This window comes from Pyrgilauda ruficollis, unplaced genomic scaffold, assembly GCF_017590135.1.
Source record: "Pyrgilauda ruficollis isolate IOZ18807 unplaced genomic scaffold, ASM1759013v1 scaffold38, whole genome shotgun sequence".
Classification (NCBI taxonomy): Eukaryota; Metazoa; Chordata; class Aves; order Passeriformes; family Passeridae; genus Pyrgilauda; species Pyrgilauda ruficollis.
In genome coordinates, this window is record NW_024525267.1 from 7,073,630 (window position 1) to 7,190,036 (window position 116,407).

The following is a 116,407-nucleotide window of genomic DNA, read 5'->3' on the forward strand; positions in this document are numbered from 1 at the left end:
TTTACTCATTTTCCCACAGACCTGTGAAATGTGTCATCACCAGCTCTGCTGCCAGGCAGAGGGACAAGGAGTGGCAGAGCTGGCAGAAGCCACTTATGGGCTGGGAGGAATGGGAAAGCCTGAGAGAAAAAAAAAAACCAAAAAACAAGCATCACCCTTCATGGACAATCTCAAACTAAAAAGCCACAGTATCCACACTGAGGACACAGGGCTCTTGTCCCTGCTGCAAATACGTGCATCCATGTGACTTATCCTCAATATAATTTCAGGGAGAATTCCTTGGGGAACATGTGAGAAGAGTGGAAGGCAGGAGGGTGCAGAGACCCTGTGAGCATCCCTTGGTGAGGGGGATGCTGCAGGCAGCACCTTCTCCAAGTTCTCTCCAAAGAGTGCCCCAAACAGGCTGTTTGTGGTCTGGGCTCTGGCTCAGGAGGGCTGTGCTACAGATCTGTGGCTGTATTAACCCTGCAGCTTGGTGACCTCTGGCAGGAGACAACCTGGCTGCCATCCCTGGGGAAGTGCAGGCAGAAGTGGAAGCAGGAGATGGCTGCAGAGTGAGCCAGGGGATATCAATTTTCATGGCACAACACAATAGGGAGAAAAAAAACCCTCCTGAAAAGAAGAATATTCTGAGGTACTTTTCTTCAGCTGCTCCTGGAGTGGCTCCACTCCCAGAAATGTCAGACTGGCACTGGGAAGCCTCACTGCAGGCTGTCCAGCACAAACTGGAAGGAAGGAGACTCTGGAGAGGGGATAACAGCTGAAGGACCAGTGCAGGCACACAGGGGAGATCTGATTAGAGAGGATCCAAATTGCTGGGCTATGGAACACTTGCCAGACAGGTTCTCTCATTTGCCCCTCCAAAATCTGAGAGCTTTCCAGGAATACAGCATCTGTACACCATGATGTCTGTGGAAAGCAATGCCCATGCCCAGGGCTGGCTCATCAGCACTGCAGAGCTGGGGTGCTGGGCAGAGCTGAGGTCAAAGGCAGGCTGGCCATCCCTCCCTCACAGCTGTCTCCCGACCCAAACACCAGCCCAGGCCTAGGCAGCAAGCCTGGGAATGTTTCTGTGTATGGGCAGAAGCCAAGCAGGTGCTCTCAGAAGTCTTCATTAATTCTTCATCAAGAACTCAGCTTCTGGATAAAATGGGGAAGGCAGAAGAAAGGAGCTGCACTAAAAGCTGGCCTTATGCAGTAAGTTTTTAACACATGTTCCTCTCCTGTGCCTTTCTGTCCTGCACAGAGAGCCCTTTAGCCCTGACTCGACAGCTGGATGGTGTCCCAGTCTCACTGCAGATGTGTGGGCTCCAAATCCTCTGCACTTGACTCCCCATTTGGGAAACCACTCTGAGGTCACTTGGGAAACTTGGCACCCGGAGGTTTCAAAACTGGGTCTGACTCAGAGGTACAGGAGCTGCTGCCATGAGCTTGGTTTGTGAGATGACTACACACAACATCTCTGACATGAGCTGATTAATGCCACCCAAGCCATTGCTGAAGTGCTTGCTGAATCACCTCTCTCTTTTACCCAAGATAGGTATTTTTTATTATTTATTACTCATAAGGAAGACAATTTTGTCATGTTTGTAAGCCATGGGCTGCTCTGTGGCATCCAAACAGCTTTGCAGGAGAAGGGTTCTGGGTCTCCTGTCCCAGATTGAAAGCAGCAAATATTAAATGTTTCTTCTTCTGAAGAACCAAAGGATTCACAGCAAGGTAAGTGTGAGTATTCCTGTGCAAAGGCTTTATATTTTAAAGGAGGAATGATTTGATAACCCAACAGACCCCACACAATGCCCCCTTTCAGTGACTATTTTGTGGATTGGTGGATGAAATGGTGAAACGTCTTCACTGGAGTCAGCCATCTGTGGGCAGAGGATTCTTAAATTGTCACCTGAGACCCAACACTGCACAGAGGAAAACAAAACACTTTTAACCAAGCTAATAATTCCCAGGAAGGAATTTGTTTGGTGAATGTGAGCAAGGTCCCTCAGAATTCCTTGGAGTTATCGACTATGGCCTTGGGTTTTTCTTGGCAACTTGTGGGTGAAGAGATTTTTTTGGGGCATTTTTTAAAAATTTTTTGTTTGTTTGTTTATTGTCATAATTTCAGGTGCATTCTGATGAGAAATGCAGGACGTGGCCTATGTTTGAACTGAATAAGACTTCACAAAGGACCTGCATTGACACAGAACTTTCTGTAGCAGGAAGGACAATTCTGTGAGGATCATTATTTGTGTCCAGGGAATAGAAATGGGAGATGAAGTGAGCTGCTAATTGTGCTGTCCTAGTAGATACCAGGCCAGGCACTAGCTGGCCAGGGAGCAAGGGGGCTTTTGTCCCTGTCCCTGGTGCAAAGCACCAGTGTTCCTGGCTCTTCTCCACCTGGGCAAAGCCAGAGGCACAGTGAGGTGAGTGCAGCACTTGGGTTTTGCTTGGGGTGGAGGGGAGCTGGAAGGTGTCTGCCCATTCTGCACACCAAATTGATCACAGAATGAAGGCTGCATGGGACGTTCCTTTTGGTGTTGAGCTAAGAAACACATGGAAAGGAGAACTCTTTCTCCAGTGAGCAGCACTGGCTCTCAAGTCCTACCTCTTGAACTTTCTCTCAGAGATTCGGGCCCTAAAAGCATTGCTATAAATGCGCAAAATAGTCAGATTCTAGATGGTAAGACATTGTTCCTCCAGCATTCAGCTGCTGTTGGTGTTTTTATCCTTTTCTTTTTTAATGGCATTAGAAAAGCCCCTACACTAATGCTTAGAGCCTGCTCCACCTTCAGTGTTGAGTCAATACTCCTCTCTCCAAGACTTAAAACACCACAGACTGCTCCCCACAGCACTGTCATCAAACCTGTCCTGGCTGGTCAGGGATAATGTCTGAGATGCCAACACCCATATCCAGAGCAGTGCTGGGCCCTGAGTTGTTTCTCTGCCCCCATGTTGTATTTTCATCACATCTATCAAGTCATGCCATCTCCAAACAGCACATGGGTATTTTGTTAGCTTCCACATAGATAAAAAAAAAAACTATCTTTTCTTTCCATCTTTTAAACCCCGTTGTTTGTTCTTTATTCATTTCCTTTTGCTGATTTAATCTGCTGCAGAAATGAGCCGTTGCATGGTGGCTCCTCTGAGCTCCTGGAGGAACGCTGCACTTGGGCACCATTCCACAGAAACCATCAGCTCCTTGTCCAGGGTGGCCACCTCCCCAGGAGAGGTTTGCCCCGCACCTGCTGCCCACAGGACCTCAGCCACAGGACGGTCTTATCCCAAAGTTTGGTGACAGGCCCTTTCCAGAGCCTGAGGAAAGGATGCAACATCCTGAGTTTTGGAAATCATTTGTGGGAGACCAGGTTTCTGATGCTGATTGGCAGGGATATATGCTATCCATCATGGATGTAAGAGGCAGGGGAGAAAGGCAGGCCTTAGAGGCTCAGAGCATCCTTAATTTTAGCAAAGAGGATTGAGAGACAGCCTCATACATATACTTTGAAGAGGTGCATATATTCAGCTCTTCTGGGATCTGCAACATTACCAAGGCAGAGAAGGACAAGGATTTTTGAACCAGAAGGAAAGCACGAGTGAACAACAGTGATGACCAGTTTGTGGGACAAAGAGATGAGGTGCCCCATCTCCCACTGACTTCAGAACAACATGAGCTTCAGTGAAACAAGCCACTGGGTTCGAGTGACTGAGCTCAGTGCTGTGTGTAAATCCAGATTTAGCAATCCCTTCTGGCCATAAACACTATGACACTGCTGGTTCTCACAGTTTATTGGTGGGAAAGGGCCGAATTTGGTAAACTCAGACATACATGGCACGTGCTATATTTATACAAACCAGTGCAGCTCTCTCCTTGTAGGGGAGCAGCCCTGTCCCCATGTGGCAGCAGTCACTCATCAAAGGCCAGCAGCAATTCCTGGGAGCATGGCTGGAAGCTGTCCACAGCTGTCTGGTTGTAGTGGTGGTGCTGGCATCCCAGACTGGCCTCCCCACTCCCAACGAAGCTCAGAGGCTGAGAGGGAAGGTTCTGTGCTCCCAGAAAGGCACTTGCAAGAGGTCCAGTGTTGGCAGCATCCTGGAGCACCCAGCCAGCCCTAACACAGAGGGCAGTGCTGTTTCTGAAGATAATAGGTAAACAGCATTCACATGGCTGTGACCAGATCTGATGTTGCTCTGCTTCATCTGACATTCATATAAATGCAGTTCTTAGAAAACCCAGAGAGACCTAAGCTTTACCAGCCCACTGATCCCTGAAATAACAAAAAAAAAAAAAAATCCAAATGAGGTAAAACCCGCAAGAAATATAAACTTTGCAACTCCCTAAACCCACTTTGATTCCAGATTGTTGCTCTTGAAACACAGAAGAGAATTTCCAGGTTTTGTCTGGCATTCAGGTTCACCTCCTGTGCAGGAATCCCAGGCACCAACTCTCTCTCTGTTCCCTGCAGGTAATACACGTGTGCAGCCAGAAATGCTGCTAACTCACCTGAGTTTCAGCATTATTTTTTTGTAAGACTCATGGTATTTACCAGGCCTCCTCTGAAAGGATCTCGAGCGTGGAGGGTAATGCAGGAGCAGTGTGAAACCATCGGGGAGAGTAACCAGACCAGCAGCATCGCTATGGCGATGGAGATAAGGAGCAGCTCTCACGCCACAGCTGATGAGTGACATGATTTCTAGCCCTTTCAATGCCTTGAAGTGTTTTCCTCCTTGACTCAAACTAGAAGTACCACAATTCAAAAACTATGTCCCCTTGGAGGGGAAAAAAAAAGGAAAAAACAGCAATTTTTCCTTCTATTTTTAAGTTTCACTTCACCACAATAGCTCCAATATTTCACTTGTGACTCAAAGGCAAAGTCCGAGGGAGCAGGATATGCTGTAGGGTATCTCTCTTGCCACACTATTCGTGTTATTTTCAAGTTCCTCTCTCCAGGGTTGATCTTGGCAGCAGATCACAGCGCCGGCACAGCACAATGTAAACTGGAGCCATTGTTACTCCATCTCCCGCTCCTCATCGCTGCAACAACATTTCCCCACACGCCTCCCTGCAAATTGTTGCATGTCCCGTCCTGCTTCCCACCCCCTTCCAAAGTCCATCAGGCTGCTGCAGCTCAGCTATTCATCCAGCCCCCTCGGAGGCACTGAAATAAAGTGGTTTCTCTTTGCTGGCTGACATGGTGCAGGGCTTTGAGAGCTGTTCTCAGTGACAGCAGTGAGTGGCTGTGCTGCTGGGCTGCCCAGTGTTTCATGTCTTGTGCACCAAGCAGGCAGAAGAGGGTGGTAGGGAAGTGGGCAGCTGTCAAAATGGCCTTAAATTGCTTAATTTTCTTCCATCACCTGGTGAAGGCACAGTTGTGGGTCTGGTACAGGGCGAGGAGGTGACCCCTCTATATGGGATCAGCCTGTGGTGCTGCACCAGGGCTTGGATCCATACAGCCAGGTGGCTTTGGCTGCTGGAGCCAGGAGTGAGGATGAGTTGCAATATCAACAGAGAGTTCAGAGCCTCAGTCTTCATCACTGGGGACTGCTAAATGGCAGCTGTTTCTGGGACTTTTCCTTACTACTTTGAGGCCCTGATATACACAAATATGATGTAAATATGTGTGTGCATCTGTCACAAAGCCAAAGGACACTGCACAGAATCAGCACGATGCTGAACCTCAGCTGACCCACCTTGCTTCATGTGGGTGCTTGATACCCTGGCCCCAGCAGCTGCAGCAGCAGGAGGCTCCAGGAGCAGACCCAGCCCATCCCCACAGAACTCCCCACAGCCACACTCTGCCCACTCTGTGCGCGGGCTGCTGCGGGATGGCACCCAAGACGGGCTGGGAGCAGCGATAAAAGTGACATCCACGGGAGTTCACCGCCAACTTCAGTGAGACAGGAGCAAGTCTTCAGTCACTTGGCAACCTGCTTTATCATCCTGGACTTGTATCTCTCTCTGCTGATGTTTTTCCAAGGGCTATTCATGGTTCAAAGCTGCAGACAATGCTGTTCCTTTCTTCACTCACTGCCACCTAGTTATCTCTGGCAGAGTGTGACTCTGGAGAGAAGCAATTTGAGAGAGGAAATACATTGGAGATGGAAATAGCATGGAAGATACAACAAGGACTTGACTTTCTTGTTTCTATCTTATTCAAGATTATGTTTCCTGACTGAATCCCTGAAGATATTCGAGTTGTTCTAAAAATTATGAAAGGAACAAAAGCAATTTTTTCATGTACACTGCAGAGAATCCAGTATGATTCTGCTGATTTCCAAAGTGTAGAAGTGGGAAATTGGGGTTGGCATTTGGCCCTTGGCTAAAACATGAAATGTAGGGAAGGCCTAGGGGCCTGGAGGAAACAAATGTGTGTCCCAATCAGATACATACATAGGAATATCTGTTTCAGCATCCCAGTCCATAGCCCTTTGGAAAATTCATCTTGGTCTCTGCAAACATTCCATTTCATAAAAATTCAGTAGGTGGACAAAAAGTTATAGAAAGGGATAATTTTACAAATAATACCCTGACAGGACAGGGCTTTGTTGAATGAGATGACTGATGAAACCCAAAGCCATAGGTTTCAAACCTTGGGTATGCTCCTGTTCCTTGGAAACTTGCTGGATCAGCTCATCTCCATGCTGAGTTTGTCTTCTCATCCTGGGCTTTCCCTGAGTTTCCTAACTTTGCACCAGAATTTGGCTCAGAGCTCTCACACGCTTCCTTCATGTAAAGGTGCAGTTAAACAAGTGCACACATCCAATACAATTTTTATAGCAAGGGTTTTGCAATCTGGACAAAACTTTTCTTGAAAGACTAAAGTCATCCTCCCATGGGTGAATCTGATCAGATTGATTTGATATTCTGAAAAAAGGTATACATAGACATCAGTTATATGATAAGTTTGCAATTAATTGACAAAATTAATGAAGAATGAGCAAAATAAAAATATTACAGGAAAGTTTTAAAAACAATAACCTTAAGGGGAAAAAAAATAATATTTTCCCTATTTAGCTGTCCTGCAGAAATGAAGGCTAAAAGGTCACATACACCCCAGTGGGATGGTGCAGCTCCCTGAGGATCGAGGGTGCTCAGGGAATTATCCCATGGGCAGAACTCCTGCCCTGCCCCACCTCCTGAGACACTTGCACTGGCCAGGACACTGGGGTACAAAGTGGCACCAGGACATGAATTTATCCCCTCCATACCACTGGGGCTGTGTGTTGGAAAGCCTCACTGAGAGTAGCTCTGAAGAGATCCAGAGCTGCCAAAATGCCCAAACTGAAACTTTCTCTCTATTCTAATCTAATCGAGCATGATTGCAAAGCTTTTTCCTGTCTGATCCCAAATGGATTTTCAGGCAGAGAAATTTATGAGAAATAAACAGCTAGAGTTAAATAAACACTTGCAGGCCCCTGGCTATCCTGGCAGGGGACTAAAAAAAACAACAAAAAAAAGAAACCTGACAGCAAATATTAGCAACAGATTTTTAACAGGTGGAGGAATTATCGTATGTATCTAGGAAAGAAAACAAAACAGGCACTCCTAAATCACCAGCTCTGATTTAAACATGAGCTTTTAAATATAGTGTGTGAGCAGCAAATGAGTTCTAATTGAGGAGAGCTTGTAAACAAACAACAGCTTTCATCTGCAGCATCACACACGGGGCCCTGAGCTGGGGCTGGACCGTGCTGCCACAGCCCAGGCCTGGCAGTGGAGAGGGGAATGAGCTCTGACCTCCCCAAGGAATGCCAAGGCATCCCGGAGCAATGGGGAGCAACAAACCTGGGCTCACACTTCTCAAGGTCTGGATGGGCAAAAGGAGCAGTGCCAGCTCAGTGAACCTGGATCCTGGAGCTGCTCCTCATCCAGACACCAGAACAGCATTTGGGAGCAGTCAGCCTGCCATGAGGGTCACGTTTTAAAGCCACCTTTGAGACACCTCATTTGTCTCGCAATCAGAGAAGTGAGGGCCCTTTCCAGCACCTCTGTGGGCATCTGATCCATGCCACAGTCACTCATCATCTCCTGCTCTGGAGGAAGACTGCTTCAAGGTCTCTCCAGCACCATGAAGTGTCTGAGGAGCAATCTGGGAGTTGGAGCAAGCCTGTGAGACAGCTGGGGCTGTGGTCAGAAAGGAAGGATCTGCTGCAGCAAAGCATGCACAGTTAATGCTCAGCCTGTGATGCAAGAGCGGAGGAGATGCAGCATGTCAGGAAACATCCACACAGTGCAGATACAATCAGGCTGAAAACACACAGAGCATGCCAAGGAAGTAACCTTGAATGTCTGCTGGTATTTTTCTCTGGAAAGCAACAACAGGATATTACAAAGGGACAGAAGCATGGACATGGTTGCCAGTTCTTACCAAGATACATAAATTACCTGCCCTGGAAATGAGCATGAAAGGGAAAAGTGTTTATGCCCAGTCCCAGACCAGGGCTCCTTAAAAGGCCAGCCCTGGCTCCTCTTGTAGCAGTGCCCGCTGAGCTGTCACAGTCAGCTGGAGGTTTTGACAGCAGGGTGGTCACATTCAGCATTGGAGCTCAGCCTTTCCACTGGGTGTGCAGGGAACAGGCCTTGGAAAGTGCTCTCACGGCAAGAGGGATGTCCTGCACCAGACACACTGTGTGTGCCAGGCATCTGCTGCTGGGAAGAAGCAGCTAGCCATATTCAGATTTTATTTCTATAAGTTTTAATCTCTCCCTGCTCTGAAAAACGATTAATCGCTCAGATGAGCTGAACCAGAAACTGGCAAATCAAAGCCACCCTTGTTTTGAAAACACATTGCCCACAAACCCCAGATTAGCACCGTGCCCCACAGCAGGAGAAACACAAACCCCAGCAGAATATAGCACCCGCAGCTCCCAACCTTTAGTACCCAAATTTAGGCATGCAGATAGAGCAGCTTAACCCCGAGGGTTGAAGGGACCCATATAGACCCCAGAGTCAATGGAAGCAGCAGGTGCTTGGAAACACTGCGAATCAAAGCACTCGTTTGTGGCACTAAATATAGAGCAAAATTCAAACACCCAGGCTGGAAAATGTCGGCCATGTGCTCCGTGCACTGCCCTGTGCTCGGGTCCCACCCAGCCGAGCTGCTGCCTCACGGCGCCCGCAGAAGCTGCTGGGTCTCCGCTCCCACCACGGCTGCCCATTAACAGCTTTTTATCCAGGGCGACACGGTGCAAAGAGGGATCTCCTCCTCACTTTTTCAGGGGATATTGCTGCACTTGAGATAACCTCACTGGCTTATCTGCACTGAAAGCCATGTCAGCAGACTGTCAGGACCTCCGCGGGGACCCGGCCTGGCCGTGGGGCCGTGCATGAGGGCTGTCTCTGCGCCACCGTGCCAGGGAGCCTCACCAGGCCGAGGGTGGCATCCAGGCACATCCCAGCGGCCCAGGGAGCCCAGGCAGCACCCTTGCACTTCCCAGTGCATGTCTGGAGAGAGCAGAGCTCTTCACTGTTGAATTTTTTCCTCTTTCTGATCCAGATCCACACTCACCTTTTAACTTGCCCAGGTGGTCAACTCCAGCAGTTTTACCTCCCACTGGGAAGCTGCTGCACTCACCATTTCAGTTTTCTTTTGGGAAGTGGGGAAGAGAAACTGCTGCCGCCACTGAGCCTGCAGTGCCCTGCGGAGGGAGCAGCCCTGTCCGGGGCAGTTCTGCCCCACAGAAGGCAGAGCAGGTCAGGGATATCGGCTCAGCCAGGAAAAGGGCTGGCTGGCACATTCCCTGCACAGGCTGACCGGGGGTTCAGCACTGATCAGCCCTTTCTCCCAGCCCTTTGCACCTCCTTGTAAGTAACACATGGAGGATTTTGGAGTGGAGCCCAGTCATGCAGACACACATCAGTGAGGGGACCACCAAAGAGGGAAGCACTTAGATAAGCCACATGGCAAAAGGAGAAACAGATACAAAATGTCCCATAATTTCTAACCCAAGGAGAGGTCAGGCCCTGGGCCCACAGCCAGAAAGGGTACAAAAGGAGGGACAACTCCCTTCTCCTGAACAGTTATCATACACTGTTTTGAAATGATGCTACACCTACATGTCTATTTGAAATTCTCCTAGGTACACAAAACTAATTTTGAGCTGCTTTTTGCAGCACTTGAAGGTATCAGGTCCTAGAATAGCCCTGCCAGAGGATTTCTTCTGCTCCAAAACAATGAGCTGTCTGAAGCAGTTGTCAGACATGACATAAGCTTTTCATAAGAGGCAGCCCAGTGATGAACCAGAGCTGATGCTCTCTGATGGATGATGGTGGGGAGAAGCCTCCTGGGATGCTCTCCTCACAGCTTGAGCAGCCACATGTCAGCCCAGGGCTGGGCACAGGGCAATGGCCACCAGCCACCTACCCCTTCCTCCTTCTCCTTTCTGCCTCTCCAGCAGCAAACCACACGTGGTGGTGGTGCAGCACTAATGTGGCCCTTTCGGCCTCACCCTGAAGAGTGCAGGGCTGTGGGTTCACCGCTTCTGGGACAGGCTGTGCCAGCTGTGACTGGTGGCACAGCCCCTCAGCAGCAGAGAAATTGAAGAGGGATGAACCAGTGCAATGTGGTACCTATGTAACCCTCACCTCTAGATCTTACTGATGTAGCATTCCCCAAAACACAGTCTTCTTCCACACTCACTGATGCCACATCCTTTTCAGCCTCCTTGCTGCTGGGAAGGCTGCAGGGCTTGTTCCTGAACTGCCTGGTGTGCACAAATCCTTGTCATTGGCATATCCACCCACTCCAACCCTACTCCAAATAAGCAGGATCACAATTCTCAGACCCACTGTGGACCCCCATGTGGAAGCCCAGGGCACCTGGAATATTTCCCTGTCTGCTCTGGGGTGTCCTGACCCCCAAGGGAGCATTGACTTTGACCCTCATTCATGGAGAAAGTTTCCTAGACTTCAAGATGGATTAGAATCCACAAAAGTGTGAAATAGATTATAGAGAGTAGTGTAGGTGTATCACTTGGTGGGAAATTTAGGTTTTGGGATTTTTAGTATGTTGTGGATGGAAGCAAGATGGAGGGCACAGAGTGTTGTCATGGCTTTCTTCTTCATGCTTCTTCTTCCTTCTTCTTCATGGGTTTGGGTGGCATTTTGTAATTGGGCAGAAAAGTCCACATTGGGGGCTCTTTGGGATCAGTTATTGGGTTAAAAGGGAAAATAATCTAGGTGTTGGTTCTTAATTGGATAGTTTAGTCTTAAAAGACCGTGTAACAAGAGATTGTTGGCCATTTTGTGCCCTCAAATGAAAAGCTGCCGAACTCATGCTTGTGAGATGAACTCATGGTTGTGAGATAAGAAATAATAAACACTTGAGTCCCAACATGAACTACCATCTCAAGTGCCTTCAATCCAGACCCAGAGAAACCCACAACTGGGACCCCCACACCCCAGTGCTGCTCCTTGCAGACAGACAAGGTAGAGTGAGCTTCCAGAGGGATCCCAGCACTCAGAACAGTGGGATTCAGACAGCTTTGCTCTAACAAGAACCAGGAGCATGCAGAGCCAAGGCATGAAACACCCTCCTCTTCTTCCTCATCAGTCTTGAAGCCAACATGGGTCAAAAAGAAACCAGTGCACCAGGGATGGTCAAGAAAGGATCTGAACAGAGTATAAAACAGTGGTGGCCTTTGGGGGGTTCCCACACATCAGATGCTGTTCAGTTTGGTCAGCTTGACTCCAAAGGGACAGAATAATTTGGAAGGGCACAGAGGTCATATAGGAAAACCACCTGAAGGCCTGGAACAGGCCTGCAAGTGGAAAGAGAAAAGACTGAGTTTGAACTCCAAGAATTAGGGAGAAAGTGGTGTCTGCACTGTAAATCCCAAAGGTTGTGGAGATGGAAAGGGAGCAACTGCTTGCTGTTTTTACATCACCTTATTGAGGAGCAGGCTCACAACAAACAGAATGAAGTCCTTTTCCACCCAATTCATGGTGCAGTTGTGGAACTCATTGCCACACGATAAAAAAAGCATAAAAAGGATTATATGATGCTACAGAGGAGAGGTGCCTATCAAATATGATCCTAAACTGCTGACTGAAAGAGCTGGATGGGTGTGAGAAGTGCTCATGCTGCCCTTGCTGCTGTCTTGCACTTTCTGTAAGCATCTTCCACTGGCCACTGCGGGACAGAGGATGCTGCAGTAGATGGACCTTTGATCTGCACAGTACAGCTGTTGGCTGAGCACCTTCCACCCACAGGTGGGGCTCATTAATGAATAGGTGGGGTTATGCCCAGAGTTATGCCTGCAGGCAGATGGCCAAGCCTTCAAAGGGGATTCTGTGGGCCGCTGCCACAGCACTTTCCAAACCTGCTCCACAGCTCCCTGCCCAACCTCCTTTCACACCTATCAGCACAGCAAATCTGCCACAGGGAGAAGTCCCCTCCAACCCAAGCCTCCTTCAGATGGGTGGGAGAAAAGATAGGATAGCAGCTGAGAAAGACACACATGTTAACAAGTCTCTCCCTATCCAACAGGGCTGAAGGATTTGTGTTTGGCTGGCTGGCTGGTTCTTCTTTTTGCCAGAATATGTGAAAGCAACAGCCTCTCTTGGGAACCCAAAGGTCAGAAAACATCATGCCTTCCTAATCATGGTCTTGCATCCTTACAGAATGTCACATTTACACCTGCAAAGCGATCCTTCTGCCTTATCCACCACTGGAAACCAAAAAAATCTTAGTTTGACTTTCAGGAAAGCAAATTCATTCCTTGTGTCTCAGTGGTTATAAAGAGTAATATAGATAGAGTACATTAATATGAGTGAAAACATCTCAATGTTGCATAAGTTTTTCAGGTTTTTTCCCCATCCAGAAAAAAACTGAAGCAGCTTTGTTGCCAGGGGAAAAAATTAAATACAGCTTTTCTTCTGAGCTTCTAAAGACTGGCTCATTGGTCCCTCAAGGTAGTTGATTTATGTACTCCTTTCATAAAGACAGTGCAAAGTATCTTTTGGGACGGATTTCTACAAAATCATGCTGTACGTCTGCAGAAAACCCCAGATTATTAACTTTGAAACAGGACAGGTTGGTCTCTGTTCAGCTCATTTGTAATGTACGCTGCCTTGTACATTGTCTGTTTCTTCTTGCTCTAGAAATAGAAAACACAATATAAAAAGGAGATTCGTATAAACCATCCAGATTTCCTAGATGGATGCAATCTAGCTTTTCCAAGGGAAAAAGTGACCCAATGAACTATGAAATTTAATAATTCTCATAAAGAACCCAAAACTTCCAACTTAGGAATATTACCTATGGCATTCATTTATAAACTTTTGATTGCAAGCACATGTTTACAATCAAGTGGTTGAAGAAGAGACATTTTTGCACTTAGACTAAGTCCCTGTCAGACTGAAAAAATATACAGAGCATCATGTATACAGAGCAAAAGCAAAGAGTTCCACATACTCCTACAGAAACAAAGATGGACTTGGGAAGGATTTATTCATCTCTCATTCTTAAGGGGACCTTTTGTTCCTTTACTGTTTTATAAGCCCTTTCTTTACCTCACCACCTGTGATGAAATAAGAACACAGGGCTAGTCAGGGACTGCTTTGCAGCACTGAACAGAGCAAGTCAGAGAGTCACGTAATTTTTTCACAGCAAGAGCAATATTCTAAGCTTGATACAAGCACCAGCCTTGGTGTTGAGAATGGAGGAAGAGCAAGGACAACCTCTACTCCCCTCATGCACAAGAAACCTCCTAGAGGTCACCACTAGACTGCCCAGGACAGCTCACAAGCTGCTTGAACTGTTCTTCAGTTCCATCCTTTCTCCAGTGCATCCAAAGCACCAGCACAGACCACCAGCACTCAGTAACAATGAGAGAGTTCTATTTAGTCACACATATCATATCTCTAACACAAATTCCTCTGCAAATTTGTTACACACTAACCCCATCCCTTTTGTCCAAGTTTCCCCATATCTAGAACTGCAACTGATGTCCTCTGCAGCTTTCAAGGCAGTGACTGAAATGCCTTTCAACCTTTAGCTTATTCTTGAAAAGGTATGGGCAGAGTGAGTTATTTTGCTGGATACATTAACTTGCCATCCAAGTACAGTCTGATCTGAAGAGTAATAATTACATGGCCTGCTGGAGAACAAACCAGACAACAGCCAATGGCCAAAAAAAAAAACTGAGCTCAGCAGGTGTTTCAGGTTAACATCAGGTCTTGGGAAGAGCATCAAGGAAGAAAAATTAACCCAGAACTACTCATGGCTTAGAGAAATCACATGAGTCCATTTATTAGTTTTGCCTCATTATGTAGTTCTTGCAACAGAGAGGATTTTGGCAGGACCATAATGCTTAGCACATGTGCATCAGAAGAAGTTGAGATGCAAGAGCAACATCTGTAAAAATAAATCAAGATGAAACAAAACTACTGAATTAGGTGAGATGAGGCATGTGGAGACATGCAAGTAATTTAAGAGCACATAGAAATAAGATCTGCATAAAATTGATCAAGGTTAATTTGTGGAAGTCAGAAAGTTTACTTTTTGTTTATCCTCCTAAACTTATTAATCTTGTTTCACGTATCTCAGTGTACATAAGTCGCTCATCACATGAAGGAGGCATCAAATCATTCTTGGTTTTGGCAGAAAAAAGGGCACTACAAAATGGAACATTTGCCTGTGTTTTTTTTTGTGAATCCACAGAGGAATAACTCCTGGACATAGGATCAATCCTTTTGTTTAGAACAGTGGGTGATGACCACTGGTGTGCCCCCTTGCTACTTCAGTACTGGGAAGAAGCAGAATTAGCACCTTTGGGAGCAGTCAGCCAGCTCACGACCAAACGACAGAACAGCAGTGACCTATTCCAAACATACATAAACCTATTATTTCTCCTTTAGAGAAAGATAACAGAATTAGATTTTGAGGACTGACTGAGCTAAGAGTTGTTTCTGTCACAGTGAAGACAAGCAAATACTCCAAGCAAAAGCAAAAAAAAGTAGCTGCATGATGACTGGAGCAAAACCTCTGCTAGAATCTAGAATTCTGCCTCAGATGCTGATAGCTACTAGGATAAATTCAACTTTTATTTTCCATATTATCTTACAGGAATTTATCTTTTACTACGTAAAACGTCATATACAAAAGAACTCTTAGAGAAACGGGAATAAACATCAACTGAGATTGGAGCATGACATGTAAAAGCTCTGAATGGCTGCAAAGAGTAGAGAAAAGGATTACTTCAGAGAGAGTAGAGAAAAGTATTACTTCAAAATCCAGCTCAGTTGGGAAAGGACACTCCTCAGGCCCCTGCATGCTCAGCCAGCCCTCTTCTCACCCCAGGAAGCCAAACTGCTCAGAGAAGGCTTCACTGAGCAGCCAGGAGAAGAACCACTGCAGAACAGGCACGTGGAACACACAGAACATCCCGAGCTGGATGGTGCGCACAGGGATGATCCAGTCCAACTGCTGGCAGCTAAACACAGCCCCTGTGCTCTGCAGGGAGAGCTGGAGGTGTCCCTAAGGCCCAGGGACAGCACCTCCTCCGCAGGCTGCCCGCGGCTCAGGAAGCGTTGGCGCTCGGTGCTGCACGCTCGGGTTACGGGAAGTGCCGGGAATTAAACCTGGACTTTCACTCCTCTCTTCAGCCTGGTCACATCTGAGCTCCAAGCGCTTAGAAAGCAAACAACAATCTGAAGTATCTTACACACAATGAGGGAATCATTTTATTAGATTATGGAAGACAGCAGCATTACAGTACAAAAAGTTACAAGAGTAGCAGAAAAAAAGTGTTTTTGGTTTAAATACTCAGGATTATACTGGGGAACATGAGAAGGATAGTACCCTTTTCTAAACTAACTCCTAACCAGGTTATCAAAATAAGTTTTGAATATTTAGCACAAGTAAAAAAGTTACAACAAACATCATTATAAAATGCTTTAATAAATAGTTTCTTTTCTGAAAGGTTTTTTTAAGAACATGTCAAAAAAATGTACTAAAACAGATGATCCTGCAAAGCAAATCCTGCATTCCCATATAAAATAACTGGTTTCAAAACATTCATGTTTACATTGTTCGTGGGCCAGAGTTTACACTCTCAGACATCCGTTCCTCTCAGTGGCAGGGTAACTAGGTGTATGTAGTGTTATGCTTCTTCAGTAATTAAAATAAACTTATAGTCTGCCCAGTTAACAGCAATAATAAAAGCCTTAAAAAAAAAAAAAAAGGCATAAGCCTTCCATAACATTTAACCATTTCTACTGAGGTACTCCCATCCTCTGAGCTTGCCAGCCTTTTTCCTTTAGAGCGAAAGATGAATAAAGCACAACAGAAACAAGACTGAGGAAAATATTGTTCCCTTCATTAGGCCTGTATTTAAACGCAAAAAAAAGTAATACCACATGTAATTAACATATTCACAAAAGAAAAAACAATGCCTCTCTATGTTGGTACTGTACAGTAGATGCACCCGTTAGTGTTCTTGAGATGGGCTGAACATGGGGATAAACAAACATTTCTGGATCTATTTACACATAAGTGGTTATGTTCCTATGTAAATACAAATGAGCAACAGATTTCTAACATTGATTGTATTAACATCATTTTCTAATCTGGACATAATACCAAAGAAAGTCTTATAAACTGCCATAGAACCTCCTTTTCTGCAACATAAATTAAAAGGAATGACATGTAAAAAAAAAAAAAAAAGACCAAAATATTTAACTTATTAAATCAAATATACAGAGTGATTCATTTAATATGTACATATTTACAAAAAAAGCACTTTCACTATTAGAAAATAAACTGTGTCAGTTGGGGAACCTAGAGTTCTCACAATTTTACTATATTGATATGGCAGTCTTTGACAGTTGCTATAGAAAAAGTTTAATCTCAAGGCACTTGTCACATGCTTCAATACTGCAATTCTAAAGTAATTCAACAGAAATAAAAAGGCCACTTTTAAACCACAGTTGAAAGATCTCTATAATTTTTTTTTTTGTTCCTATTACAAAGTGTGTAAGGCAAATTTGGAAAAAATCTTACAGAAGCTACTAACGTAACAAGTGCAGTGAGCTGCCATTAATAGAGATTCAAAGTCAAGAAAGCAGTTTAAAGTTCACACAATTTCCTCAACCAGGAGGTTTTAAAGCCACCATTAAATTAGAGCAAGTAATAAAAAGAAATACATTCTGTAAACAGTGTACAGTCTTTTGTAATAAACTTTACACATATTGAAAATACAACCTCTCCTCTGCCACACAGCGAGTGTATTATAAGTAAACTTTACAAAAATAGCAACTATCAAAGATTACTCATTTTTTTTTTCATCTGACAGTCATTGAATAATTTATACAAGGCTAAAGAAACAAAATAAATTTTATTTATTATTTTTATTTATTTTTTTTACGCAAAATAAAGAAACTATGAACATTTGACTCCAGATATTTTTAGTCCTTGATGCAAAGTGGAGATGTCAATTTTTCCCCTCCCCAGCAAGTGCAGGCGCAGTCTGCCTACATCCCAAATACAGGTTAGTCTCTACTGCCTTCAAAGTTTGATGCATTCACATTTTTTACAGATCTGTTGTCCATTTTGCCTATTTGGTGGGATTTCTTTACTGGACTGCTCTCTGATGTGTCAGACACCTTTGTTGGCAAAGGCTTTGCGAGTTTGTGAGAGAGGAATTTGTCCATTTCCTCATCTCTTTCCTCCTCTTCATCCTCCTCTTCCTCATACTCTACATACTCCTCCACCGCATCACAAGTTCTCTTTTGAGGAGATATGAAGTTTTTGCATTCATAACGAATGTCTTTGTTACTGTAAGATCTGTCTATAGGATTTCTTATGGGATTTAAAGGTGCCCACTGGTTATTGGCACCCTCTTCTCTGGGAGGACGGCTTCTCTCTCTCTCTTTTCTTCTCTTCCGAGTCCACCACACGCAGATGATTATACAAGTCAGCCACACAATGCTAAATACCGCACAAAGAATTGGAACCAAATAATCTGGAGGGCAAATGGAAAGAAATAAAGTCTCGTGTTAACAGAACAAGATACATAACACTGGACATTTGCAAGAGAAGGATCCATACTTGACTACAGGTGATCCTCCTGGACCATTTTTAGGAGAAAGGAAGGAAGATGTTTTTACAGCACAATAACAACTGCCTGAATGCACCAGGTCCATCTGAAAGTGCTCTTTACTAGTTTAGATTTACATGATTAATGATGAGGGGGGAAAGCTCCATTTGAGATCTTCTGTCCCCTCCAACAAACGGGTTTTGTTAAGTAGCATCTTTCTGTAGCACCTATGCAAAGTTGGCTGACAAAACCTGAGTAATCCTGTTAGAAGAAAAACCTTATCCTAGCAGGAGGCAGACAATGGAGTACTGTGCCCCTAAGTTGCTCTAGAAGTACTGGCACTTGCACCTGCATTTATCATCAGAATGAGGAGTCCTTTACCATCAGTATCTACAGACATTTATGTATTAGTGATCTCCAAAAACATCCAGGTTAGGGCTACGTAACCAAATTGGTCATGAATTCTTCAGCAAGTTCCTGTTCTACCTCAGGATGAAATACCAGAATATCTGCCCACGGGAGAAGCGTCTTCACTGCTCAATGAACAAAAGGTTGAGGCAATTGCTTTTCTCCACTCTCTCAATCCAAACCTCTACAGTGTTCTCCCAGCCACACAGGCACAGATTATTTCTCTAGGAAAATATTTCTGAAAATTTTATGTATATTTGGATTTCTTCTGCCCCCTTCCTCAAGAACTGTACAGCTAGGAGAGAATAACAGCTTTTTTCAGTTCTTGATAAGCAAAAACTCACATGGTAAGGGGCAACAATAGATGAGGTGTTTTGTTTTTATAGAGAGCAACAGGACTGTTCAACAGGTCTGCAGACAAATGCTGTCAACCCACCACTCTAATGCCTGATCCAAACATAAATTTCCTCAGCAGTTTTACGACATCTGCTTACAGAATAACCTGGAAATGACTATACAAAAACAACCAATGTTTCAACACCACAGTCCTTCGCTCCGATGTTCAGGTGCCTTCTGAGCACATTCTTATGTGGAATGTGACACATTCTCAAACATTTCCTTTTGGTACAGGAAGGTGAGTACACTGCCAACATGGCTGGCCTCAAGGGATCTCAAAATAGTATTTTAACAGTTACGGGAAGGATTGCACTCACATGAGTAACTGCTATTCTCTCCTGATTTTTCATAAGCAACCTAACATTAAATCCTGAATGGGAGAAATACTTCAAAGAAAAAGGAGCTCTTCATAACAGCTTCTCCAAGATTAGAATACAAAGCTTGCATTCTCACTGCTATCACATCTATTATTTCATCATATGACCATGGATGCAAGTTCACTTAGTAACAGGTAATTTTTGGCATACAGATGCTAAATTCAGGCTACTTAAAGCTTGAGGAAGTCAATGAAGCATCTAAATTATCATCAGCTCCACCTAGACACTTGAGCGTCCCACAGAAATGAGACTCTCAACACATAGGGCTTTACACATGCTAGGTTTTCACCCACCTCAACCAATTAAGGGACAGCAACAAAACAAATAAAATCCAAAACCAGGTTACAGTTGGCCTCATAACAACTCCACCTAAAGAACTAAGGGCCACTGGTCAATACTGAGCACCCATATTAAAATGAGAAGTCTGGAAACCATTTTGCAAGTAAATCCAAATGAATCCACTATTTTGGGAGAATCTTTAAATCTTTAAATAGAGCTGGGAGAAGTAATTTGCAGCCCTTTAGCCCTAGAATTTAATTTGCAATCAGAAAAGCCAGAGGCTGAGGCATGCCAAAATCCCAGCTCAAATCCTTATCTTCCACACAACTGCTGTTTAAGGCAAGCACACTCCTTCAGGAGAGCTGAGGAAACAGTGCATTTGCCAAGACTTTAACAGATGAAAGACATTTCCTAGAAGGAAAATGCAAGGGAAGTGGAACCAGGCAATCTCCTAATTGTTTAGACTATGGATGGAAGATCTTCCAGAAGATTATGTTGGGGAGATCTAGGAAAAAGTTGGGAGAGCCTCCTACCATTGTAAGATTTTCACTCTGGGGCTTAGTTGAACTTGAGCCTACCAGCAGTCTTCCACAAGCCCATCTCCTGCCTGCCCCAGGCAGCAACACAGGCATGCAAAACCTCCAATAACTTAGTTTGGCACAGCTCTTGGAGAGTCAGCATTCAGAGATAAAGGTCTCCAATCACACTATATCCTCTTAAAGAGGAATGAATGCTACATTTCAAGCCAGCTGTGCACTAGTGAGAAACACATGTTGAAAAAGAGAGCGAAGTTTTACATCATGGCCAAGGCTTGGAAGAAACTAGACATCTTTAACTCTTGTTAAGGTAAATAAATAGCCCACGAGCACTTCAGAAGAGATTGGTATCACACCACACCTTCCCTCTCCCAATATTTTCATTTCCTCACAGCGTCAGTGCAGCAGCATCAAGGGCTGAGGCTGGTTTAAGGCTAATGTAGGAGAACTGGACAGGATTGGAACTGCACACAACAACTCCTGGTCTTACGAAAGGTGTGCTTGGGCTGGAGAGCTGGGCTGGAAGTCAGAACCAAAACCATGGCAAGAGTATCGGGGCATATCGCATTAGGGATAAGGTTAAGTTTAAACTAGCACACAAGCACAGAAACTTGACCTCAAAGCTGCTTTCTCTTCAGTTAGTAACGGCAACTAAAGACACAACCTGTTGGATCATTTTCTCCAATGTGTGAAGAAAGATAAGAAGTCTGACAGCAGGGGAACAAAAAACACACCACAGAGAAGGTATGCACTGGAACCTTACCTGATGATGAGTTCCCCACAACGATGGTCTCGACTTTGACTTCAGTTACTGCCAACATGACCGTGCTGTTCTGTCGCTTGGTGATAGCATTTACTATTGTATTAGCAGCATTCTGAATGAGGCTGTTATCTTGTTCATCTCGGTGTGGGACAAAGGACTAAAGGGAGTGAAGGGGGAAAGCAAGAAGTTATTGCAGTCACCTGAACATGGAAATGCACTTTTAAATCCAGAAGCATCTTAACTGAGTTCACTCAGTTCAATTTGCCTGACAGTAGCTACAAACAGCTCTCTAAAAGCTTACCACAGCAACAGCATGGCTGGCTCTACCCAAACTGCAGATGCAGTGTCAGACTTGGTGGGTAGCACACCTACTTGTTAATTTAACATACCTCAAAGGATAGGCAGTGACTTCCATGTTACTTAAACTGATGAGCTAAACTTAGTCATAGTCTGGAGCAGTTCAAGACATGTGGATTATCTAGATAGAAGCTTGGACTAATAACAGTCTGCTCTATTTATACCATACACTTTGGTCCCTGCATCATGGCTCAGCATGCTCTTTACAGTACTAGCAGACACAGACAGTCCAGCTTCTGCGTGACTTCATTTACCATGAAGATTAACTCTTTCTTGAAAACTAAGCCATACACAGGCATGGAGTGATTGAGCTGTAAAGGCATCTAAAATAAGTCTTAGTTCATTAGGGCAACAGTCACTTGCATCTACCTGACTTGCACCTTCTTCCACTTCTCACTTAGTACCTTATGTTTAAGGAACATCCCTGAAGCAGCCATACACTAAATGCACAGCAGAAATCTCTTCTCAAGAACAAGCCAGCCAACTGTAACCATATCTCCTTACTGAGAAGGTCAAGAGCCCAAGATTTCTGACAGAACAAGTAGACACCTGTCCACCAATTTGGGCTGAACTAGTCTTTAGAGTAATTTATCATGAGCTTGTAGTAGCCACCTGTCATTAACAAAACCTGCAGTTTCAGCTCTCTGGCAGTGTGCAGTGTAGGAAATTGTGAGATCACAAAATTGCTTTGCAGACAAGACTAGGCCACAGATTGGTCCACCACCGCATTCAAGTAAAACATGCTTGAACAACTTCTTCCCCAGCAAAAACTAATAAGAAAACGTATTTGTATATACATACACACACATCTCATACTTACAATAGCAACTTCCACTGCGTTCTCTGTGGAGTAAGATGGATCACACAATATTATCAGAGTTCTGTCCCTAGAAACAGTCCTAGTAGCTGGTAAATACCGGATTTCAGAACAGATATTTTCTGTTGTAGTGCCCTGTTAGAAGCAAGGGAGATTGTGTCATTTTAGTTCAAGTAAGAAACAGCATGTAAAAAGAAGGATCATCAGAGTCCTTGCAGTTGCTAAGAACTGCAACTTAGGCAGAAAAGAGGGGAGCAAGAAAGGGCAGAAAAGTGAAGAACAGGGTTTTGGAATGAAGGGCAAAAAACTGAGCTTGCACAACTATGTTAGTACAGTCTGAGCTTGAAATGTAAATAGTTCTTCAAGACTCAAGAAGATAGGATATTCAGGACAAACCCAAATTTTGCCTCACTCTTTAGACAATTCTCAATTAAAAGCAACAGGAGTCTAGTAATAAAATTTTCAAGCTTACAATAGCAAGGAGTCATATTAGAAACCTTAATCTTGCATGCTCTGACATAGAATAGATCCCTTCATATATTGCCACACTTCATTTAAAATTCCATTCTCACCTGGGGGACTTTGTCTCCATTAAAAATTAAAGTAATTCTAGCACAGTCATTGTCCAAGTACCCAGAATTAGGCAGACACTTGATATTGATAGGCAGAGGTTCAGAGGCACTGCATTCTCCCCAGTCTGTGCATGGTGGCTGAAAGCATTTCATATACTTCTCCTGGCATTCTTGACCCATGGGACACTGGTTATTGGAATTATCCCAGTATTTATGTAACAGACAAGGCTTTTTTCCACACCACACCTAGGAAATAAAAAAAATGAAGCACTGTTACAGGTAGTTGCTCTCATGCATCAAATCCAAATAAACAATTCACACAGAAAAATAGCTGTCTTTTGATACTGCTGTAGTTCCATAAGCAGATGGATCTGCTCTTCCACAAAATGAGGACATTTAGTACAGACACAAGAGTAAAAATCTGTGCAAAGATAATCTGATAATCACTGACTGGGCATATCTCCTTAAAGTTTATAGATTGGTCCCACTTAACTCAGTTATACAGAAATTTAGGCATTTATTTTAATCTAGTCCTCCAGGCTTCTACAATATAGAAAGAGCAATATCTCCACAAAGAATAATTTCTTCAATATTCATAACTGAGACCCCTGCCAGAGAATGCTGAATATGTTAAGAGCTGATGTACATTGCTGATAAGCACAACCACTCCAACCATGCTCCCAAAAGGTAACAGTTTGCTGGTACCCACAAATTACTGGGGAGCAGCAGTTTCCAAGCACAGCTCCATTCCAGGAACTGCACTTGGATAATCCTTGGGGATCCCTTCAACTCAAGATATTCTACAATTCCATTAAGCCTTTAAGATCCTACATAGTACTGTACAGCTATTAGGAACTTAAGGATTTCTTAAAGCACAATTGTCAGCAAGAAAGTGCAAGGATTCCATTACAATGGAAGAAACCTAATACCACACGTGGATGAGTTGAATTTAAGGCACATGTTCAGTCTGCATTTAGGTCTTTCTTTTCCTCAGTCACAAAACTGCCAGGATCTAGTCCACAAGAAATACACAAAGGTTGAAAGCTGTCAATTCATAAAGCTACTGAAGAACAATACAAAAAGGCAGTTGATACCCAGCGAAAAATCTCTTCCTACATGTCCTCCACCTTGGAACTCACATTTCACAGAATTAGGAGTTCTAAAACCATGTTTACATAGCTTCAGCAGTGTGATTTATTTATCCTTTATTCCACCTCATATTTTCTTTTCTGCAACAAGTGGTCGAGAGAGCCTGTTCTAGCAGGTTGACAGCAGGACAGTAACTTATGGTATTAAAGAAAATCATAACTATTTTTACATGAAGCCACTTAAAAAAAAAAAAAACCAAGAAAAAAACCCAATGGAAATTTATAGGAGACAAAGACTAACTGGTGCATGAAGAACAATGAGTTTGTTTCAGCCACAGGAATTTAAAAAAACAGGCCAAAATGCCTACCTTGGTGCAGTCAATACGTCCATCCAAACAGTGGCAGCTGTTGCACTCCTGTTCCCACCTGCTGCCATGGGGAAAGGTCATTCCTTTAAGCCAGCAAGGCTTTCCAATTCCAATCACTAAAGAAAAAAAGCCCAAAAAAGCACATTCAGACACTTCACCTCTTCAAGTTATATAATAAATACTATAGAAATTTAAATGAAAAATATTAACTAGTGTTCCTTACATATCAGATTACCATATATAAACTTTATACTGGCTACATTGTGCCCAATTGTGTTTTGGGTAAAGGTTGATAGCAGATATCAAAATACCTTCTTGGCATCTAGGACCAATTCTTCCAGGGGGACAAGTGCATCGGTATCCATTTATTTCATCTATACAGGTGGCACCATACCCACAAGGAGAAGACTGGCACTCATCAATATCTGGACAGAAAATAGGTAAAATTCAGTGACAAGGACACAGGAAATTGTAATTAATAATTTACTGAGGTGTAATCTAACAGTACCTCCTCTCTTTAAAAGCAAAGGACAGCGTGGCTACAGAATTAATCTTGTAATTAAACAGTTCTGCCATTTCAGCAATACCCTGTAACAGATTTCTCATAATTGCACCCTAATTGAAGTTCTGGTAATCAAAACAGCAGTCATATGCTGACTCATCTCACAGAGCAGAGGTGTTGGACAGCTGAAGGTGTTAATGCCCTGTCCACATTCAGCTACAGAACAAACCCCACATCCTGTTCTGGCACTAATCTCAGACATTTAGGCTTCACACAAAAGCATGTGTTTTCATCAAGTTAGAGTGCAAAAGTTGGACAATGATCTTGTTCAACAATGCTTAAAGAAGTGACTTGCTGCAATACAAGTGACCAAAAGGCAGAGAAGTAACAGTTTAGTTTGTAACACACATTTCATGAACATTAATAACCTTGAAATTGTGAATAGATTTATTTAATACATAGATAGGTAGCACAAAAGCCTCTTTAAAAAAACCTTCAAAGATTCAGAGGCTTAGCTACAGAAACCAATAGAAAAAGGCAGGGAAGCATGGTCCATTCAGATGGACAGCAATGTGTCATTTGTTATCCTGGGGAAGTGACCAATACTGATTTATGCAACAGAAACCAGCTCATCAAGTTGTGATCCATAGGCACCAACTGCTTCATTTTCAACCAGAAACATCTCTTCCAAAGCATCTTTTCAAAGTTTTCTTCCATTGAGTATGAATGCTCTTTCCAACCCCAGAGAAAACTGTTTAAACACCAGTTCTGGTTCAATACATGGTATCAGCTCATTTTAAAGTACAGGACTTTGCAAATGAACATGAAAAATGTCAGTAGTGAGACTGTTACACTTGTAGGCAATGCTAAACAATCCAACAGATACGGAAGGGCTTTTGGTTATATTTTAACTTCCTTAAAAAGTGCACTAAGATCTAAACTTCAACAGGGTCCAATCACTCTTTCCTCCTGTCTTCACGCTATATAGGTTTGAGATTCTCCAGCCTCTGTATGCTGAAAAAGGTGATTTGACTCTGTGTCTGTTTGAGCCATAAAAGACATTTTTTTTTCAGAGCTACTCCTTCCATCTATACCAGTCTAAACAAGTAAAAAAATGTCTGCAGCTCCATTATAAATGCACAGTATTTGTATTTGTGACATCCTAGCCTTAAGGGGAAGAGGAGCAGGCAAGGAGAATTCAATATCCCTTTCTGGTTATCTGGATCACACAATGCTCTGCCATGCCTGGTTCTGTACTGAGACACCACTAAGCTGATGCTTCCACAAGTGCTGCAGCTGCCCTCCAACCAGAAGTGCTGGCTTGTTTGCTCTATGCCAGAATGAGGATGAAGTCTCAACTTGAAAGCACATCACCATACTGATGGAGTGGAAGGACCAAGCCCAGAAGCCTTGAGGGTAAAGAAGATTCAAGGTCTGATCTTCCAAAGCAGAAAGTAAAAATAAGGTATTTTTCATCAAGTCAAAATGGTAAAATTCCTTTAAAAAGACAAAACCAAAACAACACAAAAAACCAACCAAACAACAAACCAGCTTGTTCCACAACACTTCAAAATACTTTTAGGGTCTGTTTTTCTCCTCCTTTTTGGCCTCTACCCTTCAGAATAATTGCAGTGTAACAGGTTTGTTTTCTAGCTTTGAAAGACCTTTATCATACTTCTGTTATTCATGTGCCAGCACTACACTCAATGTTTTTGTTTCCATTTGGAATGTCTCAGTGCATTCTGGTTTCTTACATTAAGTGGAACACATTCAGATATATGTCATCTTTACCAACAAGATATTTATCAACATAGAAATATTTTAAATTTAAGCTTCTATGAAGCCAGCACCCCAGAAATGTCAGAATTATCCAGGAAAATCCACTAATCAAGTCTGTAAGCATGATTTAAGCCAACTCATTTCAGTGCCATTTAATGAAATGAGTAACAGACCATAACCTCCTATTATTTACAAGGTATCAGTACCTGGCTAACAGGTGGCTTCTGCTTCATTATTTGGAATTCAGTTGAGCTAATGTAAAAAGGGTCACCAGGTGTTCTTTCCAATTTGTGCAGAGTGGTACATCACCCAGCTCTTTACCCATGCAGGTACTTACTGATTCTGCAGTCAGGACCAGCAAAGCCAGGGGCGCATTCGCATCGGAACCAGTTCACTCCATCAACACAGATCCCCCCGTTGTAACTGTACGTAAAAAAGGGTGGTTAACAAGCCACCTACACTGCTTCATTGGTCAATTAAAGCTCTGTTAATTAAAGCTTCTGCTGCTCTTTAGGGGGACAATTTATTTTTTATTTCTATCAAGAGCAAAAGCATAATGCTAGATAAACGATATTGCTTAGCAGGTCAGCAGCTAAACAGCAACATCCTACAGATGCACGAGGAAGTACAACCACAGAATTCAAGGAGGCAGAACAGCACTTTCAAGGGAATACAAAGAAAGCTCAAGGTTTTTCAGATCTGGTTGTTTTTTTAATACATGAAGCACAGATGATGGCATCAGAATGGACAACTGAGAAAGATAAGGTAGATTGTTTAATCCACATCAGTTTTTTCCCCTCTACAACCATAAATATCAGCCTCTGTATTTAAAATATTCCCATTTTATCTCTCAGTTTTGTTTTTAGATGTGTTTCTACAAAGTAATTGGTCCAATAGGACATTTTTATATTATTTAAAATTATTTACTGTAAACGAAGAGGTTTTGATTTCTCATTTTTTACTCTATCCAATTACAAATGCTTCAAATGTTATCATATGTGATTCACTTCACATCACTGTAATTTACTGGTCAGTTCCACTATGGAGACTACATTAAAATGCTTTTATTTGTTCACACATGAATCAAGTCAAGATTGTTTTGTGGTCTTTGGTGCTGTCAAGGAATATGGCACAGCAAAAAAAATGGTTTCAAGATATTTTACAGAGGCTGACTTCAATTATTTTTAGAGTAAAATTAGTTCCAATCTGTAATGTAAATCCATATTACTGTGCTCACTTGTATTTTCACAATAGGTACAGGACTGGAGTTCGTGTACTTACCATGGATGAGGGTTGCAGTCATTGGTGTCTGAAAAAAAGAATATTGGCTAGTGTAAATAGTGGCACTATTTATTTTCTAAAATATAACACTATAGTTCAGAAGCCACTATATTTGATAAGTAAAGAGAAATATACAGAACTGAATGTTCTTCCACGCTTGCACAAAACGTTTTATCAATAGCAGGCAGAGTAAAAACAGAACTCAAATTTAGAGTTTGCCTCCCAGTCCCAATGTTACACCTTGGGGGAAAAAAATAAAAATCAAAGTTGCAGGCTTTACTCCACCAAGCAATTCATTGTCTTGGTATGCCAAAGTAGTTAACTGCTATCCTCAGAGAAAATGGCTTATACACTACTGCCTGCCTTTCCAGATACTCTTCATTATTAAAATTATTATTTCTGTGAGTATTTTTTCCTGTTCTGCACACATTTCCAAAAATGATATTTTTATAGAAGGCCAAGAGTCTTATTTTGGCAGAGACTGGATGCAAAAAGCAGCGTGACAAACTCCTCATTCATTACTCGAGCATCGTCTTCTTTACCTACCTCCCACTCTGAATGATTCAGATATTTTGGCACATGAACCCCATAAACTTGCTTTGTTTCAGTTAACAGCTCTCTGCCAGACACTCCCAATATCCCAGGGGGATGCAGGGGAAGAAAGAAATGCCTTACTCTGTGTGCATGTGCGTCCTTCCCATCCTTCTTTGCAGATGCACGAGAAGGAATCTCCGCTGCCAACACACGTTCCACCATTCATGCAGGGGTTCAGAATACAGCTGCTGTTCTTAGCTTTGAAAACAGAAAATGTGTCTATTAGCCCAGAAAACAAAGAGTACCTATCATCTGGGTATGTCAGTGTCACAATCCTAAACAGCATTTAAGCCAACAGTTAAAAACTTACAAAAAGGTTAAAAACCCCAGAAATACTCAATCACATGACAGTCTCTCACCCACCTCCACCATGGTCCCAATTCAATTGTTTAACTGAACCATGAAATTTTATTAAAAAGGAATCACCTCCTTTCTGCCCCATTTGTGTAAGCATTCTTCAAGTACTGCTTAATTAATACTTTGGCAGTGAGTTACCCAGGCCATGAGGTGTTCTTTACAATAAAATACTAGTCTTTAAAGCTCAGATTTTGGTTAAAAGCTGCAATTGTATCTAAAAAGTAGAAAAACTCTACTAAATTATCTTCATTCAACTTCCTGATTATAATGGAAGTTTCGTTTTCAGAAAGACGCACCACAGATTCAGTCTCCAAAGGGGAAAAAAAAAAAATCAAGTAGTTCCCTACAGCAGGCATTAACTTTGCAAATCCCCCAGGAAGAACCTCTTAATTTAATTTTTCCTGGGTATGCCTGCTCATACACCTCATGGATCACAAACCTTGGGACTCTTCAAGCCAAGCAGGGGACTAAGTTCCCAGGAAAACCTTTACACAGGGTCTCTAAAGGCCAACAGAAAAGTCCGAGTTTTCTAAAACTGCTCAGGAGAGAAGCTATGGAAAAGACAATATAAGAAGGCAGAGGAGAACACCATCCTAAAAATCAGTATCATGTCATCTGAGTGGAAGAAATTACTTAAATTTCAGTCACCACCCAACTGGAACAGCTTTGAACTGGCCAGCCAGAACAGTGTGTCTGTTTACTAAACAGTTGATTATTTAAACACTTCTCTGCTGCTTCTGGCTTCATCTGTAGATAATTTTAAAAGCTTACCAGTGTTGCAAGTACTTCCTATCCACTCTGGAGGACATGAGCAGCGGAATGTGTCTCCATCATCATAGCATGTCCCACCATTACTGCAAGTGTTTGCATCACACTGGTATTCACCTACACACCAGAACAAAGCAGTTTTAATTTCCACTGCTCTTGCGGAATGTTAGAAACAGAAATTTTAATCACAAAATTAAAGAGACTTCATATTTAAATGCACCAGTATCAGAAACACATTGTTCCACTTGCTGTATTACAATAAACAACCCAAAGAATGGAATCTAAGGACATCTCTCACGAAACTGCTTCACCACATGAAGGAATACATCTTTTAAATGTTTCATTTTGTGATTGGGAAACTGGAAGGAGTAAGGAAAGTGCACCTATTTTTTTCACTGTGATTGTTTTATTTTAAATTTCAGGAACTCCAGTCCCATGAGAAGAAAATAAATCTTTGGGTACTCTAAAGATCAAAGCAAGGAACACTTACGTGAGTGACAAGTTTTGCCTTTCCAGTCATTCTTGCACTCACAATAGAAGTCATTTACCAAATCAATGCATCGGCCACCGTTGTGACACGGGTTAGGAGAACAGTCATTGAAATCTAAAAAAAAGTTACTCAAATTAGATTATCTAGCCCAGCCAAGGCCATGAGAAAACAGAAAAAAAAAAAAAATCTCTTTGTAAAGAAAATACATTTTGTACTACCTAGGAAAACAGCAGTCCTAATTATTATGAGATAATCTTTATACAAGCAAGGAAAATACTCTGATTTAATACAGAACATGAATTATGACTTTCTGACAGCTTAGAAGGAGCATTCAGTATGGCTTCCCAGTAAAGCACTAAAGTAGCTTTGTTTTTACCAAGAACTGTATTCTGAATTTTAGAAAGAGCTTTCTAGTAGGAACCACAATGTCCTGAAAAGGAGCCCCAGCACAGGACATCCTGGGAGATGAGAGAGACAGTTAAGGCTCCCTCGTTCTGTTCTGTTTTAAAACACAGATTTACAGCCATTAGAGGTGGCTTAATCACATACATACTCATGTGCACACACTAAACATACTTACACAATTATGTATTTTAGAGGAAGCTCCTTTCACTTGAGACAAACATTTTAATAGGGGGAACGTAACTATTCCAGAACAAACTTCATCTAGACCACACAAAAGGCTCTTCTGACAGCAATAGCTGCCAAAAGCTGCTCAGAATGTATTTCACATCTTAATTGATGCATGTCCTGTAATAAGTCTCAGCAAGTCCTTGCCATCATGTTTTAGAACAGGCTTCATTCAGAGCAGAAAAAGAAACAACTGCAGTTTCCTCTGAGGTGTCTTAACCATGAACTGGCTGGCCTAGTTCACTTCCTGGCCAACACTCTTGCCTATCCCCAGGACAAAAAGTTTTCTCCTCCTGAAATAAATGCTGAACTATACCAAAGAATCAGATTCTGCTCCTATTAAAGAAGCTGAGGCTTTTAGAGCAGCTACCCAAAGTTATTTCTGAAAATATTTCTTCAAACAAGACTCAGTTATGGGACAGAGAAACTACCCCATTATTAAAACTACCCCATCTCTGTTACAACAAGGCTGCATCATTTGGCCCTGCAACACTGAGCAGTACTCACTTGTGTCACACAGCTCTCCTTCCCAGCCACTGGAACAGAAACATCTAAATGAATCAACTTCATCAATACATGTCCCACCATTCTTGCAAGGTTTCCCAAGACAGTCATTGATATCTGCAACAAAAAGTCAACAATTATTGCTCAAGGCTGTTTTCACCAACTCAGAGGAGTGAGCTACGCTTGTGTCTCTAGGAAAAGCAGCATGAAGTTATTACTGCATTTGTACATCCAAAAGAAAGGCTCAAACATCTGTTTTCAAGCCTGGTAGGGTTTCTGGTGGTATTGTCTCATGTAGCTAGTCAAGTCCAACCAGAGCATTACGCTTACCTGGCAAGAATATCCAGGAGTTTAAAAACACCCAGAGCAGCAATACAAGTTCTAATCCCCTCTTTGTATTCTCATGTTGGAGAAATCTGTGGCTTGTAAGATTGTGCACAAACGTGGTGGCTACAGACACATTTACTCTGAAGCTGGACTAAAACCAGTTTTCTATCACACAGGAAGTGTAAACCACTACAAAGACTGCTACCAGAAAAAACCATTTCAAGCAGTACATCTGAAACAGCACCTTAAGCAACTTTACAGAAATCTAAATGTCTTATTTTATGTTGTAAAGCTTTATAACATTAACTTTAAAATAAATTTATAGCAAAAAGAATAATATTTTACAAGCTTCTACTTACTTTCATGACAGTATGTTCCAGTAAAGCCTCTGTCACAGGCACAAGTGAAATTCCCTCCTGGCTGACTAATACACCGTCCATGAGGCCCACAAACATTGGATGAAATGAAACGGATTCCTTCTTGGGTAGCATTAGTGAAGACTTCTATTGTACAGCTGTCTATTACTGAAAAAGAAGTGAGGTCTTTAATGATCTGTATCAGCAATCAGATTTCAGTTTTAAAAGAAGTTTTACAAAAATTGAAACTAATCACAGTTTTGTGTTAGCTGTAAGTTACCATCTTGCTCTTCATAAATGAGGAGCATTTCCTCTCACTGCCTCACTGTTTTATGAAGTCCAAGTGAGTACAATAAAAACATTTCTGCATTATGCTATTCCCCAAAATGCCTTTTTTTTAAATGTACCACCATCAAGACAGATTTACGGACAACAGCAGGTACCTTTACAAGAATTGTTCTTGCAGTGGTCCTTGAGATGAGAACAATTTTTTCCATCATAGTCATCAGGGCAGGCACAGTAATAATCTCCTCCCAGATCATAACATTTAGCCCCATTCTGGCAAGGGTTAGGTTCACAAAAATCAATATCCATCTGCAAAAGAGAGACCACAGTTAGCAGCAGCTGCTTCATTTCCCAGGAGTAAGCTGCATTATCTGCTTTGCCAGAGACACAGATGAAGCTAATGTACAAGGAACCTCAAGTTTTAAGGTTTATGAATCATAAATATTGCATTCCACCCTGCAAGACAGAGACACTTCAGCTTACTTCAGTCTATCCTAATACAAAGCATTTCTGACACTGATTAAAAAAAACTCCTTTGGAGGAGGCTGAAAAAGCCCATTTGCAATAACTCAGCGAATAATTACTTAAGCCATTAGGAGACACCTTACTGCAACTTCTCCGCATCATTATAAGTCACTTCTGTCCTTCACACCCACATACCAAGTGCCACAAGGCTAGTTAAATACCAGTGCACTTGTCAGCTTTGTGTCTGCAAGAGACTTAAAATACACAGAACCTGAACAAAATCCCATCCCCTAGAGCAAATTCTCTTCCCATCTCAATTAACACATAGAATTTATTATAAAACCACACAGCTTGGAAGGGACCTCTAGAGGTCAGCTACTCCCCACCTCCTGCTCAAAGTAGGTCTAGCTAGACCCAGCTTTTCAAGACCTTATTTTAAAAAATACCATCACCACACCAATTTACAAAGTTACATGAGATGCACTTTGAACTCTGACCATCTGATCCAGAGAGCCACATTTAAACCTCACCTTCATTACACAACGTTTAACAGACATTGCTGTGGCAAAACAATTCTGCTGCTTTCTGCTTTAGACTGACACACAAGATCACTGATTCATGATGCCCTAAATTAGTCTCAAAATCCACAAAGCAGCCTCAAAATGGATATTTTTACATCACAGTATCTTTCCTCCAAATTATTTTTCTTAAGGATTGCTTTTCTCCCCTCCAGTCAGTTTTTCCTTCTTCACATGTCTCTTGGGAGAAAGATAATTTCATGTCTGTAAAGCTGAAAGCTAAGTCCAATAGAGGTTTTGCTTCCTATTTTTAGCAGTTCAGTAGCTAAATAGGAAAAAAAATGCCAAACTAGCCAAAGGAGAAGGAACACAAATGGTGCTAAGTATTTAATTCAGAGGATCACATACAATTCCAGTCACAACAGAAAATTTTTAGCAAACCATTCCGTGCTCTCACACAGAACATTCAAAGCAAGCTATAAAAAAATATCTATGGTCTGAGAAAGATCCTCAGATCTCCTCTATCAGATGTCTCCATTTGTTTCCTTCCATTAGTGTAAATTTCCCCTTCCCAATGCAAGTTCAGTAGCTGGTACTTTAGCATCTGGAATCAATGGTAGATATTTCCTGCAGCACACAAGGCAAGCAGCCAACTCCCCCCTATTATTCAAGCACATTTGCTAAAACTTTAATTACACAGTATTGTATGAATCAGCCCAGGGTAGAGCACTGAAGTTATGATCCTTATGCAGAAACAGCTCATGAGCTATTAGGTGCTGCACCAGTTTGATTAAACTGGTTGGTATCTGCAGTCCTTTTAAATTTTGAATAAAATGAGGGCACTACTTCTTTAATGATGCAAATAACATAGAATAAAATTACTTCAGTGTTTAACAGTGATCATTTCAATATCCTCTACAAAAATTCTGGAGCAAATCCAACAAAAGTCTAGCGTAGTGCCTCCAGTTGATACTAAGCATAACATCCAGATGAATTTGACTATCAGCAAAAGCCAGAAAGTGAGTACTTAATGCAAAATAATTTTACCCTGAAAAGCCTAATGTCCTCCCTAGAAAAGAGGAGTATCTTCTTTACCATGAAATACTTTAGGAATTACCACCAAGGCTTCAATATTTCAGATCTGAGTCCTTAAGTACTAGAACTCCATGTTCCTAAAATGATCTCAAAGTTCTGAGAGCCAATACTGGTCTATCTGCCTGCCTTTAGTAATTATGTTAATCATCACCATTATATATAATACAAATAATTGATACATAATTATTCTACTCCTACCAATAGCAGTAGGATTACTTGAAGGGTAATTCAATTATGTACCTCAGAGTTATTAGGATGAGAACCTAAAGCACTCCAGTGTAAAAAAAAAGACAAAGGTCCTGAAAATGGCAAAGGAAAACATTTCAAGCTTAAGGAATACTTGCAGCCTTAAAACCCTTAGGAAGGCCAACACCTATATGCAACAACTTGCAGTTTATCAGGCTGCAAATTCAAGTGTTCCAGCTACTATGACAGCACTGCACAACAAATTTGCTTATTCAGAGTATCAGGTAACAGCTATGACAGGCAGTGACGCTCCAGCCTTGGGTTACTCCCATTTAAACCCAGAGATACATTTCTTTCAAGAATTCAGTCCATGACAAGCATTGCAGTAATGTCTGCACTGCCCTCACCTCGCAGAAGACTCCCGAGAATCCCTGGGAACACAGGCAAGTGAATCCATTCACCAGGTCTTTGCAGCGGCCCCCGTTCTGGCAGGGATTGCTCTCACACTCGTTGGTTTCTATCTCACAGTTTTTTCCTGTGAAACCACGAGGGCACAAGCAGTGGTAACCGTTCACTTCATCCTTCACAGAGCAGGGAAAAGAAGCAAAAGTAGAAGGATTTGTTTATTCACAAAACTTGCACACAAAAATTCAGGTTACTTCTGTATTCTGGATTTGCGGACAGCAGTAGCACCACAGAATTTTATTTTGTGAAATGGGTGCAAGAGTCTGCAAGTACAGTGTTACATTTTTAACATTTGAACTCCTTTAATCAAACTGTAATTGCAACCTATAAAACTCATAACCAGTCAGACAAAGGTTAATTTTCAACATGGAATGTAATGAACAAGAGTTACCTTACAAGTCCCTCCATGCTGGCACTGTCCATGACAGTCATTTATATCTATGGATAAAATATGCAAAGCATTAGAATTTAGACTTCAAGACCAAGCTGAAAAGTGTAGGTTTAGCATAAAAACGGAGAACAAATGATTTTCAAAAAGGCTTTTTTCTAGATGTTTCAATAGAAAGGAAGGATTCTTGATGTCTTAAAATATGTCTATTTTTTCAAGAAGAACCAATAGAAAATGACATTCTATATTTCTACTACAGTGTACTAAAAATGAGATATTAATATCAGTTGTTTTCATATCTAACATTTTAGAAGCATTTTAAATTGAATCTGTATGTATCATTCAGGAACATGTAAGACTCAAGAGATTTATTGAAGTGTATCTCTTAGATCACTTTAATACCAATTACCTTTCAAAATAAATTTTCAAACAAGTATTTTCAATTTACATTGCTAGAAGTTAGAAAATTCCTGACAACAAGTATTTTTTTCTTGTTAAAGTATGTATACTATCACTTATATTTTTTTTTTTAAAGAACAAAGCATCCTACTGTCAACATACATACTAAAGAAATACTAACTGATATGACAATTTACTCCTGTCCATCCTGGAATGCAGTCACAGTAATATCCACCAATGAGATTTTTGCAAGAGTAAGCATTAACACAGGGTTTCCCCTCACACTCATTAGCATCTGTGAAAGAAGAGAAAATAAAGAATAGAATAAAGAACAAACCCAGAAACAGATTACCACAGCACCAAGCAAAGTGTCCATGCAATCCCAGCATCAGAAGCTCATACTAAACATTGCTAGGGCACTAAAACCATTTACATACCACAGGATTTTAATGCACACTTGCCTATAGTAGCACATGCATGTTATCTTACTCTTCTCCCTTGGCCAAAACTCAAAAAGGCAATTTGTTAGTCAGGGAAAATCCCTCTCTAGCCTCCACAAGCTTAGTCACTGTTCTGCCACCATGAAAAAGGAGCTACCATCACCAATGCTGCATTTTGGAACAGAAAAGTTATGGGACATTCTAAAAGAAGTATTTTAAGTAAGCTTAAGTTGGGGCTTAAATAGTTACAGATCCCCTTGAAACTTCTGGCTTTGAGATCTGCTAAACAGGAGCTAAGATACCAATAACAACACACATATTCCACATTTTCTTCAATAAAAACCATGCCAGAAACACACAGAGTTATTAATTGTTTAGGAATCACCTCCAGTGGTCTCCAAAGCTTTAGAATTACTTACCAAGCTGGCAAGTTGCTCCAATCCACTGCTGTGGACAAATACACTCGAATGCATTGACACCATCAATGCAGGTCCCTCCTTGAGCACAGGGGTTTGATGCACACTCGTCAATATCTGCAAAGGCAAAGGGGGACTCCATTACACAGCCTAAAGCTTGGCTTAACAGGTTCTGCTTCAAAGTTGGTTTGAGATGAAGGGGGAGAAAGTGCAAACAAGCCTAGACACAGACTAACATTGCTAACCTAATTGTTACTTAGGATTTATCACATTTTTGTGACAGAGTAGAGAAGATCAGCAAACAAGAAAAGAACCAGACAACCTAATAATCTACATATGATTTGCATGTTCATCGAAAGTCAAGTCCCTAGATTGTGACACATACTTAGCCAGTTTTGGTTCTGTGGTTGGTAATTCTCAGGGTTTTTTGGTTTGGTTTTTGGGGCTTTTTTTTGAGGACAGTTGCTGTTTGAAAACAGGTAAGCTACCTGTGTTCCAAATCACAGGCCACGGGCAAACCCATTACAGTCCCACAATACATTTCAACCACTTCTCTGTCCTCTGAACCAGACACTTAAGCATTTAAGTGTGCAAATCTACTTTTCTGTGATTAAAGAATGGGGGGAAACCTTTGACTTTCACATTTACATTTCTCAAAATGACACCATTCTGTATTTTGCTTCAGAGTGGCTCAGTCAGGAATTGTCAAAGAAGCTTTGGCAACAGGGCATTTCTTTGGATATGGTCCTGCTACGCCTCTGATAACTTTTTGATAACAGATCTCAACTGCATTGAGTCAATACTATGGGCTGCACAGAACCCTCCTCTTTTCACTCTGCCAATGCTCAGATGTTAAAAGACATGGAAAGTAAAGGACTACCACCAAATTCCAAACCCACAGAGCGTGTTATCACCAAGCATCAACCCTTCCAACCCAACAGGTCAGTCACCAGCAAAACCATACCCACCAATAGCACATGTTGGTCCACTCCACCCCGATGGGCAGTGACACTTGAAGCCTGACGAAATTTCGTGACAAATTCCACCATTAGCACAGGGATTAGATACACAAGCATGCTCAGCTGGGGAGAAAGAAGGAAAGAAATTCTTGCTAAATACTCTTCCAGTACCAATTAAGGAGAACTTGCCATTAAAAGTTGCATTAGCTAAAAGTAACCAAGAGAAATAACAGTGGAGAGATACTAGTAGAGAAGTTTGGAGCCTTCCTCTCCCACCTGCAGAGAGTTAAGATTCCCAGGAGGAAAATGAAGCAGGATTTCACTGAAGATGTATCATCCTTCCCACCTAATAAATAGAAAGCCTAAGGACAGACAGCTCACTCTTTGAATTCCAGCAAAGTTCCCCACTAACACTCTGCTTCCAGCCATGCACTTCCACCTCCAGAGCACTCCAGCACTTCTTTTAAATTCAGTGAGAAAAAACAGATATGCTGTATGCAGAGGTCTGACTTGTAGTAGTTTAAGGTCTGTTTAGCTTCATTCTAGTACTGCTTTTGGAAACAGCAGGGAATAGAGGTGCTTACAGGCAGTGATGCTCCTTGTCACTCCATGTAGGGCTGTAACAGTGACAGAGGCTGCACAAAACCATCAGGCTGAGGAGGGACAAGCTTTCTGTAACTTCTTTTTGGTAACTTCCTCTCTCAGAAGCCAAAGAAGCTTTTTAGTACCAGTACCTAAAGCAGCTCACACACCAACCCTACTGTTAAAAATGACTGTAGATCTCAACAAATATATGGCTCCCTTTTGCACTGCCTCCTCACTGAGAAGACAAGCTACTCCCCCACAGCTTTCAGGGCAAGCTATGGCAAGATTTCCTCCATTTTAGCCTAAACTTTATATCATGTTCTACCAGTTGAAGTAAAATTTAAGTTTGGATGGTATCTTTAATACCACATAGAGCTTTAGGAAGTTCAAAGATCTACATTCTGATTAACTCTAAAAACCTTCTGCTGGTACTAGTTTAGTGAACTTAAGGCCAAGCAGTGATGTGGAAAAAAACCAAAAAGGTTCTTTCCACCTAAAATTTTACCTATCAAGAAACAGCAAAATTCATAGTGAGAAGCACATTTCAAAAAAGGATTAAACAATGCATCATGACAAAGAAAAAGAGCATGCAACTAACCACTACATAAAGCTAAATATGGAAGAACTAGAAACTGCACACTGTCCATTTACCTCCAAAGTGAGGATAACCAAGAAAAGTCTCCAGAGACCGAAACTGTCCTTAGAACATGAACATTTTGGGCTTTGTGTAACACATGCACAGACAGAAAAAAGGAGCATGCTATCTTTGTAGTGTGGTTGAGATAGGAAGCAGTTTTTCAAGACACAGATCTGTTAGACTGAAGGCAAAGCCATACTTCATCACTAATGTGGTTTAAATGCTCTCCTCCATTTTGCCAATAGGCACAAGGAAGCCACTTTTTGTTCAGACTGCTCAAGGTGACTCTGTAAGAGAGTTTGAGCAAATTTCCATAGTAGCTAACATTTCATCATTAATCCAAATATATTAGAAGTCCCACATTAAAAGATTAAATTTCAGTTGATTAAAAAGAGTAGTCAACACATTCAGCCAACTAAAAATGGGGCCAAAGCCCCACATCAGAGTAGAAACTGAAGTGTCCATCACTTCCACCTTTCTTAGTCCCCAGCTTGGAAAAGATGCATGCTTGTCAGCAAGCCAGAGAACAAGAAAAAGGACAGTAGGGAGTAAGGCAACAGGGAAAGCTACATGTCTAACCTATTTCATAAGACTATAGCCCAACTGCATATTTGGATTAAGGAGGAGAAATTAAAGGGAAGAAATAGTCTCAGTCTTATCTAAAGGGAAACTGGCACAGCATTTCGGTTATCTTTGGTGAATTTTTGAGCAGCCAGGCTCAGGCCCCAAAAAGGAGAGATGGAGCATATCCCCAGTGAAATGCAGAAGTGCCAAGGCAGTTGCAGGTCTCCAAGGAGAGGTGCCCTGTCCCAAGTACCGATTTCGCAGTTCTTGCCCGAGTAGCCGTCGGGGCAGGCACAGCGATACTCATCCGGCTCTGTGTTCATGCAGGTGCCGCCGTTCAGGCACGGGTGGTGATTCCCACAGTAATTCAGATCTGCACAGAGAGAAGGCTCAGTCAGCAGGGAACACAGATCCCACCGTTTCAGTCCCTAGTCAGACACAGATGCCTTTCTGGCTCGAACATCTTTCACCCCCATCATCCCCATATTCCAGAGGCTAGCCTGTGATCTGGTAACTATCCACAGAACAGAGAAGAATGAACAAGAGACAACTGCAGGAGTTAGAAGAGTCAGGACAATTCCAAGCCTTTTGTCTTCAACTTCCTATACTTCTGATGCCTAGGCACCATCTGCCACACAAGAAAGGCACAGAAACACTCGGGTAGTTGCACACTAGCAGAAAAGAAAAGGGGTTAATGAGTTATCAGTTAATCATGCAACTTAACTTATTTTTCCTGTACATTAATGTTAAGTACCTTTGTTACAGAGCAGGCCACCCCAGTTGGTTTCACAATTACACTGCCATGGTTCATTACAGCTCCCATGAGCACAGCCTGGGTAGCGGACACACTCATCACAGAACTGTCCTTGCCAACCATAATGACACCTAAGATGTAAGTTCACATGTTAAAAGTTAGCAACATGATGCTTCATGATCAGCAATACATGTATTTACAACACTACACTTACCGTTCTCAAGAACAAGGCCAACTGTTCAATGTGCAACAGATAACAAAACTTTATCCTGTTTAGAAGGGACACAACTAGTCCTGTTGAACATCCTTACAGGAACTCATCCTGCTCAAATGTGTTACACACAATGGCAACAAACACCACCAAGCACTACACGTTATGAGAACTGGACATGAATTAGTTGTTCTTTCACAAGGAGTCCCATCTTCACATAATCATCTCACACTAGGACAAAACTTGTGATTGATACAGGAAAGCTGAAATTGATTTTCAGGAAGAGACTGCCGACTTACTGCACCCAGCACCACAGTTTTTTTCTGTGAAGAGAGATTTTTAAGATAATAGCCAATTTGCTCTAGAGTGCTACAGCCTTAAAAGACCAGGGCAGCCAGAAAGGCAGCAGTTTTGATAATTTTTTCAAGGCCTGGCTTCTCAAGAAAACCTTTTTTCACGAATTTATTCCATTATATCCTCAGTGTTCTCTACCCAGTGTTCTCATTATGGAAAAAGTACTCTTTGGAGAAAGGAGGAGTGAGAACAGAAACAAAAGTCATTAATAATTCATTTGGTTTAGAGTTCAAATTCCCCACCCCCCCCCCAAGATTTCTTCTGAGACCAGTATCTTTATGTTAATCTGTATCAGAACTTTGCTAAAAGAAGCAGATGTTTATGCTACAGGGAAGTATTAAAATCTGAACTAATGGTGGGGGGTGGGGGGAGAGCATAGGCTAATGATTTTTTAAAACATATTTATATTTCACACATATTTTGAGTACCAAGAAATAGTAAGCCTGCTCTTTTGGGCCAACAAAACAAACATTCTGTCTGTTAAGAGTGCATTTCTTATACAGAATTCAAAAAACATACTAGCAACAAAGAGGTCACACTGCATGAGAGTTGAGCACGTGCACAACAGTGCAGCCCTATTGCCTAGAGGAAAAAAAAGCATTAGAAATGAAACTACATTTTTTTTTGATTTGACACTACCATTCTATTATCCACATGATTTAAATAGTATAAAAGAGCAGACAATAAATTAAGTCATTGGGGGGGCAGTGAGAGAAGACAAGGAAGAGAACTATAAATGAGGAGTCTTGGTTCCTTGTGAATCAATTCCCTTCCACTGTTTCAGTAAGCTGGATCAATTCCCCAGAGGAACAGAACAAGCTGTGCTGGCAGCACAGTATTTAAATCCTTACTGTTTACATTGACAGTAAGGAATCTAGATGCAGAAAGTCTGCAAGACCATTCTTTTCATATGAAGTTATAGAACTAGTTTGAGCTCATGTCCCAGTACCTGCTCCTGCCCTGAAAAGCTCCAAGATCTCCAAGGAGAGCCTCAGCTGAGCACCCAGCCCAGAGGTGTCGACTGCTCCTCTGAGCAGGGCTGGCAGAAGCCTGGAGAACACTCACATTTTAGAAGCCTCTTTCTTTGACTGCAGCAGCAGCAGCAAGAGGAAACAAATACTGCTCTTGCTAAATTTGATCTCTTCCTTCCTCCTCAAGAACAGAAAAATCTTTTCAGAGGATGGTAATAATAAAAAAAAGCATTGCAACTCACTTTACTGGCCCCAACCCAAATCTTCATCCATGCCAAATCTGGCACTACTGCCAGTGATTCACCATGACTATCCCAGCCAGAGCCAACTCCCCACCCACATACAACAAGCATTTTCAAGAGCTGAAAGTCTGCATCACAAAGCAAATAATCACAGTAACTCAATTTATTCTCCATAGCCCATGGATAACAAGTTTCTTTGTTTGACACTGCAGCGGTGCTTTAGAGTGCAAAGAAAAATACAGCCACCTTCTAGAACCTGAAGGTATCTTAAGCACCTACTTGAGTTTGTAGGTATGCTTGATGACATTAAAATTACTTCAGCTGAAAAAAGTTGCTGCTTTTTCATGATATTCAACACAGTCAAAGTTTACTGTTAAAATTACCACCAAGCCTGAGGGAAATACCTTCTAGACCTAAAAGCGGTCCAAAAGAACACAATGTTTACAAGTCAAAAGGTTACTATGTGGTAAACTGATCAGCCTTCAGTTTACAAGGAAGAGTAAATTAGGATTTCCTCTTGAACAGGAAGTCTGGTCGCATCCTACATTAACAGGTGCTAGAGCAGCGTTAATTCCACTTCCTTCTGAAAAGATAATGCTGATATGGATCTCAGCCCACCCTGAGAGCAAGATGGGATCAATAAAGGTAAACCAACACAGAAATGGCTATGTTCTATGTCATTTATGGGTATGGATATGTCATTTATGACAAAAATATCAAGGAAAAAAACAAAGATGAAAATGATTAATGATTCACTATGAGAAGCCCAAATGGTGCAAACACAAATTCAACATCATTTAGGGAAAAAAATCCCAAAAAATTCAAACCAGAATTCCTTTCCAAGTACCAACCTCTTGTGTAAAAGCCAAAAGGAAACTGCCAGTGCAGCTAATAGTGGGCTGAAGTTACTTCTTCCCTGCCCTCCCATCCCAGTCAAGAATCAACTAAATAGCAATTCTAAATTTTTCACATCAGACAAAATAAGAAAGCCAAATATAGAGAATCTATAAGGATTCTCATTGTTCAACAGACAAAGAAAATTCTTATTGGAATCAAGATTCTACTTCCTTTGTCCTTCCCCTCTGCTGACTTCATCAGCTCAAAGTTGTCTTCACAATCCAGCACATACAAAACAAAATCAGACCTGGCTTAATCTTAGCCCTTGCTGGGTTATTAGCAGTACAAAGAAGCTACCATAAATAGATTGTTACAGTTTAGTAACTTCCTGATGGAAGGCTGAAGCACAGGCATCTGCTGCCAGACTGAAGCATCCCTTTGGGTCACAACTAACACAGAGTGTAATAGGGAGAGAAGAACAATTCTTGGTTATCTTGAAACCAACAACTTGGAGAACAGATCTGGTAATTCTACAGGCACACTTCACAGCTTCCATTTTCCTTAGATGAGAGTCTGGGGCAATAAAAAAATGAGAATTCAGACAAAAGGCTAGAGGTGGGGATGGCAGGAGTTAACATTACCAAAATTGTAGACAACCCTTCAATCATCTGATTAGAAAAACTGTAACTGTGCAGAAAAAACACTGCTGTCATTGACAAGCAGAAAAAGCCACAATAATTCAGCTCAGTGGGGCTTCAAACAGCTAAATTAAAGGAGAAAGGACTTTCTACAGTAAATCTCAGTGCATTTAAAGAGGTAAATTTAACATCTGGGAACACTACAAAAGCACTCATCACCACACACAGCTCAAAGTCAGAACTTTGAACACACAGCTCACAGTTACATGTGTACTCAGAGGCAGGGGAAAGTGAGAAAAAAAGCATGAAACAGAACACTTGGGGTTTTTATTTCTCCTGGGGTCATTCAAAAACAAAACTTATCAAGTCTAATATAAGATTTTTCTATAGAAATAGGCTTTCCTTATCTTCTTCTGAAATAAATATAATTAAGGAAAAAGCTGACAGTGGCCTTTGCTTTCCTCTGAGGAAGTTTGTTGTAATTATTTAGTAAGAGCTAAGTTGAAACCGAAAGTTTCCAAATCAGATGGGTCTAACTAGTCCTCCTTGGGCAAAGAGGGGACTACATGACCCTGGAAATGTTGTCCAGACTCCATAAATTTATGTCAAATCCTACAGTGGCAATTACAGAAGTGATGTGGAAAGGTGAAGAGATGTATTCAGATCCTGATGGTCTGTGAACCATGGCCCCTCAGCACCTTGAATAATTAACAACTCCTTATCCAAAAGGAGGATGTCTCTGCCACCACAGCAGAAAGTCAGGGTGCCCTCAATTGTCAACTTAAACTCGGCTCTTTTGTATTATCTTCATACATGGTTTATTCTCCTGTTTCAATATTTGGGAGTCCTGATCCTTCTGTGCAGAAAGATCAACTGAGAAACTTCGTATTTTACATCTCATCCAATGACTAATCTATGCTGGTTAACCTTAAAAAAAAGAGATCTGAATGAGAGAATACCTAAATTAATTCTGTTCTACACCTACTTAAAGAGCTTTGTCAGCACTTCATGCATAAATACACCTGAACCACCAAACTGAAGTCTATTCCTGAAGTCAATGCAGGAATATGGGGCCTAAAAATAAATTTTAAAAAATCTTAGGGAGTATGTAGGCAATGTGGTTTAAACCTTTAAATATCACAGGTTACACCTCACTGATATATTGCTCATCACACAGAGTGAAGAGAACATCATTGTGAGGTATTCATACACCTTTTTATAAGCAGACTTTTTGGAAGGAGCCTCTCCCAATCATGTTTCAAGTGGAAGCTGGGGCCAAAACACTCAATACAGGAAAACAAAGCAAAAACAGTGACATTAAGAGCAGAAGCAAAATGCATCATTCAGGGGTGGGGGAGAAATAGCCCTCTTAAATAGAAAACCACTAAATTTTCTAGTGACGTGAACAGGATGGTGTTGCATAGGCCAGAACAATAGCTTTATATTAGTTATTTACTTAAAATAACCATAAGAAAGTCTGTTTAAACTTTTAGGAGATTACTTGTTGCACAGCAGGCAGCAATATTGTCCAGCTGTTAGATCCTACAATTCTGAGCATCTGGATTCAATGTTAATAAGCAGTACAGTACTCATTCACTAAAACTTGTCACAGAAACACTTTGCGCACTTTCCTACCTTCAAAATAGGCAAGATAATTTTGTGAATAGCAAAGGAAAACATACTCATTAACGAGCTCAAATAATTTAATTACCTGAAAGCTTATTATCTTTTCCTCTCACCCCTAGCATTCTTATCACACCAAAAGACACAAACCTTTCCCTACAAATATTTTTCTCCTCTAATAAAGGAAGTTATTGAAAGCAAACAGTCTCACTCCAGTACTATGTAAAGTTTTGAGAACAAGTTAAAAGAGGGGATGGTTCAAAAGTTTTTAGCCAAAACATTGCTCAGTTAACTTACATAAGTGGCTCTAAGGGTGTGCCTGTATTTGCATTAGTTCACACCAGGAACATGCTTTTTACGTGAACTGCCTGATCATTCCTGTTGATGGTGTGTTAGTTCACATCACAGAGCTGTTTTGGAACAGAGGAATTGGATTCCTCTTAGGTTAAACTAAGGTAAGATCAGACAATGTATGCCAGGAGCACACCCAATGTGCTCCAGCTGCAAACAGGCATTCAGGCCACAAGAACAGCCTAGAGAGTCTAAATTTTAAAGTCCTGAAGTGTTTGGAGTGTGATATTGAGTTCTCTGCACTGCTTTGATCCACTGTTCTAGTTCAGCTGCACTCCCCACACTGCTGTAGACACAAGTTCAAGCACTACATGTTTTTACTTCCTGCACACCCACTCACATCTCTTGGATGCAGATCCACCTTTAGGATATGTTCTATACCCTCCATCCCACTCATGCAGAGCATGCCTCAGCTCCTTGACCAATAAAGAAGCACAACATGAGATTCTTTGTCTAACTTAAGGTGCCTACTTGTGAAAGGCTTGCCAACATTCCCTAAGGGCTCACCACTAGGACATAAAAAACAAAAAACAATAAAAGCACACTGGTTGTACCAACAGGCAAGAGAACTCAACATGATGAAAGATACAGAAATGGTAAGAATTTTACAAGATCTTTGGGACCGGAAGCTGTGATAGGATATCTTACACTAAAGAGGAGACAGGAGATGTCCCATTCATGGTACCAAGTGCATTCCTGCAGGGCCAAACAGCAGCCTCACACTTTTCAGGGATCATGGGCAATCCAGCATTGCTGGAATTTAGCTGGTCAAATGCCAAAGCAGTTAAGCACACTGCCCAAACAAAGTTTTTTTCTAGTTTACTGCTCAGAGCAGCCTATGAGATTTCTCCTAATTCCATTCTGGAAGACCTGTGGAAGATCCACTTTCTCCCAGTTTTTAGAAGTAGGAATTTTATTTCCTTCTTTCTTTCAGTTCTATAGGACCTTTTGCTAGTCCTCTAAAGTCTTTCAGCAACAACCTGTTTTGAAAAGCCTCACCAGATCACTTTATACCCAAGAATTAATTTAAAAGAATCCAGCTGCTGGGGTTTTTTTAATAAAAAGTTTAGACAGAGTTCCCAGTGTTGATGTTAAACATGTTATCCACCCAACCAACACAAACCTCAAGTGAGACATCAGTGATACCGGATAACCTCTGAGAAGTCTAAGATTTTACAAAGACTCTCTAGAACACTTTTTTTTACACCATCAGGTAGTTGTAGCTCATTTTGCAGCTCCAGCTTTTTTGCATCTCTGAAGAAAGTACTGGATAACAGCTGAGCAGGGTGTGGGTCATAAAGTGACAGATGAAGGGAGCAAAACCACTTGACAGACACCCACAGCCTTTGCAGGCACTGTAAGACTGCTGAAGGGGAATACAAGGACTACAAAAGGCCTGGCACTGGACAAAAAGCTTGAGAAAACTTTTTCAATGGGGCAAAGATAAGGTTTATGTTTACACAAAACTAAATAAACATAAAATCATCAAAATTGTAAAACTAAAACTGTCATATATAGTTCTAGAACAAGTTAGTTCAAAGCAGACAAACCTTAATTTATTTTAAAAGTTCCTTTAAAAACAGTACACTTGCTTTGTCCACCTTGCACAGAATTCACATTAGAGTACTGTCGATAATCCCATTTTAATTCATTTCACTTAGTCTGCACATTCTAAAGAAATTTTCGTATCAGTTGTGGAATGTAAGACTGGTATTTCCCAGGACAAAACCTAGCTCTTACCATGGCTGCAGAACCCAAGCTGAGTAGTGTTAGATATTCAACTCCTCTTGTTTTAGACAAGAAACAAACATCCAAAGGCAATGGGAAAAGTAGAAAGACTTCTGAAAATACCACATCCTGGCAGGGCTATGACAATGTAAGCCAGATACGAGGCATATCTGGACCTCAACCAAAGCCATACCACTCTGGATAACAAGGAAGTGAAAGACTGAGCTGTTAAGCCTAGTGACAGTTTATGAGTGGTACCAAACATACCCAGGTCAGCAGTTTTAATCAAGGAAAGAGACTGTCACTGGTGGTTTCTTTACATTCAACTCTGCTCATTTCATGAGGTCATTGAACCCAAGCCAGATATGAGCCATTAGCTCAAACTTCATTCTCCTCTAGACAGCTTAATAGGATTTAACAAAGTACTTTAAATGACGCAAAAACATACAAAAAGTACCATCATCAAGGCTCTACAATGTTGTGTCTTTGATAATCTCTCCTACTTCTTTGGCCTGGTGAAGTCAATAAAAAAAAATTAAAAAAGGCTGTTTAGCCTGCCACTACAGACCAAAGTTTACTGTCTTTTTTTATGCACTATGGGTAAAGACTGGCTTGTTTTCTCTTTAGGATGGTGGCATCTTTTCATCCTTGCAAGACTCAGCTAAGTTGCTTCTGCCTTCCTCAAGGATGTATTTTTTCCATCTTTATTCAGGAAATTTTTATTTTACTGAATTGCCTCCACAATGACAAAAACATGTGACCTAGACACAGCTACACCACAAAATCATTTCCCGCATCAGGTCATTTTGAGATATCATCCCTACTTATTTTCCATTTTGATGGAAACACAGCAGAAGAAATGAAAAAACATCCCAATACTGTAAATTTCTCAAAGAAATGGGTGCATGAACTTGACCAACAGATGATGCACACCCAGAACCAGTGACATAGCCTCTATTAACAGTCTGAGGTCATTTAGCTACTTCTGATTTTAGTGTAGCTTTTAATCCAAGAATGGCTCTAAATTACATTGGAACATAAAAGATGGAGGATAGATGTTTTCTTGAGACCTTGGCTGAAGCCTTGGAGCCTCTGTCTAAGTTACCTCCACATTCACATAAGTTGAAGATGGAAGCCATTTTCCAGCTTTTCTATTTACTAACAGCACTGCAAGTTTTGGCAATTAAGTAGCTTTTGGCACCAGCTGGTTCCCAACCACCTCACACCCATGTTTTTTCTCACATTTTCATTTTCTTTCTGAATTAAAAAAGGACATTGTTTTCACCTGTTAAATTACAGTGGCAGCTGTCCAGAAACCAGGATGAAGGAATCTAGATTAAAATTCAATAGCACCAAACATAGCAGTTTCTTTTAAATAACAGCTTCCTTTGTATCGCTGAAGATAAAGGTCATGTCTGTAAGCCTTGTTTATTTTTAGGCCAGCATCATTTTTCTGCAGAAAGTATTATCCATTTTGGTTAAAAGCAACATTTCCAATATAGTCTAATAACTATGACAAAATACAATTTAAAGACACAATTTAAAGCTTGTGTGTGAATGCATTCAAGCTACCAAATCACCATTAAAGAGATGCTAAGAACTTTCTGCAATATTACAAAGAGTGGCCACACAGAGAAAAGCCACTGTTCTCCTTCAGCTTGCTGATCACAGATCTGACTTGAGCAGCCAGCCATCAAGAAATGAGGTAAACTGCACACATTCCACGATTCCTTCCCTCAGTACTTTCTTTCAGGTGAGAGAATCACCCACCACAATAGTGAGACGACAGAGTGAGATACCTGGACAGAGTTCTTCAGTAGACTCAGGGTTATTTTTGTGGGTTCAGTTTAGCTGGGTGGGTTGCAAGGGAACACCTGGATTTACAACCCCAGATGCGTCTTCCCATCAGCTCCAGGCTGCAAGGAAAGGCTTTGCCATGTGAGATCACCTATTGACAGCCACCTTGAAAAAGGTAACAGCACCCAGCCCCTCAGCTTGAAAGGCTTTATATTCTCTTCTTGACACCTCCCTCCCCCTCTCCAGGTTCTGCCTTCTCAGATACAGCTGATATCACAGAGAAATGGAAGTTAAAAAGGAAACTGCACCAAACCCTCTCACCCACCCACCACCATCCAAAAAAAAACCCAATGAAAGGTACTGCTTTGTATTCATTTAAATCTGTTTCTTTTGCATATTTAGTCAAAGACTTCTTGCATTCAAAAAGCAAATATTCACAGGCTCCTAGGATTCTACTTTGACACCTACAGGACACCAGAAACCTTTACATGAATCAAAATTCATGAAAATAGGCTCTGAAGGGGAACAAATGCTATGTCACGGAAGGTATAGGTTGGATATTAGGAAAACATTTTTCACCAAAAGAATAATAAAGTACTGGAATGCTCTTCCCAGAGAGGTGGTAGAATCACCATCTCTGGATGTGTTTAAAAAAAGTCTGGACATAGCACTTGGTGCTATAGTCTAGATTCTGAGTTGAGGTGTGAGGGCATAGGTTGGACTCGATCTTAGAGGTCTCTTCTAACCTCATTCTGTGATTCTGTGAAATGCATTCTTGGAAGGCTGAAGGGAAGGAGTGTTTCTTCAGGCAGAAATGATACAGGCCCAGCTCTCAACCACAATCTCTACTTGTAACAAAAAAATGCCCATCAGCAGTAGGAGAACCCTATACTTGAAATCACAAGGAAGATACTTAGTGATATGGAAAAAAAAAATCACAAATAACTTTACCTATAAATATTCTTACACAAAAAAGAAGCCATCATTTAAGTATCTTCCTTGAGAAAAAAAAAAGTAAAGGCATTTTTATAGCCTGAGAAGTGAAACCACATAGAAATTGAAGTGCTGTACTTGAAATTTACAGTTCTCAGTCAGACCAGAGGGCTACAACATAACAAACCCTCCAAGAAGTCAGCAGCATCTGATGGAAGTTTCAGGGCAGTAAGAAACCACTTTGTGCTGCAATGATTTAAGGTTTGCTTTGTTACCTGCCATCCCCCAATGTTAAAAACACGAGGCTCTGCAGCAGGATGGGACTTGTCCGCACATCACCTACCACAGCTCATGAACTGGCATCTCAACCCCAGCTAAGCTGGACTATCTGCATCCCACTCTTCTGCAGAGGCTGCAGTAGTCCGAAAGATGAAGCCAAATTGCCTTAAACTGTCACAGCTTGTCACAAAGTGGTATTTGTCAGCTCTCAGGGGTTCTGGCAGCCACAGCTCAATTTCACATCATTCCAATCAAGCAGATTCAACACAACTCAATAAGGAAGCACCATGTGAATCCACCCTTACAATGGTACATACCACTCTGACCACAAATAAACTCAATTTACACAGGATCCCAAATTCACAAGTAGACCTGTCCCATTTCTTCAACAGTCAGTGTAAAAATAACACCCATTTCCCCTTGACCTACTACATTGAATGCCTGAACCTTTACAGGAAAACAATCAACTGCCCTTGCTATCACAGTCTACTTAAGCTGCATCACAAAGTTAAGGGAACATTTTGCTCTCTTCTCTCATATTTAGGGACCCAAAAATTTACCTGGGGTAGAAAGTTTAGGCTGGGGCTGCTGCTGTACCTCTATTATTACCAAAACCCTTTTGTTCTTGGAACAGCAACATTTACTGTATTTTGGTGATCAAAATGGATATTAAGCGCTCTAGGAGTGTGAGCATTTCCTCATCTAACAGTCCAAAGAGCAAGCTTTCCAACTGAAACAAATACATAGAGATTAAAACTCCTAAAGATTTTGAAAATAAAAACAAAAATATTGATTTTCTCATTCAATAAAGGCACAGTTTTGAACTACATGAAGCAAATCTGTTTAGTCCTATATAGGCAAAAAATAGCATAGCAGCACATCAGTTCAGAGTATATGCAGTTCTTACACATATGACATCTGCTTCAAATCCATTTCCATCCATGTTCTTGTACAGAATTTTTCCATTTTAAAGTAGACTTATTGGAAAGTAGCAACACACAATGAGGATACTTGAGAGATCAGTGCTCCCCTCCCAAAAAAAAAAAAAAAAAAGATACTCAAGCATGCAGACTTACTTGCATTCCCCAGGTACACTGCAGCCCCCATGGAGCAAATTACATCCTTGTTTACACACAGCTGTAGACACAAAAAGATTTGGGCATCAGTCTGGGCAGGCAGGTATCCATTAGTGCAGCAGCGATCTGGAGCTCTTCAGGCAGGGCTCCTGTCATTTAGCCTGTCTGTTATGTGTGCAAAGCAGACTGCCTTCTGCCATGTTCCAATAGTTGTTCCTTCCAGACAGGGTTTTCACAGAACATAGCACCATTACAGCCAAAAAGCTTTGCAGCAAGAGTGTCAACACTGAAACTTTTACGAAATACAGTTGTTTTTAAAACCTGGTGTAAGACTGGTATTATGCTGGAAATCCCAAACTTTAAGTGATACATGACCTTGAGTAAGCTGTAAAAACAGTCCTTCCCATCATTAACAAGCTTTTTACTGAAAAGGAACAGAAAACAAAACCAAAAGCCCTCAGCAGAAAGAAGAGTATGTAAAATAATTTTAGCACTAATTACTGAAGGAAAAATGCAGAGAGATTTGATTGAGCAGTACATTAAAAGACACAACTACACTTGAATTTCTGTTCCCATTAAGAACTATCAAAAATCTTTCAGCTTTGCACACTTTACACTTAAAACTGTTTCATTTGCAGAAACTGTGTTATGGGTGCATTTTTACAGGATTGAAGTCCACTGTGTAAGTGATATCACGCCAATAAAATCTTACATTAACAGATGTAATGCATCATTTTGCTTTGAAGGAACACCACCATTGAATGAAGTCAATTAGTAAAAGGATGTTTCCCTGAATACTAGATTTGTCTAGGTATGTTCACAGCACACACCAGAAGCAACACTGTATCCTGTGCTCCACTTTTCACTGAGGGTCTTTAAGATTTGTATTGAAAGGACAAAGCCTGTAAGTTCTAAAATTAATATACTACAGCACCAACACCATAGAAATACCTACTGCAGTTTACACCTATTCTACATACACCAGAGCTAATCCAAGACAAAGGAAACATACTACCTTGTTTGCATTCTTCTCCCATCCAACCTTCCATGCAGGCTTTGTTTCCATTTTGATCACATGTGTAGTGACCAACAAAGTCATCTCGAGGGCCACAGAACTTGTTGCACAGAGCACTGTAGTAATTTTCATCACATTTCACTCTTATTTGCACTTCAAAGTGGGCAACAGGACCATTTATTTGTAGGGTCTTCCATCGATCTTCTGGGTTGATCATGCCAGCATGTGCCACTCGCTCTATTAACAAGTTTTCACCTTTTTGGAAAGAAAGGTAAATTCAACAGAGGGTTAAGTCTGACAGCACACAAGCACATACGGAATCCAATCAGAAGTACTCAACTGGTTAAGGGAAAACCAAGTAAAGAAAATGTTAACATGATAAAGATCTACTGTATAACTGAATTTTCCTTTGCCTTGCAAAGTTCATTACAGGAAGGCCAATTTAAAAAAGTGTCCCAAAGGAAATATTAAAAAACCCTGGAACATAATCCATAGGAAATAGCTTATTTTTCAAGGCAGCCAAACATACCACACCCACATGCTGACAACTAGCAGCTTTATCTTGATCTGAGGCTCTTCTTGCCTCCTTTTTGTTCTTATAAAATTGCAAGATCTGCATAATTTCATAGCTGAGATAAAGTTCTCTGCTGCGAATTTAATTTAAAAAATAAACCAAAATACAATATATTCAATTTGCTGCAAAATTACTGAGCGATAGTGAATGCTACTGTAAGCTTGCATTATGTATATAAACTAGCTTGCTTCCATTTTATTATTCACCCTAAAATAAAAGCAAAACATCTTTAAGAAATGTTTCATAGAGCACTACACAGCTAGTGTTTGACATTTTGAGAAGAAATAAACAAGTGAACCCGTTATCAAGGGCCATTCTCAGCTCTGCATCCTCCTTATCCTCACCCCCAGTGGAACTCCTGATAATTGTGATCCCTGTTGCAGCACACTCTGTGAGCATCCTGCCTTGTCCCCATGGAAAGCAGCAGCTCTGCTACTGCCAGGCTACACTCACCGAGGCCAAACCTGCACAAAGAATTACACATCCCAGGGGAAAAAAGGATTCTAGGCTGAAACATTATAGAAACTGCCAACACTAAATATTTCCATTTACATAAATATCCATTTTGCATCTTTATCCCTGTAATTCTTTGTATAGAAGCTTAAGTACCAGGAGGTGAGAAAATTATAGCCAGTACAATGAAATTATACAATTACTTCAGCATATATTGAGAATAAGCAAAGCTCAGTGGGGGCAGGGATAAGGGCAGACAGTGAGCAATCCCAGTGGCAGGAGTTTTCTAATGGGTTCACCATTCAAATCTGGTACCATCCTGCTGCACAGCTTTTCTAGGTGACTGCAAGCTGCATCTGGAACTACAAACACTATTCAAGAATGAGAAAAACATATTAATTTCATATACTTTTATGAAATAGCTACAATATTGCCAGGTCAGAGCTTCAGCATCCATATTCTTTAAATAAAGATTCTGTAAAGTACATGTTAAAAGAAATGAATGACCAAAAACTTGCACACAGCAAGAGGCAGAGATGATAGTGAGATAAAGCCTGAAGTTCAAATTATTAATAATATAGAACAAGCCAAGCTGGTAGCAAGCAATACTAAGCTACCACCTTTAGCAAACCCATTTTACCTACCCAGTTGCCTTCTAGAACTCATTAACCTCAATGTTTAGAAAACAAAACCCAAGGAGTGACTGTTTCTCAACCAGAACGTTATTGACAGTTTAGAGGAATCCTGTGCATTTCTTAGCAAAGTGTTTTCGGCTGCTCCAATATTAAGAGAAAAGAATAGTTACAGAAGTATCGGGTTCGCCAAAGTATCATACTCTCTTGGCATCTTTTCCCAAGCTTCCTTCTATAAAAATGTTTCCTCTTGAAATTAAAAAAATACTGAACTTAAAAAGAATCCCTTTTAACTAAGCACTGAAATGTACTTCAGTTTTTAAGATTTCACAGTATCTCTCTCTTCATTATTAAAAGTGGTACTGCCATGTATAAGCTGTAAGTCATGCTTGCTTGGACTAGACTGCATAAAACATTTTATGGCTGGCCAAGACACACAGAAGCCTATCCCTCCTCTTTAACTCTCATTCCATAAGCTGGAATAAATATAAGAACTCTCATATCCTCTCATGCATAAGCTGCTCTGTCATCCAGCAGCATATGCAAGATTAAAATGCAGACAGCCTTTTCTTTTTTGACCAACAGAATATCACACCAGTCACCACTGAAAGTTTAATGATTAGATAGAATCACAGAATTTTTTAGGTTGGAAAAGACCTTTAAGGTCATCAAAGCCCAACCATTAACCCAGCACTGCCAAGGCCACCACTAAACAAGGTCCCCAAGTGCCACATCTACACATCTTTCAAATACCCCCAGGGATGGTGACACTACCACTTCCCTGGGCAGATCTCAGCATCCTTTAATAATCTTATTTTCCTGCATTGACTATTGAAAAGCTATTAAGGAAAACATGCTGAATCACTGGATGGTCAAGGAAAATTGAACAAATAGCAAATATACATTACAGAGCTCCTTTCCTGCTACAAAAGTAACATAGGCTCCTTATAAACAGCTACAGCAGCCACTGCTGTGAAAGTGTTTCCTCAAAGTACATCAGATGGACTGAAGAACAGGTCCTGAGATTAAAGCAGTAGCTCATATAATAAAATTCTTATCAGGCATCTTCAGGCTAATGGAGATTCATCAGATCCAGTTAAATGGAACAAGCATTACAGCTACTGCAAATATACCTATGCAGAACAGACCTCTTGATACCGGGGGTCAAGAACAGGGGAAATAACCCAAGAGTGCTCTTTTTATCTTTTTGAACACTCAAACTTTATCTTCACAAGCTCCTCTAAAAAGGAATGTATTCAGAGTCTTAAGGGTTTTTCCTCAAGCTTGTATCAGTATAAGTAGGGTTTAACAGCCTAAATAAGCAAGCCAAATAATTTACCCTGAGCCACAAAAGGCATGAGGGAAGCAGCTCCAAGCCATTTCATTTCTAATACTAAATTCTTAAGTACCACAGTAAGTATAAGAGCTCTGTTTAACTTCAAATTAACACTGATCCTAGGCAGAAGGTGCATCTTCCAGCAAGATCTGTAAACACAGGGAGGAACGTGTTTGTCAAGGTTTCTCCTTCCTCCCCCACAATACCAGTGTGTCTGAAGAGATTCAGCCTCTCTCACCTAACTGTTTTGATGAGACAAGTTTGCTCCCTGCATCTGACTTTGCCATAGAAGTTCACCTTAGCAGTTCACACTTACTACTTTTAGCCCTCAGTAAAGGCATAACCGAATTTCTCTGGTTATTGGTCAAAAAAGCATCATTCATTACTCAAACTTACATGCACACAAAAAGCCCCCAAGCAATTTCCTTGATTAACAGGTTTTCTACAGGTCTCTCTAGAAAAGCAGATAGTGGTACAGATGCTTGCATAAAAGGAGATGATGCCTAAAAGGTAGTTCTTTAATTAATGTTCCCAGAGCATCTGATTTTTGGAAGAGAAAGCCTTATCTGAACAGTATTTAACTGCAGTAGACAAATAAGAACACTGCCCATCAGCAATTCTTTGCAGAGGTCAGACATTCCCAACAAGTCAACAGGGCTGCACAAATTCAAAGATGTTGGCTGGTGATGCTGGTAGTTGTTTGTAAGGGAACACAGTGGCATCACAAATTTCAAACCCAAAAGAGCAGGAGGTGTCCATCTCAGGAAGCACATTCTCTTCAGCATGTTTTTGAGCACAATGGACAGATGAGTCTCCTACAGATTAATGGGAAGGAGCAAAGCAACCACTGCATGCCTGCAGCAGACAAAGTCAAATGGAAAGTTACTTCACACATGAAGATGCCAGCTTGCTTTGTCAAGGCAGGGCTGGGTTGGGCATGGCCAAGACCTCTGCTGAAATCTGCCAAGTGACTTACCTGGAAAGTGGAACTGCTGCGCCAGATGACAGCGAGCAGGCCCTTTGCAGTGACTTTGTATCTAAGCCAGTTTCCTGTCCCCCTCTTCCACCCTCCCAAAGCAAACAAGTGGTAACAGTATACTGCCACAAGCTTACCCCAGAGCCAACCCTGCTGCACACAGGAGGAGAAAAACACACGTTCAGGAATTGGGGGTGAAAGACCCTCTAAGAATTTGTACAGGGGAAACATTTGCTGTGGCAAACTTGCTCTTGAGATGGTACTTCACAGGTCAGCTCTGAGTCCCCCTGCCTTCACTGAGTGCAAGAAGAATGAAGGATGCTTAGACACAGGGAGGGAACAATGACATGCTCTAGGACCTTCAAGTTGTTTGCTGGAAGCCTCTCTTTCTAGGTTTTCGGGGAGGTGTTTTCTTTGCTTGTTGTCTTGTTTGGGTTTTGTTGTTTATTTCTGTTGTTGCTGTTGTTTTGGTTTTTAATACCCACTTTAGAGTCCAAGCTGGAACACAGACCCTACTTTTAACTTTCAGGCTTACTCATCCACATTAAAGGAAAGCAAAACCTGACTCTAGAACTAATTAATCAGCTTATAAACAGACTCTGGCAATTACTTTGATTAATTTATCTTACAGTAGCAACAGAAGATACATGTAACCTGATCCCCAGAGCAGCACAGCGCTCAGGATTGACAGGGAGTTAAGCTTTCTACAGACATTCACTTCACCCCTCCAGGACTAGATATGGTCTTTTCTCTGGAGGAGCTGCTATATTCCCTTTCCTCTTCTCTAGCACATGGATTTTTACTGATCTGTGCCTATTTGGAAGTTGAGTGGTGCTTGCAAAAATACATCTTTGAATTGAAGCACCTTTGTGTCTCGACAGATTCACAAGGCAAAACCTACTGGAGGACTCACTGCAAAGCTCCCTCCAAAAAGGGAAAACCTTCAGCATTAAGGAACTCTTCCTAGGAGTCCTATATGCAAATCTAAATTGAAGCACAGCAAAGCAACACATCTCTATAACAGAATCAGAAAACTGACTACAGAAACATTTAACCAAGACAAGCACTTAGTCTTTTGCCAAATTACAGGCCAAGAAAGCCTTTCTAAATTCACCTGACAAGCCTTCAAGCTTTCAGCTGCAATACAACTTTGCAGTACGTTTCTCTGGCAGCCTAAATTAAAGGGAAGTTCACTTTCCATCAGCAGTTTCTCATAGAGCTAAACTGTAATCTGACACTTATATACACTCCCATAGTTCACAGAAATGGTTAATCTGAGGAGATGGCACACTGGGCCTCCAGAAAACACTCTATATCCTGTTGGCCTCAAGTTCAGGGGAAAAAAAAAAAAGGAATGCAAGTAAAGAGATTTGTTAGAGCTTGTTAAACAAAAAAAACATAACAAAGACCTAACACAAGCCTGAGATGACTGTCCTCTAATCAGGTGTATTCAAAAGGAATCTGGGGATTAAAGCTACAGATTTGCAAGAGGATTCAGCAAATTCTAAGAAATAAACAGAAAGTTACAATACTATTATTTATTACTAAGCTAATTTAAAAATGAAATCCAGCACTTGAATGCATACAGATGATTTACAGAATAGACTGTCTCTTCATGTTCAGTCCTTCCTACAACATCTCATGAGTTGATTTGCCTTCTGTAACAAGAACATGAATATTCTAATATTTGCTGTACTAGATAAATTATTCCCAAGCTGGAAACCATTTAAATTAATTAACATCACATAGTATATTTATAACAAAGCATTCAAGAGGATTCTTCCCATCTGTTACTGTGTAGGATATCTAAACTTATTCAAGATTTGGGCTTACTCTGCTCTCTCAATGAGATCTCATTTTGAATACCACACCCAGCTTTAGGAAGTGCCATTCAAGAAGGCTGTGAACAAACTCAACTCAAGGGTTGCAGAAACATTAATCAGAGATATAAAAAAAAACATAGCCAACAGAAAAAGGCTAAAGGAGCTGTTAAACAAGACAAGCTTAACTCTAACAGAAGAAGAGTTCAGGTAGCAGTTAAACTAAAAACTCATCATTACTGACACAGAATCTGATGACGATTTGGGACATATATAACCTCTTCACTATCTTACTGTTCAAACACTTACCTTCCCCCTATATTGACCCCAACTGAAATGAAAGTCCATCAATAACCACAATGCAAGTCTGAGGTTCATTTTTCTCTTGTAGCCAGAAGCATTGGTTATTTTAAGACATATTTGTAAACCATTTACAAAGAGTAGGTTCAAGCTGGAATCTTGCTTTAGCAACATTTTGGCAATCAGCACCTTGATATGACTTTGAAGTATTTATAAAATAATCTTGCTTTCACTTCAGATCAATAACCCTGCCTTGACAGGTAGTATTAGCATTCACAGACTGAAAATGCAAGGTAGCCACCAGTACTTGAGGAGAACCAGAGAAGGGATCATACCATGATTTAGAACAACTCAAACGAAAACATGAAGTACGCTTTCCTTATGGTGAGCAAGAATGTTTAATTGCTCACATGATCATGGACATTATTGCATAGCGTGATCACAAGCAGACTGAGGAGAATTTGAAGTGCAACTCTACAGATTATCTTCCTTTTTCTAAAAAAATAAAGGGCCTAGCATGATTTTAGAGATAATTATCAAGAGTCATTGTAATTACACCCTTTCATTACAACTGTCCATTCTTTTTCCTACACAGCAATGATTTTTCACAGCTCCTAACCCAACGCTCACTGTTTGGATTTGTACACGCCCTTTACTTGGACAACAGCTTTGCCTACAGCTGATCTGGAGGGATGGCTGATTGCAGTAGGATACAATTTTCCCCCCTCCCCAATTTGCACACATACAGCACAGAATAAGTACAAACAACAAGCTTTACATAAATACTCACCAGCTTTTGTATCATTATCCCAATCCCATGCTTCTAATATTAATGTGAATGATCTCTGAAAAAAAAAACCAAACAATACACCAATTAGACAATAATAAAAAACTGTTATAACCAGACAAACCAATTTGAAATAAGCAGATATTACTGCTACAAGAAAGCCAGCCAAAAGCAGTAGCAAATTTCACTTCTCTGTTGTCGTGTGAAAGCCCTTGAAAGCATCTTCTCAAAAGCATGAAATATAACAGCATTAAAAATTGTGGGACAAGCCATGCTACCAGCAAAACAAAAACATTCCATGCACACACACACACACATTGAGGACTGAATTATTATTACTCTCCTCCCACTGCATCTAATTCTCAGCTTTGCTTAGCCACAGAAATCATTTTCAGAAGCAGCCCTAAAAGGTTTAAATGAAATGAGGTTCTGAACCTTGGGAAACAGCTGGGATATTTAAGACTTAAACAACTGAACCACCTCCCCTAAAATGGAATGACAGCCATCCTTTAAAAAGCACATGAAAGATAAGTCTGTACCAGACTTCTGTTTTACAGAAAAACATATCTAAAGAAGAAATACACAATTCACCCTGCATCTATGAAAAGTTTAGACTTCTTTCTCATGAAAGGGTAGTATAAAAAAAAGATCTACAAAAGACACAGCAGAAACAATTATTACAGTAAGCACACCTCGCACGGTACTTTTCCCTGAGGAAAGAAAAACCCCATGATTTCAGATAGTTCCTAAATGATTTAGAAAAAACATAAAGCCTTTACTTCACTACACCAAGGCTTCAGGCACTTTCCTTGGTTTATGATCAAATATGTAGGACATATGTTAATATTCAAACACTAAACTTATTTAGAAAAAAGTTATGCATACAGTTAATTTTTAACTGCTTTGAGATGAACAAGAATAGCTGTCAAACCATTCAGCTTTGATAGTTTCCAAGTGCCACAAGTAACACTGAGATCCTCACATACATTCAAAATCAAGGAAAAACCATCAAGAACAGAAAGGAGTTATTGCACCACTACCCTAAAATCCTCCTCTACACATTTTCCTGCAGAGCCAAGCCCTGATGTGTGCACAGTTCACAGCCTAATGATCTATAAATCCACATGGGTATGGGGACATCCAGCCAAGAAATTGCAAGGACCCTCTTTGGAAGAGGATTATGTAAGAATTCAGGCATCTTTCACAGGGTCATTAGGACTATTTTACTGTTACATCAAGAGATGTTTGTTTTTATATTGAGATAGCTCCTTATGTACCTTTCACATCCCTCAACTCCACACCAGGGAGGGTTGACCATAACACTGAAACCTTCCCATTTTAGAACAGCACTGACAATAGGATCAGTGCAGCACTCCAAGCAGGGCTCTCTGTTTGAGGTCTTCCATGACTACAGCAGAATCATCCTACTCAGAAATGCACTTGAGTGCTTGTTTTCCTACTGCTCAGTTATACTAACATACACACCACAATTCAGCCTTGGAAAATAAGTCTTTCTACTCTGTTTTCAGCTTCAGACGTGTACTAGGGAAGATGATTTTACATCACTGAAAGAGAAACAGGTTTAGTGGTGACTATTTAGATTAGACTAAAAAAAGGAAGGGAAAAGGGAGCTTGGCAGTGACCATACTGGACAGACATAGTTGAGTTTGTACTGCTCTTGGAAATGGACAACTGAGAGAGACAGTTGAGAAAGCAAAGGGCTCTACCTCTGAGGCATGACAGCACAGCTCAATTTCACCCAATTATTAAAGACAAACATCAGCAGAGCATTTTAGTAGCTTCACCCTCCAACTCCCTGCACTCCCCAGTCTCAGCACTTAGGGAAGCAGATAGGAAGAGGGGTTGCAGGTAGTGTTTTCAGAGTACAGTAGAATCCTACCTGCTACCTGAAAAAAACACCATACATTGAATAGCTGAATATATAATATTCAGCTATTATATATATAATACTGCCCTAACATCATCTTATGGCAACAGCATGTCTCCTTATTTTGTATCAAAATTATGAACTAATGCAGGCAGAATTCTGCCAATCAATGCAAAGTCCGAAGTTATCCACATCTTCCACTTTTAACTACTTACCTTCTAACACATCCCTTAGTTTTCCTGTGTTCCATTGGTTTGGATTAGAAGTATAGACCAGTGTTCAAGTGCTTCCAGATGCCATTTACTTATGTAAGGGCTGGTCTTTCCTACTGCAAATTGGCTGCTGCATCTGACTGCCCACAAAAAGCAGCAAAAAATTTAAGATGGGAACAGACCAGTCATCTATGCTTTCCCATCATACCATTTGAAAGCAGATTCGTATCCGTGCTCAGGATGCTAAGGAATTTTCATGGGTAAAGAGTTGCATGCAATGCACTGTTCCAGCATGATCATGCTGGACAGTGTGAATGAGGATAAATATGCATTCTATCCATTTTAAGATGCTTAAAACAAGAAATCACACAGCCCTGGTGGCAAACCTCGTGGTCTAAGTTGGCACAGTCTCTGGAGCAGAAAATATTACTTTATGATCCTATAAAAACTTAATAGCACATTATGAGCAGCTATGACTCTGGTGCAGAGCTGCTCCTCCAAAGTTGGAGGAGCCCACACAGTCGTGCTGCCTCCTCGCGGCTTTGCAAGCCCCAGGTACCACAGGCCTGGTCTCCAGAATTTGCTTTGGCCATCCTCCCACTAGTCAAGAACCACAGCCCACCTGTAATGAGTTTAAAGAACCCACACGGCAAAGACAAGGCAAAGACTTTTAAATCCTTTCACTTCCCTGTGTCTACTTTTATGGGTGACCAGGCTGGCACTTGGCTGTTCACACATGAACAGGCACTTGGAGTGTAACCTTTCAGGAAGGCTTTCAGTCACACTTGCAGGAGATTAGAGATGTTAATCAAATGGCATTACACAGTATTGATAGACAAATGTGTATTTACTGGACCGTCAGCTTCAGCTGGGACAGTTCTCAGTTGTGCAACTTCTGCTCTCTGATGTGTTACACAGTCACCCTTTAAAAGCCCCGAACAGACACAGCAAGAATGCAACTGTAAAACTGATTTTTATGGCTATTTTACCTCTAGAGAAGATAGTTAAAATTACCAAACCAACCTGTCACCCTTCCTCAGCTCCAGCTGGCCAGTAACTTGGAAGAGGAATTCCTCCCTGTGGTAGCGCAATGGATCATCACGTTCCAATTACTACACCTCAAAAGAGAAAACTGGTCCATTCGTTCAAAAAACCCAGTCTTGCCCACTACCACACGTACCAAGTCTTGCACTAGATCTGATTACATGTCTTTGAATTTTGCACTTCATTGGAAAACGACAGCTGAAAACTTACAAAAAAAGCATCTGTGTTACTAAATACGTTCATAATCTGCGGCACTGAGAGCTTCCCAGTTAGGGCTCAATTATCAGAAATATGTTTTACTACCAAAACGATTTATTAGTGGAAATTTTAACATCCATGCACTCACCCTGAGGGTAACCTTACCTAATAACCAGATTAAGCATTGAAGTTTAATAACACTAATGGATATAAATTTTAAAGGATATTTTCAGCTTCACACTGGCCACACTCATTTTATGAAAACTCTACCATCAGCTGACATTAGTCACACCTTCACTTTTGTACAGAAAGTCTTAACACAGATTAACCAACACATCTACTGACACCAGCTGTAAGTAACTCCTCTACAGCAGACATTAACACCAGACATCTTTTTAAAATTGTGCTTATAGAAAACAGTAAAAGAGCTTGCATTAATTTAGATCTTGTCCAGAACCTAAGGACTACCTATACAGCAAATATTTAACCACCTCACATCATCCAGCAGTGTCTTGGCTTTTTGAGGTATCTTTAATATGAACAGACTTGCTTGAACGTTATTTAAGAACATGTTCTCTACAGAGACTGTTGATGTAAGTGTGCTCAAGTTCATGCATAAATCTAACAAAAAACAGTACACAAGCATCCTAAAAATGTCCCAAAATCATGAGCCTGATGCATAATACACACACACACCACCACACCTGCTGCTTTAACTTGCACAGAACTCTTGCTGTAGGGTAATAGAACAGCAGGATATGCATATTCCAGTCTGCTCTGATCTCTACAAAAAGCTTTGTGAAGTATTATCTGTTGTTCATTTCAACCAGTACTAGCAAAATATTTAGAGAATATTGTTAAAGTGACCATGGCACAGATTTGAGGGGGAGGGGATAGGGGTATGGAACATACAGCGCTGGAAACACACCTGATTCTACTGACTCTGATGATTAGGTTTGTTTTTTGAAAGAATTAAACACACAACATCATCATTTGTGCTCATCAATCCAAAATTCAAGATGTTAAAGGCTATGAATCAGAAGAGCATCAGTGCACTTCTGCAGAAGAGCACAGCTTATGCAAGAGCCACTTTGTAGGAGTTAACTAAACAGATATGCCAAGTAGCTTGGAAAGATACAAATTAAGTCTGTTGATCCTGGTGATGCTGCCTCAGTTGTGTTTTTTTTTCCCTCAGGATTGCTGTTGACACAAGCAACTTCAAAGCATTATTCCTCTGTTTACACTAAACAAAACACTCCCCATACTATCCCAGAGACCTCCTTTCTGGGGAGGGGGGAAACAAGACCTGTAATATTGGTTTGGCACTATCTTTTCATGAACTGTTACTATCACCTTGGTATCTGCAAATCAACATTCAAAAGGTAGGGTTTTTTTTCTGGCAAACCAGTCATGTCAGAATTTTCATCCCAAGAGAGATGATCAATCTGATGACAGCATTTTCAGTCAGGTATAGAACTTAGAGTCTCCAACCCACAGTCTGAAAAATGCCAAAGGTGGATGAAGCATGAGCTGAAATCAATACTTGAAGTTCTCTGCATCAATAACATTCTATTGTGACTTTTATGCTAACAGACAAAAAGTTATTAATTTCACATGAATAAAAGGACTGATCAGATTGTCTACGCAGAGAAATGTTTTAAGAATCAGCTATGAAGCAGAAAAAAGTGTTGCTCCTAAACAAATCCCAAGCCCACCCTATCTTCCTGTTCTACAGTCACACAGTAAATGCAGGGTCTCATTGGGTCTCATCTCCATTAAATACTGTTTCTTTTCAAACCTCAATCACGCACAGGAAACATTTGTACTCAAACATTTCAACTGTCCAAACACTGGATAGTATATCACTAGTCTTAATGCAGGTTAACTTTTGTAACTTCTGGAACAAGCTGCCACCAACATTTCTTGCAGCCAAGTCCATTAAGTCTTGATCAGCACAGTCAGTTCTCACACTTGCTTTCATAAGAAATTTTGAGTCAAGTGAGGCAAGCAAAGGTCTGGGGGCTTGCCCCCCTCTTCTTTTGTTTCAGCACCTCTCCCCCTCCCCCAGGCAGCCTGCTTGCCATGGAAAAAGCTGACTTCAAGGCAAGCATATTCCATTTCCTTCCCCAGGAACTCTGCAGCAAGTTCATACAACTTCCTCATGAATAACTCAGAGGTGGAAAGTTAACAAGGAAAAAATGAAGAAAGATTCTGAGGAGATCTAGGACTCACAGTCAATACAAGTTTAAGGTCTGCAGGTTTATCTTTTAGAAACAGACATTAAGTCATAATAGGGACCTCTACTGAAGGAGCAAATCATCCTCATTTGGTGGGAACATGGGGGTTGGGGGCAGGGACAGGATAGAGGGCTTTTTCTGAAACTTGAAAGATATTTCAGCCACTTGCATGCAAGAAGCTTGTTTGCTGAATTCAGAGACCATCCACCATGCAAAATCATAAAGGTGACCATCCTCTACATCTTCATTTAATGAGTGAGCATAGTGAGTCCTAAACGAAAGTCCTCCCCTCTTTGCAAACTTGGGCCAAACAACCCCCCTCTCCCCCCATTTTATTAGGAGTGGAAGGCTGGGTTAGAGTCCTGCAAGCATCAGCAGCAGATAGCAGTTGAGCAAGTTCAAGTTTTCTATTTGAGAGCAATTACTGCAGTTATACTCTTCTTGGCCCAGTCACAAAAGCAAGATGGTGTTTACAAACTCTGGAGCCCGACTGTTGTGTGAGGGGAACTCTATGTGAATTAGCCCCACCTGACAATCTTTAGGAAGTCTGCAAAACCAGCGAGGGGTGAGAGGGGCTATTTTTTGCCATGGTTAACAGACTGATATCTCCTCCTACATGAGTCTGAGCACTCATTCCACTCCTCCACCAAACTAAGCAAAACCCAGGCTGGAGGGGTGTGTGTGTGTGTGTGCATATGGGGGTGGCAGAGGGAAATCTAGACTATTAAGATCACTTCATTGCAAAAAGAGCACAAATAAAAACAACAGGTGAATAAGAGTCAGTCCTGGAGTTAACAGATCAAATTTTACACCCAGGTAGAGACTCACTTCACGTAAAGAAAATTACCCAGCAACTAGGTGGAAGAATTCTATCAACAACCAGCTGCATGCATCTGAAAGATAAAACAACTTGAGGGAGGAACTCAAAGGGGTATTACAACACCTATTTGGCAGTGCCTAGTGTTTTACAAAACAGGAGCAGTGTGCTTCTTTCCAGGGTGATCAAACCACCAGGATCCTGACATACCTTACCAGAGAACACATTTATGCTAAGATCTTCAGGTGAAAGTCTGAAGAGACTCTGATCCTCCTGCAGTGGCAGAATGCAGCAGGAGTTTCTCAGAAGTGCTCTCTATATATCATGGGACAGCAAACAATCTGTGGAGCTCTTAAAACCATCTCAAGTCACATACTAGCTTTAGCTAACACGTGTAGGAAACAGAGACCCATTTTCACAAAAGCCCAAAATGCCATGCCAGACTGGAGCTCCTCAAGGCAGGATGTTCATACAGTCACCTCAGACCACATAAAAGCAACGTGAGAGCCCTCAAGAGATCTATCTACATATGAGAGGCTAAACCATGGGAATAAAGACTCCACAACTTTCTTGTAACTTAGCACCCTAGACAGAAACTCAAAGCACATCTCAGCCAAGTTAACCTTGCGGCAAATGGCAAGTCAGAGATGGCACATTTGGTTCAGCACTGGCCCTGACCTCTGAAAGCACCTGTCAGGCAGCTGCTACAGCCAGGAGCATCCTTGAGGAAAAAGAAAACAGGCACCCCAGGAACAGTTTTCACAGCACCAGAAACAAGTAATCAACTTCTCATTTAAAAAACCTGCAGGAGATGTGACCAGGCAGCAGTCACGTGAGGATTTCATCTGAAGAAGAGCTCATCTGCTGACTTCTCTCAGCTCCTAGAAGAGCCCCTCCCTGTTTTAAAGCAGTGCCTTTCACCATTACACACATAGCAGTAATGCTAGTCCAAGGGAACAGCAGCAATGCTTGCCTCTGCTTTTTATAGCTGTCTGCTATTCATCCCCACCCTATCTATCCCCCTTCTCCTGATTCCAGCATGTACACATCTCTGCTGTGTTCAGGGAGATTAAGTTCCAAGTATGAAGCCCAAGCTGCCAACTGTGGCCACTTAAATTTCAACAAACACCATAGCATTGACTTAGAAATCATTTGTTTTCCATATACTTTCAGAACAACAACAAAAAAAAACCATCAGTGAAAATTCAGCTACTCAGGACTCCCATGATAACTTGCCTTTCTTGACATTTTCCAGCAAGAAACAATAATATCAATGTTTAATACCAATCCATGCTATAAGCTGTCAGGTTTTTTGAAACACTTCTATTTTACTGCAAATGCCTTCTGCCTATGCCATTTCTCTGCCTATGCCCCTCCTCTGTGACACAAGTCTCAACAAAAGTACTGGTTTATAAAACTAACCAATACATCAAGGAGGAAAGATTATTTTTTTCCCAACTGAATAAGCAAGTTTAATGCTTATGCAAAAATAATTTCATCTTAGATGAATGACCAGTGACTTTATTTTAGTTATTAGAACAATGGCATTCTAAGTGGTCTTTAAATGACTTAAGTCTTATTCTTTTCTCTTTCCATGATATCTTTCAGAATTCTTTGTTGAATTCTGTTGTAGTAGGAGTACAACGTTGCAAATCTCATTTTAACTTCCAACCTTGTTGTATGTAAACTAATTTTCATGGAGCCCATCACAACCCTGGGTTAATGACACCTGTGACCTTGTTCTTCTGTGCAAATGTGTACTGATAAGCAAGGTTTCACTAAACAGATCTTTTGATTACCATAACCAGCTATCCTTCAATCCAGCAAAGCCATGCAGCTTCTCCCAGCTAAGCAAGTTCCCTTCACAAACTCAAGTTCTTTGATCACAGCAAGAGATCTGCCTCCCACTCTTTTCCATGTCTTGACTACTTAATATTTAGGAGTCCATTGAAAAGAACACCCTGGATAGGAAAGTAAGTTAGAGAAAAACAAAAATCTTCCAGGAGGGGGACTGTAGAAATCCCAGAAATGCAAGAAGAAGGAAGAAAGAATCAAGTCATTTCCATGAGAGAAATGAAAAAATTGGCCAAAACTCAGCCTGGAAAAGACACAACAGGAGTGTGTGACAGAAGCCTAAATGCCGCAACAGGCCCTGGGGACAGGTCAGGAGCAGATCATCTCTTTCCATGGTCTTGGCAAGAACTAAAAGGTAAGAAAGGAAGCTAACAGGAGCCATGGCCAGAAGAAATGAAGTCAGAGAAGATGGCATTTTAGGCAGAACTTGGCAAAATGCTACATAGGTGGCCCAAGGGAAAAGTTGTTTTAAGAGTTTTGTGGGTCCAAGGGCAAACTGGCACAAATACTTCGGAGAGACCAACTACAACTATTTCTGGAGCTGCCCAGATTGAAAACAAAGCTAGGGACAATGACAAGCAGATTTCTATATTCTTGCCCTTGACCCACCATGAACATTTGTTTATATTCCCTGAACTCCAGTTCCAGTACAGGTGTGGTTTTGAAGCAAGCATTTCACTTTTCTGATGGCTGACATTAAAACAAAACAGTGCTCAAATTAATAAAACAATTACACTGTGGAATCTTGCAGTGCTTGAGACATTACCATCCATCCCAGGATAATCAAAACTGTGACCAAGCAGTGTTTGAGGAAGAAAAGGAAGCCAGGAGAAACAAAGCACAATTCTAAATCAAATTTATAATTTTATCTTGGAACTTCTCTTGGAAAACAATGACAGAAGACATAATTGAAAAATCTAATCAAGATTCTCCTTTCTGCAACACTGAAATGTCACATGAAATAGAACAAATGCAGAAATCACCAACCCATGTATGCTATTCAGTCAGGTACCTGTTGCAGTGAATGCAACAAATGCTATTCAGATAAAAAAGACAAGCTGAGCTAAATCTACTAACGCAACCCATGTATGCTATTCAGTCAGGTACCTGTTGCAGTGAATGCAACAAATGCTATCCAGATAAAAAAAGACCAGCTGAGCTAAATCTACTAACTGAGAGATCTTATTATTTAGAATAAAGGTTTAGAGGACTGTAGGCTTCTGAAACTTCCCCTGAGGAAAAGATAATCCAGACAGCCTTTTAACAGTGATTAAGTCAGGTGACACAAAGCAGAACATACTGTCATTCAAAGCAAGACAACAGAAATGCTCAAATAAAGCAAGCACTTATTTCACTAGAAGAAGACTGACAAGTGTCAAGTGAAATACAAAGCTTAATGATTTCATAGCAATTTTTCACACAAAAATTCATCAGCGCATTTGTGACAATAATCCTGGTTTAACTATAAGAAAAAAAACTCTACTTGTTTTTGAGAAGACTGGTAAACCAAGGTTTACACAGAAAAATAACTGAAATAATTTCACAATTCATCTCCAAACTTTAGCTAGTCTATTCACACTAGCCAAAACCAACCCTTACTGGCTTCCATGCAGCACAGATGAAGGCTAGTGTTATTCCTAATTAACCTTCCCCCCCTAAGAAAGTGATTCTGCACCATCTACGTGTGTCACTGAGCCAAGTGTCACACCAGCCACACATGTTATTCCATACCAGCTGAAGAGTAAGCAAGAAATACTTCCCCCATTAAAAGCTGGGCCTCTCAGCCACTCAGGAATCAGTCTAAGGAACAATACATCATATTTTTTCTCCAGGGAGAATTAGGGGAAGAATAGAATAGGAAAGACAAAAGATTAGTTTAGCATGACTGGCACAGAAGCTGTGAAGGAAGAGCATCTGTGACAGTCTGGAAATAACAGCTAAAAATTGTTAGGACTTAAAAGATGAAAGGGAATAAAAAGTAAAAAACACTCACAGACTTGCTACAGGACTTCCCCTACTTGACTGAACCACCCCAAATGCAACACTACTCTCCATAAAACACAACTTAAAATCACATAAGGAATCCTTGTCATTACACAAGATCCCAGACACAATCTACTGGAAGAACCAATCTCTTCAGAGCAAACCAGGATTATTAACCACATTTCCAAAAGATGCCTCTAGATACTCTCCATGGAGTATCTGATAAATGGAAACAGTAGATACATCCTTTTAGCCATTTGGGTGTGCCTCAATATCTGTGTGCCTGACAGTTGCTACAAGCTCAGCCAGGCCTCAGACAACACAGATTTGGAATTTGAGCAGATATCAGAATCCTTAGTGACCTCTGGAAACACGTTTTAGACCAAAATAAACAGGAGTAGAGAAGCAGGAATTAAGACATCACAGGCCTTCTGGAGCCATACCTATACAGAGGTAAACCAACTGCTGGTAATGTTTTTCATTTGAACTTTTTCACACTCTCCAGTAAAAGAGAAAACTTAAGTTTTTGTCAGTAAGCACGTAAGACCTTCTCCTGCAGGTCTCCAATAAGTCCTGAGAAAAGACTTGCAGAAACTCAGTACCTTTTGACAACTCTGTGAAACTGCTTTTCTTCCAGGTAAAGGAAGTCCAGCTCATCAATTATATTCTAACCTCCAACAAAAAATATGGCAAAAGCATCTTTGAGCTGATCCTCAGATCTGCTGGACAAAAGCCTAGCATCCCATAAAAAAGCTTTAGGCATGTGGAAAACAGGCCTCAAAAAAGGAGAGCTTGTCGCAGCACCGATGCTCTGTTTATACATGGCCACTGTGAAAGAAAAATCAACACCATAGAGAAGAATGACATGTACACGAAGTAAAATCCACCCAAAAACAGTCTTAAACCACCCTGCTCATCACTTTGCTTTGTTTCAAGTAGTTGATAAGAGCTAATTATGAGCACAGAATACTAAACAGCTAGAGAAGAACCATTAGTCATTCTTCCTACAGGCACAGCTCCCCTCTGCTAATTTACCCAAGATATCTATATACACTAAACCTTTATACAGTCTGATTAAAAGTTAAATATTTGGGTATCCTTTGACATGGGTGTTACTGTGCCTGTCCCAGTGAGATTTCTCAAAAGTGTATGGGAATATAAAACAGCATTAGCAAAATAGTCTTCTACACCACAGAAGAAATTAAGTAGAAGAGAAGCCAGCCAATTACCAGCACTATTTTAAGTACAACAGCTACCAGCCAGAGCAATAGGATTTGGGATGGAACACAACAACCATATAAAAGGAAGAGACAACATCATAGTAGTCTACTGGATAACTGTGAAACAAGTATCACAGCTTGTATTCTGCCTCTTTCTCAAACAGGAGAGCCTAGTTAACATCCCCCAGTTGCATTTCTCTTTTTGATAGTTCTAGAGCAAAAGCAGCAGAAAGGAAAATGAAATTAACCATGTGCATCAATCCTGAAAACACACTTGAACCTTAAATAGCAGCCTCCAATCCTATTAAGGGAGAACACAAGGTGTTGATTTTTGAGATTAGAAATGGAAATTAAATCAGGAACTATACACAGTATCAGAGTGGCAATTCCAGTAGATGTTTCTTTGCTAGTATCCAGTTTTAGTGGACAAAAAAAAAAAAAAAAAAAAAAAAAAAATCAGAATCCACTGGTTTAGATAGAAGATCATAAGCTTAAGTATCAACACACACTTTCCCCAATCATTATGTTACAGGAAATAATCCAGCTATATCTTAAAATACTTTCATGACTTCACAGCTAGTAAGCTTCAGTCCTTTCCACCACAGCTGGAGCTGGCACTGGGCATTTCCAGAAATCAACCCAGTTAATCCAATAGCAAAGAACAGAAGAAAGTATTGATGAAATTAGGGAACAGAGAAAAAAAGACTTTAGATAAAGGGACATGTACAAGTACAGTACCAGGGGACCATCTGAACACCACTCTATTAGATTTAAGCAGAAGCTTTCAGCCTTGCTACCACCTTTGAACTGTTTCAGACAAACTTGATATTAACCAAGTATCCACGTCCTACTCTTTTCCTAAAGTTTTGGAAGAAGTCCAAGATAAATTAAGCCCATTATACACACACTTTCTTGTTGCATTAATGAAAGCATAGCTAGATTGTCTCTTTTGAAGTGTATGTAACAACCATGAAGACCCATTAACGGTTAGTGCAAGACTTGTTTTATGCTAATATTTAGAATTCAAAGATGAACTAGTAATTAATACTGCTCTTCCCCTCCCCTCTGCACTCCATGTGGCATGGATATTAGTGTCCTCTGGGCACTTGAAGCCATGCATCATTATAATTTCAACTTGAAGTCAAGAGGGAATTAAACTAACTATGTAATAACATACTTTAATTATTGTTCTAAACACAGAACACCTGCATGCACTCTCTTTTGTATTGGAAATATGCATACTAAGAAGGTAAGCAAATATATTAAAAAACAGATATGCCCCCAAGTTCTATGTATGCAAAGACCCCAGGAATACAGAGTAGTGTTTTAATCCTTTTAAATAATGTTAGCAGTTGATAGCACTTCAATCTTTCCCTTCATTTTTGAAAAAGCAAATGCCCACAAAACCAAATCCAGCTAATGAGCTCTAAATGTCTTGCCTTTGGAAGAGGAGAGGCCCACACTCAATCACTGTTCCTAAGGGAGCAGAGATTGCGGCACTGTTTTTCTAAGTCCTCTTCAATTCCCTCACCAGTCCTACCCAACTGAGTCACCTCTAGAGTTTCTTGGGCAGCAGCGGCCACAGCTGAAAGGGGACATGAAACAAAGACTCCGCTGGCCACAGTGATGGCAGCAGCTGATGGCTCAAACCCTCATGCAACACTAAAAATCCATTCTTTTCCTCCCATGGCTTCGGTTCTGAGCACAGGTATCATCACTACAGGCCTTCTCAACAATAAGGAACATAAATATTGTGTTTCTGTTTGTCTCTGTTTTATTGCTACATTGAGTCACACAGCAGTTTCAGTCAATTTGAACTTCACATTTCCACAAGAGACTTATCAAACAGTGTAGAACTGCTCATGGCTAGTAACAGAAATGTCATTAATGCAAAAGAAAGGGACAACACACCTAAGCTGTCCTTCATTTCAGCCCCCAGCAAAACACCAGCTCAGTTTTCAACTTCTGCACATGCTAAAGAGGCTGGCAGGGAAGCAATCAGAAATAAAACACCTTATTTTAGTTCTCTGCAAATTTACAGGAATAAGTTGAGCAGAAAAATAAGAATCACCACTCTAAGAGTGGGTGCAAGTTCTTTCATGTAGATCACCACACACAAGGAACTTGAATGAAGGATTAAACAGGGATTATGCACACAGGTAAATATACATGGTAGAGTCAGAGTTTAGCTGTGAAAAAGCTAAGTTTATAAACACATGCTTCAATCATATCTTAGCACCAGGACTGAATCTTCTGAATAGTGCTTTGTGGCTACAGTAAATCTTTATCACATTTGCAGCACCAACCACAATACTGGATTTAATTACTATTAAAAATTAATTGCTTACAGCAGCAAAGAAACAGCATAAAACAGCATACATAGCCCATAATTCCAAGCTATTTGGATACACGACAACCAAGACACGATCAATCCCACTGTAACAAAGTAGCATCAAAACGTCAATATCCAGTCATCTCTTTCAGATTCACGTAAACTGGAGAGGATCTGCTATAGCTTTACATTATTATAAATCACACAAAAACCACAAATGGGAACACCTTTGGAAAGAAAACTTTGTAACAATGGTAGAAAAGTACATGAAGCAGCCTTTAAAGTAAGCACATGCCCTGCAAATTTACTCTAAGCATGTAAATTCAGAATGCTTGTCTATTTCTTCCCCTCCTCCTCCCACTGACATGGATCTAGAAGCTATGAAAGGGAGATTATGTCAGCAAGTCTTCAAATTTATTTCATTGCTGACCCCCAGTTACTCCTCTGGTGGATAACCATGTTATAGCTCTCCTCATAAGCATGAGTATCAATAGAGAACACAAAGACATGGAAAGTAGGCCAACATTAAAAAAAGCCAGAGTAATTTTGTAAGTCCAAAGTTGGAGCCATAAATCAAAAATATGTCCCAGTGACTACTTTACAGTTTCAGCACTTCAGCACTCCACTGACTCCCTGCTGTTCCAACTTTCTCCAGATTCCTTGGCAAGCTGAAGATTCACAGAGTACCAAATCTTTAAAATCCATCCTAATGGCTTAGGGACAAACAAATTATCATTGATAGCAAGCTGCCACAAGCCAAGACTATCTTCTCTCCTATCAGCCAAAGCTTATTTTGTTTACCTTACAGTTGCAGTGATCTGGGAGTAGATATGAGCAGCCTGAGAAGCTCTGGTGATATGCAACAGTTTGTACTTCTGCCTGAGTCCTGTGACAATTAACATTCTGACAGCCCTCAGTCCAAGTCCAGGACACCCAGTGTTAGATAAAGGGAATCTGAATTCTGGAAATTAACCTCTGAAGAATTGCCACCAGCTGGGTTTGGACAACCACTTTACCTTCACCTCTTCCAGAACAAGAGATGTGTGGTTTATAGCTTGGTAGTTTCCCCACAACCCTGAAGTTATCACAGCTGAACAGCAAACATCAGAAGGTGCTGCAGGAGCACTAAATATCTGACAGCCAACACCTTACACATCTGTGCAAGTCCGAACACTTCATTTTCCCTACTTCCTTCCCTTCCTCACTTTCTGATAGGAGAAAGTGCCAATACGTGTGGATGAATCATGGAAAAATACTGTTCTACAAAGGTACCCAACAGCCAAACACAACACTAAAACATTCTGGGCCTATATATAAACATATGATTTAAACAACAGTTTATAACCAACACAGGGGTGCTATCAGGTCATTGTGGTCTGCAAAAACCAGTCACTACTGAGGGGCAGCACATGGATACACCTGCCCTTAACAGTCTAAGTAAGCATGGTCTGACTTTTAGACTTTGCTGATTACACGTAGCCAGTTACAGTAGAAATTCCATGCTGTGATACAAGGAAAATCATCATTGTGCCATAAGAGTCAGAACTATCAAAATCACCACTATTAAAAAAAAAAAAAAAAAGAAAAGGAACAGTAAGTAAAACTATTAAGCTGTAGCACAGGTTACCAGACAAGTGCTGTTAAAATTGTCCTCAGTGAGTAGGAAGAACACTAAATAATACCAAAAAAAGCCACCACCATAAAAAGCTTCAACTTCAATAGATTAACTGAAGATCAATAATTAAGCTATTTAAATATTTCTCAACTTACTGCTTAGAGCATATGTCAATCAAGTCTTCCAAGTACGAACAAGTTCCCTAATTAGATCTTAAGTTCTCCAGTTGGAATCCAGGACCTATTACATTAAAAGCGTAGATTCTGTCTTTACAAACTAGACTGTTGAACTTTGCAATGCTATAAACAGAATCATACATATTCAGGGGGGAAAAAAAGCAAGAAAAAAGGAAAGAACCCTATTTGATGCTTTAGTTAACTGTCAGCTCATGCAATAATTCTCTCCAAGTTGCATGAAGGGGTAAGGATATTTTTCTACCTACCATAGGATACTGCATCAGTATTAAGATTCACTAAGAGTCTGAAAACGTAAAATTTATTCAGTTTGAATGTTATATGCTTAGAATTATTTAAGATGGTATGTTCACAGTACTAGAAAGTACTGGAGAGACTAGAGACATAGTGGACTATGTGGAACTAGAAGAAGCACTGTGACAATAATTTAAATGTTATAATAATCGGATTTTAACATACTAAACAAAGCCCACCAGAACACATCCTGCTGGGAGCAAGATATATATAATCAGGACTTTCAAGCCCAAAGCAGGATGTAAACAGATTGCAGTTTGTGTACTAATACTCCAGCCTTATCTCAGATTTAAAAATTTAAACCCAACCAAAAAAAAACCAACTTCAGAGAATGAGCACCTGTGCATCTGTCCTAGGGGCATATAATTGGTTACTCAAGGACTATTAGGCTGTTTCTTAGCAACCTCTACAAGCTCTAATCAAGTAAGACTAAGATTGTCATTTAGCCTTGAAATGCCTTGCCCCTTCCATCTAATGTAGCTTTCTATTGAGGAGCAAACAGTCATTGCAACCACAGATAAAATCCAGGCTTACTACATGATTCAGTTCTTGTTATCATAAGATCCTCATGTTAAATATGCTTTTTACACTTCATTTAGCATTTGAAACAGTAATAATAAATATTTCATTTTTTCTCCTTATATACAAATTAAAGGCTAGTTACAACTACGGATTAACAAATGAGCATAAGGTTGCTCAACTCCTAAACAACACTTTACAACTGTAAATCATTCCCCATATATAATAACAAGAAAAATGGTTAATAGCAAAAACAGTGGTAGTGATATTTCAGGTAAATAGCAAGCATTTCTCTCAGAGCTGAATAGTATTTAAGTCTTTGCTGAAATGTGTCTACTATGTTGCACACATCGGACTTCTAAAATTGACTATCTTCAAGCAGAGTCTGGCCATCAGACCTATTCAGAAGCAAAGAAAAAAAAAAAAAAAAAAAAAAACAACCAAAAGCACTGGAGCAATCAAAAAATAAACTCATCTGTTCAGTCCTAGTCTAGCATTGTTGCTTGTCTGTACTATCAATGGGCACATGACAGACTGCTGAAGACAGCACTCAATCAATTTATACAGAGTATTTTTTCCTGTACAGTAAGCAAAGGCTTACAAAAGACTGGTTACATCAGGGATGGCCACCCCTCCTTGACTCGATGTGACCTACACCAGAGCCATCACACCATTCTCCTCAGCTCTGTCCCTCCCAACAGACCTCCCCAGGTGCACAGAGGGGAGGAAGCAGCTCCAAGGGGGCCCCACCACCCCATGGGAGCCAGAAGGTCAGCGGTGTCTAACATGAACAGGCAGAGACACTCTCACCTACCCACACTGGCTCATTCCCCAGCCCTGGGAGCAGGGCCAGGGTGGGGTGCTCAGGCTACACCTCCACCTCCTCCTCCTGTGAGAGCTGAACAGCTCCAAAGCACTGAATGGACAGCAGATGACTGCCAGCAGTCACCTCTGACCGGAGATTGACCCGTTTTAGACACCCACTGACCAAAGCCAGAGCAGATTTCTAGCAAAAAGCCCATCAGAGGTTTATCACAGTGCAGGAGAGGGAGGGAATAGTGGAATTACTGCCAAGGAACGGCAGCAACTTTCCTTCAAGTAAGCAAATGGATAAGCATCAAGGAGTGAGAAGCACTGCCACTATACCCTTAACTCCTCACTCCCTGAAGCAGCCTCTCTCCTTCCCAACTGATGCTCTCAAGCTCCTTCCAGATCAGAGAATTACAGCAGCTAGAACTGCAGAGGAACAAGGGAAAGCAAATGGGTGTGCTGGCAGAAAAGGCAGGGTCACTTTCTGATGATGTCTCCTCTTCAGGTTGAGCAGCTCTGAAACAGAGCAGGCAACACAAGCAGGACCCACACAGAGTTGACAAAACACTGGGCCTGTTTTCAGAAGAGCAGGGAGGGAAGCTTTCTGGCACACAGTAACCAAAAGCTCCTGCAGATGACTAAGTATACAATGTGATCATAGCTGCTTTATGAACTTAGGGTAGTTTTTAAAGTACACTCATAGCATGTATTTCAGAGCCAACACAAAGCAACACCTAGAGGAAAAACAAGCAAAGGAGTCAGACTACACAAAAAAAGATGAATTCCACTCATCTCACCTACATGAAGTGACTTGAAGGCATTGCTCAACAGAGCTGGCCCACAGGGGACAAAAGTAATGTTCAACATTAAAAAACAAAATCATGATTTACCTTACACATCTGTCTCAAATCTCCCCTCATACAAGAAAAGCTTTGTGACAAAAATACATATTAACAAATATACTAAAAATTAATGATACCATTTCTGGCATTTTCTAAATCCAGAAAATGTAATTGTTCCACATTATTAATTGTTTGACAAAAGCTTAATTTTTTGCAGCTTTTGTACTGAAAAACAGTGAACCTGCAATAGTTGCCAAAGCAAGCTGCATTTGCACAAGAAATACAAGCAGTAGCCTCAAACATAGAAGGTAGCATCTGCCATACAAAGCCCCTCAATGTCTACACTCACACTTGAGCCTCACAGGATCACTCAAGCCATCCCAAAATACAGTGGGAACACAGTCTAATTAGGCCAAATATCACAAGTCTGATATAACACAAACCAATTACAATTTCACTCCAACTACATTCAAGATAAACCTCATTGTTTAAAGATTAAAGCTACAACTGGTCATGTCTCCAGCAAACCTTTCCTAGGCAGACTTTTTTTAATTGAGAAAATGCATTTGGAACATCCTTAAACAGCCCAGACACAAAGCCTCTACTGCACTGCAGTGAATCAAACATGCTCTGCTTCTGCCTCACATCCTCTCGTGTAAGAGTAATCCTGACTGCTTTAATACCTATTCCATTTTCAGTCAAAGATTTAATGCCCACACCAGCTGTGTGGCTAGGAGTGTAGCATTTCACAGATAGGCTGGCTGGAGCACCTTCTGGAATAAAGATTAGAAAGCTGACAAGAGGTGCACAAGCACATTGTCAGTGACTGGAAGGTGAGGGACTTCGTCTGCAAGTTTTGACTTCAGCCTCAGTGTTTCCAATAAATAAGCACATGTTTATTTAAGGAAACTTGCAAGGAGTATAAATAGAAGTGTTCTTTACTATCTGACCATCTCCGTGACATTCAAAGAACCCCCAGAACTTCAAGGTATAAAGTTTAAATAGTTAGCAGAATACTGTCCTTTGAGGCATATTTATTTCAAAGACAAGAAATTCTAGATTTAGTGACATGAATGCATGAAAGATTAAGAGTGCAAAGAGCACTTCTGCTTAAAATTAGAAGACAGATTTCCTATAGTTACATGAAACTTAAGTCTTTAGACTTTCTATTCTGGGCAAGCTGCAAATAGTTGCTGGCACACACAGCATGCCAATAATAAATCCCTTTTTCAAAGAGTGGTTCTGAAGTGGTCACCATTAAGGCCTTGGTTCTTTTTTAGAGGTGACACCTGCAGCTGCTATTGAAATCAACTGGAGTTGTCACTTCCCAGCATAGCTGAAGTCACTCTCTAAAACATCATCCCATTATCTTCTTTTAAGAAAGAGCACAACAAAACCTGAAAACTACCTTTTCCATTTGTGTCACTTGAGATCAAAGGGATATAATTTTTATAATAAACTATTTCCTCAACCTTTCGTTTATGATCAGAAAGGCTTCAAGGCAAATGCAGTACTGAGCAGTTGAAAGCACATAAATTCCATGATCTACCTCCCTAAAAGGGAGGAAACATGGATCCATGTCTTCTGATTCACAGTGTATTTGTTCATGATTTGCAACAAGCAGGGGAAGGCTTTATGAGCACCAGGACTGCAGGTGTTTTGGCAAAATATGAAGTATTTTGGCATGGCAGTTCCACAGGAGTCCCAGAGTCTGCTGACAAGCCCACCAGACAGAGGTAGTAAGCATGCAAAAAGTTTGGGGAGAGAAAGTCAAAGCCTTCCACCTGGGGAAAAAAGGCTACTGGTAAACAAAACATTAAACATCTATGTAGATCATCAATACACAGCTATCAACTAGATTATTTTTTCCATCCTGATTTCCTGAGCTAACAAGGTGTGATACATGTACATCACAGTCCATCACAACCAGGTGAATTTTACATTTGGGTATAAGGTCTTGCTCTCACGTCTTATTCCCTGCCCTCAGGTCTTGCTTGGAACTGTGCTTTTGCAAGCAGTTTCCTTAAGAAGGAGTTTCAATGTAGCAAAGAACAACTCATTACAGGTAAAGCTTGCTGTGTGTCTCCCTGACTGTAATCTTTTTCATAAGAAAAAACTCACACCTCCTGGTACAGCCATGCACAAGTTTTTCCAGTGCTAAATGGCCTAAGTTTAACTTGCCTAATTTAAGCGTATTTGTCCCGATGGGTTGTCATCCAAGATGACAGGATGCATGTTTACTCTATCAGGGAGCAGAGTAATCTAATCCAGGATATTTTCATTACAAAGCCTCAAGATCCTGATCAGAGAGCACTGATGGCTGTGTTGAGACAGGAGGTAGACCAACTGTGGGTCTAGCAGCCAAACAAAAATAGACAATAGCATTTCCTACAGCCAGGCTATCTAGTTCCCTAGAGGCACCAAGGATCCCAGATAATGAGCTTGAAGGCTAGATGTCTTCCAGGGCCCTAATCACCTTCATCTCTCAAATTAAAAGCACTGAGAGAGCTTGACGCAGAGTCCTACAGTTAACCAGACAAGTGAAAGTGCCAGGCAGAATGCTGTACCCATTAAGCAATAAAAGCTGCAAGGTCAAGTATTCCTGCTCAGGTTTTGGCAGGGGAAGGGGCAGGTTGCTTTCTAAGAAATTTAACATTTACTGCTGCAGCCAAGCTATCCTCTCAACAGCTTTACATATTTGATAGCTCACACTCCTGTGTATGCTTTAGATCAACACTGAACCTCTCCAGCCATTTGGATGAGACCCACACATGGACTGCACACAGATGAAACTCACACACAGCCTGGACATTAAAATTATTGACGTTTTTTATCTACCTGAGAGTTAACATTACCTCAGAAGGTTACAGAGAGGTGCTACAATCACACTCTAAACAGGAAAAACCACTAAGATAGTGCCTAAAAAAATTTTTAAAAAATAATCAATTAGTTGCCTAATCCTAGTGGGGAAGGTACCCTTTATCCAAGCAATTTGCAAGGGCTGCCTGAACCTCTACCACCTCTCCTCCAGATTGGTTACAGAGTCCTAGCTAAGCACCATGGAAAAGGAGAGGTGAAAATGCTTGTTTCTGCTTATCTCCAAGACCCTGAAACACTGCAGTTCACCTGGGGAGTTCAAAGTATACAGTACCCATGGGTGTGCTGTCAGTCACAGCAGGATCTCAAAAACAGAGGGGCTGAGAGGAGCCAATGATGCATACTGTAATACATGATTTCAGCATCCACAACTAGTCAGAACAATTCCTCTATATGACTAATTAACTGAAGTAATGGATGCCATACCAACATTTACGGTACAGGAAAAACTCTGAATTCCCTGAGGGAAAGAACAGGGTGGAGGGAAAAATCACACACAACTCCATTTCATGGCATCTTGCAAAGGAGTACAAGAAATGGTTCCACATAATCCATCCCACAGAACAACTAACTTTAAAACACCATCTTCAGAAGCAACCTTCAATTAACCCCAAATCTAAAATTCTGCCAATGGCTACTGATAAATATTAATGTACCAGGTATTTGTGAAGCTTCAGTGTCTGAACAAACAGCTTTGTACTAGGGGAAAAAAAAAGCTCAAGACTAACAAGCCTAAACTGTAACTGCTCAGAATCAACTTCAAAGCTACTTAAATTCTTCTGTCTTCTTTGTTTTAAAGTTGCACATAAATTTTAATTGCATCATTTGTTTGTTAACAACCTCAAACAAGCATTAAGCTTCAAGTTTTACAGCAGGAGGCAAAGAAAAAAATGTGAGGTAGGTGGGTGAAGAAGACAGCTGTATTGTTCTAGCTGTTCCTCAGCCTCTCCCACTGCCAGATTTCTGTGGATGATGTATCCCAAGGTAGCAATTTTAAGAACTTTCTGGCAGTATCCCAAGCTCCCTCTTGCAAATCAGAGATCAGACTAATGATATTTAAAAAAAGGACAGGAAATAGGAATAAGCTGGATAACTGACACTGTTTCAAACACTGGAAGTCGCTGAACTCTGGTACTGCAGCTTTACAGGAGAGACAGTTGTCCAAACTCAAAGATTTTACCTCATACAATAAAAAAGGAAAATCAGTAAAACAAAACAAATCACTCTTCAAGAAATTACTTGCTTTACAGCTACTGTTAGCTTGGGACATTGTAGTATCACGCAGACTTCAAGAAACTCCCCCCCCATTGAGAAATTTATACATTACTGCATTAGTGTCCAAGTGAGGGAGTTTCCATTCAGGTGAGGTTCACCAAGTACTCTGCATATACTCATGCTGGTTCTCCTTACCACGGAGCTTAAAAATTCAAGATAGAACTACTGAAATAAATCCTCTTCTCACTCCCAACACCAAAGCAGATTTGTTTCTTAAGTGAAGAACACAATTTCCAATGCTCTTTACTCTTGCTCCTTCCCATCTTCTCAAAGAAACAGTAACTTTATTACTGTTGTACAGCAAAAATAAAAGTCATAGGAAAAGACTAAGCCCATATTGTTGTTTCTCAGTTGCAAACCTGAATAGAGAAAGAATATTATTTGAGAGTAATTTAGAAATTACCCCAGGGAGTTGAAATATAACCCAGGAACTCAGTCTACTTCAAAAACCCCTCATGATAAACTAGCACTACAATTAAGCCTCTCCTTGCAAAGCCTACACAGCTTATGCACAGCTCTGACACAGATGCCATGCTCCCCATCAACAGACTGAACACAGAGTTCAAGATCTAACTACAACATACAGGAGGGACATCTTTTCATAGGTGTAGCCACAGACTGTTGTAAGTAAAAGTACTCCACAGCTTATTTTTAGAACCCAGGGTGGGCTGGGAGAGTATTCAGTAAACCGTCCAAAAATCAGCTAACCACCCACTAGACTGCAGTGGCACTGTTTAAATAAATTACAGCTCACTTTGCAACAGCTGCAGGGAAAAAATGGTGGAAAAAAGAAATACCCCGAGTATTTCAATTCCCTCAAAACGCTGGAGCCAGCGGTACACGAAACAGCAGCAGGCATGGCAGTGTGGGCTGGAGAGACTGTGTTAGTTCACCTGCAAGAGGCAGGTCAAACAGGCCTTACTCAGGACTGGGTGAGCACAGAACAATATCCGGCAGCTGCAAGGTAAGAATGTGCTTATTCCAACAGAGAAAAATTCAAAGAAGGCTGGGCTTCGGGACCTGCAGTACAAGGATTATCAAACTCTCCTTGTGTTTCAAGTAGCAATACAAGAAACTGGCAAAATAAAAGCATGAGTTAAATTACCTTTACTTCCTCATGCAGATAACATACAAAGTTTGAGGTGCTAACGTTACTGAAGTCTCCTACTGAAGAGTTTACGATTTCATCAAGTCTGTATTAAATGGCCAATAAAAAGGAGAAAGAATCTTAATATTCTCTTTGATCTTATAACTTAAGAACACAGTTCTAAATACCCTGGGTTTATGGTATCGACTATACCCATTAACAGGAACATTTCCAAGTTCAAGAGGGCACAGGACCAACAAAGGCCATCAAAACACCTTAACCTGGCAACCAGAACTTAAGTGCCTCTACATGGAAAAATTTATCAGTTGGACCTTTATTATTTTTAAATATTTAACTGTAGCAAACTCAGTCAGTCCTAAATTTGCGGGGCACAAGCATCAGAGATTAAAGGCTCTCTGGCAGCACAGAAAGTGAAATGATTTATGTAGACTGGCTTCCTTTTGCTTGAAATGCAAATGAAGCATTTTTGTCCCTAACCATTCCTAGCAGGCATTCTCCAAGTAACTGAGATCCCGCCAGCTACGGTCTGAGAGGTCAGCAAGGGCCATTTCGTATGTTAGTCACCAGGTGCCAAACGCAATCCGCAGGTACCGAGGCTTCCGATACGCATCTCCCCACCGAGCCGGGGCACTGTACCATCCCCATTCCTCAGCACCTCGCAACTTGCCAGCTTCCACCCCGTGGCCCACTTGGAAGGGCTGAGGGCAACAGCTGTGAAACTCCCTGCAGGATCCTACCTGCCTGCAGCCGGGCAGGGAGCCCAGCCTTCTTTCCCTCCCTCCCTCCGGCCGCTCCCCAGCGCCGGGCACTGTCCGCACCCAGCACCTCCAACGCAGAAGGAGGCACCCAGGCTCTAAGGACAAGGACTAGCACTGCCTGCAGCCGCCCATCCCTGGAAGCGTTCAAAGCCAGGCTGGACGGGGCTCTGAGCAGCCCGGGCTAGCGGCAGCTGTCCCCGCACGGCAGCGGGGCTGGAACGAGACGGTCCCTAGGCTCCCTTCCAACCCGCACCGCTCTGCGTGCGGCGCACAAGGAGCCGGGGCCTGAGCTAACAGCGCACTGCGGGGGCGAAACGCTGAAAGCCCGAGCCGCGGAGCGGAAGGCAGGGCGGAGCGGGGGCGGCCGCAGGGTCCCGCACAGGCGGGCACACCGAGCCCGGCACGCCGGCGGTGTCCGGGGGTCAGGCGGGGCCCGGACCGGGCGGTGCCGGGGCCGCGGGCCCGGCCCAGGTGAGGGGCCCGGCCCAGGTGAGGCCCGCGCTGCGCCCGCCGCCAGCGCCCCCTGCCGGGGGCAGCCCCGCCGAGCCCCGCCGCGCCGTCGGGCTCCGCTGCCGGGCGGGGACCGGGGGATTCTCCCCCGGTATTGTGATTTTCCTGCCTTCAGGCTCTCACGGCCCGGCCACCACCGGACGCGGCTCCTCCCGCAGCCAGCCCAGAGCTCCCGCAGCACCCACCGCCCGCGGTGGCCCCCGCCGCACAGCCGCCCCCGCTCCCCGCGCCGCCGGCCGTGCCCCGCAGCCCCGGGAAGCGGCGGCCGCGCCCAAGACAGCGCCCCGACAGCTGGCCCCGCTCAATAACGGGGGAGCGGGAGCGGCAGCGACGGGAGCGGACGCGGGGGGAACGCCGCAAAAAAAAAGGCTGATGACGAGAGCGCGATTAAAAACCTACCGGCCACGCGAACTGGAAGGGAATAACAATCCTGCCCGTCTCGGGAGTTCTGCCTTGGTGGGAGTATTTGTTGCTGTTCAAATAGAAAATATTTCCACCGAGAACGGGGGTAGATCCGAATCCGTAGTTGCAGGGTCCGACCGGGGTGATCTTGGCCTGATATTCCTTGAGGCAGACTTTCACGTAAGTGTCGCACTCGTCCCGGGAGCAGTCCAGGTTCTCGGGGCTTTTCATGCCATCGCAGCATTCCCCATTGAACAACTCGCCGTTTACATTCCGCACCGAGTTAAGCTGCAGCTCGAAATAGCCCGTGGACCGGGACACCTAAAAATAAAAACCGAAGGGGAGACAACCTCGTTACTACCGCGGCCGGGGGCAGCACCAGCAGCGCGGTGCTGCGGTCCCCAGCTCCCCACGACAACTTTCGCCGGCTGCGGGTTTAACCCCGCCGCGGCAATATACATATGTGTACGCATATATACATATACGTATATAGCATTACAGACAAAAATACAAATAAGAAACGAGCAAGGTGCAAAGGGAGCAGGGAGAAGGCAGCCGCGGCGCCCCGCGGCCGGAGCGCAGCCCCCCGCGCCCCGTCCCTACCTGCACGCAGGAGGCGAGGAGCAGCGCCAGGCCGAGCGCGGCGGCGCGGGGGACCCGGCTCGGCCAGCCGGCGCCCCGCATGCCTCCTGCTCCCGCTGCTGCTCCGCGCCGCCGCCTCAGAGGAGCCCGCCGAGCCCACCGGCCACGGACCGGCGGCCGCTCGCGGCATGGGCGGTGGGGGAGCCGCCCGCAGCGCGCCGGGGGGCGCAGGGCATGGGCTGCCGGCGGGGCCGCCCGGAGCGCTCCGCCGCCGCTCCCCTCCCGCGGGCTCCGCTCGCCCTCTGTGCGCCTCGGCTCCGCGGACACCCAACAAGTAGGTGCCGGAGTGACAGCTTCATTACCCATTCGCCGCCGCGGCCGCCGCCTTCATATTAATGAGGGGGACGGCCCGGCCCCGCGGCCGGCGGGTGGGGCCAGCGCCGCTCCCGCCGCGGCTCTTAAAGGGCGGCGGGCGGCTCTCGCTCCGCCCTGCGCTGACCGCAGCGGGGTCCGCCAGGTGGTGGAGGGGGATGAGAGATGCGGGACACCCGCGAGCGCGGAGGAGCGCGGGTGGGGGACGCGCACCCGCGTGTTGGTGGGTGTGCGGTGGACGCCCAGCCCACGGTGTTACAGGAATAGCCACGGGGTGCGTAGAGGAGGCTTAGGGTGGGTGCACCTCTGCTTGTGAGGGAGCAGGCGGTGTGCGCGCCCACGGACGTGTGGAACTGCCCAGGCAGCGTGCAGCTAGGCATGGAAGGGTACACGCAGCTAGGGAATGCTTGGGGTGGGAGTACCCCAATAATGCAGGAATTGGCACTCCTGTGCAGGAGTGCTTGGGGGGGAATCGCCTACAGCTGTGCGGGAGTGCTCAGGGTGGGATCACCAACAGCTCTAAAGGAGTGCTCAAGCAGAGATCACCTACAGCTGTGGAGGGGTGCTCAGTGAGGATCACCTACAGCTGTGGAGGGTGCTCAGGGAGATCACCTACAGCTGTGGAGGAACAGTGTACACTCAGGCACAGACGATGACGATGGTTGGCTGTGCCTGCAGTTATGTAGGTGCATGGTATGTGCAGATGTAGCCATGGAGGAGAGCAGAGCATGGGAGGGACTATCCATTCTTGTGAAAGAATATGCATGGTGTGTGCAGCCACAGCTGTGGAGGAGTGTGTGGGGTGGGCACACCCGTGGTTCCAGAGGAACACTGAGGCTGGGGACACCCATGGCCCCAGAGGAGTGTGTGGGGTGCATGCACCCACAGCTGTGTAGAACCACATATGGCTGTGGAACAGTGCATGGGGTGTGTGCACCCACCCTCATGGGGAGGCACAAAGGGTGTGTGAACCCACAGCCCCGTAGGAGCTCACACGGGAGAGCTTGTAGAGTGACATGTGCAGCACACAGAACAGATGGCCAAGTGGTGGATCATGTCCTCCTCCAGTGGTGGCTCAAGCAAATATGACGGTAACTGCACGGAGATTTCTCTTTTAGTTTAAGCACCAGCACCCTGTGATTTTGATCCCCGCTGACAACTATGAAAGCTATACATACAGACAACTGCATGCTATGGATACAGTATCAAAGCCCACATCTCCATTTAGGACCTAAGTTTTCCTACTGTTTCTCTCCCTCCCCCCTCTCCCCGTTTAACTCTTTCGTACTGATCATCCACTGGAGTGGACAATTGGAGAACAAACAGCTCAGAAATCAAAGGGCTGTCAAGTTCCCCTGTGCAGAAAAGCTTTCAGAGAGCCTCCCCCTGCCTTTTCAGCGCCCTGCTGCCCCCGTCCCTCCAGCAGCCAGCCGGCACGCTGCTCCTCTGCTATTCATGGCCAGCGTGCAGCTGCAGCTACTCTCCTAGGCTGACACAGCAGCAGCTGCTATGTGTGTGCCAGCTGGCTAGCCGCTCTCCAAAATCCTCTTGTCCGCCCCGCTCCCCTTGCTTTCCTGCTTCCCCACCTACAGACCTGCTTCTCCTTCCCCACCACGTCTCCCACTTGCCACAATCTGCTCCAGTTTCCTATCTTCCCCACTGTCCTGAGCCTACCCCTCTGCTGTCCTGGTTCACCTTACTTGCTCTCTAGGAAGCATCCCTTACTTTCCCTCTTATCCCTCTGGAGCTCAAACAGGAGCTCTCTGAAGTGGAGAGGTGAATATTGCTTTTAATTATTTTATGTGTCCTCTCTTTGAAACTGTGCCTCCCAAGATAACTGCATTCAAGCATTTTTTTGGTTAAGATAACCTCTGGGATAACCACCTTTAGAAGGCGGCAGGGGGAAAGTGGGGAGAGCTGAGGAAGGGCTGTTATGCTGGGTTGAAGTCTCATATTAAAGTTGCTACATTTTGTTAATCAGAAACTCCACTGAGCCCATGTTCTTTGCCCAGCTGAGCTGCTCGCTGGCTTCCAAATGGACAGTCAAATGCTTTTTAGTTTTTTAATTACTCTTTCTGGTGGCTGAAAGGAAGGAGTTTCTTAGATGAGCTTTCTGCCTAAAGATTATTTTGTGGTGGATGGCAGCCAAAATATTTTGCAAGACAGGTATTTTGTTTGCATGTATCATGATAAACAAACATAAAACCTCACAATCTACCTTCAGCACTATGTGGTCAATATGCCTGTGGAGGAAGACATATATTTTTATCACCAAGCTAAGCAAATGTAATACAGAAGAAAGATGATCCAGTAGTTACAGCATATGCTCAGTCTCTACAGAGCCAAGCTCGGTTACCTGCTGTATCACAGAATTTCTTTGTTACCTTGAGCACACTGTGTGCTCTTTTTTGGCTTTGGTTTTGCCTTTGTAAATATTCCACAGTATCAGAAACTCTGGTGCCATTTTAAAATGCCTTTTCTCACTGTAACCTGACTTCACAGGAGCAGAGAGGGAAGGTGCAGCTATTTCCGGCCATTCTCTCTGCTTGGGGAAATTTTCATTTTATTCTTCTCTGTGCTGCAGCCCTGTTTTCAGCCTGAACTCCTTAGTTCTCTTGCTGTGGTTATTATTTTTTGAGTGCTGTGGAATTTCACTCTATTCTCCTTCAGGTATGAAAAGCTGTTTCATTACAGTTATGCACAGATAGTGATGGTTTTCAGGTAATGCAGCAAGAGTATTTCTCAGCAAATGAACTTTGAGCTTTTAAAAAATCCTAGATCTGGTGGTGAATGCTGAGTAAGGTTAGGAGGAGACATCCCTTGCAGCTTGGACAATGTACATCAGATGACCTGAGTGTGACCAGCCCTGGAGGAGGGCAGTCCAGCCTCTGGAATTGTCCCTCCCTTCCCACCAGGGCTGCCTCCTTCTAGCTTTTGGAGAGAGATGAAGTTAGGTGCCTTAGTCACTTTCAGCAGGCCACCAAACTCCTGCATCCAGGAGTGCAGTGGCAGGATTTTCCCCTTTTCCTCCAGCATTTCCCGGGCTCTGGGTCCCTGCTGCAGGACAGCTCCCAGGACCGGGCTTCCCCCGCTGTGAGCTCGCACGCCGGAGGCGGCTGGCTCCATAACTCATTCCCAATCAGCTGCGCGCTCCCGGGCCTGCTCGAGGCTGCCAAGTGTAAGCAAGTGTCTCCTCTTACACGCACACCTGCAGCCCAGGCTGCTGTCACCCAACCCGCCGCCTCCCTCGGCCATCCTGCATCTGGCTGCACCCTGCGCCAGCAGCCATCCTTTTTCCAGTGGATGAGGCCAAGGCCTTTCCTTCCCCTCTGCGGGGTCATTGTCCCCTCACCTTCCCCAGAGAAGTGTCCCTGTGCCTTTGTGCTGGGTCACGGGGCTGTCCATGCAGTCCCATATGTGCAAGCACCTGCCTAGCGCTCAGGAGGAGTTGCTAGAAATTTCCCTATGCTGAACACAAGCTCTGAGGTGCTGTTCTTTTGCTCCTTCCTCACCAAAACAAGGGCTGCCAAGATCCAGATTAAAAAAATATTCTCCCATTGCTGCTCCCTTTATTTCTTCCTGCTGCTGCTCCGTCTCTTTTCTCTGGCAACTCCTGATGACGGTAGCAAGCGGGAACCAGGGGCTGTGCATGACAGAGGGGTGAAAATAAGGCTGAGAAAACTCACGGTTGACTTGAACTGGAGTTTGAGCATGCAGCCAGCAGTTACTCATCCTGCACAGGGGACAGGACTGGAGAACATCGGTCCCTCTGGCAGGGGAGGGATGCACTCACCACCAGCCCCAGGCAGGGTGGAGTCCCAGCATCCCACACCTCCTCCTTCCCAGCCCTCTGGGCCAGGATTTTAGCTTTTGTGCTCTAGATGTGTACTTGTGCTAAGGTTATGCCTGCATGCAAATCCTTTGGAAGTATGCTCATTAAATAATTTGCATAAAATATCCCTGGAGGATCTCAGCAGCTAGGAAGTGGTGGGGTTTATCCATGTGCCTTAGAGGCATAGGAATGTCATTTATCTGTGTGCATATGGACATGGATGTACATCTCACTTACCCAGGCCAGAATATCTCCACTTGGGAAAGTTAAAGGCAAGAAGATCACTTTGGATGCTATCCATTTGAAAATTGGCAGGGTAGGAGTTAACCCTCCCTTTGTGGCCAGAAAGGCTATAGTTGCCTGTCCTTGAGAGCAAGGCATTGCAGGACAGAACCAAATGTGAAGAATTAATTTCTCTCCTTCCTTTTCCATGTGAAGCCTTGTGTGTCAGGGTTAAGGATATGGATGGAGAATACTGCTAAGGGACAGGGTAACTAGCAGAGAAGAATTTTCTTTTTCTCTTCTTTGTAAAACTTGACTGGAGCAAGATATTTTGAGTTTTGCTCTGGGCTTGGCAGACAAAGACATGTCTTGTCCCTTGACTTTGACTGAAGAGTCCTCTTGGGTTTGTATGTCTTGTGTAATGTCATTAATAAGGGTGTACATGCATGTGCTTGCTCTTCATGGAAGCAAACCAGATCTAAACTGCAAATATGTTGGTTTAAAATATCATCCAGTATAAGCCCTGGGAGTGGTTTCTCTTAGTTAGGACTGAGCTGCCTGTACAGCCCAAGAGAAGACCGGGTGGAGAAGGCATAAGGTAGTGCTTATATTTGTCTTCCTTCCTGACTACTATTAGGAAAGTAAAGTTATGCCTGATGGAAGTTGTGCCAGGAAAGGAGCTGAGATCTTGGCAGCACCCTTTTCTGTTTCAGTGGTTGCCCAGCTCTGATCTGGCATGGTCTCTGTGGGCTTTAGAGCAGAAAAGAGGTGGTTTCCTATCGTTTTAACTTTGCAGCCTGGCATGGTTTCTGCTTTTGGGGCCTGGTCTTCTGCCAGCAGAAGCCTATGCTGAGTCTGACCCAAGAAGACAGTTGGACACAGTTTGTACAGCTCTGGGTAATGTCATTAATAAGGGCGTACATGCATGTGCTTGCTCTTCATGGAAGCAAACCAGATCTAAACTGCAAATATGTTGGTTTAAAATATCATCCAGTATAAGCCCTGGGAGTGGTTTCTCTTAGTTAGGACTGAGCTGCCTGTACAGCCCAAGAGAAGACCGGGTGGAGAAGGCATAAGGTAGTGCTTATATTTGTCTTCCTTCCTGACTACTATTAGGAAAGTAAAGTTATGCCTGATGGAAGTTGTGCCAGGAAAGGAGCTGAGATCTTGGCAGCACCCTTTTCTCTTTCAGTGGTTGCCCAGCTCTGATCTGGCATGGTCTCTGTGGGCTTTAGAGCAGAAAAGAGGTGGTTTCCTATCGTTTTAACTTTGCAGCCTGGCATGGTTTCTGCTTTTGGGGCCTGGTCTTCTGCCAGCAGAAGCCTATGCTGAGTCTGACCCAAGTTGGACACAGTTTGTACAGCTTTGGATAATAAAGGCCAGGAACATTGATAAAGTGAAGGAGAACCACTGAACACAGCCTTTGAGAGTTACTCCCAACTCATCACCACCTGTGTGTGAGCCCTGCTTAAAATGGAAACACCTGGAGTGAGGGTGCAGGTGTTAACTGGTCACTCGAGGACAAAAAAATTTAGAAAACCAGCTTAGCTCACTTCTGAGAAACAATCCACTTTCTTAAAAGTGAAGTTCTTGCTCTCCTAGTGGTTTATCTTCATTGTGGGTTTTCAGAAAACAGCCCGTAAGAAAAGCCTTTTCAAAACTGGCTGAACAATGCTGTGTGCTGTCTGCTACCCACACCCAGCCTTTTCTCCTCAGGTTCACTGCAGTCATCCTCAAAGAAACACCTGCCCATGGCTTTCCTGGTGCATGAATCACAGAGAGCAAGGTCAGAAGGGATATCCAGAGATTGTCTAGTTTATCCCATTCCACAAGGAAGGCAAACCTGCGCCTGCTTCTTGCATAGCAAGTGATTAAAAGACATCCTCAGATAGAAATTTCTTAGCTGTAAGAGCCTGTTGTAATGGTTAACCACCAGAAAATGCATGCTGCTGCATTACTACCTTTTGATTCCACTTCTTGACCTTTTTGCAATGGATGTGGAGCTCAGCAAATTCCCTTTCTCTCTGCTGCTACCCTTTATGTATTTGAAGACTACTGTTGTACCTCTCTCTGATGTCTCTTTTCTACAATTGAAAAAAAAATTTCTTTTTTTTTTGGATCTTACGTGATTGTTGACCATATTTTCTAGACCCTTCATTATTTGTGTGGTCCTGTTGTAGTATCTCTGTCCTGGTTCCTCAATTAACTTAAAATCCAGTGCCGCAGACTGGACACAGAGTTCCAGCTCTGAGATCTTTGCAGCACTGGATGAGATGAGAGGAACACATCACAGGCCAGGCAGAAATCACTCCTGTCTGGACATGCCACATGATGCTTGCTTAAATAATCTTTTCCTTCTCTTTTTTTTTCTAGCAACAGCACAGTGTTGTTGTCTTCAGTTTGGTTTGCCATACATTGAGCATCTTTTTAGTCTTGGAGCTTTAGGAAAAATATCTAGGTGGTCTAATGAATTTGTGTTAGCCATTACTCAATACCTTGTTATTTTCCAGATGTTTAAAGAGCATTTCTTTATTCCAATTTTCTCTGGAAATTCCCATAGTGGTGGCTTGGGACATATTCTTAAGCTACTTCCTTTTCCAAAAAGGAGTTATGTCTCACTTCTGCAGTATTCTGACACCTTGTTAATTCTCTGTGGGATCCCAGAGAGCTGTTAACAACCATGAGATTGCTTTAACAAGCAGTCTAAGCACATTATATGTAATCAAGGCAAGTATTCTTTGCTCAGTCTTTCGTTCTTCTAGACTGAGATGTTCTCCTGTCATCCATGGCACCATCTGTGCAAACCCTTTAGGTACAAGTGGTCTTTTTACTGAAAACTATGGTGAAGAAGGCAGGGGCTTTTCTTCCCTGTTGGATAGTTCTTCTGATAGAAGGCCTTTATGTCCCTGATAATGTATTTTATGTTTTCTTGATGTGCTCTCAAACCTCTTGGTTGTATTTCTTTTTTCATCTTGATTTGTCTTGTTTGGTCCCTACATTTTTGGCCTATACTTTTACATAACCATGTCAGTGAGTCCCTTTTCCATTTTCTGAATAAACCATTTCTTTCTTTACAGGTCAATGAAGTGGTCATGTTTTAAGAAAATAGTTTGTTTCTTACAAAAGCTGTTTTGCCTGCTCTGCTGGGATTGTTTGAATTGATACCCTTACCATTGTTTCTTTAAGGTTCTGCAAACTTTCCTGAATTCTCTTTTCTCTGAGACTTATTATCAGTACTGTGAGGTTTTTGAAATATGGTTTCTGGAAGTCCATTGTATTTATTTTGCTGTTTTCCTTTTTTCCTTTCCTATGGCTTGTGAACTATGTTGTTTCATGGTCATTTTCACCCAAGCTGCATTCCTCTTGCATGATATAAGTGGTTCCTCTCTTCAGTCAAACGTAGTTCTCATTTTGATTATGTATCAAGAGTTTAATCTCTTTTTATTTATTCCTTATGCTGTTTGTATGATTCCATCAGATGATCCCTTATCCTCTTCAGCAGCCCTCCAACAATATTCTAATGAGTAATGGTATTTCCCCTCATTTATAATGGCTCCGCCCAAGTAGTTGATGCTTGTATTTACCTGCTCACTTCTGAAATCAGTCCTTGTGGATCCTGGTTTCATTAATCCAGCAGGTCAGGGCACAGAGATGCTCTTACTGTCTTGCATTCCATGCTAGCTCTGATCACCAGCTCTTTTTCTTGGAACATCCATCCAGGTTCAAGCAAGCCAAAACCACCTGCACAGCCATGCATTCATTTCCAGGAAGAGAGTTATAAGTAGCTGATGCCACTCGTGACCAAAATAGCTAGTGCTTTATTCATGGAAGGAATTTTCCCTTCCTCCTTTAATCCGTGAATTAGCTTGACCAGTGCTAAGACAACCACTCTGGATAGAGTCTAGACAACACATCAGGTCTCTGATTCCCATGGAGAAATCATAGGAAATTATCCAAGATGCAGCTAGCAGTTTATCTAATTGAAACCTAATCTAGATTTAGATTAAGCCTGGCATCTTCAATGACCTGTTGTGAGATCAGGGAGGTCTGACATCCCTCTCCTGTGTCTGGACCACTTGTCAGAGCAGAAACTCTCACTGACCAGAAAGTGCTGTTTTCCTGCTAAGAGGTGGTGGCAGAATTCAGGAAAATGCAATAAAATGTTTGTGTCTGTGGAAAGGACATCTATCTATGCAATAAATTGCTATGGTGCAACGTGTTGTGGTGTATTTACATAGATAGAATGGTAATTTTCTCTTCATACAAAGGTACTCCTTTCTCCACATTAGCCATGTGGTTAGGTTTGACAGCTCACACCTTGTTAAACCTAAATGGGAGTAAGATGGAGAGTATGGTAGATGAGGGAACAAAAAATATGAGTTGTTTAAAATTATGATTCCATCTTCTTTGAGAGTATCCTACTCACTGTCAGTAGAGCAGGGTTCATGCACTCCTCACTGATATTAGGCTCTTTCCCAGCAGCTGATAATATTCATTACTTCTGATGACCTGGAAAACCTACCCAGCACTGGAGGAGGAGGAATTACTTTTTGTTAGTATCCTTTGTTATGTAGAGACAGCTGTAAGACAATTTGTGGTAAAGCAGTCAGACCTAAGGAAATGCAGATCTGTACCTGGCACTGCTGAACATGACCTGGGGATGTCCCAGTGTGAGCAGCCTGCCAGTCCAGCCTCAGCAGCAGAGAGGCACAAGAAAAGCTCTTCCAGTGCAAAGATCTGTTAGTGCACTTACACAGTGACACTGATTTAAAGAAAAAAAAAGAAAAAAAGACAATAACTACAAGATTCATATCATTTTTTCCAGTTATTAATGAATGTATTTGAATTGCTTTTCAGTGTGCAATTTGATCTGATTACATGTTCATGCAATCCTCTGTTGCCCTCACTGACACCTCTAGCCATTTATGTTTTGCAAAATAAGCTTAATAAAAGTTTTATTTTTAAGGTTTCTCTTATGACTGAGATTGTCAGAGAAGTGATTGTCCTTATCATAGCTCTTAAATTAAAACACTTGTGCCTCTGTCTGCCTTAACACTGGGTTCTCAGTCAGTCTCTGTTCCCCTTCAGCCTGTGCCTTCCAGCACCTTCCATAAGAAGGTGATGTGCAGGAGCAGACCTCAAGCTTGCAGAAGACAGCTCAATTCATCCACTGGGATGGATCAGATTGCCATTCACAATTCATCTATTTATGCCCCAATTAATCATTCAAATAAAATTTTTTATCACTCCTAGTTAAAAGCACACATAAATGGAGCTTCCTCTTCTGAACAGGAAACTTTGCTCCAAAACAGAATTCCTTCTTCCTGAAGCCAGGCAAAATAACCAAGAGGGGTGAGAGATGATTCATCTACCAGCACTCTCCATCAAAAACTGTAGCTAAAACAAGATTACTAAGAAGAAGAGTGCTATTAAAGGAGGAAACTGCTGCTGTAATTTTGTTAAGGAACATGAGATTATTTAAAAGCCTTTTAAAAAGTGTGTTTGTTCCGGGAGAGGAGGGGGGAGGGAGGATTTTAGAGGAAGGGAGAAAGATTATTAGTCTTTCTTGCCTATAAAATTCATGCTGCTTCCCTTGCCCTAGCCAGGGATTTCAGGAGCCATTGTAAGTCATTACTCCAGCCTAATGAACAGGGGACAACATGCACCTTAGCTTTGCAGAGGCTGAAATCATAGGAAAAAAAGGTGGTGAGCTGTAGAGGATCTGGTGCACTGTACTGCACATAATTACAGGTTAAGATTTTGTTTCCAGCAGTATTTGCTCCTGGTGGTGACAATCCCTGGAATACTCACATTGAAGCAGTCTCATATTGTTCAGAGCTGCTTTATAAAACTCTCAGAGCCATGAATAAGCGAGCCTCAAAACCTGTGCCTTGCTTCCCTCACCCATAACCAGGTTTGCACCAGCTCAGCACACAAACAGTGATGAAGCAGGGAGAGAAACAGGCTGCCACCACTTCCAGCAGCCTCTGCTGCGTGTTCCCGGCAAACTGCACAGCACACACATGGCAGTGCAGTGACCCCGTACCAGGGGCTGCAGCACCCCAGAGCTGTAGGAGCAGAGATTGGGGTGATTCTCTGGGGATGATGTGGTGCTGGCTGCACACCTTAGCCAGGGACTGCTGCTGGATTTGGTCTGTCTGTGGTGCACAGGGTCTGCCACCAAGCAAAGCCAGCACAACTGTCCCTGGGACTGAGGGCCAAACCTTAGCCTGGGAAGTTGGAGATCCTATTCTGCTTCTGAAAGTGGCTTCTTTGCATACCAAATGGGCATACTGTAAGTATTACTGAGAGAGATAGGAAGAGGATTTGTGCAGATGCAGATCACTGGCCAGGAGTTACATATAGTCTCTCTAAAATGGGATTCTGCATAGAGAAAGTTGAGGGACTGAATGGATGCATTAAACCAGGTGCTGCAGCCATACAAGAAGCATTTTGTTTACAGTGTCAACTTGCAGCCAGAGCTGTGCATTTTTATCAGGTTTTCAAGGTCAGACAGGAACTTGGTGATGATCTGGTCTGACCTCAAGTGGTTTTCAGGCTTTCATTCTGCTTGCTTTTATTAAGAGAGGCTCTGCAGCAGGGCTCCCCAGGACTGGGTCAGGACAGGCTACTCACGGGGCAGAATATGGCCCAGGGTATGCCAAAAATATGGAGAAAACACTGCTGAGCAGCAGAAAGCTCCAGGAGCCAGCATGGGCTTTGTCTATGCATTTGTCCCACGCAAGGGAAGAGTGCTGTGGAACAGAGCTGATACCTGTTTGTTCATTGTAAATTAATGGCATGTTTTATATGCAGAGCTCCACTGAGTGGAATGGCATAAAACTTTAGCTTTGTGATGTGTCAGGATGGGGGGCCAGGGGGAACTGTGGCAATTCTGGACTTCAAAAAGAGAAATATTACACAAAGGAACTTGGAAATTGAGAGAGGTTCCAGTAATTTTGAATTAAAAAATTGAATTTATGCTGGAAAAAAGAAGTTCAGGATGTGGCTTGTTTTCTGTGGTTAATCCCTTCTAAATATTTAAGGAAGAATAAAAAGAGGGAATGGAAATAGTGCTTTGTTTAAAAATAGGATCAGAGGTTCTCCTAAACACATGAAGGAATGCTTCAACATCTTGTACCCTGAGATCCCTCCCCTCAAACAGGCTCACCCTACTCAATGTATCCTGGAAGAGTCAAAAATGAGCTTGCATTTTTTAAATCTACATCTAGGATTTGTTAGCCTTTGAATTTGGGTTCAGCCCTCAAAGCATGTGTCTAAAGCATATGTCACCCACAAGCCAAGTTGTCCTTATGCAAAGAAACGAGGAATCAGACCTGCTGTCACTGAAATGTGCAAAATGACCTGGGCTGGAGAGAGACCCTCCAGCTGTGGCACCAGACCCTCCATACACCTGGCACAGCCTCCCCTCACTGCTCTGCCCTGTGAAACCTCTCTCTGCAGGCCAGCAATGTGCCCAAGGCCTCTGAAACCCTGGATCCATCCAGCATGGACCAAAACACACAGAGCTGGCTGCACGCCCGAATGCAGGGGGTTGTGGGTGTATTGTGTCTTTGCATACATTTCCAGGGAAAACATATTACACCTAGCTTCGGATGCCAAACTTCTCCAATTACGAGAGAACAGTAATTCACCGAGGAGTAAGTATTCCTTCAATTTCCTTTCCTTGGAAATGTTACTGAGAATCTGTTCTGAATGGAGGCAGATGAAAAATGCTACATGTTAATGCATATTCTGGGTTAGCTGTCTTTGTTAAATTAGAATGAATGCTGCTCATTTCCCATCTGGTCCTCTTTGACATTACTTCCAGAATATATTCACAGCTCTTATTTGTACAGTACAAATGGCTGGCTGTAGTACCAACTTTACCTTTTATAGGCTGCTAAAATGTTGGTGCCAGATCGCAAAATAACGTTCTACTTCTAGGAAGCATCTGTGGGCATTGCTTGCTCCAACAGCTTTCTTTTTTTCTTCCTCTTATTTTCTTTAAGTGTAACCATGTATGTGAAGTGAGTTTGTTGTCAAACCAAGTGAAAGTTGACGGCTTGACAGCCCCGGAGCCTGCAATCTTCCTGGAGCAGTGAGGATGCAGCAGGCAGATCAAGCAAAGTGCTATCAGCCCTCTCATCTCTTCTGCACAGCCTTCCCCGAGGGCTGAAAGCACAGATATTTCTCCATCTGCAGCTGCTGGTTGGTGCCTTTGCTGACTGCTGTGGCCAGGGATTTTGTGCTCTGGATCCCTGCATGCTCTGGGTTGCCCTGAAAAATACCAATGCAACGGCAACTGAGCAGCCCCGAGCCAGCGCTGAATACGGTGCTGCTGACCTGAGCTGGTTTTCTGATTATTCCTAAATCTTCCCATCCATGAGTGTTTGTTTCTGGCAGTTTCCTTAGCAGGCTCCCTGTTCCAGCAGCCTCCGCCCCTGCCCTTCTGTGCATTTCAGACCTACCTTGGTAAACAGAGTGTTGTGATCCGAAACGCCCACGTTTTTCTGCCTGGAGTGACCAAGGGCTGCAGCGTCGCACTGGGAATTCTCACCATAGCAACTACCAGCATTGACAGAATTTGGTACTCATTAAATAGGCTGTTTGTTTACCTCTCGGGCAGCGAGAGTCGACTACAACCAGAGCTGAAACACCGCCAGCTGAACAATGCTGGGCTGCCATCATAACTTCACGTGTGGCACACATAATTACTGTGTTCTGTAAGTGAAACAGATACGGGAAGCCTGTGTGGGATGGGAGTGTTGAAGATGCAGGGTGACATGGTATTATTATCAGAAGATCAGCAAGCGTGCTTGTCAGACACTGCTACGTGCTCTCGATGGATCCAGCAAAAAGTGAGTCCTGAGTCACATCCCCTTGACAGATGAGCTAAATGATCATTCACAGGGTCAGTACATGGACTTACCAAGCAGCAAATGCACAGGGTGGGGGAATAAATTATTGGAACCCCAGCAGAAAATCCTGAAGCTTGCAGATAGAGGCTCAGTGCTCAGCCTCTGACGGATCAAATGTGTGGGAGTGGTTTTTTAGATGGTTGTCAATGCCCAAAATGTAGAACCACCTAACAGTGCAAAAGTGACTTTCAGAAAACACACCTCATCATCTGTGCAACCATTTCAGTTTCAGGAGTGTGGTATCTGCCAGCCTCTGGGCAACCCAGTGCTTCCAGTGGGACATCACCTGCTGCAGAGCTGCTGTCATCTCTTCAGCAAGGGATACTGGTGATAAAAACAAGAGGAAGCACCACAGCTGAACCTCTTCTGCCCACCACAGGGCTGCCCAGCCTCCATGGCAGTGTCTCTGTTGGGTTGATGGCTTTCAACACCTTCACAGGGATGCTGCTGGACACCCACCACTGTTCAGGCAGGAACAGGCTGATGCTCAACCTCAGCACAAGATCTCCAAGCTGTGTGCCACATAGGTGCTGCACCCTTTCACAAAACCTTCAGGCAGCCCTGTAAAATCAACAAATGAGTTCTCAACACAGCCAAATCCATGGAGAAGGAGCACATGCAGGCATGGCCAGAGCATGGACAGGGAGCACTGCACACTGAGCACCCAGCATCCCCTGGCACACAGCTGAAGTTTCTGTCCAGCACATGAATACATTGACCACTCTTTCACACTCCCTGCATGCCTTCAATCTGGATAGAATTGCTGCTTGCCCCTGCCTGCTGCCAGAGCACCACTGAGGGTTGGGATGTTGCTGGCAGTAAGGACCCAATCCAGGCAGCAGCGGCATTGTGTGGCTGTAAGATGCTGAAAGAGGAAAGAGAAGTGTGCCCTCCTCATTTGGCATTCCCTTTAAAAGGGGCCAGGACTGCTGCTCGGGTCCCTGCCCCAGGCAGGGAGGGGGCAGGAGGTGCACTGAAGTCACTTTCTGCAGTCACCTAATTAGAACATTTCAGAAGAGGGACAGGTCCAAACACCATCCCCTCTGCCCCTTAGGGAGCACAATAGGCGTCTGGTCACAGCTGGCACGCTCAGGACTTTGTGCAGGCAGGGGCTTGTAGGAAGGGAGGGCAAAGGGGAGAAATACCTCAGAGACAAAGGTGAGCCTGGGAGCCAGCCCCCATAGCTCCGCTAACTGCAAAAGGCTGAGGATTCTGCATGCTGTTATTAACACTTTTCCTCAGGTCATACCTTGAACTAACCTTTCTCCCTTCCTTAGGCAATAATTTTTGCCTTTTTGTGCCCCTAACCTTATCACCTTGTAAACAGTCAAACAGCCCTCCCTTCTGTGCAGGTGCTAACACTTCTTTTCACTTACCTCGAGTAATTAACAAAATTAAACTCCATAAGTTGTGCTCAGATATACCTAGACTGGAACTACTCCTTCTTTTCCAAACCCAAAGAAGGGATTTTAAAACTCTAAACTCACCTGTTTTCTCTAACCATGAGAGTTTGTCTGATGAGGGTCACTGTACTTCCCTACAACCCTGGCCTTGCTTAATGCAGGCAGAAGAAAGTCCTGTGCTCTTGTCCCTGTTCCCCCAAATCTTTCCACATCTGTTCAATTTTAAATGCAGAGGGCTTTCCTTAGGGGTGCCTCAAGCATGGGGCTGGGGAGTTGTTTCCTCTCCCCACCTCCTGGCACAGTTATTTTTGTTTTGGCATCAGTGGGAGAAGGGATGGGGAACACCACTTCATCCCAGCCCTGTGTGGATGGCCTCCTGGGGACCCTCAGTGAGTTTGGCTCCTCATCTGAGTGTACCAGAGTGGCAGCCAGGGAGTCTGATCCCCACAACTGGCTCCTCCCTGTCCAAAGCAGCAAAGAGAGATCCAGAAGGCAGTGGGGAATAAATTACCCTGCAGCAATGGCTTCAGCTACAAGGCCATTGGGAAGGTTCGTGCCACCCAGGGCACAGCTCTGAGCCCTGCTGATCTCACCCAGACCCAGATTTTGATGTAGAGGGTACCAATGCGATTCACTTGGGCATCACAGCCCCTCACAGCTTCAGTATTCCCTGCTTCTGGATGCTCAGCTTTAGCTGGCATAGATCTCATTTTCCAAGGTGCCAGACTCTCCTCACTCCTGCTGCAACGAGACCACAGCAGAAGCATCAAACTAAAGCCTCCAGTTTGGACAGAGAATGGGGATAGCAGCAGCAGCATGCCCGGAGGGGAGAGGTTATGGCTCTGCTTTGAAAGGACAAGCATGGAGTGCAGTGAAGGCATGAGGATTAAGCAAATGCTAATGTCGAGCAGGTAAATGGGTAAGATCAGATCAGAGGGAGAGCTGCAGGCCCTTGCATGTGGGGACAGGCTGAATTGTGGGGCAGCTGCTGGCCACGGGGCTCTTCCTGGGGCTGCTGCCGTGCCTGGTCTCCAGGCTGCTCATGGCAGGTTGCTGTGCTGCTCCTGTTCCAGCCCTAGCACTTATTATGAACAGGCATGTTGCACATTTCAAAGTATTTTTCTACTGACTGCGATATAAGCAAGAGTATGACAAAATGTGGTCATGAATATTTCAGGGTGATCATAAGAAGACCTTCAACAGCTAAAATTTCTTCAGTGTCAGACATTTGGTGGGGCTTGAAGATACAGAGGTGTTGAAAGATGGTTCCCTGTCATTCAGTTCTGCAAGGAGAGGGGTGATGGCATGTATCAGGCTCTGATGGAATGGTAATTTCCCAGTTTCCCAGGAGACCTTTCAGTCATCCTTGTGTGGACCTTCCTCAATACAGAGGAAAATTGCAGTCCTTTAGAAATTCATCCCATGGGCAAAGGAGACTTGGAAATTATATCTTTGGTCAACAAATAGGCAATATGCAAATTTATTAAATAAAACTAAAAAAAAAAAGAAAATAAGATGTGTCATGGTTTAACCCAGAATAATTAGATTTTGTACATTACTGAGCTAAGAGGGAAGATATTTTTCCACTGGAATATTTCTTTCTGCTTTCCAACATCCATGATTTCTCATGAGCAGCAATTCTTCAACTGCAGTTCCAAACATTGAGGGGAGCAATTGAGGACATTGTGGAATTGAACACTGGAAGGAAACCAGAAGACTGTTTTTCTCAATCCATAGGGGTGTCTCAACCTGAGTCTTTGCTGAACTCAAACTGTCCCCAAACACCAGCAGTTGTTTCTGGTTATTGTCTTAGAATAACACCAGTGGCTTTCCTGGGGCCTTGTTCACAGCAGAGACTGCTTTGGATTTCTCCAGGGAGAGGGAATGACTCAACTTGGTGCACATTAACCCTGCTAGACTCTTCCTCCCTGGCCCCTGTTCTGGGCTGCCAGACATCGGGAGCTGAGCCTCTTCCCTCCTGTGCCCCGAGCTGTGGGACTGTGGGTACATCCACCTGCTCACTTGGAATATGCTCCTTCCCGCTGTGAAGCTGCATGTCTGTGCTTTGGGGCTAAAACAAAGCTGGGCTTCACAGGCAGCTAAGCCCAAACCAGACGTGAACCCCCAAATTTATCCTGGTTCAAATACCTGGCAGTCCACTGCCGTGAATTAGACAATAAGTTGCTTTGTTTCCCATTCCTGACTCATCCTCTTTTACTGCCTCACGTTTTCAGCAATGAATGAGCCCAACTGCCAGTTTGGAGAATTATTTTTGTGGCAGAGCCTGCCTGATGGAAGAGACAACCATTGCTATCCATTTCCATTAGCAGCCTGTCAATAGAAATTAAATTATGTGAATAAGGCACTATCAGTGCCAACATCACTGCAGGAAAACATTAATTAATCCTCATTTACATTAGTCAGTGCTACCATCAAATAGACTCTTCTGTTGCTACCAAAGACATTTCCACAAATGATTGTTGCTGTCTGATAAACAGATTCACAGAACCTCACTGACTCACTTGTTGGGTACTCGCCATCACATTCGGGGTCTGAAGGAAGCAAATGCTTTGTGCGATCCTATTCAAAGCCCAGGTTTGACATTAGGCCTTCCAGTTGCATTCAAACCAGCACAGACACCAGAGAGGTGGAGCTCTGGGCTGTAAAGAAAATAATTCCCCAGCTAACTTCTAATATTCACAGCAAATTTATTTTTGTGAGGAGTTCAAGATGTGCCCGTCACCAGTGTAAATAAACATCCCTGAGGGTCTGATGATCTTTCAGAGGGGCTGCACAATAGAGAGAAAATGGAGAGGACTGATCCTTGCCTTCTGGCTCATGGAGGAAGGATGAAAAGATAAACTACTTTCTGAATGAACATTTGAGTCAGACATGCCCTATTTAAACCACAGGATCTTTACTTTTGACTTTTTGAGCCCTGCTGAAATCCAGATTTGCAAACAGGCTCTGCCTTCCCTGCAGGCTGAAGGAACAGACAGCTAAACTCCAGTGCTCTCTGAGGGGCTCCAAGCCTGGCTCTGCAGCCAATCCCCACCTGCCAGCCTTCTGTCCCAGCAAAAGAGAGCAAGGAGCAGTGCTGCACCAGGAGAGCTGTCTTTTGCACACACCTTGTGGGAGATAAAGAAAACATGGTACATGGCGAGATGCACAGCTGGAGCTCACACAGTGCTGCAGAAATTACAGGAGTGTGACCGTAAAGAGTCATCATTACCCCAACGGCTTCTCCCTAATGCTCTCACCACTCCGTTCATCCATTGAACTGGCACAACTGACTTCACCACCAAACACTGACATGGGTCTGTAGCATAAGCAATGCAAACCCTTGGCTTCCCTCTGGGGACCTCCTGGGAAGGCTTGGTCTGCAAGCTGGGATGGTTCAGGAAGCACTTTGGAGAGGTACTGTGCCTGATTTGGGACTCTAAACCCTGTTCAGTATTATCTGAATACTGGACACAGCAATAGTTGCACTATTTCCAAGCCCTCCCATGACTGTGGAGGAAGCACTGTGGCCTGATGGAGTAGATTGCTGCTTCAAAAGCTGTGCAGGTGTCAGCTCAGGCTGAGCCACACACAAAATAGAACTGGTCATTACAGGTGCCTCTGCCTGTGGTGGAAACCAAAAATTATGACAGCAGTCCTGGTGGCAAAAACCAGAGGCATGAAGAAGGATGAGTGAGGAAGAAGCAAAGAAAATACCAGAACATCTCAAACTAATGGCAATAACTTTCTAAATAAGTAGCACTGCAGGGCTTGCTTGCTGGCTACTGAGATGACTGTGTTCCAGCATCACAAATATGTTATTCTGCTTTGCTGCAGAAGACAAAATGGCTAATAGGAGGTGGGAATGGGTGGAAATGGAAATTACAATCAGCAGCAGCTTTTGCTGAGAGATAAGAAATGCCATTAGCAGCTCTTCTCTGTGGCAGACTGCTGGGTCATGGGTGCTGCTCCTCCTCCCTGAGCATTCAGGAGTGCATTTCCCCCAGCCTCCAGCACTGCCAGGGACCTGCTTGGAAGCACAGACCTGCAAATTCACATCTTCACTGGGGAACTGTACATTCGGGGTCTTTCTTTTAACCCATGTGCAAAAGTAGCACTAGTACAGGCCTATATGCTGAAAAGCACTATTTTGAGCTAATAATGTTAAATAGAGAAATAACAGAAAAAACAGCCTGAAATCTCTGGGTTATGGTAGGTTTTGAAATCCTTTTCAGTGCTTTGGCTATATAGTATCTGGCACAAACTGCTGGTTACTGTAATAAGTCTTTAAATCTACTTTAAGTGCCCTTCCTCTTCTTTTCTTCCTTCCATAAGGCTTGTGTTCAGCATCCAAATGACTATATGGGGATGTATTAAGCAATAAACAGTAGAGTCCAGATAAAGCTTAGCTAGGATAAAGCTAAGAAGGCAGTATCCACACAGCCAGTGGATGCATAGGCAAAAGCAAGAGCAGGAAATGTAGGATGCACCTCAGGAACACAGCACATGAAAGCAAAATATACCCCATAACCCTCCTGAGATTTAGAGTGAGGAAGTGGAGATGTAAACAGCATCTACTTCTTGGTCCTGTTCCAGCATGAGCAGTCGTGGGAGGACAGGGATGGGCAGCAGTTCCCACTCTGGGTAGGAGATGCTGAAATGGGGCTTTGAAGCCCTGCTGGTCCATGGAGGGGCTGCCTCCTGCAGAGCCCAGCCTGATCCTGCTGGATGTGGGCGTGCAGGCATCGACCTCCTGCTCCATGTCGCTCTCCATCCCTCCTTCTGTGGGGAGGGAGTGTTTTGGTGCATGTTCCCCTGACCCTGATGCCTGAAAAGGTCTCTGTGGGAGATAATGGTGAGCAGCCCTCGAAGAAAGCTGAGTTAAATCTGACTCACAGTGATTGCTTGAAACGTGCTCCCCAGTCACCTGCTGCCTTGTACCGAGTGCCAGATTAATATAATGAACCCCTGATCCTTCACTTAATAGCTACACTGTGGCTCAAAAGCTGGGGACTCCTACACCATGTAAATTTGCCTAGATTTGATACGCCTACTGGTGACCTCCAGCCCTTTTTAAAATGGTTTTGTTCCTTGGAATAGAATGGATTTATTCTTTTTTTTTTATTTCAGTGAGATAAATGGAACAGGAGTCAGGTCCCTAATGTTATGTTAAACTGCATTGAATTAGCTGAGGCAGAGAAATCTCAACTCAGGTAAAATGTCAGGTATTTAGGATTTTTAAATGCTTATCTTTAGCTTTCCTTACATTGTTTCTTTGTTTGTTTTCTCACAGTAAATAAGTTTTTCTCGCTTTTCCAGATAATTAACCTTTCTGCTTCAAAGTCAAGGGTGAGGATGTACGGGCTGATACTCCAGGGGGACAGGTAAAATTAGAATCACAGAACAACAGAACACTTTGGGTTGGAAGGGACCTTAAAGTTCATCTTATTCCACCCTCCCTGCTATGGGTAGGGACATCTGATTAGGAGTAATCAGATAAAAATAACGTGTCACCAGGAAAGACTGATAGCGCCAAAATCAGGGAAGAAATTATGGATGTGCTTACCTTGATGTGCTTAAAGAGCAGGGAGTTAAAGAAGTCAACTGCAGTATGTGCTGAGCCATCAAAGCCAAAAATCACCTTCAAATGACTCATCACCTTAGAAAACACACTTTTAATTGAAAACAATCTCCTTAACTCAAAGACTTGTTTTCATCAAGCCCCTGTTCCATCTGGCCAAGGCTGTATTCAGCAGCTGGAATGTCTCCCACATGGCCAGTATTCCTATGGCACGATGAACAGCTTGGTGTCCATGTACCATGCACTCCTTGGTTTCTCCCACAGCCTGGGCATGGGCAGCCAAACAGGGGGTTTGGAAGGGGCAAACCCTGCTCTGTGGCAGTGACAGAGGTGACTTCCTTCTGTTTTGCTCCTGGACAAAAGGTGAATCCAGCTGTAAGTGGAGGTGAGGCACTCTTCATGTGCCGCTTCCCTCCAGCTCTCAGTCTTTACACTCCGGGAGGGGCTGGGGGCTCGCTGGGAGCACACAGGGCTCTGGGCCCTCTTTCAGTGACTGCTGAAGAAAGCAGGTGGTGGGTTAGATGAGGGAGAACAGATGGTCTGGGGAGGGTGTTCCTACACCAGGCTGGAGAAATCATCTCTTCCCTGCACCTCCCTCATGCAAGCTGCACAAAGCTGTGGCAAGCTATTCACACACACTTTTTTGGTGTATTTCTCTTTTTTTTCCTGTGCACAGTATGAGACACTCATTTATTTTACTGCGACACATTGCCACCAGACTTTATATCACCTGAGTGATATAAACATCTTCCACATGAAGAGCCAAGGTGAAGTCCCTGGACAGGAATCATCATTTTCTTTTTGTTCTCTTGTCTCTTCTGTCCATTCATGGGTCTGCTGAACAGGCGTGTGCAGGTGCACCTCAGGTGGGAAGAGAGAGAGGTGGGAGATATCCACTGATTTGGCTGTGCTTCAGCAGGGATGTAAGGGCACAAGGTCTGCATTAATACTGCAGATATTCTGATGTCTGAATGCTCACAGGCAGGGCAAAGTCTTTATGTTCAGAACACAAAGCCTGCTTGGTGCTATGAAACATGGAACATTCAGAAATATCTCAGGCTGAGGACTCTTAGTAACTGGAAAGTACCAATTTTGACCTTAATGCCCTAGTTTCTCATTTTTTTCAGCTTTCTAAAAGAGGTAATGTCACCAGGTCTCCTAGGGAGTCATGCAGGTGGGCTCCTCAATGCTGGCAACCTGCTCAACTACTGCAAAGAGCAATTGGTCTGAATGAGTCATGAAAACTGAGGTGTTGATGTAGTTGAAGACATCCTTAAAGCTGCTGATTTACCTGTGCAGAACTTGGTTTTCCAGTCCTATTTATAGTTTCAAAGATATAAACTGTTCCTTACCAGTCCATGAGAAGTAAGAGGGAAAGAAAAAGATCATCCTCAGATTTCAGTTTCATGACTTGATCCTGGCATGGCTGTTCATTGACTCAGTTAAATAACTTGAAAGATTTTCTGTCCCTAATGTCAGTTACATCTCAAATGATACTGGTGAATGGTGGGCTGAAATTTTCTGTAGAAAGGAGATGGACAATGGCCAGGATGGCGAGATATCCAGTCCATTTGGCTACACAGACTTCTTATTTGTATTGCTGTAATACTTGGAGGCCCAGCTGCAGTCCAGCACCTCATTTTGGAGAGTTCTTGTTGGTTCTCCTCCTCTGTTGCACATTTGCTTTGAGATAACAGGTCATTGCATGGGAAATAGAAGCTGGGCAAGAAACCAGGACATGCTTTGGTTCTCAAAGGCTACTCAGAAAAAGTGAGACATTTCTACGGATAAGTACATGCCAGACATCCCATTAGGAACATGTTTAAAAAGTCAACAGTGATGACCCCCCTAAAAGTTGCCATTTGCCTTAGATAAGACATATCTCTGTGATAACCTCAGTATTTGCCTTATTCAAGATAATTCCCATAACAAGCAAAATGAACGCGGTGCTATTTGTTTAAGCAAAATTATTTATGAAGGGAATGGCCGGTGCTGTAACCTGCAGGTGTTCTCGGGCAGGTGATGGTCACAGCCATGGCCAGCCCGGGGCAGCCAGCACAGCACCTCAGGGCTCTTCCCATCCACTGTCCCTGGGAAGCGTACCCAGATGTCTGCCGCAGCCCAGCTGGCCGTGGCGAGACTGAGCAAAGCTGCTGATTCAATTTTAGTCTGTGTTTTCAGTGTCCTTTTTCAGTTTTCAGCCAAGGTCCTTCCGGGTTTCCAGGTGCTTTGGTGGCTTTGGCCAGGAGAAGGTGGCAGGCTGGGAAGGGCAGCAGGTTAGGATGTGGCTGGGTCCATTGTCTGAGGGACATAGAGGTGGACTAGGTCTCACGTGGATGGGAAGGACAGCATTGTGTCCCCAGCCAGGGATGGTGTGTTCTTCTTACCTGGTAAAGCAAAATGTTGAATCTAAGAGATAATTCTATGCAAGCCAAGAAAGTGAGAAAATGCTACAGAAGAGAAATGGAAGAAAAAATTCTCCTGAAAGCAAGGCAAGCTTTCACCATCAAGAAAATTTTTTGCAAAAGAAAAGCAGCGATTTTAACTTTTTCACTGTAGTATATATATATATATATATATATATATATATATATGCATGGATGCGTGTGTGTGTCAATGTCAAATCCCCCAGTCCAAGCCTGGTATGCTGACCACTCAATTGAACCTGTGAGGAACATTATACAGACCTACAGACCCAGGAATGACAAGGATTTTACAATGGGCATATACACACACAGGACCCTGACGCCTAATAAGGAAACTCTTTACCATTTGTTTAAAGACTATATAATTTATGTTTTTCATCATCTCACAGGGGAGAGAAGGTTGTTTACTTTGATTTGTTGATGCAGCAATTTTAAACATATGGCATGGTATGTGGAGTCTATCTGGAACAAAACACACCTTATTGATCATGGTGTAACCAACCCGAAAGCCATGGCAGGTAAAGAAGGGAATTGTGCAAAGCATAGAGAGTCCACCATTTTCACTCATATTATACTCCAGAACTCTTTATGTGATGTTTGTGAACAAAACCACCTTGCATGACAGAAAAATTTAAAAGTAAGGTTTAAAATGCCAGATCTGAGTTGTGCCTTGATGAGAGAGAGGTACCCGCAGAGTCGCCCCATGCACAGCTCCCAGAAGCCATGGGTGGAGGTTCGAGCTCTTGGGGGCAGGTAGTTGTGGAACCAGAGGAACAGTGAGGCAACTCCATGGAAAATCTGCAGTGATAAATTGTTTGCTCTTAATATAAGCAGGTTCATAAACCAATCTGATCCCTGAAGCTTGATAGAGACCAGATACCAGAAGGCACATTTTCAGCTGCAGAGCTGGCAGAAACCATACCTGGGATCCTGACCCAGGTGTAGCATTACATGGTGTTTTGGGCAGGTTGGATCACTCACCATGTCCTCACAAGGTTACCCAGTGCTGTGCTGTACACTGAGGCTCTCAGAGCTAAAACAAGCTTTGATTTTGTCATCACAGGCAGAGTGCTCTGTCTTGGGTCTGTCTGATGGTGCTTTGGGAGCGCAATCTGTCTGATGGTGCTGCCAAGCAAAGCATCATCAGGCGTGGAGCTGAGCGTGGCCCATCACTGACACCAGCAGCACAGAGCTGGGCAAGCCCCTGGGATGGGGCTCTCCCTGCAGCTGCCCTGGCCACAAGGTCCCCCTTGGTGGCAGAGCAGGTGCAGCAGTGATGCTGACCCCAGTTTGGCCGCAGGGACCGTGCTGGAGCCCAGGTGGCCTCGTGATTTCCTTCCGTGCAGGTCCCACCAGCCCATCCTCCCCTCAGTCCCTGCAGCTGGGGGCTGACAGCCCCTCCTTTCGCTGCCGTATCCTCACATCTCCTCTTGTTTTCATTCCCAGTACACAAGCGCACTGATGGTCCTAAGTGGGGAGAGCAGACCTTCAATTCTTCAAACTTTTTACAAGAAAAGAGTGCACTTTGCCTAATATGGGCTGCTCCCTGGGCTCTTTGCTTACATCTATAATTTTAAACAGAAGGAGTGGGTTTTGCTTTTATCCCCTCCTTGTTCCCGTTTGTTTTACTGTAAGGAAAATGTAGCCACAGTCTTACTTCTTTGTGCAAAGGGTTTGCATTCAGGAAAGAGACGAGAAGTAACAATTTAAGTTTGATAGCACATTTTCATAGACCTAATAATCAAATGGTAGGTGTACACTGAAAAAGCCAGATTCTGCCTTCAGTTCCTGAGCCAGATTGAAGTAGCTGGACTAAACAAACTAGAGATCTAATTCAAACCTCTAGCTTTGTTTACACCAACTACTTTTTTTTTTTAATTCTGAATGATCTTAACATAAATTGTTACTCTTTTTTTTTTTCTTTTTTATTTTTTTTTTTTTGGTAATGCTTGTCTTTTTTGTTTACATGCTAATGCAGCTGGGAATTTATTGACAGTATCTCTTATCAGGACTTCTTGCATGGTGCCAAACATCTTCTGAAGCATTTTGTAGAGACAGAAAAAAACAATTTCATCATGCAGAGACTCGTCCTGTAGCTTCACTTTTTATTAGAGGTCATGAAATCAAGATATCAAGACTCACAGTGGTTAATGGCTAGAGCAGACTAAGAAAATTCTCTCCTTATCTCCTCCTGCCCTTTTCCCACCAAGACATTTTTTGACAAAATGAAGTTTTAGCTGCAGTGAAGTATTTTGGCATTCCTCAAGAAAACCTAGTTTCTCTTATAGAATATAGAAGCACTTTTTAATAGTAAAAGTTCCAGTTTCTTATAGCAAAAATGTCTCAGCAGAAATGTTTCTACTAAATTGACTAATAGCAGTGTACCTCTGTTCCTATCTATCACTAGAATATATTCCAGACAGAACTTGAAATGAAGTAGACAGCTATTAATACAACTCCTTTCAGCTTCTGAATTCTTATGTTCACATGATTCCCTCTGAATTTTCTTTGTTCATGTAAAAATCCTTCCTTCCCTGTTCAGTACATGCACTTGGTTTACCTTCAATGTTCATTTTGCACTGAAGTTGCCAAATATAAATAGTATGAACATCAAATGCTTTTCAGCATCTCATCCCTCTGCTCCCTTGGTTTGTCAAGGTGCCGAGGTTGTCATTATAAACACAAATATGTCCTGCTGTTACGACAAACAGCAGTAGCTAAAGGAGCATCAGGCAATGCAAGGGAGGGGAAGCCATCCCTGTGTTGTCTCTTTTGGAGCCTTTGGAGGCCTCAAGGTGATGCCCACATGGATGAGCATGGTGACCCAGGCATCAGCTTGGTACAGGATGGTGTGACAACCTGCCTTCTGAGCTCATTAGCTCTGGCCATGCTGTGTTTCAGCCAAAAAATCCCCTCTCACTCCTCCCTCCCAGCAACTTGCTCCATCCTCTTGGCCATGCTTCTGGAAGGGTCTGGTGAGGACAATGTCAGAGATCAGAGTGGGTTGTGGGGAAAATGTGGGTTTTTTTTTCTCCTTCCCTGTGTTATTTTCCAGCTGGATCAGTTTCCTAGGCTGGCTCACAGACACGCTGTATGGGCAGGTATGTGTCAGGAGGGATTTTCCCCAGTGCTGGCGCAGGATGAGGTTTGGAGAGATGCAGGAATGTCAAGAACCAGCCATGCTGTTGAACAAGACCCCTCATCCCCACATCTTGGCCCAGGTGGCTGGAGCAGCCTCTAGTGAAATGGAACCCAAATGCTTCCAACAAGCTCTTGATTAAGCCATTATGTTTGTGACTAATTTCTTAAATATCTGCTTTCCTTCTTATGTTCTCTCAAGAGCCTCCCACCGTGCAGTTGACTCACACGTGAGCAGGTGCTGCTGGCAGAGGGAACAGGTGCTGGTCCCTCCACCCCTGCCCCCATACCAAGCCCCAGCACTGCTCCTTTGGTATTCCCCATCCCCAGCACTGGGGAGGGATTCTGCCCAGACCTGTCCTGCTGCTGGTGGGGTTAGGGAAATTACACCGTGATGTAGCTCACAACATCCAAAGACCCATCTAGGTGGGAGAAAAAAGCAATTTTCCTGTTTGCTTTCTCTCTCAATGAGGAAGAAAATGGTTTGCAGTGCACAAGGTGGGTTCTGGCATAAGAAATCAAAGAAACTGTCTCATCATTTTTTTCCATCCAGAAACTGTCTCATCATTTCTGTGATGCATCCACATTTCAGAAATCATCATTTTCATGCTAAGCACTGTACAGATCAGGCAATGGCATTGGGGGCTGGCCTGTGAACAAGCTGGTCAGCTGCACAGTGGGAATGAGAACTGTGTTTAACTGCAGCTGTTACACCACTGACAAATGAACCTGCTCTCCTCCTGAGTCAGTCTTTCTTAAGGGAATGACAGGAGGGGCCAACTCACACAATACTGTAATGAAAAAATCACTGGAGCACTTGTTCAAAAATTGCAGCTCAAGCATTGCCTGAGAGTAAAGTAATCCAGCAGCCTCAGCCCTGTGGGTAGAGCTCTCCATGTCTCTAGTCAAGGCATGGACACCAGAGCTGGACCTCACTTTGCATTTATGGGAAGGTCAAGCAGGAAGGAAGCCAAGGTAAAGAGTTGCATTTCCTTGAGTCAGGCATGGGTGAGAGAATTTTCACTGCTTGGTTGCTACTGAAGGACTCCTCTGTCTTCTGGCAAAACCCTGCCATGATTCAAGGCATGATCTGGGGAGCTGTGGGCTGCTGGAGGAGGGCAGGCACCTGTGTGTTGAACACCCTTTTTCCACTGAGGTTCCTTTGGTGAGCCATAGGTCACATCCTGGTGCAGCAGCTCCATCCATCCAGAGGAGGCAAAGAAGGATTGTGCAAGCAGGGAATGCTGCTGAAACAGCTTCAGAATCACTCTGTATGGATCTGGGTTTGGTCCACGGGGACCAAAATGGCATAATCCACTTATTTGGGAAGCTATAGATCCCGCTTTGTTCCTGCAAGCCATTTGCCAGCCATGCTCTGCTCTCTGCACTGCTAAAGGCCCTGCAGGTTGTCAGGGAGGGCCAAGACAACCAGGCAGCAGCAAGAAATGCCACCACACAGCTCTGCAGTGAGGAGAGAAAGGACAGCAGACACCTGTCTCCAAAAACCTCAAAACATTATTAAGCTCTGGTGGCAAGAAAGATATCACTGGGAAAGATGTTCCTGTGCAGAGCTGGGGCAGGGTAGAGTCTGCGCTGAGACTGTGCTGAGCCAGCTGGTGGATCTATACAATTGCCAGACCCCTTCCTTCCTCGTCCTCAGTTTGGGAGAGCAGATGCAGCACGACTGAGCTCATTCCTGCTTTTTCTTCCATATTAGGTAGACCCCTAAGTGTCGTACCCTTCGCAGAGCTCACATCATCTCCAGACAGCAGCAGATGGCACTCGACGGCTTGTGTGGTGTCCGCAACTCCTTACTCCTGTCTCACCCTTCTGCAGGCTCCAATTCCCTCCCGCAGCATCGTGCCCCATCACGTCATCTCTTGGCGGTGCTACCACTGGAGCACACCCTTTTTCTGTTTAAAGATATCCAGGTGCCAACAGTGGCTGTGAGCTCCCCATCAGTGAGTTCCACTTGCATCGCACTTCTGGTGCTGCACAGACAGCTGCACTGTCCCAAAGAGGCGGCAAAGATGTCTCTGCCTCTGCCAGTGGCCTCCTGAGGCTTTCACAAAACCTGGGGCCTTGTATCAAACCTGGGGCCTTTGTCTCAAACTTGGGGCCTTCTATCAAATTTAGGTCCCTTGTATCAAACCTGGGGCCCTTATATCAAACTTGGGGCCTTGTATCAAACCTGGGGCCTCATATCAAACTTGGGGCCTTGTATCCAACCTGAGGCCTTGCATCAAACTTCAGGCCTTGTATCAAAGGTCCAAGAGCACCCTCACAAGCACGGATGTCAGCACCAAGAGAAACAATCCTGTCTCATGACAGGGGATGTCAAGGAGCAAAGCATCCCTGGGTCACATTACACAGTTTTATATATTTGACAAGGTTTCATGGGGGCTTCATCCTGCTTTGAAAGGAAAGCCCAATCTGGAGTGGTGGGTCTGCATTTGGTGGGTGTCAGGGCTGTGCGTGCTCCAGGCCATTGTGAGGGGCTGAGCTGCGGTAGGACAAAGGGTGGCGCTGGCCTGCCCATGGTGTCCCTTGTACCAAGGGGGAGGCTGCGCTGGACGAGAGCCAGAGCACAAACTCGGGCATTGAGAGAGTGCTTCCCTCTTGTACGCAACGCCCAGTGCCTCACAGGAGCTTCTTGGGCACAGCTCAGGATGGCTGCTGCTGTGGCTGTGGCAGTGGCTGGGCTTTGGTGCCTGCCAGCTGCCTGGCTCCCTCTCCTTCCTGCCCCCACTTCCCTGAGGCTCCTATCCCCACTTCCCCTCCTCCTATATCCCTCAGAGCCTCCCTCATCCCTCCTGTCCCTTGTCCTGTAGGCCGTGGTGGCCATAATTTCCTGATCTGGCTTGTGCACAGCTCTATCCAGTACCCACAGGTGGTCAGGGAAGGGCTGGAGAAGGAGACATGTCTGCATGGAAGTGTGTGCAAGCACCAGGAGTGGCAGAGGATTCGGCTGCTGTGGGACCTGGAGCAGAGTATCATGGGCAGTTCATGGGGAGTCATGCTCTGGGCTGCCTTGCAGCAATAGCTGCTCTGGGCCACTGCTACAGTCCTGGTCCTGCTCTTGGTTCTGTTCTTTTGCCTCCAAAAAAGGAGCCATGAGCCAGAGAGCAGTGGCCAGATCCATCCATCAACAATGTGGATGAGACCGCAAAAGATGAAGGAAACAATGCTGTGGCAAAGAAAGTCCTGGAGACGAGTCCCAACACACAGAGCTGAGCTTGTGGGGGCTCACACCTGATGAGGGACTTAGTATATATTAGGAGTAGTTCATGTTTAACTAGTTAATATGTAGATCGTGCATTTATCCCCCACCAATTGATAAGTAGTTATTATGTAGTTAGTGGAGATATGTTCAGTAGGGAGAATTAGTGTTTTTATCCCTGCTTTCCTGTCTTAATAAAACAGTGTTCCAGAATCTGGATTGTGCAAGTTCTTATTGTAGTCCACCAGCCCTCTTGTGCTGAATTGGTCCTAATCAGAAATTCAGCCTATTTGCACTCTGCCCATCTTATCTCACATCATGAGCTGCAACTCATTAGAGTTTAATTTCTGCTGAATTTCTCTACCTTTATTGCATCAGTCACCCTATGGCCTTGCCAGGAGTCTGGTGCCAAAGTGGGCATGATGGATACAGAGACTGGGCTGCTGTATCAGCAGTGAGATTTGCTGCTGTACCTTTCCTCCAGATGCAGAAGCAGACTATTGATTCAGAGTTGATTTAGCTGAGAAGCCTGTGGAAGGTAACTTCAGTGTGGACACTGTGCAAGAAGAAATAACTTGAAATTTTTTGAGCTATTTTATGCTTTCGCTTTCCATCACAGAGCAATCTTTGCAGCCAAGGGGAGAAGGTGTGCACCTAGCTGATAAAAATAAACAGCATTCTCAGCTACATTCCTGGATTTAATGTTTGCAGATCTGATATTCACTTGTGTTTCTCCGACAAGTGTTAGTACGCTCAAATACTAAATATTTACATAGTGTGTGTCACATGTAGATGGGGAGGAGGGAAAATATCATCCCTCCCTCTTACAGGGGAGTTAAGTGACTTTTCCATACTTGATCTGGACCATAACAGGACCGTAAATCCATCAGAGCTCATAGGGCACAGGACTGCTCTCTTTCCCTGGGACTTTGGGACCCATGCTTTTGGGAAAGGGTGTCCCCTTGCCAGGGGTAAAGGAGCAATAAGGAATTTGGTATAGACAATTGGATAAAGCTTTGTGTGCCCCATCAAAAAATCAGGCCCTTGTGTGCACTGTGATAGCATCAGTGAGAGCAGGCGGCTGTACCTCATGCACGGCTTAATTTCACCCAGGAAACCATGCCAGGGACTTTAAAGAAGCAGCTGCCCCCTAATTCCAAAAATCATCCAGACTTCTGAGAAAACTCATCTCTTCCATCCTGCACAGCAAACAAATTGTGGCTCTTTCTGTTGACAAGCCATAAATTACCCCATTATAAAAGGGAACAGCAGCCAGAGGAGCTATGCTCAAACCAGCTAGCAGGCATTTTATTTTAGCAGGGAAGGGCAAAACCCTTGTGTTTAAAGGAGATGGGAGATGCCTCCCATTTTACCCAAGGTGCCCAGCAGCCTGCTGACTTCTATAGGTTCCTACCGTAAAGGTCACATAGATGGCTTGGGAATAATGCATTCCCCTTGCTCATGTCAGGGGGATGGAGCTGAAAGTCTCTCAGGACTGGTTGTCTCCTGCATGTTTATTTTATTCAGTGGTATCATGTCAGTGTGTCTGCCTAAATATAGCTTCTGTGAAGAGCATTTCTAAGTTTCCTGTTACAGTTTCACTCACAGTTACCTTACAGTAAATGGAGGAAAATCAATGTAATCTCAATTACACACTGCCTCTAAATGTGCCTTGCTGGAAATTCTGCCCGGATTGATTCTCCTCTCATGGCAATTGCCCGTCCTCTCTTCCTTTCTCCCTCTCTCTCTCCCCTTTTTGTTGTAATAAACCACAATTTTATAATTTAAAACCCTCTCACTCTCCTTTCTCTGACATGCCCTGCAGATAAGGCTTTCACAGGAACTGACAGCGGAGAAACCATAGAGTCTCTGGCCAGAGCTGCAACAGTGCAGTTGGGATTAATTGACTCTGTGGCATTAGGACATGACAATTTCAGCAGCTTCAACAAAGTAAACTGAGCAGAAGGGTCAAATTCAAGGTAATCTCTGAACAGCAAATATAAGCATAAAGATCCCTTCTTTTGTCTCTTGCAGACAACACAATCCTACAGTAGCAAGAAAATTATTGATTTAAACATTTATTCCCTTTGCTATGGTGTTTAAATCCAGCTCATTCACCCGTCCCCACTGCCTTCTAGTAGCACACATCCGCAGATAGACAGAAAAACTACTATTATCAAATCCCTGCAGTGTCAGTGGCAGCCGGTCACCAGTAAACAATCACAGCTATAAAATGATCCAACAGATGTTATGCTAGAGATGAGTAGTCCAAAATAGAAAGTCTAAAAATACATCTCCAGGGCCAAATCACACCCTCTTTTTATGCTGTGCTCTGCCATTTTTGGCCCACAATTGGCACTTTGATTCCAAATGGAGGTAATCCCACAGCCACAGGCACACTCTGGGATGGGACAGGATGGGGGAGATGTTGTCACGTGGGTCCTTGACTGCAGTGACCACCCACAGACTAGTCATGATCCCAAACAAGTTTATTGGAGATGATATTATTATTATTACTATTACTATTACTATTATTACTATTATTTCCCTTCAAACATCCCCGTAATCCAACACCAGGGGCTTTGCTGATGCAAAGGCTCTCAGAAATTATGCACACTGACATGTATTTTTAAACACTCAGACCTGAGGTAGGATCTAATACCCAGCATGGTTGTATTGGTATGTGTAAAAATCAAAGCACAAAAGCTTCAGCTGCTGCAGGAAAGTGGAGTGGAGTTATGGCAGAGAGAGATCAAGTCACAATAGGGGATGACACCACTGTGCTGCCCAGCCCAAGATGAAGCTGGGGATGGGTGTCCTGCACTCCCATCATGGGTCCCCAGCTCCTCAGTCCAGCAAGGATGTTTCATCAGAAGATTTTGGTTTTATCTTGCTTCCACATCCTGAGACTGAGCCAAAAGGAGAGCACAGATCCCTCAGGGGCTGAGCAGCTGCTTTGCATTACAATGTCTATTAAAGCCTGGAGATAAATGCAGGGTTATTCTCTGCTCTTTTGAAAGGAGAGACCCCAAAGATGTGTTGGCAACATCCTCTCT

General features: G+C 43.0%; 1 protein-coding gene across 1 annotated transcript; it reads right to left on the bottom strand.

The window, feature by feature from the left end:
• Positions 1 to 15,646: 15,646 nt before the first annotated feature.
• JAG2 (jagged canonical Notch ligand 2) lies at positions 15,647 to 84,602 on the bottom strand. Its single transcript, XM_041476347.1, has 26 exons — positions 84,258 to 84,602; positions 83,652 to 83,975; positions 58,669 to 58,723; positions 51,788 to 52,042; positions 50,773 to 50,833; positions 39,733 to 39,863; positions 39,232 to 39,351; positions 37,202 to 37,315; positions 36,237 to 36,350; positions 35,559 to 35,672; positions 34,982 to 35,028; positions 34,533 to 34,706; positions 32,020 to 32,170; positions 31,580 to 31,744; positions 30,897 to 31,010; positions 29,760 to 29,873; positions 29,273 to 29,386; positions 28,226 to 28,342; positions 27,551 to 27,578; positions 26,607 to 26,692; positions 24,300 to 24,413; positions 23,989 to 24,104; positions 22,533 to 22,778; positions 21,964 to 22,095; positions 20,787 to 20,943; positions 15,647 to 17,952 (listed from the first exon to the last, which is right to left on the bottom strand). The coding sequence occupies exons 1-26, from the start codon at positions 84,600 to 84,602 to the stop codon at positions 17,480 to 17,482; spliced, it is 3,981 nt and encodes a 1,326-aa protein (XP_041332281.1). The 3' UTR covers positions 15,647 to 17,479.
• Positions 84,603 to 116,407: the final 31,805 nt, after the last annotated feature.

Excerpts from the sequence above, each read along its gene's own strand:
- JAG2 (XM_041476347.1), bottom strand. The coding sequence starts at position 84,602 with ATGGGTAATGAAGCTGTCACTCCGGCACCTACTTGTTGGGTGTCCGCG. Across the intron at positions 37,316-39,231 it reads GGGCAAGAACTGCGAAATCG|CTGAGCATGCTTGTGTATCT; the intron begins GTACTTGGGACA and ends CTTTCTCCCCAG. Across the intron at positions 22,096-22,532 it reads ATGGAGACAAAGTCCCCCAG|GGCACTACAACAGAAAATAT; the intron begins GTGAGAATGGAA and ends TGCTTCTAACAG.